The 144,179-nt window shown below is 38.5% G+C and overlaps 2 protein-coding genes across 2 annotated transcripts; one reads left to right on the top strand and one right to left on the bottom strand.

Annotated features, from left to right (window-relative positions):
- Positions 1-58,643: 58,643 nt before the first annotated feature.
- On the bottom strand, positions 58,644-136,371 carry ACTR3 (actin related protein 3). The gene is made up of 12 exons (XM_049615720.1): positions 136,288-136,371; positions 107,751-107,806; positions 103,638-103,762; positions 96,681-96,791; positions 92,330-92,425; positions 90,468-90,575; positions 85,230-85,373; positions 83,021-83,194; positions 76,397-76,489; positions 76,067-76,192; positions 72,859-72,942; positions 58,644-71,286 (listed from the first exon to the last, which is right to left on the bottom strand). Exons 1-12 carry the CDS (start codon positions 136,329-136,331, stop codon positions 71,191-71,193), a joined length of 1,257 nt encoding a protein of 418 aa, XP_049471677.1. The 5' UTR covers positions 136,332-136,371; the 3' UTR covers positions 58,644-71,190.
- LOC125911671 (translation initiation factor IF-2-like) lies at positions 135,613-136,379 on the top strand. The gene is made up of 2 exons (XM_049615724.1): positions 135,613-135,709; positions 135,844-136,379. Exons 1-2 carry the CDS (start codon positions 135,676-135,678, stop codon positions 136,377-136,379), a joined length of 570 nt encoding a protein of 189 aa, XP_049471681.1. The 5' UTR covers positions 135,613-135,675.
- The last annotated feature ends 7,800 nt before the right edge of the window (positions 136,380-144,179 follow it).

The following is a 144,179-nucleotide window of genomic DNA, read 5'->3' as shown; positions in this document are numbered from 1 at the left end:
TTTCTCAGCCCTCTGGGTTGGTTTTTTGGGCTGGATCATTCTTAGTTGGGTGGGCGGAGTATGTCCTGTGCATTATAGGATGTCCAGCCGCATTCCTGGCTTCTTACCCACTGGATTTCCAAAAGCATCCCCATCCCAGTACAAAAATGTACCCAGAACAAAGTCGTCCCCCTCCCTACCAAGAACCACTAATCTATATAGAGTAACAGAAAAATGCCACCATTCACTTGGGAAAGTCTTTGTATTTACAACGTTTGTTAAGCAGCTCAAGGGAGAGGTCAGATAGCACTCCCTTTTCACAATCAGCTCTACTCACATGCTCTTTTTTTTTTAATATTTATTTATTTTTGAGAGAGAGAGAGAGACAGAGCACGGGCAGGGGAGGGGCAGAGAGAGAGGGAGACACAGAATCTAAAACAGGCTCCAGGCTCTGAGCTGTCAGCACAGAGCCCAACATGGGGCTCAAACTCGGGAACGGTGAGATCATGACCTGAGCCAAAGTCAGACGCTCAACTGACTGAGCCACCCAGGTGCCCCTCTGTTCACATGCTTTTAGCCCAGATTTGGCCAACTACCCAAAAATCTTCTCTACCCTGTTTCTTTCTTCCTTAGCTTCTCCAACACTACTCTTTCCTTACTTCCATTCCTAATATTTCCTGTTCTCCTTTCCTGGCTCATTTTCCTCTGCTTGTCCCAAAACATTGATGTTTCATAGCTTTCATTCTTAGCTCTCTGGTTTGCTTTCCTTGGTTAAGTGTTACTTCCACATAACCCCATTTCTCATCTACACATTGACAACTGACTTCCAAATCCCTGTCTTTAGCTTGACCCTACTCTAAGCCTTAACTAAAAAGGACTAAACTAGTATTCTAGTACTCCTAGCTAGATATCTATATATGTTCCACAGATACCTCAAAATCAAATTATCTATAAACATCCAAAATATTTACTGAAATTCCAAGCAACTTGGTCTCTATGCCACCATTCATTCTGATCAAAATTCCGTCAAAATTCTGAGAGGTCTTCCTTCTGAAAACCCCCCATGATGAACTTGTCACCAGGCACTATTATAGATTCTACTGTGGCTGCTTCCTCTGGTCTGCACCCCTCTCTCCACTCTGTCAGGACTGTAAACTAGGCCTCTCCATCTCTGTCTGCTCCCACTGTTGTTCAAGCACCATTCTAAAACAGTTGGGATCCACTCCCCGCTCTTCCTCCTATGCTTCTACTGCAAGGACAGGATCCATGATCCACCCAGGTACTCAACCCAGAAACCTGAGCCTCACTATTCACTCCTCCTCCTGCTTCCCATTCAACCAGTCAACAGGATAATCTTCGTTCTACCTGGAATTCATCTACTCCTCTTTCTACTCCTGCTGTCTTAGTCTCAGCAATTGTTACATCTTGCCTGGACTATTCAGTAAGTCTCCCTCACTCCAAAATTTGCCCCATCCACTTAGTATTACAGCAATCACTAGAATGATCTTTAAAAATAAAACTCTGGCATATAATCCAGCAATCCCACTTCTGGGTATTTATCCAAAAGAATTGAAAACAAGATCTTGGTGATAGCTGCAAGCCCATTTCACTGCAACATGATTCACAATAGCCTAGAGGTGGAAGCAATCCAAATGCCCATTGACAGATGATCAGATAAATAAAATGCCCTATATACAGACAGTGGAATATTATTCTACATTAAAAAGTGAGACCCCATCACAAGCTACAAGATGGATGAACTTTGAGGACATTAGTCCTCAGTGAAATAAGGCAGTCACAAAAAGACAAATGTATGATTCCACTTACATGAGGTGTCTAAAGTAGCCAAATATGTAGAAACAGAAAGTAGAAGAGCAATTACTGGGAGCTGGAGCAGGGGATGGGTGAGGGCTGGGGAGAAATGGGGAGCTGTTGTTCAGTGGGTATAGAGTTCCAGTTTTGTAAGACGTAAAAGTTACAGAGATCTATTATTGTACAATATGTACACACTTAACACTACTGAACTGTACACTTAAAAGTGGTAAAGATGGGGGCACCTGGGTGACTCAGTTGGTTAAGCATCTGACTTCAGCTCAGGTCAGGATCTCACAGTTTGTGAGTTAGAGCCCGGCATCGGGCTCTGTGCTGACAGCTCAGAGCCTGGAATCTGCTTTGGTTTCCGTGTCTCCCTCTCTCTCTGCCCCTCCCCTGCTTTCTCTCTCTCATTCTCTCTCTCTCTCTCTCTCTCTCTCTCAAAAATAAATAAACATTTAAAAAATGATAAAGATGGTAAATTTTACTTTATGTGATTTGTAACACGCTTAACAACTGCTTTAAATAAAAATCTGTTCATATAACTGCCTGTTGTAAACCCTTCCCTGGCTCACTCTCTTCTGGCGTTTGCAAAATCTGTCTGTTCCACTTGGAATGTTCTTCAAAACACCTCTTCCCTGCTCTGCTCCTGGAAAATGTTTCCTGGTCCTACGGGACAACTTCTCTCACCTCCCTCCTTTGTGATGACATAACCCCTCAACTTACCCCACTGGGCACTCACACTAAGGAGCTGATGCCCATTTTCCATGTCTGCTCATCCTAAGAGGCTGTGAAGTCTTCACACACAGGCACTTCAGTGTCCTTCACCTCTACGTCTCTGGAGGTGTGCATGCTGCCCAGCTGGTTTAGGAAGGCATTCATCAGATCCCAGTGCTGTGCCTACAAAGATTTCTGCTGAATTCTATTTTTTCCATTTTATCCTACCTGAGATAAATGTTTCCCCTGCCTCCCCAATCTGACTTTTCTGCCTTCTTTTTTATAGTCTTCTTTCCTCAGTAAACTTCCAATACTGGCCTGGTCCCGCATTGACTAACCTCAGGGTTTCCAATTTCATTTTCCTTATACTTCTGTCCCATGGTTGCTGGATCCCAGAGCTTTTCATGAATGTAGTTTCCATCAGACAGTATGTAGGATGACTCACTGAAGTGGAACAAAGACTCATTTGAACTGAGATCTGTTACAATAAAGCAGTGGCCACTGGGATTATTTACATACAGTTTGAGGAGTAATCTGCTGCTCTGAGCCACTGGAGAGATGTGTGACCATTTCTCCACCTCTGTTTTAAAATGTAGATTTTATTATTATTCCATTCTGGTGAGGCCAACACACCAGGACAGGGTGGCCATTGAAAAGATAGTTGGTTATTCACAGTTCCCAAGAGGAAGGGCCATGGGAGGAAGGACTGGGGCTGCCCAGGACTCAGAGGAAGTGAGGAGAAAGCATGGGTGAGAACTTTTCTCTTGGTTTTACCTGGAAGAAATATCTGAGTCAGGGTAAGCAAGCTATGCACATTTAGGATTGGTTAGTTTGAATACTTGAAGTAGGCTTCAGGGCATAGGGGCTGTCTCTAGCCGCCTGGTACCTGGCCAGGTGGTGATTATGGCAGGGGATAGTGTAGTGGCCCAGAGCGTGAGAGCCCAGTAAGGGAGGTGCAAGGGGGAGATGGGCTTTTGATGAGTTGGCTTACATGTGGAAGGTACAAAGGAGTTGTAGTTATCTTTAGGAATTGGCTTACCCTAGGAGGAACAGTGTGAGCCCCCACCAGCTAGTCTCCAAGATATCAGAGCGTCATATAATACGGAAAATAAAAAACATGATTCACATACTTCCCAACACCAGAATCAGACCATGGAGCATGAAGTATGGCTGTGGGAGGACAAAGAAGGGGAAAAAATATGGATAATGTTTCTATTAACATTGCAGGTAACCCAGACTAGAGCATTCCCTGACTCTTAAAAAGTTGGGAAGAAAAATTCTTCCAGCTACAGATTTAAAAATAGTCACTCACTTTCTCAGAAGCCAGCTTCTAAAACATTTACTTTAGATTTCTTTTTATGTGATGTGATAAATATACATTTTTTTCCCATAGAGAATATTTATGAAAACTTTTCTGGGAAATGTCTTTTCACTAAATATAGGGTCTCTGGAGACAGATCAGGAAAACAGCCCCCCAAATGTGCTGTCAATTGTGACCTGACAGTCTGAATTACCATATTTTTATATTGTAACTCACTTCCCTTAATGATATATATATTCTACTAATGGTGTGAAAGAGATAGAAACTGGCAGCTTTAATGGTGTGTGATGTATGTGCTCCCGAACCATTAAATGCAAGATTTTGCCTGAGATAAGAGGGAGCTCCAACTTGCCTTCATGTGGGGCATGGGCTTCAGCCCGACACTCAGCAGAGGTGACCTTTGGTGGTGAGGTGATATTGAATCCCATCTCCTTAGCGCATATTAAAGGTGACCACCCAGGCAGACTTTGACATTTGGTAACTTTTGAACCTTTTATATGCCACTTTCTTTCTCCAAATGGCCTTCCCCTCTGCACACGTGGGTCCCCCCTCCCAGCTTTCCTTTTTTTCTCTGTCTCTTCCTGGATGAGGCTCTAGCCCTCAGCACTTACTGGAACTGATTGTCAATTCAAATGACTATACCCAGGGGTCATCCTACTGGAGGACAGGCGTGACCACATGTGTTTGCATTTTGGAAACTGGGACATTTAAAATGAACCTAAAGTGCATTTGTACAAAAGAGTACCCAAGTGTGCCCCTATCTGGTAGCCCTTCCTGGAACCCAAGACACCTTGTCATGCTGACAGCCTGCAGTCTCCTCTGCCCACACAGAGGATGTCAATGCCTTCTGCCTTTTGGGCTGGACACTAGGAATGGCCCCAAGCTCCCAAGCTTGACAAAATTTCTAGATAGAACGCATCTGTCATAGCCACTTTCTGTGACATGCTGTCTGCCATAACAGAGACATGGTGGTGTTTGTGCCTTGAGCCCTATGAGTTCATCTGGGGCACTATCACTGTTACCTTAGCTTCTCTCTAAGCTCTGCTTCCTCTCTCCCCTATCTTAGGACTGAGAGCTGCGAACCTGCCTTCCCTAATCATATCAACCCCTGACTACTGTTTGGCTTCTCAACATCAGGTCTACAGTTTTGTTTTGTTTTGTTTTTTGTTTTGTTTTGTTTTTAAGACAAAAATTACACAGACATTTTACATAAAAAAAAAAAAATCCGAAGGCACAAAAGGGATTACTTAAGAGAAACCTGACAGTTTATCCATCAATCAAGACTTTTGTCCATGAGACTAACCCAATATCTGCACTGGCCCTGAAGGAGAAAAGAAACCCTGGCTTTTAATCAAGAATGTGGACAAATATAGACAGCTACAGTAAATTAAAGGATTTTTTTTGAAAGCTTCAATAAATGAAGAGATATACTGTGCACTTGTATGTGCAAACTAAATATCGCAAAACATCCAATGTCCCAAGGTGAAATTCAAGCTTTAATGCAATCTCAATCATATTCTCAAAAAAAGTTTTTCTTCAAACTTAGCACATATTAACTATGATGTTCATCTAAGAGAGATAAGAGATAAGTATAACAAGGGAAAACAACAAACGAGACTATTTAATTTCAATGGAATAAATAGTCCAGAATTAGACCATAGCCTAAAATCAGAATTTTATATGTAGCAAAAAGATGTCATAAATCAATGAAGGCAAAGGTGGACATATCTCATAGCTCTGGTTTTGCTGATTAGCATTAGAGGAAGAATTACTTTAGACCCAAGTAACATAATGAATAAATTTAAAATGAATAAGAAGTTAAATATAAAACTGCTACCATGAAAATATAAATATAGATACTCACATAACTGATAATTTTGTACATCTGGAAAGTTTGGAGGAGGGATGACTTTCTAAGTACAAATGTGATAGAAGAAATCACAGAGAACAATGAACAGATTTGTAGAAAACAGTTAAAAACACCTAATATCCAATGAAAGTTATTAACCAAAAGAAAAAGATTAAGCTGGCAAATATGATATAGAAGTGGCTGACATTCTTAGCATGTAAAAGTTCAGGCAACTTTCAATAAACACATTCAGACCCCAGTACATAAACTAGGAAGACAATGATATAATAAAATCCAGAAACATGAAAGACAACTTTGCCAATTATAAAAATAATGCAAATTAAACAAACATTTTACATATTAAGTTAACTGAATAAAAGTCTAATGGTAATTTATATTGCTAATAATGATGCATCAAAAATATTGTCACCTACATTGCATGTAGCATTTTAAATCGATACTATCCTTTTGGAAAGTTACTTGGCAATATATTTCAGGGACCATATGAAAGACTTGATAATCCTACTTTCATACAAAATATGGGAAAAGCTATACACATGGAGATGTTATCACAATATTATCTTGGTAAAAAAAAAAACAAAAAACAGAAGTAAACAAATGTCCAGTGATAAAAGAATAACTAAGCTGGTTGTGAAATTGAATTTTGAAATATCTCTGCAGACTTTCATCACCCAGCCAGCAAGACATATTCCTTTCCATTGAATCTGGGCTGACCTTGGTTACTGGTTAGTGCAGCTGGAGGGGCACTGTATGAAGGTCATAGAAGACAGTACAGCTTCTGCCTGGCTGTTAGAACACTTCTTTTGGAGCCCTGAGCCACCACGTAAGAAGTCCTAGCATCCTGAGGTTGCCATATTGTGAGGGGGCCCAAATTAACACAAGTCATTTTGAGATGCTCTGGGACTATACAAAGAGAGATAGATACGCAGTCAGCCCCAACCTGCCCTTCTGTCCCAGATCCAGCCACCATATGATGGCAACTAGTTGAACTTAAACCACTCAGACAAGTCTTTCCCAAGTCGCTGACACGTGGAAGATAATACAATGACTGTTGTTGCTTCAGGTCACTAAGTTCTGAGTGGTTTGTTGCACAGCAATAGATAACTACAACAGAAATCTCTATTACACAGAACATGAAGCAGCCATTAAAAAACTTAATTTATAAGACTATATGAAAACACAGAAATATTCCTTTACACAGTATTTAGTAAAAACACAACACAAAATTTTTGTATGATTGTAACCATTAAAAATACATACCAAAGGAGGAGGGGCCAACATGGTGGAGAAGTAAGGGGATCCGAAGTTCCCTCGACTCTCAAATAAAGCAGGGTTGAAGCCAAAGGACTTTGAACTCCAAGAGCCCAGGAGACAAAAAGACAAGGTGGCTTCCAGGGACCCACCGGGACAACCTGATGGGCCATAGGTGCGTGACTGCGAACTGGGAGAGATAAAAGGAACAGAGGGGAGGAATCCCCTTCTGCAGAGAGACAAAGGGAAGATAAAGAGTGGCTGGGGAAGCATAGGACTGTATCTGGACAAGAGGAAAACCTCAGACGGGAACTGAGAAAGATCCAATCTTTAACTGCAGGGCTTGCTGTGGACTGGGGCCAGCCTCCCAGATCGCACAACTGGGGAGGAGGGGTGCCAGCCCCGGCCTCGCGGCTAGGTCAGGGGCGCAGTCCACACTAGGAGAAAGCGATCCTCTCCCTGGAATGCTGTGAGAAGAGGGTTTATATCTGCTCAAAAGGCAAAGCCTCCCTGCGACCGTCAGCCAGAGACCACATATGGGGCGGCACAGAGCTGCGCTTCCCCAGTGTCAGGGCACACGGAGCAGGAGTTTGAATCCCAGCCAAGCTCCAGGACATGGGAGTCGGTGGAGCGGGACAAATTGCCTCGTTTTCACTCACTGCTCAGTGAGAACGGCTGGAACAGAATGGTTTGGGAAACCAGGTCAGGGGAGGAGAGACTGGCAAGGGTGGGGGCGGGGGGGGGGGGGGCCGTTTTTCTCCTCACAACCACCAAGGTGGGGTCTCAGGGATCTGACCTCAGGGCCCAGTGGAGGCGGGACCCGCCCACACCAAACCACGCCCCTCCACTCAGGGTTTGATGCTGATGAACCAGGTGGACCTCTCCTCCAGACCAGACTAGCCGTGTTGCATTGCCTGGTTTACTTCTCAGACAGTTCTTATTATATAAATACACTCTTCCTTCCTTTTGTCCTTCTTATCTCTTCCCTCCTCTAGTCTGGTTACTCTGGTTGTTGGTTAAGCAGACATATTTAATCCATTCTCTTGGTACATGTTCTATACCTCCTTCTTTATTTTCCTTTCTCTCTCTCTGGATTAATCTGTATAGTTTCTCTGTCTGGCCAATTCTATTTTCTTTTCTTTTTCCCCACCCCCTTCTTTATTTTCCTTACTCTCTCTCTCTCTCTCTCTCTCTCTCTCTCTGGATTAAGTTGTATAACTTATCTGGTCAATTTTTTTTTCTTTTCTTTTTTCCCACCCCCTTCTTTATTTTCCTTTCTCTCTCTGTGGATTAAGCCATATAGTTTCTCTGTCTGGTCAATTTTTATTTTTTCTTTTTCCTAACCCCTGTAACTTCCCTCTTTGTGTGACATAAGGCCTCTTCCATCAGCAGTGCCTCCACCCTGTTGTTTTCTTGTAGCTGGTGTTTCTGTTTTTTTGTTTTTGTTTTGTTTGTGTGTGTGTTTGCATGTTTTTGTTTTCTGTTTGTTTGTTTGTTTTCCTTTCCAGGGCTACTTCAATGAAGAAATTAAAACACACCTGGGGGAAAGGTCCAAAACATCACTACGAGTTGGGAGATAAACTACCCACAGTCACAACAGAGAGCAAGTACCACTCTCCAAAACACAACTTCTGAAGGGCCAGGCCCTGGACAGTGTATGACCCCTCTTTTTTTTTTTTAACGTTTGTTTATATTTCAGAGAGACAGAGACCAAGTACAAGCGGGGGAGGGTCAGAGAGAGAGGGAGACACAGAATCTGAAGCAGGCTTCAGGCTCTGAGCTGTCAGCACACAGCCCGATGTGGGGCTCGAATTCACAAACTATGGGATCATGACCTAAGCTGAAGTCAGACGCTTAACTGACTGAGCCACCAAGGCACCCCGACCCTTCTTTAATATATTAGGGCTCTTAGGTGCAGGGTATATAACAAGCTTTTAAACACATAAGGGACAGAAAATTAGCCAAAATGATGAAATGGAAGAATTCTCCTAAAAAGAAATTCCAGGAAGAAATGACAGCTAAAGAATTGCTCAAAACAGATATAAACAATATAACTGAACAAGAATTTAGAATAATAGTCATAAGACTAATCTCTGGGCTTGAGAAAAGCATAGAAGACAGCAGAGAATCTATTACTGCAGAGATCAAGGAACTAAAAAATACTAATGATGAATTAAAAATGCTATAAATGAGGTGCAAAATAAACTTGAGGTGGTCACAGCAAGGATTGAAGAGGCAGAGGGGAGAATAGGTGAATTAGAAGATAAAATTATGGAAAAAGAGGAAGCTGAGAAAAAGAGAGATAAAAAAAAAAAACTCTGGATCATGAGGGGAGAATTAGAGAACTAAGTGATTCAATGAAACGGAACAATATCTATATCATAGGAGTTCCAGAAGAAGAAGAGAGAGAAAGGGGCCGATGTTGAACAAAACATAGCTGAGAACTTCTCCCACCTAGAGAAGGAAACATTGAAATCCAGGAGGCACAGAGAACTCCCTTCAGATGTAACTTGAATCAATTTTCTGCACAACATATCACAGTGAAACTGGCAAAATACAAAGATGAAGAGAGAATTCTGAAAGCAGCTAGGGATAAACAGGCCTTAACATACAAGGGTAGACACATAGGGGTAGTAGAAGACCTATATACTGAAACTTGGCAGGCCAGAAGGGAGTGGCAGGAAATATTCAATGTGCTGAATAGGAAAAATATGCAGCCAAGAATCCTTTATCCAGCAAACCTGTCATTCAGAATAGAAGGAGAGATAAAGGTTTTCCCAAACAAACAAAAACTAAAGGAATTCATCACCACTAAACCAGCCCTACAAGAGATCCTAAGGGGGACTCTGTGAGTGAAATGTTGCAAGGGCCACAAAGCACCAGAGACATCACTACAAACATGAAACCTACAGATAACACAATCAGAAACATAAGCAATCTTATTGGTAAGAGTGTGGTAATTGCAGGGGGCTTTAATATTCCATTTACAACAATGGACACATCCTCTAGGCAGAAAATCAATAAACAAACAATGGCCCTGAATGACAGGCTGGACCAGATGGACTTGACAGATATATTTAGAACTTTTCATTCTAAAACAGCAGAATACGCATTCTTCTCGAGTGCACATGGAACATTCTCCAAGATAGATCACATCCTGGGTCACAAAACAGCCGTCAAAAAATATAAAATAATTGAGATCATAGCATGCACACTTTCAGATCACAATGCTATGAAACTTGAAATCAACCACAGGAAAAAATTTGGAAAACATCCAAATGAATAGAGGTTAAAGAACATCCTACTGAAGAAGGAATGGGTCAACCAGGCAAATAAAGAAGAAATTAAAAAATATGGAAACAAATGAAAATGAAAACACAACAATCAAAACCCTTTGGGATGCAACAGAGGCAGTCCTAAGAGGAAAATACATTGAATCCAGGCTATCTCAAGAAACAAAGAAAATCCCAAATACAAAATCTAACAGCACACCTATAGGAACTAGAAGCAGAAAAACAAAGAAAGCCAAAACCCAGAAAAAGAAGAGAAACAATAAAGATCAGAGAAGAAATAAACAATATAGATCCAAAAACAAAAAATGGGAGAACAGATCAATGAAACTAAGAGTTGGTTTTTTGAAAAAATAAACAAAATTGATAAACCCCTTGCCAGACTTCTCAAAAAGAAAACAGAGAGGACCCAAATAGATAGAATCACGAATGAAAATGGATTTATCAGAACCAATCCCTCAGAAATACAAGCAATTATCAGAGAATACTATAAAAAATTATATGCCAACAAACTGGACAACCTGGAAGAGATGGGCAAATTCCTGGGCACCCACACACTACCAAAACTCAAACGGGAAGAAATAGAAAATTTGAACAGACCCATAACTAGTAAAGAAATTGAATTAGTTATCAAAAGTCTCCCAACAAATAAGAGTCCTGGAGCAAATGGCTTCCCTGGGGAATTCTACCAGCCATTTAAAGCAGAGTTAATACCTATACTTCTCAAGATGTTCCAAAGAAATAGAAATGGAAGGAAAACTTCCAGACTCGTTCTATGAAGCCAGCATTACCTTGATTCACAAACCAGACAGAGACCCCACAAAAAAAGACAATTACAGGTCAATATCCTTGATGAACATTGATACAAAAATTCTCAACGAGATACTAGCAAATCATATTCAACAGCATACAAAAAAAAATTATTCACCATGATCAAGTGGGATTCATTCGTGGACTGCAGGGCTGGTTCAGTATTCACAAATTAATCAATGTGATACATCACATTAATAAAAGAAAAGATAAGAACCATATCTTTTGATCCTGTCAGTAGATGCAGAAAAAGTATTTGACAAAATACAATATCCTTTCTTAATAAAAACCCTCAAGAAATTCAGGATAGAAGGAACATACTTAAACATCATAAAAGCCATATGTTAAAAGTCCACAGCTAATGTCATCCTCAATGGGGAAAAACTGAGAGTTTTCCCCCTAAAATCAGGAACACGACAGGGATGTCCACTCTCACCACAGTTGTTTAACATAGTGTTGGAAGTCCTGGCATCAGCAGTCAGACAACAAAAAGAAATCAAAGGCATCAAAAATGGCAAAGAAGAAATCAAACTTTCACTTTTCACAGACTACATGATACTCTACATGGAAAACCTAAAAGACTCCACCAAAAGACTGCTAGAACTGATACATGAATTCAGCAAAGTCACAGGGTACAAAATCAATGTACAGAAATCAGTTGCATTTTTATACACCAATAATGAAGCAACAGAAAGAGAAATAAAGAAATGGATCCCATTCACAATTGCACCAAGAACCATAAAATACCTAGGAATAAACCTAACCAAAGATGTAAAAGATCTGTATGCTGAAAACTATAGAAAGCTTATGAAATAAATTGAAGAAGATATAAAGAAATGGAAAAACATTCCATGCTCATGGATTGGAAGCACAAATATTGTTAAAATGTCAATACTACCCAAAGCAATCTACACATTCAATGCAACCCCAAACAAAATTGTACTGGCATTCTTCTCAAAGCTAGAACAAACAATCTTAAAATGTGTGTGGCACCACAAAAGTCCCCAAATAGCCAAAGTAATATTGAAGAAGAAAACCAAAGCGGGAGACATCACAATCCCAGACTTCAGCTTCTACTACAAAGCTGTAATCATCAAGACAGTATGGTACTGGCACAAGAACAGACACATAGAGCAATGGAATAGAACAGAGAACCCAGAATGAGTGAGTAAAGTAAGTCAGTCAGAGAAGGACAGGTATCTTCTGTTTTCACTCATATGTGGAGCTTGAGAAACTTAACAGAAGACCATGGGGGAAGGGAAAGGGAAAAACAATAGTTACAGATAGGGAGGGAGGCAAACCATAAGAGACTCTTAAATACAGAAAACAAACTAAGGTTGGATAGAGTGGTAGGGGACAGGGAAAATGGGCATTGAGGAGGGCACTTTATGGGATGAGCACTGGGTGTTGTATATAAGCCAGTTTGATGATAAATTATATTTTAAAAATTAAAAAATTATGAAATAAAAATACATATCAAAAAGGACTAAAATGGAGTAAGGGCCATTTTAAGAGTGGGGTTAGGTCGGTAACATCAGGATGATATTATTGCACTAATGTCTAAACCTACTAAGATATAACTATAATGATTGTGTAATTAATTAATGAGAACTACTTGTCCCTCAAAAGGAAAAAAAAAAAAAACTGAGTCCCATCTTAAGATACTGGTTGAGCAAAATGAGAAAAAGAAATCAAAGATGTTAGAAGCACAAAAAGACTACAGAAAAATTTGCCCCTTTCCCAAGAGTGATTATGAACTGGATTAAAATGCCCCAGCTCTGTCTCCCTTTGTTTCCAAAGTTTGAAGAGAGCTAACAAATATTTCCATAGCCGAATGTGTATGGCAGAATTTTTCTTTTCATTTTACGGCTTTTATTTTTAAGGCAAAATAATATACAGGTATTTTGTACAAAATGCAAATGATGTAGAAATGTTTGGAATATCTAAATGAAAACGTGGTTTTAGGGTCATATCCCCTGGGACTAGATTAGAGACTACCTTCCACTCACATCTTGTAAACTCAAATGCTTCAGAAAGGCACACAGCTTCTCGCTGCCCAGTGACATGCCAACTAGAGGGCGGGCACACACACACACACACACACACAAACACACAAACACACAATATGGGATGATGGACTACGACTCCATAGTGGCAAATAAAACATCCATTTGGAAAAGGGTGACTCCAGCAACACGTGGCAGTCACTGGCTTATTATGATTTTGTTAAATCCCACAGGGCAAAGATTGCAAAGGTGCCTTCTCAGGCCTCAAAGTAAGTTGGCCATTGGCTCACGTGGTTCTCTGTGTGTATCCTTGGAGAACATGTAGGTTTTGGAGGGCGTGCTTTTCACTGTAGGCTGATAGCCCACTTCCTGCTGAGGCAGGTTTGAGATCAACAGCATTATTTCAGAGGTTGAACAATTATAGATTTTCATGGATAAAGATAAGAGTTACTTATAGCAACAAAATTCCTTCGAAAATTTGCTAAGCTTCTTGCCTATTTAATTTTCCTGCACTCACTCTGGGCACAAGATCTTATCTTGACCTCATCTCTAGGCCTAAGACTAGAATGTAAAGGTTGGCAAACTTTCCTGTAAAAGGGCTAAATAGTAAATATTTTGGACTTAGTGGGCCCAAAGGCAAAATCAAGAGTGTTATATAGGGAGTTACGTAGTAAGAGAGCAAACAAATGTGCACATTTTTTCTCACCTGTTTTAAGGTTGGGCAGGGCCATATGAAAACAAGTGGCCTGTCAGATTCACCTGATGGACTGCAGTTTGCCAACCACTGCAGAGTCTGTTATTCTTGGCCTGTGCACTGTATACACTCCCGTTAATCTTCACAGTGGCCACCTTGAACCCATTGAGACAGTAGGCATTAGAGCAAAGACAACACCCTACCTGATCTTTGTCACTATTATTATTCTACTTTGCTTATGGTGATGCAGAGAACTCATAACAGAGGACACAAGAGATAGACCTACAAGCCATAAGCTATATCCTGGTAAAGAGTCCCTATCAACCACTTCAGTTTGCAATACAAACGTCCTTGGTATTTTCAGCCCCGCCGGGTCCCCAGTATGACTGCACTGTCAGTTGCTTAGATTGCCGGACACAGGTAGAATCCTATTTTAGCAAAGCCATGCTCCCTTCCCCCAATGCCTACAAGCTGTTAACCCTGGCCAGAGCGCATCTCTTATATGACAAGAGTATCAACAGACACCACACTGTAAAAACTTCCCACCAGTTCCCTAATACTATGGACTCAGTCTGCCCCTGCTCTGTCTCCCTGTGAACTCAGAGAAGAGTTTTTACTCTTGTTTCGCCACCGCAGACCAAGGCTTGCCAACTTGTTAGCCTGTGATCTGTGTCTTTTCACCCACTACCTGACCACTTCAACTAATCCTATGCCACATGCTTAGGGGCTATTACTTGCAGCCTCTCACTTCAGGAACCAAATTCCATCTTGCAGCTATTGTATTTTTGGCTTTGATCTTACAGTCTAGGATTATTGCATCAGCTCCCAGGGAGCAGGATGAGGGGAGAGATAAAATCAAAAGGGAAAAGGGGCAAGCCTTTAAAACATGAAGCTAAATGCTGCTTGACAATAAGTGGTAAAAAACAAAATTCCAAACCAATTAGTCTGACTCAGGAGCCTCATGTTCTTACCATAGGGTCACCCAGCTTCTATGTAGGTATACAGAGTGTGGGGGTGCCTGTCCAACATGCATACACATAGATTCTGGTGAAGAAAACAGCTATGGGCTTCTTCTCCAGTGGCTTTTGGATTCATAACATGTCTTAGCAAAATTATGAGACTAAGTTTGAAAAAATAAAGGGGAAAAAGGAAGTGATGGTCCATCAACAGTTGAATGGGGGGTGCCTGAATGACTCAGTTGGTTAAGCATCCAACTTCAGCTCAGGTCATGATCTCGAGGTTTTTGAGTTCCAGCTCCACGCCAGGCTCTGCGCTGACAGCTCGGAGCCAGGAGCCTGCTTCGGATTCTGTGTCTCCCTCTCTCTCTCTCTGCCCCTCCCCCACTCATGCTCTGTCTCTCTCTGTCTCTCAAAAATGAATAAATGTAATTTAAAAAAAAAAAAAAAACAGTTGAATGGGTACCCAAAATGTGGTATATATCCATACAGTGAAATATCATTTGGTCATAAAAAGGATGAAGTACTGATACATGCTACAACATGGATGAACATTGAAAACATCAAGCCAAGTAAAAGAAGCCAGTTACAAAGGACCACATATTATATGACTCCATTCATGTGAAATGCCCAAAATAGGGAAATCCATAGAGACAATAAATTAGTGGTTGCCAGGGGCTGGGAAAGTGGGGGATGGGGAGTGATGGGTGTGGGTAGAGGGGTTCTCTTTGGGGTTCTAAAAATTGATTGTGGTGATGGTTGCCCAACTCTGAGAACATACTAAAAAACATTAAATTACATTCTATAAATGGATGAATTGTGTAGTATGCAAATTATATCTCAATATAGGTGTTGCCAAATAAAAAGCCCAAGGTGATGCTACAAGAGGAAAGTTAACACCGGGCAGTAGCTTGATGACACATGAGCATTGCATGTGCTTGGAGAAATAGCTCATGCCATTAGTCACGCTAGTGAAAGAGTGCCACAGCAAAGCCACGCCCATGTTAGGAATCACAAATTGCAGTAACTGCCCTACAGATTAACAAAAGGAAAAGAAAATGAAGATTTTTTTTTAAGAACTATGACAATCAAGGAGTGCAGGATGCATGAACTTTCCTTCTAAACCGTTAAAATATTTTAATCTTTGTTATAGACTAATTAACCATCCTTGACATGTTTCATGATTCAACATAGGGCCAAACATTCTGCACTTGCACTGAGAATCATATGAACAGGGAGAGCTTTCTCTAGCTGTGCTGTCTCTTTAGGACAATATAGATGGTGCCAGCACTCTCCTCCACTCAGTGCCTGCCTTCACCTAGACAATTACTCAGGATTCTACTTATTGTAGCATCAGAGATCCAAATAATCCATCTCCTCTTAGTTTATAGTCAAGCAACCATATTACCCTGATGTTAAGTGACTTTTCCAAAGTGATGAATCCAGTGGGGGCAGAGTTCCTTACCTCCCAGACCAGGATGCTTTAACTTATACCATGTTCAATCCCAAAATAACAATGAACAAATGTTATGAAAATTTTCAAAGGTTAAGAAACTCAATTTTTGTTTAATTTATTTATCCACTTCGAGAAAAAGAGAGAGAGAGCATAGGGAAGGGACAGAGAGAAAGGGAGAGAGAGAGAACCCCAAGCAGGCTCTGTGCTGTCAGTGCAGAGCCTAATGTGGGGCGCAAACTCACAACCTGAGCCAAAACCAAGAGTTGGACACAACTGACTGAGCCACCCAGGTGCCTCAGAACTCAATTTAATGCAAATATTCTCAATATTTAACAGAGACAAAAGTATTATTGTGGAATAAGAGGGACAAATAGAGGGACAAAAACGTATGTGTGCCTACTCACTCAGGCATCTAAGGAGGAAGAATTCTTGCAAGCCAGATCAGCCCCTGGGTTGTTCTGCAGTGTGGAGATTCTGGAAAGGGCAAAGGGAAAATGGAGAGAATAACTGTGTTTACAACCACCAGTTGATGGTTTTCAGGGACAGGGAAATGAGAGCAGAAGGGAAAGACTTTCAGAAGGCAAAGGATATTAAAAGGAGCAGCAATGGGAGAAAAACTATCTTAAAGAGTGTGGCCTTGTATTAAGAACATACTAGCCTCTTTCTCATTTCAATAAAAAATTGAGTAAAGCACTGAAATATTTTGTATAATCTTTTGGCCACCATATTGCTCCTTTGAACATAACAAACCCGCCCAAACTGAGCCTTGAGGTATTCTATAATTTAGTCAAGTTAAATTGATAATCAAATTATTCTATCAAAGTCACCTAAATAGTAATCAGGAGAACAGGGCTCTCAGAACCTCTTTTAACATACCATTTTTTTACTCTTAATTATTGCAGTGTGTGAGCTACAACTAGTAGCGAATATTTAGAAAGCAGAGAAGTTCTTACTCATCTTTGTATCCCCAAGGTACCTAATACTGCTTTTACATAGGTGTGAGCATTGTCAATATTTATCAAGTTAACAAACTATCTGAACTTTCTGATTATTCTCACATGTGAAAAAGACACAGGAGAGCAGTGCCTGGGGCTCTGTGGTAGAGCTGGTCATTATCCCCCAGGATCGTCTAGGATACCTTGGCTGGTGTTGAGAAGAACAATACAGGCTCAATTTCCATAAAGTGCAGTCCTAAATTTTAGATTCGGGGATTGATGTTTGGCTTGTAATAGATTCTCTTCTGGAAAAAGAAAAGAAAGACAGGGAGCAAAGGGTGAGCTCAGAAGACCATTCCAGGAAATAAATCTGAATCAGAAGCAGCAGGGAGAGTTTTTTTGAGAAGATGGTCAAAACACATCAGCCCAAAGATAACAAGAGTTCAAAAGATCCCAAGTTATTTAGTTGAAAGACAGTTCTAATGCTTTTTCTTGCATACAGCCTATCAGAGCTGAAACAAGTAAACTAGAAGACTTCAGACAATATCGTTAAAGGTATTTCCTTAGAAACCCAAGCTTGGAAATCCAACCAGCTCTCAGTCAGTCGGCCAGCGGTTGGCAGTTCGATCTGTGAATCCAGACTAATTCTTCATCTCTTTGAGATCCCTGCTAACTGCTTTTTAACACTTCACCAACTCCCTCAAGCCTGGGAGGGAGCATAAAAAGAAAAATCAAAATGGTTCATCCAGGAAGCTGGATTATGAGGGCTTTTTTCTGTCCTCTGTCTGGAAAGTGATATTTATCTCTAAACCACAATGTCTACCATTGACCAAATTTTAGGGCCTGTTTCTTTCTGTAGAAGTCAAGTTATGCTAGATTGCACTACAATAACTAACAACCCCCAAATCTTAAAAGCTTAAAAAACAATAGTTTACTTCTCAGTATATGCAAGTTCTGACACCTTCCAGGTAGCTGTCTTGGGTGTTATATCACCTACCATCCCAACTTGTATGGTCACTGTAGAAGGGGAAGAGAAAACATGGAAACCACACCAGTTGTTGTTGTTGTTGTTGTTGTTGTTGTTTAATTTTCTGGTATTCTTAGTTTGCTTCTTTAGAGTACAAGGATTATTTTCCTCTTTTTCCTTTTGTCTAAATTGAGATTTAATTGACATTTAACTTTATATTAATTTTAGGGGTACAAGAGAATGACTTGATACTTGTATGTCGGGATATGATCATCGCAGTAATTCTAGTTAACATCCATCACCATGTGTAGTTACACATTGTTTTTTCTTATGATGAGAACCTTTAAGGTTTACTTCCTTAGCAACTTGTAAATAAGCAATATGCAGCAACATGCGTTACGGTCACAAACCAGTTCTTAAGCATTCCCCCCCCCCCAGAAGTGACCCATACCTCTCCCACTCACATTTCATTGACCAAAAAGATCACATGGAACATCCATCTTCAGAGGCTGGGGAAGTAAAATCATACTGGTTGTCTAAAGGTAGGAAAGCAGGAAATATTGGTTGGCAGCAATAGTATCTTCCACACATGTTCTGCTCCTAAATATTAAGAAGACTTACTATTGTTTGCTTTTTACTTTGATTTCTGAAAGCCTCAAGCATGGCAGGGAGTTCTATCCAGATGCTTGGGAGTAAGAGAGCTCGAATGAACTACCTTGTGAAACACTAGTCTGGCCACCCTCATCCTGACCATCCTCTGACATCAATTACTTTTTCAAAGCTACCCTTCAGATACTATGGCGACCTGCAGGGCTGTGTTGGCAGGGCACATTCAATAGGGTTCCATTTTAATGAGCCATCCTCAGTTCTTTCATCACTCCTTATAAGGGATGCCAAGCATCTGTACAACTAGAGAACATTGTATGACTTTGGAACCAAGTTTCAGAAAGTCTAAACTAATAACACTGTTAAAAACACAACCATTTCACACGCAGCATGTTACAGACTGGAAGCTTGAGGCCCAGAAATGAAGTGACAAGTCGTAATTATGAAGCTAATACATAGCTGTTGTTTTAAGTTGTTAAATGTGTAGTAGTTTGTTACAACAAAATCAAAAACTAATACAAAGTGATAGTTTCCCAAGAGTATTTATATTTTAACTAGGCTCAAATTAAGACCTAATGTACTAAAAAAGCACTAGGCAATAAAAAGCTCTTGACATTATACAGTCACCCCCACAGGTCATTCAAAACAAAATTTAGTTTTTGAAATGTTTATATGTATGGTATAATTAAAGTAAATTTCTTACAGATTTTCTGATTTTGAGAATCTGGATCTTTCTACCAGCACAATATTTTTCTCCCTATTCTCTTTTTACTAGATAATGCACCATTGATTTTTAAAATAAGACAAGGAGCTTTAAAGTTAATGTCTAATTATGGAATTTCAGAACACAAGATAAGAATGGGGCAGGTGGGGGTGCCTGGGTTAAGCATACAATTCTTGGATTTGGCTCAGGTCATGATCTCACAGTTCCTGCGTTCAAGCCCCACATCAGGCTCTGTGCTGACAGTGAAGAGCCCGCTTGGGATATTCTCTCTCTCTCTCTCTCTCTCTCTCTCTCTCTCAAAATAAATAAATAAGATTAAAAATATTTTTAAAATAATAAACTTTAAAAAAAAGAATGGGGGCACATAAGGAATGCTTCCCTGGGGTCCAGAAACCATCTCAATCACACCTAGCCTTCCAGTCAGCAGGCCACCACCGGGGTAACCTGGTTTCATGGCAGCAGGCATCAGCAGGTGTTCCTTTATTCTCCCCATTGGGTTCTCTCATCCTTCCTGTATTATTTTTGACCTGGGCTTCTACTGCCATCCCCTCCAGCTACATCAGAAAACTAAACAATACACACTGGAATTGTCAGATGCCTTTCAAATCATATTCAGGTTGCTTCCGAGGTGGGAGAAAACAGTGATGCCAACAGACAATGCCAAGGCCTGCGACTGCCAGGCTCAGTTGCATGCAGCCAGCCAGCACCCCACTACAAATAGACCAGAGGCTACTGAGGCAACTGTCCCCTTCAGACCAACACTCTTAGCCATTGCTTGCAGAGGGCCCACTGGGAAGAGGCAGGGAGGAGGGGGTGGGGAAAGAAATCGAGGGAGCAGGTGTGCACATGGGTAAGAGAGCAGATGTCAGACCACCATGAAACAGAAACTCAATTCTACACACCTTAAGCTTCTGCAGAAGCCAATTGGGCCACCCTCAAAGCAGTGTGCAGAGGTAAAGAGCAATGGCCTTGACATTGTTTGCTACCCATGACCCTAGGCAAATTGCTTAACTTTAAGCACCTTTTACCTTGTCTGTAAAATGAAGAAGATAAAAGTACCTTCCTCGATGGGTTGTTTTGAAGAGTAAATTAGTTAAAACACAAAGTTCTTCATCCAGTATCTTACAGAAATTTCTCTTTTTAACGCACTCTCTTTCTAACCTCTGCTAAAGTTCCTTTCACCATGAAAGGAATGAACAACTGTTCATCACCTCCCTTCCCACCCCGCCACTGTTCCCAAACACACTTGATTTGCTCACAGGACAAATGTTGGTACCATTGTTCAAGTTCACTCTGTGCTTGGAAGAAGCAGCGTGTGATGTCACATCATCCTATCTTTGTTTCAACAACTCCCCTCAGCCCCTCCATGACCTTCCTCTATTGCAGCAGCTAATTGATAATGGGTAGCTGATTTTTTTTTTCTTAATTTGGGGCCAAAGGCAATGGCTTCTTTTAAGTAATGGAATCATAGCTATGATAGTTAGGAGGAGGTCTGGACTCTGTGAGAAGTTGTGTCTCTTTCCCATTCCAAATTTCCCCTGGAATGAATCTGCTTGGCCCAGCCTAGCATAAATGTGAAATCCCTGAGTGCCAACGCCCATCTCAAGAGAGGAAATCACAGATTCCGCCCTGCCCAAGGCAGTTAGCAAACCCCAGGCCAGTACCCTGAGCTGTGACAAAAAATAATGAGATAAGAAAGAAGAAACAGGCAAAAGGATTGTGGCTTTAAGCTACGTAGTCTTAATTTAAAGAGGTGTCCAGCAAGCTCTCTGAACCAATATAGAGAGTATAGGAGGGTTATGGAAACACAAACCCAAACAGTTTTTGAAGCCAACTGGCAGAGCTGCCTCATGCTGGAAAAAAATTACTCAGAAGGTCTTTCAATTTATAGTTCAAAAATTACATTCCCTTGGTCAACTTTCTAACTTACCCTTTGAAGGGACTTTCTCTTCTGAGCCCTGTGCTCAGGATAAGATGAAAATAGAAATTAGGGATTCTAGTGAGCTCTTTGAACCCCATAGGTCTTGTCCAAATAACCCAAATGAGCTCCCAAATCTCTGAGTAAAGTTGTCTGTCACTCAAAGTCACAGATGGAAAACTCTAATTCCAAAAACCCCCACGGATAAGACAAAACAGCATATATATTACCTGAGCAACATTAAATCAGGGAAATTTTTCCCTATTTACTTTTCAGTGTAGAATTATCACCTAATGTCTAAACCTCATGGTTAGAACTTGTAGAGTTCTTCATTCCAAAATTCACTGGTTCCATTTGTCCACAAAGTAGTAGTAATATGCTCTTTCCCAAAGGGAACAACAGCAAGAACAGAAATGTAATTTATTTTTTATTGCTGAGTTGGGCTTTTGCAAATGATTTTTGCAGACATATCTTTAATAGATTTTCAGGCATATTTTATTTGCTGAAAAATTTCCATGCCCCAGCATAATTTCAATTATTCAGTGGAAACCATAGTTTGGGGAATTGTTTCCAGCCACTCATTCAGCTCTTTGAATAAGCTATATATATAACTTCAATTGATTGCTTTTTCCATTTGGAAATTAGCTCAGATGAAGAGGGATTAGGAGAGAATGTGTTTCAAATTCTTTTTCCTCCTGCAATCACACAGGAATTCTTTGATTCCTTGGATAGCTTAGAGCCTGGCTTTTCAGGTCACTGGGGTCCTGATGAAGTACAGGAGACAGAGGGTGTCATTGAGGGCACTGTGTCCCTGAAGATGCATTCAGCTGCAAGTAACAGAGGTTTGTTTATTCACAAAACAAGAAATCTAGAGATGAGCAGTCATTAGTTTTGGTTAGGGAGACAATGCCCCTGGTCAACATCATGGGATGTTTTTTGACCAAAGATGGCTGCTACAAGTCAGGTCATCAAATTCATAAAGAAGAGTAAAGAGGGAAGGATCACTTCAGCATGTTCTGTCCTATTAGGGAATCAAAACCTTTGTCAGAAGCCTCCAGCTGATGTCCACATACTTCCACTGCCACCCTTGGTCCAAACCACCCTCATATCACCTTACTGACTTCCAGTTTGTCACCACCTTCTTCCCCTTTACCTAATCTGGTCTTTCTCAATATAGTAAGCAGAGTGAGCACCTTCAAGTAGAAATCAAAAATAGCATCCCTCTGTTCCAAGCCCCAATAGATTCCCAGTACACTTGAGAGTCATATCCAAACTTCTCAGAGGGGCTTAGATGGCCCATGTGATCTGGCTATTCGTGTCCTCTCTGATCCCCTCGCTGCCTGCACAATCCTTGCCCATTCCATGCCAGTCACACGGGCTCCTACTATATTTAGAAGGCCAGTGCTCCCCCCAATCAGGGCTTTGGCATCTACTGTTCCCTCTGTTTAGCATGCTTTCTTCCTCTATCACGATACGGCTGGCTCTCTCACCTCCTTCAGGCTTTGCACACATTTCAGCTTTGTGGTGAGACCTTCCTCGACCACCCTATTCATAATTTCAACTTCCCTTTCTCCATTCCTTTCTGGATTTTATTTTACTGTTTTTACAAAGCATTACCTAACATACACGCACATTTTATTCTGTCTCTGAAATAACTTTTGAGTGATCAGCAAATATTGTTTTCCATATAGATCTGCCCACACTTCTCCATTATGACAAATCCCTACCCTTCAACTACTTGTGAATGGTTGTAGCAAAACTGCTCAAATTAATTCTGGTTGTTTTTATTTAGTGAGCATCCTGAAGATTGGTTAGAGCATTAGGTATAGGAAAAAGGGAAATAAATTAAAACAGCCCCCAAATGTTCATAGACACTTTATGTGTTACTTACCTCTTTAAATCTGTAAGACATCCCTGGAGGAAAGCGAAGTTCAGAGACATGGAATAATGTAGCCACACACCTTCAGCTGGGATGTAAGTCTGGGTGCTTTAGTCTCCAGGTTCTTTGTTCTTCCCACTGTACCAGGTGTCTCCTGATGGACACATTGACACCCCAGTGTTTGCATCAGCAGCTGAGAACATGCCTTCCAGAAGCCTACGGACACCACCATCCTTTCTTGCCACCTTATGCAATTTTTTGAAAAGGGTAAGAAATAATACAAAAACTTTTTAATCTCAGACAAATTATCAGGGTAATTTCAGAAGTCTAGAAAGGCTACCCTGTCCCCAACCCAAAATGTGTCCCACCCACTTCCACGTTGCCACTCAATATTCCTTTAACCACAGTGAAAGTTTTCATGATTCTAAATCCTCACTGAACATGTTGAGCCTCACAAATTACTCCTGAAAATATTTTGATTTTTTTTCCTATCTCACGGTTTGTTCACCTGTCACAGGCCTTTGTGTGTTGTTCTTCCTAGAGCATAAGCAAATAAGAAGGAAACCATGCCCTGCACACCTAACATAGCACTTTTACCCCATTAAATAAGTGTTTGCTGAGCAATTATAAAGTCGAAAATACAAATCTCCAGGGGACTGTATGTAATGGGATATCTGTGTTTGGAGCAGTGTGCTGGGGATAAAGTACGAGTGAGTCACACATACCTCAGTTTCCACCCTGGTTCTATCAGGAGCTGTTAGTGTCCACATTTGTAGGCCAGTGCCTGGTCTATCTTGTCCCTGAGTCAAAACCAGATTTAATGACCCTCGGTTATGGCTGCTGTTCTAGTTGAGAGGGGGTGGTGGTGAGGAGGTTAATGGCACCTGTTGGAAAAAAACTAGCTGAGAGCAGCTCTTTTGTTTCATGAAGGGCCAGTGGTTCCACTGAGGCATCATCTGAAGAGAAGGGGTGGCCTGGAGTTCTGGAGAGCCAGAGAAAGGCAGACAGCAGGACACAGCCCCTCCAAACCTGCCCCTAAGGAGTGAGATCCCGCAGCATAGAAGATAGTGACTGTTCTGTGAAAAGATACCCTGAGGCTTAGATCCATGCTAGGCTCTGCACTCATTCAGAACAAGATCCACTCAGATAGCAGAGGAAACCAAAATCATCACACCCTCATTCATGCAACTGTCTGAGGATCCAACCAGTGGCCTAACAGAAGCTGAGCACTGCAGGCCCACAGAGTTACAGAGTTCCCTTTCTAAACACCATGCCTGCTCTCCCAACCATTTTCAGGGTGGCTGCTCGCTTGTCACACCTGTGTCTTGGGGCCAGGTGGCACAGCCAGCTTCCCACACCTCTCTGCCCTTCCAGACATTACTTGCCACCCTTAGCCTGCAGTGCAGTTGACTAGCCCCTTCCTTGACCCACCTCCCAGGTTCTACAGCAGAGAAGTTGCTAGCCTCCACATCTTTTTTTTTTTTTTTATGTTTATTTATTTTTGAGAGGGGGGGCAGGTGGAAGGGCAGAAAGAGAGGAGGAGAGAGGATCCGAAGCAGGCTCTGCACTGACAGCAGAGAGCTGAATGCAAGCCTCAAACTTGCGAACAGTGAGATCACGACCTGAACCAAGGTCAGACACTTAACCAGCTGAATGCTAGCCTCCACACTTTGTAGAGACCTACACTGTCAAGTATGGCTTGGAGGCCTTGAAGTATGTGGGTAGTCCAACTTGAGATGTGCTGTAAGGGCAAAATGCAGACCAGCTTTTGATGAATTCATATGAAAAACAGTAAAATATCTAATATATCTTTATATGGATTACATATTGAAACAAGACTGTTTTGAATATATTGGGCTCAATAAAATATACTGTTAAAATTGATTGCAACTGTTTGTACTTTTGTTAAGTGGCTACTAGAAAATTTTAAATTACTTTTGTGGCTCATGTTATATTTCTGTTGTCCAACATTGATGAGGACAATTCATCATATTATACTGTCATTATTTGTTTTCTTTCTGTCTCACCTACTAGACTAGGAGCCCAAGGAAGGGTGCCCTCTAGTTCCCAGAGAGAGGCTCTATCCATAATGAACATTCCACAAATGCTTGCTGAATAAATGAAATTATGACCAAACATACAAACAAAACCCTACAAATATTCAATGTTTCTGAAATAATTACAAAATCACTTGGAATTATATGTTATGTATTGCTGTTGAATGGCCACTTATCTCTTTGGTGTGGAGATGACTTTCAATACATATTGTTGGTATGTATGCCCAATTATGCCTACAGGTATAAATGAAATGAATATTCCAAAACTTCATTGAACCTTATGCACGTGAACTTGAGCTTGTACATTTATCTTGTAGGTGAGCTGGGCAGGCTACTAATTTATAAGGTCTTGTAAGTGATGATTGCCCTTTCTCAAAATTTGGCTTAAGTCAGCTGTTCTGTTTATCTCCTTGGGTGATCCAAGGACCAGCAGCACAAGCATCACCCAGGAGCTTGTTAGAAATGCAGAATATCCAGCTGCATCCCAAACTTATTGCATCAGAACAAGATCTCTCGTTAATTGTATGTGCTTAAAATTTGAGAAACCTGAGCTATGCATTTTTCTCAACTCTAAGGAAGAAGGCCACCTGGGAACTTGGCTATCATTCCCTTCTATTCTTCACACATTTGTACACTTAAAATGTGTTGAGCTTTCACTTTGTGTAAGATACCATCCTAAGCGCTGAGATATGAGGATGAGCCAGACGCATGACTCTGGGTTCTGTGACTCATGGCAGAGCCTCACTGCATGAGGGAGAGTTGGGCACACTGGGTACAAGAGTGCCTGAGAGGCTCTGCAAGAGGAGCAACCAGGAATGACGGGGTCAGAAATGGTGCAAAATGGCCCCCTGTCTGGACCGAATCTACAGACAGCTGCTTCATGAATCATGCATGCTGAGGGCATCCAAGAGTAAAGGAAGCAGGCAATACTGCCCTTCCCTTCAAGAAGAAAACTTTTCCAGAATCTCACGTTTCCATGGAGACCCAAGAATCTGCCAAGCCAGCAACAGATCTCTGGTCCCCAGGCTCAAGTTCAAGCAAGCTTAATTCCCCTTTGTCTAGGTCTCTGGGGTAGTGTGAGTTTTCTTCCTCTGGGGGGACATGGGTTTGTCAGTCTTGACTATGTGTTCCTGGTGAGCCAAATCAATTCAAACTCTAAGTTGGCAGCAGTCCCCAGACACTCTGTGGATGGTGAAGTGCAGTGAAGCCTCCATCCACTCTCACCCAAATAACCTGAAAATTCAACTACCAGGATTCTTTTCCTCTATTTTTACAAGTATAATCTCATTCCCTTCATTAGTCAAATTCCTTGAGCACCTATGGAGTTTACTATAAAGAATGCAGGGATGGCCCTTCCTAACAAGAGAAACTGATGTGAAAACAAGTTACAGCTTAAAACCTTCACATGGCTCCCGTTACTTCATACATGGAAATTGTAAGAAGTGCACAAAAGCACAGCCTACAAGGCTCTGACCTGGATGGCCCTGGCTCTTCTCATCCTTCCTCTCTGTTCTCTAAACTCCAGCCATACTGGCTGCTTCCCCCTCCTCCTCCTCCTCCTCCTCCTCCTCCTCCTCCACCCCCTCCTCCTCTTCCTCCCTCTCTAGGGCCCTTATCTGGAATGGTCCTCCCTCCATTCTTCCTTTTGTGTAGTAAACTCCTATCCATCCTTCATATCTTACCTCAAGATCACCTCCTTAAGGAATATTCCAGATACTGAATGGCCTGCATGCCCTGGGTCCCTGTTCTGTGCTCTCAAGCTGTTCTTCCTTATACTTTCTTCACTCTCCCTTAGAGTATAAACCTCTTTCCTACTGGTACAAACTTTATTCCATAGGTTATGGGAATCTGAAAATTTTCAAGCCAGGGAGAGATAAGATTAAAGTTTTGTGAAGATGAATTCGGCGGCTGGGAGCAGAGTATATTAAACAAAGGGAGAAATTGCAGGCACAGGAAAGAGACTGGAATGATCATCTTTAAGTTTGCCAGGCCTAGGGCTGTTTTTAAAATATTATCTTATTTGTTCCTTACCATAGATTTATGGGGAAGGCATTGATATCCCCATTGTTTAGTTGAAGAGACTGAGACCATGAAGGGTTTAGCAACTTGCTCCAGAGGCCACAGAGCTGGTGTGCCCAGGCCTGCCTAGTATCTACATGAGTCTGTCTCCCAGGGAGGCTATCATAAATTTCCTTTATGAGAAGATATGGAAAAGAAAGAACGGACCCAGCAAAGGTTGCAGGGGGAACTCAGCAGAGTGTATTGATGATTGTACGTGGGGACACTGAGGGCAGGGAAAGAAACTCATCAAAGATGACTCAAGTTCTCACCTGGCCACTTCCCTCCTGAAGTGCTCCTGACATGTCTCCTGGGTGTTCCCTTAGTACCCTGTGAATCCCCCTCCGAGAGCACTCATCAGGGACTTTTACAATTCCAAGTCTTCTCCACCAGGCCTGTGGGCACCACTGCTGGACTGATCCCCCAGTGAGGCAGACAGCCTATCAGCACACAGCGATGTCTTACTACATGAATATGAGCTGATGAATAAAGGAAGAACCCTTCCTTTCCCTCACTGGAAAAGTGAGGATGCCAATGACAGATTTACAGACAGAAGCTCCTGGGGCAAATTGTCAAGCATCAGCCAGAGCAGGTGGGACAGTTCTCTGGGGTACACCCAGAGTGTTCGCCTATGAGGAACTTTGTGACTTAATCTCACTAAAGAATGGGACTCTTCCAGATGCCAGAGAGATGAATTGATGGGGCAGGGCTGCAGCCATAGAGGAGACTCGACTCGGTTTTATACCAAAGCTAGGTTCAAAATCAATAATGCCACATTTGACAATCTCAGAGAATCCTTAGTGATTTGTCAGTGGGAACATTTGGCACTTGAAAAACAATTTATGCCACAACTTGTAAAACTTTAACATGAAGAATTGGTTTCCCTTGAGAGTTTGCAAGAATGTTCTACAGAGAGAGAGAGAGAGAGAGAATCCATATGTTGTTTCCAAAAATGGCATCTACCTCAAACTTTCTCTGTCCCACACCTGGGAAAGGGTCAAAGAGACCTACAGACCTGTGATCACCACTTTGTTCCCTCTGGAAGTTGTCAAAACTCCTCTCCACACTCTAGAGGTGTCTTAATATCTCCCACACATCTCTCTGTGCTGGCTGTAGTCACCATCTCCCCTCTTAAAAACACCATGACAGTCACCTCCTTCTAATCTGCTCCAGTTCTTCTCCCCTCCTCATTCCTCCCTCCACAGTGTTAGTAGGTAAGTTTTTCTAAATACTGATCAGAAATCACAACTCCTGAAGCCGGCATTTATGATCCTTCATGCTGACTGTCACCTCCCTCCCTGGACTGACCTTCCACTGAAACTCCCTTCATGTTCAGAGGCCACAGTCAAGCTAATTTCTAGCTCTTCCTGTATCCTGTGCTCTGTTTTCCAGCCATATTGTCACTTTCAACCCACTATGCCTTCTTTCAAGGACTTTGTCCAAAAAATCCTGCCCTTCCAGAATTTTCTCAAATGCCATTTTCTCTCTGAAGCTGATCCCAATTCTCTCAATGAAAATTAACCCCTCCCTTTATATATGCCCACGGTACTTCCTTTTTATGGCTCTTAACATTTTTCAAAAGATTGACTCATATTGTAGTAGGTTCCATGACAGTTTGTGAAACAAACCCCACTGCATGATGGTCTCATTTTGCATGATATGGTTAAGGCACAGCACATCAGCACATCAGTGGGTGGTTCTGATATTCTTTGCAACCTAAGAATTTCTGTATTTAATGGCCCTAATTAAAACTCTCAGCATATCAAAGGAATTTTTTAGACAAACAACCATTAGCTTTGGAAATTTTCACAATTTGTTAACTTTGTCAAGCTCAATAAACACTGGTTTATTTGGGTTTTTGTTTTTGTTTTTTTTTTTTTCTGTTTACAAGAGTTCCAGGGAAAGCTTTGAAATCCTGAAACTTCCCCTATTTTTACTGAAAATAGCATGGGCAATCATTTTTAAACATTTTTCTCTTTTCTTTCCTCTCCTCTCTCAAGTGAAAAAGAGATTCTATATAGTCTTTAAGGATAGCCAACTCAAGCATTCATTATCATTATTTCCTCTCTTTTGGATAATTCTTAGCTTACAATAATATGCTAGAATCTCCACATTTAATCACCTTCTCTTAACCTAGTTCCCCACTCCAGAAATGACACAAGCAAAAATTATCAGAAAGAATTGTTAATATAGTCCCTATCTCTAGTTTTTCTCTGTCTATTCTCTATTTTTAATTAAATTTATATTTACATTGCACTAAATATAAATTAGTTGTGGAAAATTAGAAAATACAGATAAACTATGAGAAAATTCAAAGTATTTATGTACGGAAACTGCTAAGCACAGGGTAAACTACATTTCCCAGCCTCCCTTGCAGTTCAGGTGAACACTTACATTCTCAGTGGTTCAGTGGTTCTCATGGTTCGTGAATTCAAATCCCACGTTGGGCTCTGGGCTGATGGTGCAGCACCTGATTAGGATTCCCTCTCTCTCTCTCTCTCTCTCTCTCTCAAAATAAATGAACATTAAAAAAATTTTTAATGCTACTGACTTACTTCCTGGTGAAACTGGTGAAAATTATTTTTTTGAGATAAAGAGAGATAGTGCGCACACATGCACAAGTGAGTGAGGGGCAGAGAAAGAGAGAGAATCCCAGAAGGGGCAGAGGGAGGGGTGGTACCAAGAGAAAAGCGGGCTTACCTGAAGGGGGGCTTGTGTTTTTACCCAAAGAGGGGCTTATGTGGTGAAAATTATGTTTTAAAAAACAATTATTCAGAGCCTTTGGTAATGGTCCTAAAGATAGAAAGCAAATGAAAAAAGCATCTATTCAAGAAAATCTATGAAAATTCAGGAAGAAAAATGAGTCTGTGGTATCTGAGCCAACACTGCTCCTTTCTTCTCCTTTCCTCCAGCTCGGTAGTTGGAAACTCAAACCCAGACTACTACAGCTAAGAGCCCAAGGCTCCTACTTGGGAGCAGGACATCAGTGTTTCTTATTCAGTCCTCAGTGCCTTATTGCCAAAGCTAAGTTTTTGGGCAAGTATGATCAAGAAGGTAGAGATTCCCTTTTTCCACCCAATTCCCACTCATGGAATGGAGGCTCTACCATAGAGGTGGCACATTGAGAACTCTGGGGCCCTTATGATTCTTTCCTTGACTCATGAATCAGTGGTTCCCCACCAGGAGAAGCAAGCTGAGAGGAGCCCAGGCTGCTGCCTCCTAACAAGTGCTCAGCTCCTAGAGTGAGGGTATCCTTCAAAGAAGCTTGCCATTATCTCTACTCTCAGCCCCAGAGACCTGCCTCAGAGATTATTGCTTAGGGGAAGAAGCAGGTCATAAAACAGATAGCTCCTAATCTCTCTTCCCAAAATAACTGACTTCATTTGCAACAAAGCATATAGAAGTTCAAGTCTAAAAGTGCTCTCAAGAACAATGAGGACTGTAGTGAAAGACAATTGGAAGGAGATTCATGGATCAATGAAGATACACTCTAGACTGTAGGCTGGCTACTGAAGGAGAGAAATGAGAAATAACCCAGCTGGGACAAGCCTTCCAGGGATCAGGACAAATATCAGACACTAACCACCAAAACCATTCCTACAAGGAGCCACAATTTAATTGGATTAGTGTACAGAGGGATATATACTCCAAAGCATTGTTGAAACCCTAGAGCAATCAGCTGGCTATTAGTGGAGCTTAACAGCTTTGTGTGAAAAGAGTAGAAGAAAACTTTATCAGTATCACTGCCATAAGGTGTCATCCTAGGATCTGGAGCAACTTCAGAGGATTAACATTGTGGAAAAAGTCAGGGAACAGATTTGGCTAAAACAACCCAGCCAGTCACCAAAAAAATAAGCAAATAAGCCTAGCCAGTGTTGAGGGGAAGAAGACCAATACCCAGAGTTGCTGCAATATATTATCTAATATGTCAGTTTCCTATAAAAAAAAATGACAAGGAATGCAAAGAAATGGGAAAGTATGACCAATAACAGGCAATAGAAACTGCCTATCAGAGAGAATAGACAACAGATTTAACAGAAAAAAGGTTTCAAGGTAGCCATTTTAAGAAAGTTCACAGAACCATAGGAAAGCATGATTAAAGAGGTAAAAGAAAGTATAGTAACAATTTAGCATCAGATATATAATTTTAATAAAGAAATGGAAATTATCTGAAAGTGGAAATTCTGGAGCTGAAAAGTACAATAACTGAAAAAAGACAAGAATCAAATGACTAGAATCAGACATGACACACAGAACATTATTACCAACCCTACAGAAATAAAAAGGATTAAAAGGGAATACTATGAGCAATGTATGCTAATAAATTAGATAATTTAGATGAAATGGACACATTCCTAGAAAGATACAACTACCTAAACTGACTTAAGAACAAATAGATAATCTAAATAGACCTAAAACAAGTGAAGAGATTAAATTAGTAATCAAAAAAACTACCCACAAAGAAAAACCCAGGCCTTGATTGTCTTCATCACTGAACCCTACCAATAATTTAAATTAGAATTAAAATTAATTCTTCACAAACTCTTCAAAACAATAGAAGAGGAAAGAACAACTTGCAACTCATTTTATGAGGCCAGTATTATCTTGATACCAGAACCAGGCAGATACCACAAGAAAAGAAAACTACAGACCAATATTTCTTATGAATATGGATGTAAAAATCTTCAACAAAATCCTAGCAAACCATATCCAGCAACATATGAAGAAAGTTATACACTATGACCAAGTGGGATTTATCCAAGAGATTCAAGGTTGATTCAACACTGGAAACTCAATTAATGTAACACATTACATCAATAACACAAAACCAAAATTTACATGATCATCTCAATAAACACAACAAAAACATTTCACAAAATCCAACCTTCTTTCAGGATAAAAACCACTCAACAAACTAAGAATAGAAGAAATGTCCTCATCCTGATAAAAGCATCCATGAAAAGCCTAGAGTTAACATCCTATTTACTGGTGAAAAATTGAAGGCTTTTCCCCTAAGGTCAGGAACAAGACAAAGATGTCCATTCTTGCCACTTCCATTCACATCCCGGATGTTCTAGCGAGGGCAATTTGCCCATCTGGGTTGCCGTGGACTTAGTGGCTTAAACAACAAATATTTCTCACAGTTCTGGAAGCTGGAAAATAGAAGATTCTGTGTCTGGTGAGAACAAGCTTCTTGGTTGAATGACCAGTCTTCTCACTGTATCCTCATTTGGCAAAAAGAACAAGGGAGTTCTCTAGAGTGTCTTTCATGATTTGACCACCTAACCCAGACCCCACCTCCTAATACCATCACACTGGGGTTTAAAATGTAAACATATAAACTTGAGGGAGATACACACAATAACAGCACTTAGTGAAGAAAAATAAATAAAAAGAAATCATATTGGAAAAGAAGTAAAACTATCTCTATTCACAGATGACACAATCTTGTACATAGAAAACCCTAATGAATCCAATAAGAAACTATTAGAAGTTAGACATGAATTTGGCAAAGTTGTAGGATACAAGATCAATACATAAAAATCAATCAATATTATCAAGATGGAAATCATCCCATGTAACATTGTGTGCTGACTATACTTAAATAAAAAACAAAAAATTATTAAATTAAATTAAATTTTAAAAGATAGCAATCATCCCCAAACCAATCTACAGATTCAAGGCAGTATCTGTTGGAACCCCAGCTGAAATTATACAAATTGTAGAAATTGACAAGCCAATTCTAAATTCATATGGAATTGCAAGGAACCCAGAATAGCTAGTAAAATCCAGAAAAAGGAGAACAGATAAGAGGCATTATACTTCCCAATTTTGAAACTGACCATAAAGCAATGGTAATCAAGACAGATTGGTACCAGCACAAGATTAGACATGTACATCAATGGAATAGAATTGAGAGTCCAGAAATAAACCCATACGTAAATGGCTATTTTCCACAAGAGTTCCAAGACCATTCAAAGGAAAAAGAATAGTCTTTTCAACAAATGGCACCAGGACAACTGGACAGCAACATGCAAAAGAATGGAACTGAACCTTTACCTCACACCATATACAAAAATAAATACAAAATGAATCAAAGACCTTAATGTAAGAGCTAAAACTATAAGACTCTCAGGAGAAAAGATAGAAGGAAATCTTCAAGACCTGGTAATTGGCAAAGTACTCTTACATGTGACAACAAACGCACAAGCAATAAGAGAAAAAATGAACAAATTGGTCAGGGTATGGAAAATAAAATGTTCATACACAGCTGGTGGGAATTCAAAATGATACATCCACTTTAGAAAACAATCTGGCAATTTCTCAAACAATCAGATATAGAGTGACCAATATGACCAACCAATTTCACTTCTAGATATATATCCAAGGTAAATTAAAATATATGTTCACCCTGAGGCACCTGGATTGTTCAGTCAGTTAAGCATCCGGCTTCAGCTCAGGTCATGATCTTGCGCTTTGTGAGTTCAAGCCCCACATCAAGTTTTGTGCTGACTGCCCAGAGACTGGAGCCTGCTTCAGATTCTGTGTCTCCCTCTCTCTCTGTCCCTCCCCTGTTCGTGCTCTGTGTCTTGTGTTTTGTATGAATATAGTTTTAAAAACAAATATTCTTTAATATGAATTTTCCATTTAATTATAACTATTTATGTCAATAAATATGTCTCATTTTCATTTCATTTAATATCTAGCACTGAAAATTTTGTTTCATTACAGCTTAAAATCTTGGGTTTGTCAAACGGCTATTTTTTTTTTTCAGTTTTGATTTTATCATAGTAGTATCAATTTTTTTTAGCTTTTTTCCCCATCTTTTTATTATGTTTTTTCTGAAAGATTTCCTTAAATTTATTACACCAATTCTTTTAGCATATTTTACATTTCCAAACTTCTACCTTTTCTTCTGAATATTCCTTTATTAGAGTACCCTATCATTTTTCATGAATGTAAAATCTCTTATGTCACTGAAAGTATTGATTACAGGTTTTGGAAGTTTTTGTCTGATCTCCTTATTGTCTGACTTCTGTATGTCCTTTTTTTTTTTCCTGTTTCTTTGTTTTGTTCTGTGTTTCATCATAAAAGATTCTTCTAAATATATACTCTTTATTGACTTTCTGTTCATGTTTAAAAACAAGGCACTAAAACATGACTAGAAGCTAAGTGTGTCAGAGCACAGCGTGCTCATTGGTGAGCTCACTGAGCAGTGAGGGAGTGGGTATCTGACTCCTTTGCTGTGCTTCCTAGATGTCAGTATGTGACACTAGACAGTTTATCCAGGTAGATGTCCTTCCACCTCCTGGCCTTCAACATTTAGTTATGAATGCCAGGTTTCTGGTCACTGAGAAAGGCAAGGGTATGGAGGTTACTCCACCCGGTATGTAGAATTTCCCTTGATCCCCTTACTTCTGTGTGGCCACGCCAAAGCCCAGATCTTCTCTCTCCCATTCTCTCACCAGGGCATCTTTCTTCAACTCACTCTGTCAGTTTTCCATACAAATCTCTGCAGTGAAGAGTCTCTTATCTAAGTCCTTACTAGCGGCCATCTTACTAAGTCCAAAAGATATTTTTCTGTCCTCATCTCAGCCTCTCAGAAGAATTGAACACAGTTTAATATTACTTCTTTCCAGAAACTCCTTATTTACTCCAGAGCAAGAGATCTCTCTGCTACCTTGCAATCCATTTTCTACAATTTTTTGTAAATGTAAAACAGACATGTCATTCTCCTGCTTAAAATGCATGAAAGCTTTTCAACACACTAAGGAAGTATCTGGTTTCCTTACCATGACCCACAAGGCTCCACATCACCTCTCCCTGCCTGCTCCTCCAGTCATCTCTAACCATCTTCTGTATACTCACTCTGCCCCAGACACCCTTGCCTTCTTTCTGTGGCTCAAACATACCAACCTGGTCCCTAGGGAGATTTTTGCACTTATGTTCTCCCCTAAGCACTCTTCCCTCAGACCTTCCAGAGGCTGGCTCCTTCTCATTATTCAATTCTCAGCTCAAACTTCACATCCTCACCCAATCCAGTCATGCAGCCCCATCACCATTATCCCAGCCACACTCACTGTGTCAATCTCTTCAGCTGTCACTATGACATTTAAAATTATGTGATATTATCCTGATTATTTTTCATTTACTCTGTCTGAATTTCCCCACAAGAATGGAAGCCCCACATGGAGTGGTGCTTCCATGGTGCTTCCATGGTACTTCCATGGTGTTGTCTGTTTTTGCTCACAAGTGTCATCAAATGATGCCTGACGTGCAGCAGATCCTTGATAAGTGTCCACTGCTTAAAGGAGTGAAATGTATACACAGACCTGTGCTAAGCCCTCCATGAGAAATCATTTCAGTACAGTTCAATGAAGGATCTATTTTCAGCTCAGACTATCACCCAGAAGGAAATCTTCCTAACAGAACAAATTTTAAATTCCCTTGACCACCATGGGTCCTAGAACTACTCAGCACCTCACAGAACACAGAACGTTTACCTAGAAAGGCAGGAGACCCATCTTACAACCATTTCTCATCAGTAGGAAAGCAAGCAAATAGCAAGCAGTAAAGTCTTTCAAATAAAATAGTTATGATAAATTCAGTACCTTAAGATGGAACTTTGGACAAGTACACAAGTAAATAATAAGAATTTCACAACAATAAGTGCAATATTGCAATATCCAAAAGAGTCTAAAAGAGGGATTGCCCTCTTGGCCCCTCTGATGAGGGATTCTGGCCATTTTCTTAGTGTGAAAGAATTAAAATTTTCCACCACAATTTACTGTAAGTATTTTAGTTTTCAAGTTATATAAACATGCAAGGTGAACTATATAATAAAATGGTGATAGACTAGCCACTCTCAACACACATTCTGGCTTAAAGAGATTCTTTCAATATTTCATACATACAGCACACAAACAGGTGGACACTGCTGTAATTTCTTAAAAATCTGAACATTTTTTGGCCCTATAATTCCACTTTAAAGAAGGTGACCAAAGAAAATGATTAAGAATGTGAATTAATTTTTGGCTATAAGGATAGTGATTACACTATCCTTTGATAATAGCAATCTAAATATCCAACAATAAGAGATTGGTTACAGCCATTTACAAAATTATTCCATGGATAAATATTTATTGGCAAGTAGTGAGTTCATTAGGTTGAAAAAGGCAGGTTACAAAGCAATATGATCCCATTATATTTTACAATATTATATAATATAATTTAAGAAAGAGAGAGTGAAAAAAAAAACGAGTAAAGGGGCAAGGAAGGACATACACTAAACTGAGATTTTAAAGAAGTTTCTCTAGATAGAAATTTTATACAAATTTCTTTATGTGTTTTTTTTCTTTATCCTAATCTAAATTCTTTTTTTTTATAATAAATAGTTGTTAACACCGCAGTTTGAAAAAAAAGCTGTAAGATTAAAATCAACATTTTGTTGATAATCAGAATGAGCACAATCAAGTAAGAAACACTCTTTAGTGTTTCTTAATAGGTTTATTCCACCTGCAAGTGCCATAAACCATACACACATGGATGACAGCAACATTTAAGCCCAAAATAAATTGACAGAGTCTACCAGACACCTCCAATGCCGGTGTTTCCCAGTCCTTGCTTCTCCCTGTCTGATGCTCACCCCACAAAGCCCTCTCCGCATCTCTCCCTCTAGCATCCCATCAGTCCTTGCTTTCTTTTCCAGGGGTTCCTGTCTCAGTCAGCTCGGACTGCCATAACAAAACATCATAGACTGGGTGGCTTAAACAACAGACCTTTCTTTCTCACGGTTCTGGAGGTAAAAGTCCAAATTCAAAGTGCTGGCTAATTCAGTTCCTGGTGAGAGCTCTCTGCCTGATTTGCACCTTCTTCTGTCCTCACATGGCCCCTCCTCAATGCATGTAAGCAGGGAAACAGGTCTCTTTCTTCCTCTTCTTCTAAAGCCACTAATAATAAAGCCCCACTCATCTGACCTTATATAATACTAATTACCACCCAAAGGCTCCATCTTCAAATACCATCACTTTTGGGGTTAGGCCTTCAAAATATGAATGCGAGGGGTGGTGGGGTACAACAGTCAATCCATAACACTCTTCTTCTCCTAATTATATATGGATGTTTTCCAGGGCTCTGTCCTGATGCCTTACACATTCTCCATCATTCACACACATTGATGGTTTCTTTTTTTTTTTTAATCTCAAATATGTCCCAAGAGACCCAAACTCTAATTCCAGACCTCAGTCTCCTCTGAGTCCAACAAATGGTTCAAACTCACATGCCCTGAAGTGTCTATCATTTTCCAATCCTGCTTCTTCTACCATGTTCACCCCTGTGGTAGATGTATGGCAAGACCCTCCACCCATTTACCTGCACTGAAAGACTAGCACATGGTCTAGACTCCTCCTTTCATCCACAGTGGCTAAGCACTCTTTTGTATCATAAGCCTTGGTGGCCCCTGCCCATAGAAAGACATAAAGTACACAAGAGGTGTTCAGACCCTGAAGCACTGGCAGAGAAAATGGGAAATTGCTCAATCCAGAATCTCAAGACTCAAAATTCAGAGCTTAACATGATAGGTGTGACCTATCTTTTGTGGAACTATCAGTGGCTCGAGGTGCTGATGTGGCTGGCCATGAAAGCCACAGCCCTTGGCCTCCCTGACCTGGTGGACATCTCACTGAAGTGGACTGGCAAAACCTCCAAAATACAGGACCCCTGTAGAAGCAAGGGAAGCACAGGAAGACCTTCCTAGTATATCACAAATGGCATATCATCTGCTTACTTAAGGTTTGGTGAGCAAACAAGGTAAAAGCAGCCTTGGACTGAGTTGAAGTCTTCCTTCTCACAAGATTTGTCCTAACTGACATTGGTCCTGCAGGTTTCTAGAGCATGTCTTCCCATTCCTCTCCCCTCCTTCTCCAGACATTTCACATACAGATCAAAGCTTAGCTCCTAGTTTCTCTCTTACTCAAATCTCTCCTGACTCAAAACTATTGTCTATGTTGCCCCAGGAACGGGTCTTTCCAACATGTAAATCTAACACACTTCACCCATTGAACAACCTGGGGTGGCTTCCATTATCCCCTAGGAAAGGGATCCTTTATCACCTGGTTCCTGCTTGTCTGCCAACGCCTCCACACCTCATTCTTGCTCACTCTTGCCAAATTTGCCATTCCGGAGCAAGCCATGTTTCCTGTGTCTCCTCCAATCCTTGCACATGCCTTCATTCCCACTGGGTCTCCCCATTCCCAGCCTCCCAGGTCCTTTCCCTCCTAAGAAAGTCCCTTCCCCACACCACCCCCAGAGACTTCTTCACACTTGTAGTTTCGAACTTAGACATAAATGTTCAATAAATATTTTTGAATGAATTGACTAACAAAATTAGAAACAAATCAAAGAATGACTAGATGGCACCAATGATAATAAACATTACCTGTAGGGTTAAAATATGCTTCAAAAGTGCTTGGGAATCCTTGCGGCCATGGATATGGAACATTGGACTTGGGGGAATAAAAAGGTTAGGGAATTGGGGGTACCTGGGTGGCTCAGTCAGTTGAGTATCTGACTCCTGATTTCAGCTCAGGTCATGGGATCGAACCCTGAGTCGGGTTCCTCACTGAGCATGGAGCCTCCTTAAGATTCTCTCTCTCTCCCTCCTCCCCTCCCGACAGCTTGCACACACACTGGCATGCACTTCTTTTTCTCTCCCTCTCTCTCTCTCTCTAAAATTAATTTTTTTTTAAAAGGGTAAGGAATCTTTTTGTGGTACATGGAAATCTGGAGAGTCGGGGTAATCCAAAGATGGAGAGACATAAGATACTGGCCTGAGGAGATTTGCAAGCTCCTGTATCATGGATTTGGTGATTTTCCAATAACCAAGAGAAGGAAACATTGGAGTTTTTCTTAGCAAATAAACCTACATTTCCTTAGCAAATAAACCCACATTTCCTTAGCAAATAAACCCACCTTGCCTTAGCAAATAAACTCCAAAAAATGGCCCTGGGAAAAAAATCCCACTGGAAACAACATCCTGTTAATCAGGGGCTCTGAGATGTGACCTGCCCAGGCAGCTCCTGGGCCTCGTCTGCCATTTTATATTTCCTCTTTAATCAAATCCCTGGATGCTACAGTTCTCAACTTGCAGAGATTTAAAAGGCACTTTGATTAATGGACTTGATCAGTGTCCGCTCTTGTTTAACCATGGTGTTCTCCTCCACGTTTCACATTTCACACCCACATAGCACCATTCCCCTTTTATTACAGGAACTGAAGAATGTGATGGCCTGCCAGACAGCAGAGTAATTTATGAAAAATATATTTTTAAAGGGAGAGTGTATTAAAACTTGAAAAGAACTCAGTGCCTGTTGCTATTTTAATTTTAAATAGGCTATGCAAATAATTAAATGTCAGGTCATATTGACACCATCAAATTTAGGAGAGTAGAGATGGTATACAACCCCAGAGTCCTAGGGAATATTAAATCAGATAAGATTTACCAGAGCACTGAAACATATCTGCTTTTGACACGAAATAACAGTATCGATTGCGTTAAAAATGAGCCAATTTCCAAAAACCTCTACCTGCTACAAATGTTTCCATATATACCACAATTCTTTAAAAAGAGATAAAAAGAAATCGAGATGAATTTGTAACTGTATTTAAGCACTAAATCCCTCTTTGTGTTTTTTTATCTTTCTCAAGCCTCCTCTGCCTTACACTACTAGCCTATTTCAAATATTGACTTCCAGGAAAGGATGGATAAGAACAGCCAATATGCAAGGCTAAGGTAATGGATACTGCTCACCTTACTTTAGAACAGTTTAATTTGCGTATTTACCTGAACTTTTGCTCATGGCTTTGTACATTTCAGTCTTAATCGGTCACACCAGTGTGCACTGTGCACTGTGGTGCAGCTTTTCAAGATTCGTAGGAAAGTCAAAATCCTTTTAAAATGGTACAGAAAAACACAAGTGCTTAGTGAATAAATATTTCCTGTGGAAAGAATTGTATAATATCGTAGAAGTTCTGTGATGAATAAGACACTAGAAGACTTTTTTAAAATATTTATTTATTTTTGAGAGAGAGCATGTCAGCACAAGAGGGGAAGGGGCAGAGAGAGAGGGGACAGAGGATCCAAAGCAGGCTCTGCTGACAGCAGAGAGCCCGATGTGGGGCTTGAACTCATGAACCATGAGATCACGACCTGAGCCAAAATTGGACACTTAACTGACTGAGCCACCCAGGCACCAAGATACTATATAATAGTTTTGAGGAAAGGAGATAACAGCAGAAAAACGTGTCTTTTTCCTTTTAAGTTCTTAATTGGTGATTAAGGGAAATTCCTGTTTCTAGAATACCTAATGACTAGTCAAGCTGAATCAAGCGGAAAATGTCAGGAGGAAACTAGTTTTTCATCCAGGACTGGTTGGCCACTGGCAACCAACCCTATGTTGACAAAAGCTTGGCACTGGCATAGTGACTTGTCTATCCATTGGCCAGGGCAGATATCACTTAACAGTTACAGCACGGGGCCATCAATTCCACATTTTTATTTATTTATTTACTGAGTTTTTTCCTACATGTCAGCTCTCTAATAAGCACAGAGACATCGTAGTGGACAAGAGAGACAAAGTCCTTGTCCTCTTGGAGCTCACATTCTAGAAGAAGAGACAACACACAGGAAAGAAAGATCATTTCAGATAATGAAAGATGCTAGAAAGACAGTTAAGCAAGGAAAGGAGCTAGAGTACGGCCTAGAGTGTGGGGGAGGGATGTCACTTTAGCTAGGGTGGTTAATGTCCTCTCTGTAGCAGTCACCATTTGGGAGAAACTTGACCAATGAGACAGGGCCAGCCATGAGAAGATCTGATCCTCAGCACAGCACTCCAGGTGGCCATTAAGAGTCAACGGCTGATTGGCTATGGACGAGCCCTGTGCAAGGCATGCTGGGAGATATAGAAAAGTTCAAGGTAAAAAGCATTCCATTTAGCAACATCAGACATCACATGATTCTGAAACAGGGTATGGAAGGCAGACTTGGAATACATGGATGCTAGTCTTCGTCCTAGAATCTTGGTTTTTCCTCATCAGTAAAATAAGATGGACCAAATGATCTATAAAATTCCTTTTAGAGCCTGTGGCCCATAATTCTAGCTAAAAAGTGAAGTAGGATTTTAGACAATTGGAGAGATAGGGTAGATTAAGTAGAGAAGCCCTTTTGTGAATGGGGTCATTTGAAGAGTCAGATGAGAAATAAGATATAACTATTGCTTCTTGGAGGCTTCTTGGTGATTTCAGAAAAAGCCATAATCAGCCCCTAGTTTTTCAGTTTCAACTGCCACAATCCAAAGCAGTTTTCACCTTGACTTCTGCATGAAAATTAATTGGTATGATCTTCTCAGCCATGCACACATTCAAAATCATCAACATACGAATATGTCATCTGGTCATCTCACAACACAAAGGGCTGCACAAAGGCAAATCACAGCGCTGTGGAATAAAGAGGAAAGAGTTGTCAGGGATTCATATGAAAAAATTCACCTTTCGCTGCTGACTGACAACAGGGGAGCCAGCACAGAAGTGCCATGGGTGAGAATTATAGGCTTGCATGGTAATGACGGGTCTGGATCAAGACTCAGGTATGAGTTCAAAAATTCCTGATCTTGCTTCACAATGGCATTAAAAACAGGTCCCAAGTGCATGAAAATATTCCCTGTCTTACAGGCAATAGTTCAAGTTAGGGTCATTAGCCATAATACAAATACTTACATGTTATTGTGATATTGTGAATTTAGATAATAAATTATTGAAATTCACTTTGTGGGTACAAAGTCCTTCATAAATACTTAATCTCCAGAGAGACTTCAACTTAGAGTTACGCACCCCATTTGTGGACTTCTCCTTATCCAAGTTACTCTGGGTCCCTGTTCTCTTTGTAAAAATTTTGTGTGCCCCACTAGCCTCTTCACAGTTCCCACTGTGGCTGATAGATACTGGCTTGGATCTTGCCATCCCAGCAAACCAAGAGATCCAGGACAAGCCAGGAATGGTCTTTTGAGTAACTTCCAATTCACAAACAGCCCCACTGACTTATTATTTCTTGGTTTTTCCATGCTCTAAAGCAAAAATGTAACTATCTCTGTGACTTATCCCAGACCACAGGGATGGATGGTTTCATGTGGGGATGCTTTCTCCAGAGAAAAGCTCATACTACGAATCCAATGCTTTGGGCCTGCAAACTGTTCATCAGGCACCTTAAAGCCCCCACATCTCAGCCAGGAGCTAAACAGGAGGCTAACCAGAGGCTTGCATTCTCTGGGAATATATAAGACAGGGCAGTACAGACATCATCTCCTCTACCTCCCTCCCTAAAGCAACAGTTCTAAAGACACTTACTCAACATGGTTTTGGCCTATACTCTAGAGACCCTTTAGGGCCAGGATGGAGTTGTATTGGCTAGAGAATTTCCCGTTAGTGATAGAACACAGCTGCAACACTAATCCATCTTCCTGGTCCTCAAGCTTCTCATTTGTAAAATGAAGGTTTGCATCTGTCTCTTAAGGCTTTAACATCCAAGGTAGCCTGGTTGGTGGATAAGCCTTCTAGGTGTCCAAAACTCATTTCTGGAGTTTACTGTTGTACGTCCTGACCTCAATTCACTTGTTTATGTTATAAAATAATGCCTACCTCACAATGTTAACTGTAAGAAACACAATTAATTAAGCATGTGAGTGTTAAACCGTAGTGAGCTGTTTTACCTTATGTAGCAAGACCTCTTACCTAACCATCCAGCATAGTTCTTTCCCTATGGAGGTCCTCACTAAGCACTAAATTGATTACTTGCTGGACTTGAGCTGAGAACAAAATTGGACCCTCAGCATATCCCAAACCCTATTTGAATGAAGAGTTTATCTGGACCATCCTTGTTGAAGGTGGAGATCCCAGGCTAATACCTCCCAACTCATGAAATCTGGTTAGAGCAGCCAGGCATGCAATAAGAAGGAGCCATGTTCAGAGAAAAGGAAAACCAGGCACCCAGGACTGAGTATTAAGTGCATATGTACATGTTCCATTATTTTCATGTCTTAAGATAACACCATTTTATTATATCTCATGACTTTGTGGGTCTGGAATTCAGGCCAAATTTTGCTGGAGGAACTTTCAGTTCCACATGGCATTAACTGAAGTCAATCTGTGATATTTGGATGGTGAGGAGACTGGACTGAGAGTCTAAGACAGTTTCATTCATATTTTTGGGGCCTTGGCAAGAATGGCTGGAAGGCTCAGCTCAACTGGACTATCAACTGGAGCACTTGAATGCAACTATGACAGCATGGTGGTCTCAGGGTAACCAAAATTCTTACACAGTAAGTTGGAGTCTTGAGGGAATTTTCTAAGAGACCAAGGCAGGAGCTGCAAGGCTTCTTCTGACATAGCTTTGAAAGGCAGGCACTGTTGTTTTGGCCACATTCTATTGGTCTGCTGGTTCTATTGGATGACTAAGGCTGGTCCAGATTTCAGGAGACAAGTACCTTGAATTTACCTCAATACTTGAGCCTCAGTTCTGCTGCATAGAACCAGGTATGGTATGACCTCTTTCATCTTCTCATCCTTTCCATTGTCACCACCAATGTCTTCATCACGTAATGAGAAAGCCAAGACTGAGATGTCACCAGGGCAACAGAAAACCCCAGCAAGTAATGACCAAAGGACCCTCTGAATGGCCACCATCTTGAAATACCTGACTATGTCCAGCAAGCTTTCATTAGCCCAGAACCTAGAATACCAAAGATCTTCCCACATTCTCTGCTCTACAGAGATGAAAACTGTCAACAGGAGGCTCTCTGAAGACTGGCACTCTCCAGGAGGCTCTCTATCACCTACTGTTTATGGCAGGCATCAATGTGAAGGGAATGAGTTCCTCAGAGAGGACAAGAAAATTGGGCAGTTGAAAGGCTATGTCCCTTTGCTGCTGGTAGCCATCATGCAAGAGGGACCCAAGGCTCCTCAGGGCTGTCAGGGTGCCCAAGCCCTCTCCATTAATATTATCATCCAGGGTCTTACAAGATAAGTTTAATTTTTCATATGCTGCATTCATTATGGGCTGGCTGTGGCTTTGTTCTGTGCCATCTTTATTCCAGCACAGCGAATGGGAAAGCAGCTTCTATCTGGAACATTGTCAGGTGTCATAGCAGAGGGAAAGGTGAACACCATGATTCTTAACCCTTCTGCTCAAAAGTGGCTCCTGTCACCTCTGACACTCACGTGTCATTGGTCAAAGCAAGTCAAATGTAACACTGAACACAAAAGGACCAGGATGTAGAGCCCTCCCACCGCAGGGAGAGGCCCTGCAGAGAAAGGTGCCACAATATTTGGTAAATATTAACATAATCCACCATAGTCTGTCCTCTGCACACAAAACACGCATTTCCTTCCCCTGCCCATCTAAGAGGACACTTATCCCTCCCCAAGGGAGACAACCCCCAATTCCTCTGCAGGTGCTGCTCTGAGCTCAAAGTCCAGGACTGGTGCATAAGGCACAAGCACCGCTATAGAAGGTTTGGATGTGCCTGCCTCCTTTAGATGGGGGACACCTGAAAAATTAAGTCACTTGCTCCCACACACAAACTCAATATGCAGTGAGGGACAGGGACACAATAAACACTCCCATTGGGAAGTGGATGCATGGGAAGTCATTTACTAGTCACTGACCTCCCCCCCCCCCCCGCCAGTAAGTCTAAAGTCCCACTGGGCAGGTATGGTGAGCAGCCCCTTGTCCTAAGGGTGGGTCACATTTAGCACCCCGATTCTTTTCCCCAACAGAAACTCCCCAGTCCACTCTTCTCCGTCGTCCTTGGTTCTGCCCACTGAGAGGTCCACTTTTTCACAATCCTCCTTTGCCTAATCTAAAAAGGAATATGGTCTCCTTGGGTGCTAAGCAGAGCCCTCAGCCTCCCCCCTACCTATAAAATATTGGGGGAGCCAAAGTTTGCTTTAAATACCAAATGGGTGCAGTCTCTTTTACTCCAAGCTGGTGGCTTTTGTTTGCCCATAAAATTCTCTTAAAATGCTCATTTGTTTCTTATATATTTGATTCTAGTCGGCCTCCAGGACCAGGAAAGATAATAGTAAAATGACTATTTTTGCTTTAAGCTCCTCAGTTTGGGGTTGGTTTGTTATGTAGCTATAGATAACAAAACTGCAAAAAAGTACAGATACCCAGGCCCAGGCAAGGCCAGTTGAATCAGAGTCGCTGGTGGAGAAGCCTGGACCTCACCACTTTGTTTCTGCAGGTGATTCTGTTGTTGCCGAGAGTTGAAAAACTGCTGATCTTTTGTAGGTGGTGCCAGTGAACAAAAATAAAGGGTTACACAAACAGTCATCTTTGACTTATCCCTAAAAGAAACCCCCTTTTCTATTTTTTTTCCCATCACATTCACATAACAGTCAGATATAACCAAGTAGATAGTGACCAGATGGTAAAGGGCTGGAAGTTACATCATAGGAAGAAAGTAGGGGAGGGGGTGCATGGGAAGGTGTTTAATGCAGAGAAGAAAAGTTGACAGGGAGCATTTAGTTATCTCCCCATATTTAAATGGGTAAGAAAAGCTTTCTCTGCTTACTAGAAATCAATAGGAAGCCATTAGATAGAAATCACAAGGATAAATATTACAGTTGATATAATTTATCGTAATGAGACGGAGAATGTAGTATTTTCTTAGTAGCTTTTACCAGAATACGTAACTAGGGCAGGGATTTGAACTTTTCACAAATAGCCTGGAGTTCTCTCATTCTGTGCACATAACAGGATTGCACTTCCTCACCCCTTTGAGGTTAGGAAAGACAAAATGACTCACTTTGACCAATAATAATAATAATAATAATAATGTCATTGGAAATGTTTGTATATTCCAAAAGAAAACTTTGAGAGCCAGTGTGTAAATGGCCACGTCCCCTTTCTTTCTGTGATGTTTAGATAGTAGAGGCACCATTAATCTGGGTCCAGAATGAGGTTGTAAAGCAGAGATGCCAGATAAATTATATGATTTCCAATTAAATTTGAAGTTCAGAAAATAATAATAATAATAATTTTAGTATGCATTTTGGGGGGCATATGTATGCTAAAAATAAAATTATTGAGTATTTGAGGGTGTCTTGTATTTTTCCTTCCTAATTCTGGCAACCCCACCCCCAAAGCAATCCCCATGGGCCATGTAGCATTAGGAAGAATTAAACCTTTGTTATTCTAGGCCATGTGGACTTGCAGCTTGTTTGTTACAGCCAAATAACTTAGCCTAAACTGACTTAACTACTTCCCATTTTTGATAAGAAAATATTTTGATGAGGCCTAAGCATAGCCCTAATATGTGAAAGGAGTAGGCAGCTTCTCTGCATAATAAGAGAGAAAACTGAGAGCTTCTGGAGGTAATATGAGAAGGGGAGATGGATAGAAAACTGTTAAAACAGAGCCTCAACCATCAGGGAATTTCTTACCTACTTGAAAAATAAAGTAAGAGGAAATGATGGTAGACAGTGGTCTTGAGGTCATAGAGGTCATTGTGGATTTAGGGTAGGCGTGGAAGGACTTCATGCAAAAGCGGGCCTGCCTGACCTAGGGGTGGCCAAGTAAGTAGGAAGAGCTGAGAGCAGAAACACCCTGTGGGGAATCGGTAGGGCCAGGTCTGCTCTACGCCACCACCTACCAGCTTCATCAGTCCCCACAAGCCCCGGCTCAGGGCAAGGCTGGAGATAAAGCTCTAGGTGGCACCTGGACCCAAGTCACAGGCCTGCTCTAACGCTGAGAGACTACTTGCATTCCATGATGCTGATGTCAGTGGCCCGCCTGGGCCTCTGACAGGCAGGGGAATGGTGGTTGCGAGTTGATTGCAAAGCCAAAACCGAAACATGTTTGCTAACTTTTGTTTGACACATCAGTGTGATAGGAAAGCTCCTTGATAGCAAGGGATCCCTCATTTCTATGTGTCCTCACCCTTAGCACATGGTGGGTGTTAAATAAACATAGATGCTAGGAGGCCCAATATTTTGAGACCCTCTTTAGCCGCTACAGCAACTCCTTTTGGCCACCAGGGGGCAGTACAGGGTCATGAACTAGAAACTGTGGTGGGAGTTCAGAATCCGGGTGGATGTGATTCCCATAAACCAGGTGGTAGGGGAGAGCCCAGGCTCTGCCAGCATTTTCTTGGGCCCACAGAAAAAGGAAATAGACACTTTTTCCTATAAATCTATATTCATCCACTTAAAATGCTGTCCTTTATCTGAGATTTTCTTTCCCAATCTTTTACCATTAAAACATCCTTTCTTTTATGTGGTAGGATTTTTGTTCTATTTGCTTATGTTTTACATTCTTATTTAACCAAATAAATAACGGCAACCTTCTGGTGTTCCAGAATGCTTGCAGTAAATGACTGTTTAGGTTTGTGCAATCAACGATTAGGAGATCCCTTAGTGTTGAATGTCAGAATCAGATGGGGCCCATGACAAAAATAGGGGAGCAGCAGATAAACTGCACCTTTGGGTCTCCCAGGCCTTCTTTCCTGCCACCCATTGCTCTTTCCTTTGTGGTCAATGGGCCAGCTCAGTGCCCTCCTGCTCTCTCCCTGTCTAGCCTCCTCCTCTAAGTTGAAACCTGTTTTGGGGACAGAATCTATCAGCAGCTTAGACATCAGTGAGAATTTAAATCACTCCTTTTCCCTCCCAGAAAACTTGCCTCACATGTCTTATCTCTGATTCCAGAACGCAGGTGTTTTTGGCTGCAGGGGGAGATACGAGAAGAGGGAAAGGCAGTCAGCGTGGTGATAAAAATCAGGCCACCCAAGGGACTTGCAGATCCCACTCTGCTTTATTGGAGCGGCTACAAGAGCCACCCCAATGCAGGTAGACCAGTTCCTCGGACAGAGTGGCCCCAGTGCTTATTCTTCCTTCACCTTTTTGGAAAATTGTTTCAGTCACACCCATAAGTAAGCACTAACGGTCCTGATGACAGAGCCCTCTGTCCGTTGGACCAGTGCAGCCCAGGCAAGAGACAATGCCCCAACTCATAAAGGGCGCTTCAGTCACAAACCAAGATGTACTGCCTATAGTGCATTGTGGGATACAGTAGCATTTTTAGCAATGATTGTACCAAACAAACCAGCGAGCCTGCGCTGAGACCTGCCACGGCAGGGGCTGATTATGCTCGTGTTACGGGGATACAATGAAGTATGAGACACAATGAGTGTGAGACACATCAGAAAGAACAAAACAGCGGCGCCTGGGTGGCTTAGTCGGTAAAGCATCCAACTCTTGATCTCCACTCAGGTCGTGATCTCACAGTTTGTGGGTTTGAGCCTGGGGTCGGGCTCTGCGCTGACAGCATGGAGACTGCTTGGGGTTCTCTCTCTATCTATCTCTCCTTCTCTGCTCCTTCCCCACTCACGCTCTCTCTCTCTCAAAATAAGTAAATTAACTTTAAAAAGAATACTTCAAAACAAATGCCAGAGTTGAAAAGGAGATGAGGACGTGTTTGGGAGACTAGGAAAGCCTTCCTGCACTGGGCCTGAAATAACAGGTACAACTTAGACGGGAAACAGCAAAGGCACAGAGTGATCCAAGGGCCCGGGTAGGAAGTACAGGGCTGTGCTTGGAGCACGGGGCCCGGTCCAGTTTGGCCATAATGTCAGCCAGGGAAAACGAACGCTAATGAATGACAGGAAGGCTTAGGCAGGCAGTGTGGCTTCAACCCCATGGCCACAACTGACCCCTCTGTGGCCTTGGGACTCAGTGACTTGAGCAGCCAATTTTAGCACACAAAGCCAAGCAGTAAGGAAAGTTTAATAGTAATGGTTACTTTTACCTTACCCGGTTTCTGTCGCAAGCCTCATTTTTCCTGATGTTGGAAATGTCATCTCCCGCAGTCCGGGCTCCCACTCTACATGTCCCGGCCCCGGCGGGCCCACCAGCACTCAGCGGCAGTTTCTGTGCCCAGCATCTACAGCACCTCTCCCCTTCCCTGCTCGGCAGGGGGGGACCACGCTAACTGCCTCTCCTTCATCCTTGCTGCCTTCGGGATAGCTGGCTGGGGCTGCCAAAGCAAAGCGCTACAAACTGGGAGGCTTAAAATGACAGATGTTTATCCTGACACAGTTGTGGAGGCCGCAGGTCTGAAACTGAGGTGTCAGCTGAGCCAGACTCCTTCCTGAGGCTCTAGGACAGAATCCTTCCATGCCTCTTTGTCGCTGAGACACCTCCGTGCACTCCCTGAAAGGTGACTGCAAGCCCACGGATTTCCCCTGCTGGCCCTGTGCCTCTCCGAGGCCCCCGGAACTCTCTGGCCCTCTGCTCTGGGGCCAGGATACAACCCTCTCTTCCCTGAGGTCTTTACACCCCCTCTGTGCTCTACCCCAGCCAAGGGGCCTCAGGGCCCTCACCCTGAGCGCACACAAGCCCTCCTTACCCTCGGGGAGTTTGGCAGAAGGGAGATGAGAGTAAATGTGTCTCCCTGCTCAGAGGCCCAATCTCTCGTCACCGTCACCGCAGCCACTGTCTCCTCTCTCCGCAACCTGGGAAAACTGTACTTACTTACCACATCTTCTCCCAAATCTATTGGCTAAGGCCTAAACTTCCCAAGCTCCTCAGAAACCAAGAGAAGACCCCTTTCTAACAGAACTTTGCCTTTGCTGATGTAAGTCTCACTGGCTAAAGGGACAAGGGAATCTGGTAAGAAAACATCAGCAACAAAATGATTCATTATTTGAAAATAGAACTGCACTTCCCCGAGGCACCCAGCTCACTGAGTGTATAAAGGTCTGGCCTCGCCCTCTGGTGTGTGCAGTCCAGTCAGCCAGGATCCCCAACCCCAGTGCGCCTTACTTTCAGTGCTAAGAGCAGGAAAGTACCAGAGAACCCAGGAGACAGTGGTGGCTCCGCAGTAAACATCAGGTGCCTTCTCCGTCCAAGGACGCTGAGCAACCTGGGGAGACCACGGCTCAGGCCTTGGAACCCAAACTGTTGAACGATAAGGAAGTCTCTCCAACAAAGGCTTTCTTTTCCGGGCAACTGGTTACCATTTCAAAGCACCAGCAGCGCTTTGACTCCAGAGTGACGGCACAAAGGCATCTTTGAGGACTTTTACGACCAGGCCCACTCAGGGGCTAAACTCACAGTCCTTTGCTCCCTCAGAGACTTCTCTACGACTTGATTCCACATACCTGCACGTGGCTCTCCCCACCACCAAAAAGGACGCCTCGAGTTCTGCCCCATATTCTTGAAAATAAGAACAAAGTAACCGCCCCCACCCCCACCCTTTACGGCTCCCACCCCGAGATTTGTTCCTATCAGCTTCTGTTCCTCTCATGGCAGCCAGGGGCAGGCGTCTGATTCTGCGGCTTGTCGGCGGGGTGGAAAAACAACGCGGATTTCCACAACCTGCAACCTAATTTCTGGTAGGAAGGTACCATCTGGTGGATATTTGGGAAACTGCTCACGTCCTGCGTTTGAAAAGGAGCATCTGAGGGCAGCTTGTGTGGAGCATGCCAATGGCAATATTACTCCGAGACGGAATGAGACCTTCACATTCAAATATGGGCCGGTTCCCTAAACGTTTGACTCCACATACACACAGTATTCTTAGAACCAATCAGAAGCATCTAGAAGAGTCTCCTCTGTTTTCCGGCCTTCTCCGTCCAGTTTACCATTAATCCAAACAGCTATTTATCTTCTGTTCTCTTCTTCTCAAAGTATAGTTCTTGCTTCCCTTTATCGTGGAAATTTATCTATGAGGGCTGTACCTTGAGAAATCTAGTCATACCTCATTCCATGAACACATTCACACAGTCAGTGATCCTTTATGGGGTCCTCTCCCCAGCTTCTTATGGCCCCTTCCTCTGAGATTCTGTCCTGGTCTTTATATCCTTGCATTGGTCAGTCACTGGACGTGGGTTGCCTAGCAAAGGCCAGGGCCTTGGACAAGGAGGCTCTCTACAGCTGAAAAATGTCTGCTGACCAGCCCCCTAGCAGTGGTGAGACAAGTCTTTCCCTAAGGGAGCCCCCAATCTGTAAAAATAGGCTGGGCTCCTAATACAATCTTTACCTACTTGTTAAAGTCTCATTCCCACTAAGAGATGGCATCATTCTTGTTGTCTTCATTCTTAACATTTAGAAGCAATGGACATTGGCAGTTACCTGAAGTAAGTTAAAACCATCTCCAAAGGCCAGGACCTCTGTGAGGAATACTGTGAAGTCATCAGTATCTGTTCTATTTCCACTTTTGTTCCTTTGCCCCTTCCCTTCACTGTAGCCTCTCTCTATTCCTTTCTTCTGCAGTCAGAGTTTTGTTTTCTAGGGTAAGAAACAGGACAGACTGATTTATACTATGGGGTAAATGACTGCTAGCCAATCATTCCTGTCTAATGTAAGCTTCTCTATTCCTGTCATGATCCAAACATTCATCACAACTGTATTTAGACAATCTTCTACCTGCTCTCTCTTCTCTATTTCTTCTCTAGTCTACCCTGGCTATTGAAGCCACACTGGTCATCCTTAAACATCACTTTTGTCATGTCACTCCCTCATTCAGTGTCACCTCACCTCACTGACATGCCCAGTCCAAGGACAAGGAGCGCTGGACCAGGAGTCACAGACCTGAGGGGCCATGAGGATCTCAGCAACTAAGAGCACAAGAACTGGAGCCTGACTGCAGGGTGTGAGTCTCAGTTCCATCACTTACTGGCTGGACTTCGGGCAAGGTACCTGTACCCTTCTGCCTCAGTTTTTCTATATATGAAGATACTATTTAGGACGTGAAAATAGCATAGCCTGCTGTGTTAGATTAGTTAATACACCTGAAGCGCCTAGATTAGTGGCTGGCACATAATAACCATGTCAGTACTATCATTAGTACCTAACAGTATTAGTACTATTGTTAGTTATATTACTAGTACCACTAAGAGTAGTACTATTAATCACTGAGTTCCAAATGAGTGACCCCGACCTTGAATAAACCACTTCATCTTGCAGAGGTGCTTCAGTTTTATCATCTTTAATTTTTTTTTCATGTTTATTTTGAGAGAGAGAGACAGAGCTTGAGTGGAGGACGGGCAGAGAGAGAGGGAGACGCAGACTCGAAGCAGGCTCCAGGCTGTGAGCTGTCAGCACAGAGCCCAGTGCGGGGATCAAACCCACGGACCATGCAATCATGACCTGAGCCGAAGTTGGACGCTTAACTGACTGAGCCACCCAGGCGCCCCAGTTTTGCCATCTTTAAATTGAGGGCCTGGTATCCCTTCCAGCGCCAGAATTTTGTTTCTCCCACCCTCTTCACAGCATCCAGGCCTGACTTAACAACATGCAATAGCATATGATTGTGTGGTGGCTATAATGTTCAGCTCACCCTTACACAAGCCCTTGTTCAGACTTCTGCCAGCCTAGAATTGTCCATGCACCTCTCCGTGTGCTGTCCATCTTCCCAAATACAGGACGAAATGTTGGTCTCTCCGATCTTCGTGTGTGCCTATGGAATCCAGAATAGCTTCTTCTATCTAGGTGTTCCGGAATTGTTTACTGACCAAATTAATGTCGAGCACCAAATGGTTCTGGCCACTTTCCAGCAATTTGTCTTCTCTGCCTCTCCCCCTCTGGAATCACTCCTCTAACAGAGGTCCTGGAAATGCTCTGGCTTTTTCAATTGCCAGCTTAATTTGCCGCCATCTGTCATAGAGTATGTGTTTCCCGAGGCCTGGAGCACATCTTCCAGGGGCTTAGCTCTGTGCCACATCCATCTCCAGGCAGACAGAGTTTACATGCAAAGAAGCCCAGGGGTGTGGTTGGGGGGCGGGGCCGGGGGAGGGGAGAAGGAAGGTGGGAGCTGGAAAGAGTCGAACTGTATATGGCCTCCACTTTCCGAACTACCCTCACTCACTGTGCACTGATAGAATTTAGGAATTGATTTCCAAACATTTAGAAAAATTAGTGTCCTTGAAGACAGAAATCTTCCAGAAAGATAGCCTCCTACATACGTTGTTTATTGTTTTGTCTGTTAACACCTATAACACCAACCACAAGTAGTTTGAGCTTAGGCCACAGTAAGAGAAGGAACTGAAAAAAGTCTTAGGATCCACAGGTGTGGGAAGGGAGGTGGGAGGTGCCTTTTTTTTTTTTTCTTCTTGAGGGATCAGTGATAAATCTGTGATCCCAGATAAAGAAGCCAGTACAATATGAATGAGTGCAGCAACTTGTACCAGTGTCCTCCACCGAGAAGATCAACAAACATATTTATGTATTTCAACCTGTGTATCTTTGGGCCTTTTACAGTACCCATACTGAGAACACTTGCTAGGGGTTTCAAAAAACATAGCATCCTTTTAGAGACATAGCCAGATTTCTAGCAACTTCAACCCTCCAGCATGCAACCAGGATCCTGGCACTCAAGTATAAAGGTCTCGCTGTACCCCCACCTGATGTGCACTCAAGGAGTTACAGAGTCATCCTAGACTGAACAAACTGTATGCTCACAAGTATCAACAAAATGTATACTCACAGTGAAGTTCATCCAATCTTCTGGGAGCCCCTGTTGTGCTGCAGATAGGATTCTAGGAAGGCAAGTAAGCAGTGTTTCTGAGTATGTCCCAGGTTTGCCTTGCCAGCCTCCCAGCCAATGCTACTCTCAACTGTTTATGCTGGGTAGTTCCATACCTGATTAATCTGATTGGAGGACGTGTGCCCAGTGTCTCTTGCTAATACATCACAGTTGGGTTCCTAACCTAGAGTTTGCTACCACCTGCCACAATACAATAGAGACTACAGATTGTCTCTTGGGAGAGTGATCTCTACCATCTAGCCTTGAACAGTTGGAAGGAAGAGGTCTCCTCTATATGCACTGCTTTGAAATCCAACCTCCTGAACCCCAAAGAAGACATTTTATAAACTTCACTTACGGAGAGTAAATAGAACAGAAAATCTCTTAAAGAGCATGCCATGCTGAGAAGCCACCACAGCTGGGATGCCCCATCCTCACCCAGGAAGGCCTCACCCATCCTCTCCTCTACTGCTTTTGGGAAAGACGACTGACCCATCACTCTTCACAGCTCACCCGCTCCTTGGCACTTCCCACCCCACCGTCTCTTACCTCTTCCAGGAAGCTAAGTTAGACACACTCTCTCCTGCCTCCTTTGCCCAGGCCATGGGCATGCTCAATGCTTCCCAGAGAAATAAACCATGTGTCCTGTCTTCCAGCCTTTACTCCCAGCCCCCTCCTACCTCTGAGCTCCTTGTTACTCTTCTGAGTACACATTTCTTGAAAAAAGCTATTTATAATTATTGTCTCTCTCAGTACCCACTCTTACTCCACAGATCCTTGCAACCTGCTTCAACCCCCATTTCTCTTTTTAGAAATGTTTACTTTTGAGATGGGGGGGTGGTGGTGTAGGGGCAGAGGGAGCGGGAAACAGAGGATCTGAAGCAGGCTCTTCACTTACAGCAGTGAGCCCAACATGGGGCTCAAACTCATGAACAGTGAGATCACGACCTGAGCCTAAGTCAGACACTTAACTGATTGAGCCAGCCAGGCGCCCCACCCGTGGCCATTTTTCTTCTTAAGGTGGCCCTTCAAAAGCCAGCAGTGAGCTTCCAGTCGGGAAATTTAATGACCAATAATGCCGTCTTCATATTGGTCAGCTATCTACAGCTTTGGCATTTCTGCCAGCTATTTCCCTCTCCTTTGTTCTCCTGGTTCCCAAGACCCTCCATTTCCCTACATTCTCGCCCTAATACCTTTGCCATGACTCCTTCTCCCTTTGACTCCTCTTCCTTGAGCCCTCTGCATGGCATCCTCTAAAGCTCTGTTCTTGCTATTTATCTCCTTAAACTTTCCTGGTTCAGATTTCAACACTCACCTCCTTGATCTTCATTCACCCTCAGTCCTGAAGGTGCTATTGAGCTAGAGATCTCTACTTTCACCCACCTCCTAGGCAGTTCCATTGTTATCTTCCATATCCTCTTCAAAATCAACAGGTACCAAACTAACTCACCATTTTCCATCCTAGACCTGTTCTACTCCTATCTCTGCTATTGGCACCAACACCCATCCTTATCCTCAAACCGGTCATGTTGGTCACCCAGGCTAAACTGCTCAGCCCTGTCCTTCCAGGTCTCATGAGGTACCAATCTCCATGGATGCTGCCTCCACACCAGCTTTCTCCATCCTGTTTCCATGTTCCGCTCAAACTCAGACCCTCATCGCCTCTTCTGGGGATGACTAGGTGGCAGGCTAATTTGTTGGAATATTAACCTATGTGTTTTTGTGTTGCCTTTCTGTCCTCTATCCCATGAAGATTCATCACTGAATACTTGGTGCATTCTTGCCTCTAGTGAGAGATTATCTGGCTTTTATTGGAGAAAACTCGTAATGCCCTTGAAAGCAACATGGGGAAGGAGGAGATGCTTTTAAAGAAAGAGGAGAGACAGGGAAAGACTTAAAAAATAAACAAATAAAAGAAGTAAAATATTTAGAAGTTAAGCTTTCACTTTTTGCAGATGACATATTATACATGGAAAATCCAATAGACTCCACCAAAAGTCTGCTAGAACTGATACATGAATTCAGCAAAGTCACAGGATACAAAATCAATGTAGAGAATTCAGTTGCATTCTTATACACTAATAATGAAGCAACAGAAAGACAAATAAAGAAACTGATCCCATTCACAATTGCACCAAGAACCATAAAATACCTAAGAATAAACTTAACCAAAGATGTAAAAGATCTGTATGCTGAAAACTATAGAAAGCTTATGAAGGAAACCGAAGAAGATATAAAGAAATGGAAAAACATTCTGTGCTCATGGATTGGAAGAATAAATACTGTTAAAATGTCAATAATACCCAAAGCAATGTACACATTCAATGCAATCCCAATCAAAACTGCACCAGCATTCTTCTCGAAGCTAGAACAAGCAATCCTAAAATTCATATGGAACCACAAAAGGCCCCGAATAGCCAAAGTAATTTTGAAGAAGACCAAAGCAGGAGGCATCAAATCCCAGACTTTAGCCTCTACTACAAAGCTGTAATCATCAAGACAGCATGGTATTGGCACAAAAACAGACACATAGACCAATGGAATAGAATAGAAACCCCAGAACTAGACACACAAACGTATGGCCAACTAATCTTTGACAAAGCAGGAAAGAATATCCAATGGAAAAAAGACAGTCTCTTTAACAAATGGTGCTGGGAGAACTGGACAGCAACATGCAGAAGGATAAAACTAGACCACTTTCTTACACCATTCACAAAAACAAACTCAAAATGGATAAAGGACCTGAATGTGAGACAGGAAGCCATCAAAACCCTAGAGGAGAAAGTAGGAAAAAACCTCTCTGACCTCAGCTGCAGCAATTTCTTACTTGACATATCCCCAAGGGCAAGGGAATTAAAAGCAAAAATGAACTATTGGGACCTCATGAAGATAAGAAAACTTCTGCACAGCAAAGGAAACAATCAACAAAACTAAAAGGCAATTGACGAAATGGGAAAAGATATTTGCAAATGACATATCGGACAAAGGGCTAGTATCCAAAATCTGTAAAGAGCTCACCAAACTCCACACCTGAAAAACAAATAATCCAGTGAAGAAATGGGCAGAAAACATGAACAGACATTTCTCTAAAGAAGACATCCAGATGGCCAACAGGCACGTGAAAAGATGCTCAACATTGCTCCTCATCAGGGAAACACACATCAAAACCACACTCAGATATCACCTCACGCCAGAGTGGCCAAAATGAACAAAACAGGAGACTATAGATGCTGGAGAGGATGTGGAGAAACGGGAACCCTCTTGCACTGTTGGTGGGAATGCAAACTGGTGCAGCCACTCTGGAAAAGTGTGGAGGTTCCTCAAAAAATTAAAAATAGACCTACCCTATGACCCAGCAGTAGCACTGCTAGGAATTTACCCAAGGGATACAGGAGTGCTGATGCATAGGGGCACTTGTACTCCAATGTTTATAGCAGCACTCTCAACAATAGCCAAATTATGGAAAGAGCCTAAATGTCCATCAACTGATGAATGGATAAAGAAATTGTGGTTTATATACACAATGGAATACTACGTGGCAATGAGAATGAATGAAATATGGCCTTTTGTAGCAACATGGATGGAACTGGAGTGTTATGTTAAGTGAAATAAGTCATACAAAGACAGATACCATATGTTATCACTCTTATGTGGATCCTGAGAAACTTAAGAGAAGTCCATGGGGGGAGGGGAAGAAAAAAAAGAAAAAAGGTTAGAGAGGGAGACAGCCAAAGCGTAAGAGACTCTTAAAAACTGAGAACAAACTGAGGGTTGATGGGGGGTGGGAGGGCGGGGTGGTGGGTGATGGGTATTGAGGAGGGCACCTTTTGGGATGAGCACTGGGTGTTGTATGGAAATCAATTTGACAATAAATTTTATATTAAAAAAAAAGTGAAATACTCTTCCGCAACAAAAAAGGAATGAAAATTGACATACACAACATGATGAGTCTCACAGATAAAATGTTGAGTGAAAAAAGCTGCAGTAGGATTCTATTTATGTGAAGTTCTAGAACAGGCACACTAATCTATGGGGGTAGAACTCAGCAGAGTAGGTGCCTCGGAGTAAGGAGAAGGTTGCTTGGAAGGGGACGTGAGGGAACTTTCTGGTGTGACAGAAAAGTCCTAGATCTTCAATGGGATGTGGTTATATGGGTATTCCAATTAACCAAACACATCAAGCTCTACACATAAGGTCTACAAATTTCACTGAATGCCAACTTTTAAAAAAGAGGTCAGACAGTGATGGGAGCAGTACTGATGGTAGCACCCTGAAGAGGAAACACCACTTACAGATCACTATCTGGTGTCTTTGGGGAACCTAGACCTTGGGCGACAAGGGTCCCAGATTTAACAAAGCTTTGCATGCTCTTAAGCCAGAGAAGGCTACCAGTCTTCAAAGATGTCAGTGAGACCATAATGGAATGGAGATCCGGGGTCCTTCCCAAGCTTACCAGGTACATAGTAATCTTCCCAGATTCTGGCGCATCCTTGAGAAGGCAGGAAATAGCTCATACTGTATTTCCTATCAACCCAGCAGAACAAAACTGGAAATTCAACCTGAAGAAAATAAACAAATGGGCATTTCCAGCACACCAGACTTGGTGGATTGAGGGTCAGACCTCCTGCAAATGTAAAGACCTATGCTATTTCTCTCAATTCTTCTTATTCACTCTGACAGATTAATCTTCCTAAATCACAGTCAGGGTCATGTCTTCTCCTGGCTAAAGTCTTCCATGATTCTATCTATATTCCTTGGAGGGAAAAAAAAAAAAAAAAAAAAAACAGTGTATATCCCTTAGCCTGAAATTCAAGGGCCTCCTTAATCTTTCTTCCCAGACTCTGTAGCCACTACTTCTTGGTAAGGAGAAAGTAAGAGGGACACTGTAAGACTAACACCAGTCAGAGGAATTGTTTTAAAGGCTGTTGTCCTGTTGCTAGGAGGAGGCCACACTCCAGACCACAGCAGTTCCACACACTACTTGGCTAATGTTCAGAGCAAGTGAACACATTTTAATATTTATGCAACCCAAATATAATTATAAGCACAAATCTCTCAAAAACTGAGATTTGTTCCAGTCATGTTTTTCCTAATAGCCACAAACAGGAAACCCTCGTGCACGTGTGTTTGGGGACTAACACACAAACGCAGCCTTTGGGATGAGACAGACTGGGTTTGAATCCCTGCTCTGCTCTGACTGTAGCAGACATGGTTGGTTGTGTATCCAACAATCCAGCACGGACACACACAGCCTCCTTCCAAAGAGCTGGATTTGTTGTTTCAGTAAGTCACACTCCTCCACTCTGTCCCCCACTAAGCCAGTCATTGAAATCCATTCTACTTAGGATGGACACATGTTGGAATTCTGATGACAGAGACCTAAGGAGAGCTCTTCTGTAAGGCTTGCAGGAAACTTTCCTTTCTCTTAAAAATGACCACCCAGGAAGACAGGTCTCTTCTGTTGCTGGATTTGACTGTCTGGATATGAAGCCTGAAAATGCTACATTATCTGTCACCCACAAGAGACCACCTGAGGACAGGGTCTCCACACCCCAGGACACAGCAGAAAGATGGGCAAAAATGCTCCGAGTACAGGAATAGGTTGATCAAAAACACAGGCCCCTTTTCAGCCACTGGGAGACACCACTTTCTCCATCCATCCTCTACATGAAGGGCAAGGCCCACGGTGAAGGCACTTTGGTAAATTGAGATTGCTCTCTCGAGGCTGGTATATTTAGAACTATTAATGTCTTCACTGTTTTCCTGAGCTATTATTAATTAATGGTTTATTTCATTCTGCCTCAACTGAAGTGGTGGATGAACACAGGTAAATACACAAAGGATTGAAAAAGAAATCAAGTTGAGATGAGGAATTGTGCATTTCCTTCTGCAAATGATAGTCTGTACTTCCTCAGAGCAGTGTCTGACGACGTATCACCTCTGAGTTCCCGTGCATCTATTTCATCTCTAATGATGCTGCTAATGGGGGGCTTACTTGCACTTACCACGCACTCTGACAAACACATCTATCCATTGGCATTTGGGGACTGCAGACAAATGGAGCTATAAAAACCTTCAATTGCTCAGCGCCTCATTGCCTGAGGGTAATTTGTACTTTATAAGGCAGAGGTGGAATTGTGATGAGGAAGATACCACATTATGCTGGTTTCAAACTTAGGGAAAGTATCAAAGAAAGAGCGAAGACACAAAGCTACCTTGATTCACTGTGAAAAGTATTTATTGAACATCTACTGGACGCACAACAGCCAAGGCATTAAGAAAACACGGAAGAAATTTCAACTGCCAGACTCCACCTGCCAACAAGAGATACCACTTTTGTGGAAGAATCTACATACAAAACCATAAATGTGAAAAGGTCACAGGAATGTATGTATATATTATGTAAATATATTACACACACACATACATGTATTTAATGCTAGATTGAGTTGCCAAAATGAAAAAAAAAAAATTAATGGAAATGTCAGAAAGAAGTTGACGTGGCCCCCCGTATCTGTAATATCAAATAAACTGTTAGTGACACCTAATAAATCATTAATGCAACTGCCTTCTAAGTGTTCCTGAACACTCAGTTAAAATCAGGTTCTGGGGGCACCTGAATGGCTCAGTTTAGCATCCTACTCTTGATTTTGGCTCAAGTCATGATCTCACAGTTGTGGGACTGAGTCCCATGTCAGGCTTCCAGGTGAGCGTGGAGCCTGCTTGAGATTCTCTACCCCTCTCCCATGCTAAGATTAAAAAAAAAAAAAAAAAAGTATGTAAATTTCTGGGTTCTATTGTGCTTTACACTTTGAATGTGCTTCTGTCCTAGCTTAGCTCAATCAGCCTACGACCTCAGGAGCAAATCAATAGTCTGGAGGAAAGGTGGAACTTACAAGATTTGGGGTATGGTGAAATTCAAATAAATTAGCATGGCAATAGGTTCAGAGCAAAGCAGGGCTGTGTGTAGAGGGCTGAATATCAGGTCTGGACTGCAAAGTGGACCCAGGGTCCTATACCCTTGGAAACTAAAGTTTAGATGTGGAATGCTGTCTCCCAAAACCCCTTGTCTGAAGCTCTGCACCTCATGGAAATTGAGGCAACCACTCTGGGTCAAAGTAAATTATGTCAAATAGCAAAATTTCTGATGGTCTGATTTTAGAGAACAAAGTTCCTCTGGGTTAAGAAAGCAGTAGTCACTGCAAAGGAGTTGTTCTGACACGTTACAGCTGCAGAATGTCCTTGGGTGAAATATTTTTTCCTGTTAACTGCAGCTGGCTTTAACTGTGTCTGATGAAGGAAGGGCAGGGCAGATTTATATTTTCTTAGTCTGATCTAATTTCTACTTTCTCACCTCCACGACAACTCGAAACACACTGTCCTGCATTTTGGTTACTTACGTTCAGAGCTTTCTCCAAGCTAGACTATAAATACATCAAGGTCTAGCAGTGTCTCTTATGCGGTGAGTGCTCAAAAATATTTTCTGGACTTAATTTGATTACCAATAGCAGCAAGAGCAATATTTCAACTTCATCAATGAGGGCACATCAGGTCCAAGCAAAACTAAGATCAGGCCAGGTCAAGTGGCAGATTAGGAAGCTCTTCTACAACAAAAAGATCTTCCCACTTGCAAAACTGAAGGCAGACCATCACTCCTCAGCTGGAAGAAACATTTATTTTAACAAGATTTCAATAGGAACACATTCAGCAAAGTTGCACCTACAAAGGGAACTTGCAAAAGAAATCAGCCAGGCACAGGGTTAGCCTTCTGCTACATGAACTGTATACTTTCAAATCTGCATCTTTCAGATTTTGCTCTTTTTATGAACGGCGGTGGTAATCAGCCTTTTCCATCTTATCCTGCCCTAGGTCTACAAAATTGCTTAAAAAGGCATAGCCTGTCAAGTTTTTATTTGCTCAAGTAATGTCTGTTCAATCATCTCAGTTCAAATATGTCATCATTAAACAATCACACCCATTATAGAGAACATAATGGAACCATTTGGAGTGGAAAACTGTCCTTAACCCCAAAGTATCCCTCAAGTAAAGGGCTTTTGTGTCATAGGAACACTTCCCACTTCCTCTCACCATGAAATGCTAACACACTGCAAGTTGTTTGTAAACTGGCTGGCGCGTGAAAACCAGAGAGCAACCAGTACAAAAAGCTGTTGTTCACGAGACCTAAAGAAATGGCACTGGAATCTCTGTGCACTTAGTAATTTTAGGGTAAACTTAACTAGGATTTGGTGAACACAAGAATTCATTCCCATCTGATAAAGCAGTTCTGCTTTGCACTAAATGGAAAGCAAGAGTTCATCAGTCAACATTGAGATTACCAAAAGGAAACCATTCTTAAAAAGTATTCCTTACTGAGTGTTCTTCCACGTCCTGGTGATCAGCCCTATCTGGGAGAAAAGACGTTCAGCTCAGAGTGGACACGTAAGACACACGTTCAGAGGCAGCAGGGGTGACAAATGTCAGCAATGCCCCTCCCTATAAAAGACTGCTTTGTTTTCGTTCCTTTTGAGACAAGGAGCAACATGACACATGTATTACCACAGCTCTGTCTTAGGGCCAGGGGTCCCCTGCCAGGTGTAATCTGAAAGCTCCTGCACTCCAAAGTAACTCAAGGCGATTTAAAATACTTATGCACTGTCAAACAGTACATGGACATTTATTCCCTTTTTCAAAACATTTGTATTTAACCTAAGGCAGCTCTGATCTCAGTCTGAAGCACCATCCCCCAAACTTACAAAAGCCTTGGGGCGGGGGGGGGGGGGGCGCGGAGATACTTTCGGAGTTAGCTTTAGGCTTGTGCTGAGTCCATTTTGAGGTTTATGAGGAGGCTCTAGGAGAACATATCAGCACAGAGAGAAAAGAAAAATGCCTGCTTGTTTGACAAAGTAGAACTTCAGTTTATTTCTTTACTACTTAGGCTAAAATGTCCTGCATCCACTTAAACTTTAATCACTTCCTTCTGCTATTGTTATGTTGCTCATTTTTGACACCAAAATGGGCTTAAGCAGGAAAAGTGTCTTGGGAATGAGCCATGATCTAGCCAAGAACACAGGAAACCCTGAGTACACAATTACTGGGTCACAGAATACCATAAATCCTCAGTTCTTGTTGTAAATGTTAAGATGTTCATTAGTTAGGGAAAAAAAAAAGTCATTGAGATTTTCTATAGGAAATAAGCAATATGTTATTAGAATGTAGAACAGAGGAAGGAATATTCTTAATGTATTTTGGAATACAAAAGCAAAATCACAATCCTCTCCCATGCTCAAGTTCAAGTATTTCAGGATCAGGTTGCCTATGGTTAGTTCTATGCTAAAATAGGAAGAGCAAGCAGCTAAGCCAATCTATGCTACTATATTACCTAAGGTTCAGTTTGATACATGTAAAACACACCACTGGTGGAGTTCTAGATCACATGTTGCAAAAGGTTGTTTTTGAGCTTTTTTTTCCAGATAAGAATTTTCATTTACACTGTATAGTAATAGGAAAGTGTAGGACATTTAGTTGATGGGCATCTAAAATCTGCATGATGAATTAAAGGCAATTATGTCCATGTACCTTAATAGTAAAGGAACATTTCTTTGCTGACTCTGCAATCAACCTTTACATTTTTTCAATAACCCATATCACTAGAGAGAAACTGCACAAAGTCTAACCTTAAAGAAACATGAAGAACACTAACTAGCAAGTAGTATTAAACACTGAACTTTAAGCATGAAAAAAAGCTTAAAATGTTACCCAATCCTCTACTTTTTCTGGCTTTCCTTAACACAAGAACATAAATGATGGTTCTCATATTGAAATTTTAATATGTTGCTGTGGCTTGAACATTCTTTTAAAGTTCCAAGAGGCAAAAACCCTGTCTGTTTTGCTATTATATCCCCATATCTTCAACATTTTTTAGCATATAGGAAGTTCTGAATTGATACTCAATAAATAAATTCCACTATGAATTACTGTCACAGCCTAAGTTGCCTCTTTGTTTTTATTGAAGGCATGGCTATGTTGCTGAAAATAGCATACTTCAAATGGGAACATGAGATGTATTATTTCCATAACTCAGATCCAACTTGCTTTTGACAGCAGCAAATTTAACTGAAACATATTCTTTATGGATGATAGGAGAAAAGAGACATCTAGTGGATGGACTGAGACTCAAAATTCAAAAACCACATCTGCCTCTCTCTCCATCTTTTGTTAGAAGTCCCTGAAAAAAAATAAGTTGTCTTCTTTGTCAAAGAGGTCAAAGACAAGTAGTCACTTCAATTTCAAGAATACTGAAATGCTAATGCCTGAATAAAAAGTCTTCTACTTGGGAGTTTAAGAAGTCACTTCCTTATCCTTGGGGGGGGGGGGGGGTACTTAAAACCATTTTATTCATGCTTCAAGTGCCCTAAAGAATAATGTCCATAAAGTTGTAACTTTCCATTTATAAAGGTGAAGGAGAAACAGGTAGAAAAATAACGTACTGTTCAGATCAAATAACTTTTGAGATATATTAGTGGCAGGTGAATCCACAAACATACAATTTAAATGTACCCAAATGTGAAATCATTAGCAGATCCTTGATCTTAGGTTTATGAAAACATAATATACATATAAGGGCAGAACCACTTTTCAATGGACCACCTTGAAAAGGATGAATTTTTAAAAGACTATATGTAGCTATAAATGGATATGTAGAATTTTAATTTCTTCCAAAAGTGATCTATTTTAAAAACAGGTATTGGAGCACCTGCGTGGCTCAGTCATTTCCAAGTCCATCTCTTGATTTCGGCTCAGGTCATGATCTCTCAGTTTATGTGTTAGAGCCCTGTGTTGGCCTCTGCACTGACAGTGCATAGCCTGCTTGGGATTCTCTCTCTCCCTCTCTCCTTGCCCTTCCCTGGCTCATGCATGTGCGCACTCTCTCAAAATAAATAAACAATAACAACAACAACAAAAATAGGTTATCATCCCACCTGTATCCTAAGTATTCTTAATTACTGGGCCAAAACCGTGGTAGGATCAGAAACACCATTTCCACAAATCTTTTTCAATCCAGATAACTTTATTCAACAAATATTTGAGCACTTGCCACATGCCAAGAATGTATTTCATAACACTATCACAAAGTTCACTTTTATTTGTAGACTAAAAATGATTTACCAGTCTTTAAAACCAGTTCAGGTACTTTCTAATTCATAAAAATCCAATTATGTCACTGGCAAGTTTCACTTTCAGTATGAGATCTGCAAATAGGTACATAAATTTAGCCAATTTGGAGAGACAGTGCCAAAATGTGCAAGAGCTTAAACACGCCTAGACTGGGACAGCTTAATGTCCCAATGGTTGTTCTACATACAGAGAGGTCTCTTTCTTTTCGTTCTCTTTTTAAAGAGTTCATTTCCTCATAACATCCAATTCAGTCTCCAACAGACTTGCTGAGTTTTAGGCTCTTGTTATTAACTGAGCACTTCAGCCTGGTAACTAAGGACATCATGCATGACTTGGTAGACGTATTTAAGGTCATTTGATACCTCCCTCTCATGAGCAGCATCTAGCACGAAAAGGTATCACCTCTCTCAATTAAATGGGTCACAGAGGCTAAGCAATATTGCCAAATAAATCTTGTGAATATTTAATAAACAATATGCTATTCGGTATAAATATAACAGAAAAAGAATCATTAGAAGTCCTATTCTGTCCCTAACTATGTGGTCTTTGCCAAGTCACTTACAATGGTAAAATGTGATTTGGACTAGACCAAACTCTGAAAATTCCACATTACTGATGTTAGTTGTTTGCATATGTGATCTCAACCTTAACTGCATCCATTTTTAAGTTTTTCAGTCCATGTGTGAGGACAGCACACATCCTCCAATACTTTTATCCACTATTTCCAATTTGCTTACAGCCACAACACATTCACCCCTCCCCACAATCACTAATTGTTACTCAGGCCCTTTCTTCCATACCTAAAATATTTTCCCTACCTACTCTATCTACCAAAATCTTCCTCATCATTCAAGGTCTTGGGAAAGAGAAATCAGTCTATTCTAATAGAACTGCTCTGTAGTCACCTTGTAAAGGTACATGATATCCCAACTAAGCATTATTGCACCAAAACATACATCTCATATTTTCTTATTGCCCCACCCTCTGAACAGTGGATTCTTAAGAATTTGTTTGTGAAAGACACCATGTACTCTCAATAAAAGAAAGGATGTACTCCCAATTCCAGTATCAACTTTCTAATAAGCCTGCAATAAAGATTAACAGTCTACTGTACCAATGATTCTTATTCATTGAAAATGGAGGAGATTTTAAGTCATCTTCTCTAAACTGTCTCAGAATGGGATTTGGATCAGAGGGAATCAAAACTGATCAACAAAAGCCACAGCGAGAAATTAGTAGGGTTTCTAGTGCTGATGTTCAATGGCACAAAACATTTCAAGGCATTTCGTTTAGCATTGTACAATGCTCAGATTTAGAGTGTACAATCATTTACACTACGGAGATCTAAAAATTACAAAAAACCTAGTTAAAGAACTACTGAAGATTCACTTCAGAAAATTTATGATCATTTAATTAATCCTCCACTGTTTTACATAGAATTATCACAGTTTAAGATAAAAACTAGTGGAAAAGAAAAATTTAATTATTGTTTTACTTTATTGATAAATCTGGATATTTTTAAAGGACCAAAAATTGTGTACACAAGTAATTCAAAGCTTTCATTTCAAAATGAAAAATGGATTTTATTCATGCATCTAGCCCTCTATCAAACACATTTACTGAACTACTACTATGTGCCAGGTAATATGTAAGGCACTAGAAATACCAAATGAATATGACTGATCTTATTGTGTAATTACTTTCTTCAACTATTGTTGGATGTAACATTTTTCATTATTTTGAGTAAGAATTTTAGGCACACATAAAAGACTAATTTTAAACCATAGACACACGTTGTAACATAACTTAGTTACAGAGTTGTAACTCTGTACTTAGCAGATTTTTTTTCCCTCAAAACAACCACCACAACCACCATCATCTATGCGAAGAAGAATTCTGAGCTTCATAAGACATTTTTGAAACCTCACTCCTCTGTGAATGGGTTCACTACACTAGCTTTTGAGCTCAGAACAGAATGTTTTATTCATCATCAAGCACAGTGACTGAATCATGGTATATACTCAAGAAATACCTCTGGGATTGAAGGCCCAAAACTTGATGCCTTCATACGACACGGGCAGTATAAATGAGTTGTAGTGTTTGAATAATAGTGAAACCATTTCAATTCAGCACCTTAGTTTTAGTGTAATGTATAAAAGTCACCAAAAGTGACAGACCACTAGAAAGCAATAAGGATAAATCATTTGCAAAATCAAAATAACAAAACAAAACTTTTCTAATTTTTAATTTTCTCAGTTTTTTCTTTCAGGTTTTTTTTCCAGTTGCCATTTTTTTCTAAGTCACGCATTCATCTCTATTTTTGTACCTTCTTTTTTTCTTTTTACTGCTGCTGCATACATGGGAGCAATGTTAATACAATTCTGAATTCGAATAGGTGTTACTGAATTTCAGCTTCCAACTTCTAAATACATCAGTTACACCGGGTTATGGCATAGAAATTACCAGGAACAACCACAGATTTTAATTTATTTTTGTTAAGATTCTATCAAGACCAAGCACATTGTAATGAAGGTTCTGGTATGCTGAAAAACAAATACTAAAGAGGGATGAGCAGTATTGAAGAGTCATCAACAGTGACTAGAAATCCCTTTTCACTCAAGTCTTCAGACCCTCCAGCAGATCTAAAATTCTTAAGATAAGCTTAGATATGATACGGACCTAATTACAAAAACAAAGTATTTATTTTCAGGATTTGCTGTGGAAAGTTCACCAGAACTTCTCATTGACAACTCTGCCTGTGACCATCTATACTGGCTACGTGCTACTACAGTGAATATGTTCTACAGCACAGAGTAGAAGGTTTTACCCCAAGAGTTTGTACATATTTGGTTTGCATGTATTTTAGGTAATACATTTAGGGACATTAAGCTATATTGGGAATCTAGGTGCTGACAGCTAAAGAGACTGCAGAGGGCTCTCAGAGGCACTCAGGCATGGTGCTGATGAATTACATCTGGCAGTTAGAGGGGCAGAGGAGTCAAAGCAGTGCTGGTAGGAAAAGCAGAAATACATGGGACTTGATCACTGACAGATTAGTCCGATATTTAGTGGAACAACAACACTCTTTACAATACCACAAATACCTTTTGATACTACAAATAATTTCATCAATAATATTACAAAGTACTCTGGTACCATCTTTATGGTTATCTGAATGAAGGAGGTTTCTATTTTATATAGATATATCTTCTAGGACTTCTCTGCAGAAATTAAGTAGAGAATAAATAACATAATAGCTTATTATCCCTATATATATTATTATTTCTGAAGATATTTCTACAAATAACTGCAAGGACAGTTATATCCACTTGTTCAAGTAGCTTTGAAAGCAAACTACTGGTGGACTTGATAGACAACTGCTGTATCTGCTATCAAAAAGCAAGACAATCAGAAGAAGGTGGTTACTTGTAGTATATGCCATGTACTAATGTGTAAGGATCAGGCTGAAAAACCCGGCTTCCTGAAGAGTAGGCAAGTTAGATAACTGTCATCTATTTTATTTCTGTCCATTAATATTTCCCAATCGATCAAAGCCCTGCCTACTAAAAAGGAGACATTAGAAGACACCCTTACTAACACAAATAAACCAATTCTCACAACTCATAAAAACTGCACTGTTAATCCAGATACCACACCACCCTCATATGTAAATTAAGGTCCAGAAAGTTCAAGGAATTTATCTAAGATTACACAAATATATCTTCTATGTTTTAACAATAACAACAAAAAATCAAAGTCGAAGGAGTTGTATCATCAATTTGTAGAACCAGAATAAAAATTTCAGTCACTGGCCTTAGTCTGGTGTTTTTCCAATGTACCATGCTCATGTAGCTGACATCAAATCAGTGTCACAGATGTGAATTCATCTTGGCCAGCCTCTACACATATACAACCAAACATGCTATAAACTGAAAAATGATACACAGTGATAGGACAGATGGAAAGAAATAAGATGTAAAGAAATAAGCTATCATAACATAGCTCAGTCCTATAAAAGCAGTGCAAAGGGGATATCAGGAAACATAAGAAAGGTTTGAGTCTTCTTGTGTGCCTAAATACATGTAAGTTTAAAGAAAAATTCTTGACCTTCACATTTTTGTATCAAACCATTGACATATTTATATGAGTGAGACTGTAATCTGTGGCTTTATAAATGTGATTTGAGCTTACTCATTCACTCTTCAACAATACTAGGTGGAAAAGATATTTAAAGCAATGCTAATGGATCAGGAAGATGAAATCTTTTGATGTTTACCATTTTAGCTCTGTATCAAAAGATCTTTGAAAAAGCAAACGAAGAATAGTGTATGTAGCAAACTCCTATTTGTGTTAACATAAGGGAGCTATACTCCTTTCTATATGCAGAAAATTGCAAGGACATAAAGACATTTCTAACTGTAATGAAAAAGTCAGAAAAGCTGTGGTGGAAAATGAATGTACTTTCACTATCTACTCTTTGGTACTGTGTGAATAGTTTTTTTTTTTACATGTTCATGGACTACTTTCAAAAAGATCTTTGATACTCATATTATTACTACTGGAGGGCAAACATTTTGTTCTTTACTCCCATATTCAAAGATTCATATAAAATGATTAATTTAAGTATCCAGCTTCACTGTAAATAAAACCTAAGGTTTACTCCCCAATTCTATCTTTATAGTAAATACAAACAACAAAGACACTTTAACTGCTCTTTAACTTTTAGACAGAAGTATACTAATCCTATGTGTTATTCTCATGGATAATGAACTTTAAGTGTTCACTGACATTGATGCTGACGTTTTAAAAAGCCTATAAAACATTTTCCATTTTATTCTTCTATAAATAACTGGTAAAATTTCAAGTTCACAAGATATTTTCTGCCATACACATTAGAGAGATTTCAATGAATCCCACTATTCCAACAGAAACAGAAATCATATAAAATACATAAACACAAAGTAGAATGACACTGTTCCTAAAAAAAAAAAAAAAAACATTAGAAAAGGTAATTCAGTTTTAATTTATTTTATCACTTTTTCTTCATGATCCAGATATTTTAAAATGCAAAGAAAATTAACTTTCCATGATATGTCAGGGACTGGCACTAAAAAAATTTTCAGACTGCAAATGAGTTATACAAATGAAAATATCAAATGGAGATCCAGTTATCAAAATGAAAGCACTCAACATATTAAAATTTCACAATTATTTGTTCAGAGCACATAAAAAAGTCAGCTTGCTAACCAACTGTTGTGATTTTAAAGAACTATTGCAGAGGTTTGAAGAAAATAGATTAGTTAACTTATAAAGAGATTAAAGAGCTTGAAACAAGTATTAAAAAGAAATCTGTGCCTTTATTAGAATGGTGTTAGGCTTTAAATATACCAATTTTGGTAATCAAATTATTCATTTTTAATAAGAAATGACACTACAGAACTGCATTACTGGTCCAACAATCTTGTCTTTACTTTTCCTTTAAAGCAAGAAACAGAATTCGAGTAATCAGAAAGCACTAGCAGGCATCAGTTAATCCAAGATACTAGCTTCTTAGTTCCAAAAGCACTTGCAAAGAAAACCACTGTGGGGGTACAGGGGGGTGGAAGCCATTTGTAATAACTGGAATCCCATGAGTGTGTGTGTGTGCCAAGTCTCATGAGGCTTTTTTAATTTATCCTTTACTTGGTCACTTGTTTTTCCTCAAATACTAGTTTTTCTTTGACTTTTTTTTCCTCAAAGTATAAAAAGTATGAAATATAAACAAGCTCTTGCATTGCACACTTAGAAGTGCACAACTCAAGCATTATAGAGCTATCTACATACCGATAAATCCCATCGAATCTTGGATAATTCAATAATATACAAAATATCAGGGCACAGAAAGAACTAAAACCCACTTCTTTTTGTTACACATAAGATTCAAATATTCAGTCTAAAGAAAAACACATAATCATTTTGGCTCTCCTCTACATTCGCATGTTGATATACTTATTAAAATATCCTGTATAATTATGTTTGGTCTTCTTACTCCAAGTCAGGTTTAAAACCTCAAAACCAGCCATCCAGACAAAACAGGTAATCAGAAAGATTATTTCTTCCCCACCTCCCTAACCCCAATAATTATGAAATCAATTTTACGACATGACTCCAAACACTGGATTGTGACGACAAATGCTAGGTCCAATTTCTTCGTAATCCTTTTTGGTGTGGCACACTTGGTAGAACTCAGGCTGAAAACAAAAACATGTATTTTACAAAGGTCAAAAACGTACCACCTTTCAATATGCTTAAAAGAGATCTGTGTGGTGCCTTGGGTTACGTGTCCGACTTTGGCTCAAGTCATGATCTCGCTGTCCGTGAGTTCAAGTCCCGTGTCAGGCTCTGTGCTGACAGCCTGGAGCCTGTTTCAGATTCTGGGTCTCCCTCTCTCTCTGCCCCTCCCCTGCCCATGCTCAAGCTCTCTCTCAAAAATAAACATTGAAAAAAATTTTTTAATAAAACAGACTTGTTAAATCTAAAATTTTTATTAGCCCACCTCCATATGTGAACAAAGCTTAAAATTTCTAGCAACTGTGACAACATCAGTTGTAATTCTTTATCAGAAATGAAAAGTAGCATTAAACAACACATGTCCTAACACACATCTCCCCCTACCTTAGCATGATTTTGAAATTCTGAAGACTGGAAGGTGGATTCTCAAAAGCCCAGACTATTCTGCTGAGGCTTCCCCCCATTGTAATCTAAAAGAGCAGCATTAAATCTAAAATACAGGTAAACTCCTAGTAGTCATATACAAAAACTTCTAGATCAACTTGCTTTCCTTACTCAAGGTATGGACAGAGTCTCTCTCTCTCTCTCTCTCTCTCTCTCTCTGTTAACTCCTTTCTCAAAGGGCACACTTACAAACTCAAATAGGTTATATGGCACAAATGAAGATGACTAAAATTAAGGAATAATATGTACCTCTTCATTTTAAATGGTTTTAAAAATCCAAGCATGTATGACATTCAGTAATTCAGATTAAAGCTTCTTCATTTTATTTAATACTCTGTGCTACAGGATAAAGCACCAATATTTAATAGACTAATGATGTTAAATTATCTTTTGAAGGGATTTTAAGATGTTTTGGTTTGGGGAGAGAGCTCTTAGAACAATTCCTTCCACTAAGTTTTGAACGTCATATTTCCTATGCAATGATCTTAATGCTTTTAAATATCTACACAGAAAAAACAATGACCTTCTGATATCTATATTATCACAAGGTTAAAAGAATTTTCCCTAGAGATAAATTTTAACACCATAAATGCTTATTCTAAAAAAATGTCTAGCGAGCAAAAAATAAAATCCAAAGGACTTCTACTTTTTAAAATACTATATATATATATGTACGTATGTGTATATATATATATATATATATATAGTATGTCTATATAGAGAGAGACATCCGATTTTAAAACCTGCTCATGCAATATACAAATACAATTTAAAGAAATTTCCTTCGTTCTTCTGAACTGTGTAAGTCCTGGGGTGCTTGTGTGGCTCAGTCGGTTAAGCATCTGACTCTTGATACCGGCTCATGGTCTGTGAGATGGAGACCTGTGTCCAGCCCTGCGCTGACAGCAGGGAGGCTATGTGGGATTCTCTCTCTCTCCTTCTCTGCCTGTCTGCCCCTCCTCCACTTGCACACACACTCTCAATCTCTCAAAATAAATAATAAACGTTAGAAAATATTTTTAATTATGTCAGTACTGGTGAATTCTCCCATCTGAAAAATCACATTTTAAATGTAAGCTTTATCTCACCGTGGAAGCCAGCATCGATCCTCCAAACCAAACTGCGTATCGCTGCATGTGGTGTGTAATGACTTGTACATCAATAGGTTTTGGCTAAAAATGAAACAGCAAGAGCAGTTCGAGAAATAAATTCAAGTAACGATTTCTGTATTATGTAACTTTAAATGTATATAGACTAAAATATAATGTTTCAGATATTCAAAAATAATAAAACTCTAAGAGGACGCACATAAAGCAAAACAAAACACGACAGAAACAAATTAAGCTAATTTTTAAAAGAAAAAAAAACCAACCACTCTGAAGTGGCGAAAGCGACTAACCCAATTGTGAACACAGTATTATGACTGTGCCTTCTGGCTTAAGATAAAAATTAACTGTTGAATTCCAGTTAATATATTTCTCACAATAGTATGGATTAACAATTCTGAAAGTACTATATACATATTCCAGATTCGAGCAAAAACATAAATATATTGTAGATAATAGAAGCCAAGATTCTCACTGTCAGAAAACACAACATTACAAATATGGAAGAGAAGAAGGCTAGATTGAACTTCTGGTATTCTGGAACTGGAAGTATAGGTATGCATTCAGAGTTTTAAATTTATATAGATATAAAACTAGATATAGATTGTGTGTGTGTGCGCGCGCGCAAGCGAACACACGCACGTACACACAAACACATCCTAGTTCTGTACACCAAGGCCTGAAGTGGTGACCCTCAGTAACAATAAACATAACTAGTATCCACAACTTGGTTGCTTAATAGCATTTTGCACAAAAAGGAACAGAAAGGAAGAGAAGAACCTGAATTATTCTGCTGTGTCAAGGAGTAACAAAGCACCGAAAGAATACTAGAGATGCATCAAAAGGACAAAAAGCCATCTTTAAGGTCTCCTACTGGCCAAATCTGAGAAATCTGAGCATCAAAATTAAAGATATTAATAGTAATAATGATATGTTGATATTATATCACAATGATATTAAATTATATAATATGAGAAATCAGGTTTTCACAGAGGTATTACTGAATGAATGAATGAATGAATGAAAGAATGAATAAAGGAATGAGAAGGAAAAACTCTTCCTTACAGTAAAATGAGACTTAAAAAACACAGATGGAATGACTGGAATGTACAGAATACCAGCTGGCAACTACCACAACGATAACTATTTCAGAAAAGAAAAATGGATGTTAAAACCAGGGCTGAAAGTTTGATAAAAACCAGGATAGCTGCATAGTCTGAAACTATCTTTCCATAATATTCTTATTAAATATAAAGAAAAATAACTTCACAGAGAAACCTAACAAACACAACTTTATTAACCAACCGATCAAAATTAACATCTGGGACAACTTATACCATGTGTTCAGTGATACAATGCACTAAAAAGGATACAACATGATTTCTGTGGTATTACTGCCAAAGTACCTGATCTGAACCTAACTTATCATGAGGAAATATCCCCAATTGACAATCCCAAATTGAGAAACATCCTGCAAAATAAATGGCCTGTATGTATTCTTCAAAAACGTTAAGGTTAAAAAAGACAAATAAGACTGAGTACTTGTTCCAGATTGAAAGGACATAATAATTATCTCAAACATGTGATTCTGGATTGGGTTCTAGACCAGAAGTTTTTTCTTTTGCTATAAAGGACAATAATGGAAGAACTGTTGAAACCTGAATCGGGTCTATAACTAAATTATATATTATATCAAGCTTGTGTGATTTTTACAACTGTAATGTATTGTTTGGGGACATACACTAAAACATTTAGGGGTGATGGACCATTATATTTCCAACTCACTCTCAATTCAGAAAAATGTGTGTATATATGCATATGTACATATATTTATAGATATAGAATAAAGCAAATATAAAATGCTAACATTTGGGGAATCTAGGTGAACGATTTATCGGAATTCCTTCCACTAAGTTTTGTAACTTTTCTCTAAGTATGAAATTATTTCAAAATAAAAAATTTACAAACTTACAGGTCATAAAAAATGGCTTATTTTGTTGCTGTTAAAACTATTTTAGTTGCCATTAAAAATTACAGATTGAAAGGGAATAAAGCCAGATTTAGATATAGATATATAAAAATGTTATGAAAGTCCATAAAAATATCATATAAAAGAAAAAGAGAGGCAGAGTCCTCCAGTAAACATTATTTTTCCTGTATCATTAGTGTCAATACAGTTGACATCACTGAGGGGAAAAAATCTCTCATTTTTTATTTTGAATGTACGAGCAACCTAAAAATGTTAAATTTTTACTTTATTAAAATACTACACTCAAAAATAGCATTTCTACTTTCATTTCATGTCTCTGAGTCATTACAAACTAAACAACTACTTAAACATATTTTATTCTGCAGTCCAAGGGACAGGTCTAAGATAACCAAAATTTAGTGGGTGATTTTGCTGTTTAAAAGGGTCTCCAACCACAGTAGTGCCAAACTCTAGAGGATCATGTTTTACTTTTAAGTAATTTTAAATGATTAGTAGTCTCAGATGAAGCCCTCATTCTTAATAATTTTCCAAGTTGAATAAAATGTATTTTTATTTAGCAACATATCCTCTAAATCAATGTTTTGTATCAATAGTCTACAATGAATAAGGATGAAACGTAACATTTACTGAAAATCTGTCTCATGAATATAGAAAGCCGACATCCGAAAATTTAAAATTAATTTTGATTTTGACAGTGAACCCAAAATCCAGGACATGCAAAAGAAAAGTTATTTCTGCCACCAGTGTGATTTTACACTATGAGCTGCTATGGGGGATAGGGGTGGGTAGGGTCAGTCTGTATAAGCAGGCTTGACCCCACAACATCAGCTTCTCTCTCATCTCAGCTTTATTGTACTACTATTGGAGAATTTAAATTGTGTAGATTCCCTAAGGAATATTATCCCTGGAGTATGCAAGATATCTGTTCTATATAATATGTTATCCGTGAGAGAGGTATGAAAAAATGTTGCTTACACGGACTAAGAATACTTTCCAGAAATGTAGGTGATATCCTAGAGGAATAAAAATGACCAAGAATATCATGGACATGAATGTGTAATATTAACCACTTTCCATTAGAATGCCTGATAGACGCCTCTTATTTTCCTAAATTAAAGCAAAAATTGGCAGACATTTCCCATCACCATTATAAGAATCAAGAAAGCCCCTACCCTCCCACCAATAACTGAGAAAACCAACCTTCAATCTGCCACCACTCAATTCCTCACTTAGTTTCAGTCTGGCATCTACAGTTCTTTTCAAATCTCTTTGTAAGCGACGTCCAAAGTCCCTGAACATGGTTGAACCTCCAGAGAGGACAATATTCTACATTGGTGGAGAAAAATAAATAAGTATTGACTTTTATTTAAAAGGAAAAAGAACATTTTTAAAGACATAAGAAACAATACTAAAATCCTATCAGAGCCTTTTGAAGAGAGGTTTTTCAATTTAATATTCAAGAACAGACCAGAAATTTAAGAAGTTTTTAAAAGTATGGCCTTGAACAGTAATTTTGCTGTAAATACTGACCTTGTAGAGAGGACGTCTGACATCAATAGGGCAATTCTGAATTACTTCATCTACAACTTCTGAGATAGGTTGAGTAAAGTCTGGATTAGCAAACTGAAAAGTAAAGGTGGATATACGATAGAGATTAGGTTAGTACTGACTTAAATATCACAATAAAAAAGCATGTTTTCAGTTCAAAAACAAAAGAATTTTTATAAATCATGAATTCTGGTCTCTAATTCAAAACTAAAGACACTGAAATCAGAGATTTCAGAAGTCAAATTGTAATAATGATGATATACACCATTTCACAACCATCAGAACAGTAAAAATGTAAAGCTGCACATACACTATGAACTGATAAAAATCTGTGGACACGCACATGAGCAGAGCTGCAAAAATCTGAATTGAATGACACATTTATAGTTGAAGGCAAACAAGGAAATGCTCAGTCTTCTCATTTCACCTTTTATACTATAAGTGGCCTTTTCACGATATATGTAGTGTCACAGTTTCCACAGTTTTGTGGGTGATTTTGCTGTTTAAAAGGGTCTCCAACCACAGTAGTGCCAAAGTGCTATCTACTATTCCTAAGCTTGAGAAGGCTGTGACGTGTGTTATGGAGAAAATACAGTGTTGGTAAGCTTCATTCAAGCATGAGTTACAGGGCTGTTGGCCGTGGGCTCAATGCTAATGATGGAAAATATATACCCGTGTGCCTTTAAACAGAAACACAAATAAAACAAGATTATATGTTCAGTTGACAAAAAATGTAACCTAAAGCTCACAGGACCTAACCTTGTATTTCCCCTACGAACAATGATTTTAGTTTTCACTAATTCGATGTTCACAGCAACTTTATAGAGCATCTACTGTGAATAATGAGAATAAACTGTGTATTTATATGATGATATACCACAAACTATTTCCAAATAGCTGACACTCAAAAGCAAAACTCAATTTTTAAGAAGCTAACTTCAAAAAAATTTGAATGATTACATATATGTAAATCTTTTAAAAATGTTTATTTTTGGGGTGCCCGAGTGGCTCAGTCAGTTGAGCAACCAACTTCAGCTCAGGTCATGATCTCACAGTTCCTGAATTCGAGCCCCACATTGGGCTCTGGATTGAGAGCACAGAGCCTGCTTGGGATTCTCTCTCTCCCCATCTCTCTGCCCCTCCCCTGCCCATGCTCTCTCTCTCAAAAATAAACATAAAAAAAATTTTTTTTTTAATATATGTTTTTGTGAATACATGCACAGTTAAAAAACATGAACTGGATATACACTAAATTTATGACAACCACCCTCAGGAGAAAAAGCAAGGATGGAAACCAAACAGAGAAAGGAAAAGGTCTGAGGAAGGGAAGGTACTCTTTTTGTAATACTTTATTTCTTAAAATCTCAGTATGATAAATATGAGTATTAGTATGTATTTATTTAGAATGGAAGGTACATGTATTAGGCAACACTTTTCAAAATTTTTTTAACAGATCGGTTAGATTGGTAGGTTTCAGATGGAAAGCAGCCTAACAATTTAAATCATCATGGAAATAAGAAGGAGATTAAAAATAGTAAATTTTTAAAAACTTAATTTTTATATACAGCAGGCCTTATACAAGGAGAAATAGTATTAGGGAAGGCTTTCTTCCCCATCATTTATTTTTATATGCATGCCTGTGGCCCTCCAAAACATGCTGTAGCTGTATGTATATTTCTAGATTTCCTCAGAGGAACTACAAAACATAACAGTTTTTTTTTTTGTTTTTTTTGGTTTTTTTTAAGATTTTGAGAGAAAGAGAAAACGGGAGAAAGCTGGAGGAAGGGAGGGGGAGAAGGCGGAGGGACAGAGGGGAGAGGGGGGAGGGAGGGGGAGGGAGGGGGAGGGAGAATCTTAAGCAGTCTCTATGTTCAGCGCTGAGCTACATGCGGGCCTCAGTCTCATGATCTTGGGATCATTACCTAAGCCAAAATCAAGAGACGGATGCTCAACCATCTGAACCACCCTAGCACCCATAAAATAGTTTTTGAATACTAGATCTCAGAATTCAACTTGTATTTTGAAACAAAGACCTCATTTTACTAAAACTTTTCAAAAATATATGTATGTGGCCATTCTTTAAAATTGGAGAGGAAATGCTAGATGGGGTTTTTCCTAGTTAAAAATAAAAGGTCAAAAGTTAGCCTAATTTGTCAAAATAAACAAGTATATTTCACTAAAATGAATAAAATTTAAAGTACAGTCCAGAAAATGAGTTGCCAACCACATTTCTCGGCCTCTCATTTTTCACATTAGGTTGTCTAATGGGAGAGACAACATTCCTTTGTTCAATAAACTGATTCTAGAACTTGACTGATAACTCATGCATTTGTCAATTTTTTCCAGTTTTTAAATTTAGTTTTAAGTTATTGAGAGTTTGGGCATATAATGAAAAGAGATTTAACGTTACTTAAATGATGAAGCATAATGATACAAAATATTTTACTTTAGATAAAGTAAAATATCACTAGCAAAGATTCTACTGACTTCTATTATCATAGTAAAAAAACAAATGGTAGTCAACATCTATCTATTTAAAGCATACCCTAACAGGGGTATAGAATTCCTAGGAATAATGAATAGCTACAAGTGGGTAGAGAAATGGGGCTCATACTGAGGCTTGAAAACCCAAACTACAGACTATTTGTTCCATCTGTTAGAGGTAGTCCATATTGCATCCTGTGGGAAAATGGGAGAATATAACTCCACTCAGCTGGCTCTGTATGCCATTTACAGTCAATCTTAGTTTATGGGCAAGGAATGGCTCAGTTCACAATTAACTGGAATGAGTAACAGAATTGGAATCCTGAAAATTTCATTTTGTGATGTGTATAACCACTCTCTAAGCTTTAGACTATGAAATCTCTAAGGAAACTTCAATTCTCAAAACACGCTTTTATGATCCCATAATGATACCTTCAACCTGAGAACCTGTCATGAGATTTAATCCTCAAAATGTGGAGAACATTAACAATCCAATAGAAAATATGGTCTATAGGGGCGCCTGGGTGGCTCAGTCGGTTAAGTGGCCGACTTCGGCTCAGGTCATGATCTCGCGGTCCGTGAGTTCGAGCCCTGCGTCAGGCTCTGTGCTGACAGCTCAGAGCCTGGAGCCTGTTTCAGATTCTGTGTCTCCCTCTCTCTGACCCTCCCCCGTTCATGCTCTGTCTCTCTCTGTCTCAAAAATAAATAAATGTTAAAAAAAAAATTAAAAAAAAAAGAAAAAGAAAATATGGTCTATAATATCTCATCAATTTACTAATACAGAACTTAAAAATTCTATACATTGTCTTTTGTTAGCCATACTCCTTAGTACTTACCTAAACAATATACACACACACACACACACACACACACACAAAGGAGCACGCACTCAAGAGATTAACCTTTCCGTAATTCTTTCCCAAACCTTTAAGACAGTTCACCTGCTATAACAAGATCAGAAAAAGGCAGGGATAGGGTCATTCATTCCTGTGCCATGCCCTTCTCATAGCAATTTTTAATCAGGAACATACAAAAGATAGAATTTATACAACCTTTCAATATTCACATACCCTGGACTCACCCATAGATATTCTGATTTAGAAAGAAATGAAGTCTGATTTGAATACATCTTTACAAAAAGCTTGGGGACTATTGTGCTTTATAGAATCCCAGGAGAGAATGTGTAGAATGTATCGAGTGAAGCAGCAAGCAATGAATACTTAGTAATAAATAAATGAAGGTAAAGAGTTAAGAATTAACAATAAATTGTTGCAGGTTATTTAATACTTTAATACTAACAGGCTCAACCTAGGGTCCCTACTAAGCATATTTTTAGGCCTTTGCTTTCCCTTTCAGCAAAAGGATTAGTCCTGCCTCTGTTTTCTGATTGTGTCTTAATACTGCTACAAGTGGCTAACAAGAGAGGAGTATCTTTTCTCTCTTCTGAGAAATTTACAGAAAATACACTCAAAGTAGACAAAGCAGTCAAAATAGCTTTGTCAAAAAAATTTAATTTCCTTTAAAAAAAAAAATCAAAGTGCCAAACCCGTTCCTTCTAAAAACAGCTCAGGTATTTGTGAAGAATTCAGCAATTCGAAAAATAAATATCCTTACTCTTTCATACAGTTTATCATCAGTGTTCAAATTCAGGTACCTACACTTTTATCTAGCCAAAACAAAAACCAGAGTGAATTCTTCAGATGACAAGAGGAACTGTGACACAGAAAAATCTAGAACTACATAAGACAGAATCTTAAAATTCACTTGGGAAGTGACACAGTTCATATGATACCAAAAAAAGGGGTGGGGGTCTATTCTGGAAAAACATGATGAACTGTACACACATATCTTCTTCTCTCTACTAAAAGCACGAATAAAGAAAAATTATCAAAAAGGCATAATCCCAAATGTATGTAGAGAAGAGAACAGGAAGAAACAGCAACAAAATTTGGCAAACTAGAATCTGGAAGGCAGATGGACAAGACCATACATTCCCTCCAAAACACTTAGTAAGTCATCAGTAGGGAAAGCCAAGAATAGGGCTGTTTCTATCACCAGCCCACCCCCCCTCCAAAGAACTGGCTGTTATGTGTTAGCACTGAAATGGAAGGGCTGTCTAAAATCTTACAACACCCAAATACTAGTCTGACCACAATGCCTTATCCTTCAGGGGCTCACTCCTTTGCTCCCAATTTACAGTTATCTGCAATTCATCATGATCTCCAATCCCTGGCCATACCCCTCATTATCCCTAAGTAAGTCAGGCCTTTCGGATTCAGGCTCTTACACTCCACAAAACTCTGACCTCTGCCTTGTCAAAACACTTTGTTCCTTTTCCACAACTGCCTGGGAGGGAAAACACTGCTCTATGACTCAAAGTTCTGAGTCTCTAACTTTTGTAGTGCCACCCCCCTACTATTAATATAGTCACCCTCTCAATTCTTCTCACTAATGATTATACAAGTTACTGTTGTCTCCTAGCCCTCAACTTTATGTCCATTCCCTTCTCCCAACACAATAGCTTGACTCCCCTTCATGAAAAATAAAACTATGCACTGTGACAATGAACTTCCTAAGCTACCTGCCTACTCCTCTATCCACTCTTCCCAGCTTCACATTTTCCTGTACCCATACATAACTCTTTACCTCTACCACTGGGGTAATCCCTCTTAAAGACAAAACAACCTCAGCCTTATTCTTGCAACTGGGCTCTTCTCAGTCCCTCCTTCATCTGGAAAACTGCAATAAACTAACCTGTTTCCAACACCTCTGTTCTAATTCATCCCACACAGTGCAGCCAGAGTGACCTTTCTAACACCGTTCATAAATCTGTGTCATTTGCACTGAAGATTTCTGCACAACTCCAGAATCCAGTAAACTCCATTCTGTAGCATATTAATCCCTCATGAACACCCATCTGGACCCATCTCCTAACTCCCTTCCTTTATACTTCTATTATTTAGCTCTCTCCTCTCCCAGACTTCTACCCAGTCTATCCCCTTTGCCAGAAACATACTCCCCTAACATACCTGCCTGACAAATACCTATTCATCCTTGAAGTCTCAGTTCAACTGTTACCTCATCTAAGAAGTTTCCGTAGTTCGCCCAAGCAGACTTAGATGTTCTTTGTTCCTATCCCCTACCCAGATCCATGCATTTATTAAAGCAACTTTACCTGTTTAGCTATTCATCTCCCTTATTCTCTGAGCTCAGTAAAACCAATATAAAATAATTTTTCATCTTTGAATATTCCGTACTTAAACTGAGACCATGAAAACTGTATTCACTTACTATTTGCTAAGAGAATAAACAATATTCAAAAACAACTGTTCTTAATGTCAAATACGCACAAAAAACATTTAATGTAATTCTATTAACAAGTTTTTTATAGAGGCACCTGGGTGGCTCAGTCGGTTAAGCATCCAACTTCAGCTCAAGTCATGATCTCACAGTTCATGAGTTCGAGCCCCATGTCAGGCTCTGTGCTGACGTGACAGCTCAGAGCCTGGAGCCTGCTTCAGATTTTGTGTGTGTGTGTGTGTGTGTGTCTCTCTCTCTCTACCCTTCCCCTGTTCATGCTCTGTCTCTCTCTCTCAAAAATAAAAAAAAAAAATTTTTTTAATAAGTTTCTCATACTAAGTTATTAGAAGAGTTTTTCATTATTAAAAACACACCATTTCATTAATTTAATAAAACCTGTACATTACTAACATTTCACAGAGATAGAAAACTACTTTGTTAATAATATTCTGTTACGATACTTAAAGGTTCTTTGTCTAATGGCCACTTTATATGAGGACAGTGGCAGTTCTAGAACTTATCCCCAAATATTTTATTTAAATGGTCATAAATTTTAAGGGCTCTCGTCTTTGCATGACCCCACATAAGCCAAATTTTAAAAAGACAAGTTTCAGTTTTCTAAATGCATGAAAACAGTAACTTGTTTAGCCTATTTCAACATAGGCAATTTTTCCTCTTGAAAATGATTAATTCCCTATAGCATTTTAGTATACAAAAGAAAGTTCCTGAGATTAACTCTTTCCTGAATATCTTATAGTTCATTGATAATTTCTGCCAAATTTTTCAAAACCATTCCATCTAAAAAAAAAAAAAAAAACTTACCTCTGGATGAAAAAAGATTTCAGGTCCCAAGAATCTCTCATAACCAACATCAATAGAAAATTCTTTTTTTGAGATAGCATTGATTCCAGTATATTGCTTAATCCACTTTGATCCATCTGTGTCATACTTGTTAAATTCTTTTACTAAATCTGGGCAGACATAACTATAGCGCTCCTAGAAAAACAAAGAATTGAGTAATTATTTCCTCATTTTAGTAACGGTAAAAAAAGATGGCATATTTTCAGTAAACAAGAATCAAATGAACCAATACCTTCAGAAAATAAAGAAATTAAGCTGAGGAAAATTTCATGTTACGGTATTGTCTGATGTTTAGTACAAATAAAAAGCTCATCTCTCATCTCCTACACATAACTCCTGGCTTCATATATAAATTGAGTAAGATCTGACCAACTAAAGAGACAATCTCTATTATTTTAATGTTATTTCATGAAAATATTCATTTCTGTCATTCAACATTTTATACTGCTTCAGTAATTAATGGAGTTTACATTCAAGAGAGAAGAAAACATAAAATACATAATAACCAGAGAATAAATAATAGTTGAAATAACCACACAAATTAATATAGATACTTAATCCTTAATACCTATCTGAAAGAAAACTGAACATGGTCTAAGCAAATGAGCAAAAGAAAAATGACTGAAAATAAAAACTATTCTTTTTTACTATATCACCTACAATGCTAAATTGTTGCATATCTGATTATATGCCCTAAGTAAAAGTTTTTATCAAAACTGCAATTCAAAAATGTTATGGGTTATAACATTCTGTTTGCAACTTATGGGTTCCTGAATCCAAGTCTCAGGGTTTTTTTGTTTTTGCTTTTGTTTTTTTTTTGTTTGTTTTTGTTTTTTTTTAAGAAAAACACACAGGGGTGCCTTGGGTGGCTCAGGCAGTTAAGTATCTGACTCTTGATTTCAGCTCAGGTCATGATCTCACAAATCCTGAGTTCGAGCCTCACATCAGGCTCTGTGCTGACAGCATGGAACCTGGTTGGGAGACTCTGTCTCCCTCTGTCTCTGTTCATCCCCACTCATGCGTGTTCTCTCTCTCTCTCTCTCTCTCTCTCAAAAAAAAAAAAAAAAAAAAAAAGGATTAAAACAAAACAAAAAAGCCACACATTTCATATAGTTTTGCACATCAAGAATCCTAATCTGCAATAGCTACAACTATTATTACTAATAACCAAAAGACATAAAAGGAAAAAGTACTGAAAAACAAAGGACAATTTGATTATGTTACCGTAGGTCTTCTTTCTCCAAACCTTGGAAGTAGAAATTACATGGAAATAATAAGTTTTAAAAGACATTCACACTGAGCATTAGTATTCTCTAGATTTAAATCATTGGTGCTCTTATCATTTTTTTAAATTCCAAAGACTTCCCGAAGATGCTATAGCAGTAATGTTCATATTAATTTTTTACACATTTAATTTCGATGTCACCATTGGCGTCTTTTGGCAGCCATTTAGTAATTTAGTAATTTTAGCCATTTAGTAATTAGGAACAGTAAATTCATTTTCATTCCTGACCTTTGACGAGTGGCAGAAACCCTATAATCATGCAGATAGGCAATAAATAGTTATTTCTGCTGGGGCAGTATTACTTTCACATACTGAAAACATAGGAGAAATCCACGGAAATTTGTTTAGGTATGCTGGCAAGTGAGAAATTTAAAAAGCAATGCTAAATATTTTGATGGTTTACATAAAGCACTGATAGACTTATGTAAGATACATATTATAACACCTTACATAGCCTTTACACGTTTCTATTTGCCATATCACTGGAGCCAAACCTATATTCTATAGACAAATGAAACAATTACATTAAAAAAAAATTTTTGCAACAGAAAACTCTTAGGATTAAAATAAAGAATTCAGTGAAAAAACTAAGATACGAGGACTCTGAAGTGAACTAATGAGTTTTACTATGAGGAATAATCACAAAATGCATGCTAAAGTCAAATGTTCTTGACTCAAATGTGAAATGTGGAGACAACAGGCACAAGGCTGATAATTCCCCAAAATTTCCTTACAAGAAATACAGAGAAAACATATACATAATTAAGAGTAATGATTTGCAAAGGGTTTTTTAAGTACTATTCTTCATCTAATAGTTTCTCATGTTAACACTGTAAATTTGACTTTAATTTTTAAATGAATTACACACTCCTCATTATTTTGTACCTTTACTGCCTTAGCAGTTTCCAAGGATTGTTCTGGAGGGATTCCTACTTCTCGGTCTCTCAGCAACTGCTGAATAAAATATGTTATATCTCGTCCTGCGATTGGAATGTGCTTAATACAGCTGCCAATCACATACCCTTCGGCCTAGATGAAAAAAAAAGTCTCAAGTTTACTTTCAATGATTTCAAGATTAATATAACACAAATAACCATTATAATAAGACTAGGTTCTCAAGTTAGTGTATTTATATTCTCAAGTACTACTTTATCCCAGGAGAATTCTTCTAGTCTTTATTCCTCAAGTTTATTCCTCACAATACTATATTACATAATTTATAGTACTATACAGATATTATGAACAAGAATGGTCAGCAACTCAGAACTGTTCTTTTAAGAACTCTTGGTAAGAGTTTATAACCAAGACTGAAATGACTGAACAGCACAAACAACGAATTTCAGAAGTATTAAATGTTTTGATATTAGACCAGATAGAAAATTATTTTTAAAACCTTTTATATTATCAGTGAACAGTTTAGACAACATTGTAGGAAATTTATAGTCTACAAACTATCTTTTTTCCTACTGAAGTAGGTACCAATTTCACAAGGCTGAGGCATTCTATGCATCATCATAATGCCAAATAATTAAGTTCCATACAATGAATCCAAATTTTCTGATAGGAGTCAGAGGTACAAAGAATAATGTAGCAATATTAAATTTAATTAACAAAGAATATTAGGGATGTCCTCATCTGGGCACGGCAGAGTATTAGTGATTGGATTTATCCTCTCACCTTAAAGAAAAAACAGGACAAATTATATGAAATAAAGGTTTACAGACAGTGAATGAACAACAGGCAGAGTAGGGCAGTGTTCCCCATGAGAAGAGAAAACAAACAAGATGAATGCTATGAACATCCCATCTCATTGCCTAGAAAAGTGCCCACACAGCAGTAACAGGAGGGAGAACCCAAGCAGAGCCAGAGTCTCATTAAGTTGAGGATACGGAATTTCAATTTCAGGAAGGTCAAGACGGCTACAGTTTGCAAGTCAAACTATTGAAGTGGAAAGAGCTGCACTGACACAGCTTTGGAGATGTGAAAAGTAACACGTAAGCTGACTAATAATCACCACATTCATGTTAGGAAACCATCAAGACCAAAGAAAGAACCTCTAGAAAGGAGGGGACAAAATAATCCCCAAAGCTCTTGCATAACTGGGAATAGTCTACATTCCCATTAATCAGAGTTTAAAGATCTCAAACACAGGGCATTGAGTAGAGTCCACAGAAGGGTATTTCTTCAAGAGTGAGGATAGAGTAGAACCAGACAAAAGACTGTTCTGGACTTGCTCAATAACACTTAAAAGGAGCTCCTAAAAGGATCAAAATGATTCCTAGTAACTTAATTGGGTTCCAGGAAAGAAATCTCAAAATATTTTAAAAAGCCCCTAAAACCCAGGACACAACAATGTAAATATACGGTACCTAATGAAAAATTATAATCAAGCAAGGAAAGAGGAAAATACAACCCTGACTGGGAGAATCATCAAAAGAGAAAGCAACAGAAATACAAAAGATAATAGCATTGATAGACAAAAACACTGAAACAACTATATATTCCACATAAACAAGAAGATCAATGGAAATATGAGTGAGAGAAAGGGAAGATAAAAAAGACCCAAAGAGAACTTCTATGATGAAAAACAAAATATCTGAAATAAAAAATATTCTAGGGGCACCTGGGTGGCTCAAGTTGGTTAAGCATCCTACTTCAGCTTAGGTAATGATCTCATGGTTGGTGAGCATGAGCCCCACATCAGGCTCTTTCCTAACAGCTCAGAGCCTGGATCCTGCTTCGGATTCTGTGTGTGTGTGTGTGTGTGTGTGTGTGTGTGTCTCTCCCCCTCCCCTGCTCATGCTCTCTCTCTCTCTCATGCTTCTCTCTTTCTCTCTCTCTCTCAAAAATAAACATTTAAAAAAGAACAGCATTAAATATATATATATGCTAAATGTGATTAGAGCAAATTAAATTATCTGCTCTAATAATAAAAAAAGTGAACATGAGGACAAGAATGAACCATTCAATTCATGAGTTCCAGCCCCACATCTGTTTCTGTGCCCATGGCACAGCCTGCCTGGAATTCTGTCTGCCCTTCATGCTCGCTTGCTCTCTCACTCTCTCTCTAAAAACCTCAAGGAGAAGAAATGGAAAAAATAAAATAAAAGAATACATTTAGGTACATCACAAACTACTAAAAACTAGTGAACCAGGAATATATTATGAGAAAATCTTGAAGGCAGCTGGACAAATAAGAAACATTACAAAGAAACGAGCTTAGGAATAACAGCAGACTTATACTCACAAACAATGTAAGCCAAAAGACAGTAGAATTACATCTTTAAAATACTAAAAGTAAAAAGCTATCAACCTAAAATTCTATACCAAGTAGTATCTTTCAAAGATGAAGGCAAACTACTTTTTCAAAGGATGTATATAAGTTGAAAGAGTTCATAGTCAGTAGACCAGCACTTTTAAGAAATGCTAAAGGCCATCGCCATCATTCTGGCAGAAAAAAAATTAGGCTAGACGAAAATATGGACCTTCACAAAGGAAACCAGCACTGGAAATGGTAAGTGCATAAATATAAAAGAAACTTACCTTTTTCAAGATCTCTTTTAAAGATGACAACTTGTTATGGGCTGACATGTCCCGCCTCTCCCAAAATTCTCACGTTGAAGTGCTAACCCCTAATACCTCACAGTGTGATTGTATTTGGAGACAGGGACTTTAAAGAGGTAATTAAGTTAAAGTAAGATGATTAGAGTTGGCCCTAATCTAATATGACTTATGTTCTTAAAAGAAGAGATTAGGACACAGACACACAGGGAAGACCATGTACAGATAAATGGAGAGAATTAGGCCATCTTGATAGAAGACACAGAAGCCTCGGAAGAAATCAACCCTGCCAACGTCTTGATCTCAGACTTTATTACCTCCATCTGGGCAAATATTAATTTTCTACTGTTTGAGCCACTCAGTCTGGTACTTTGTTACAGCAGCCCTAACAAAACTAATATACTATTTACAATGAAACAAATTAATAACATAGTGAAAATTTATAACAGGTAGAAGTAAAATAAGTGACAATTATAATTCCAAAGGGAAGTACACTGTTGTACACAGTACCTACTTATAAAACATCAGAACATTATTTGTACTTAGATTATAAGTTAAAGATGTTTATTATAAACTCAAGAGCAACCACTGCCAAAAACAAGCAAATGACAATGACAAAGAAGTAGAACATAGCTAATAAGTCAATAAAGAAAACAAAATAGATTTAAAAAAAATACTCCATTAATTCAAAAGAAGGAAAAGAGTACAAAAACAGGAACATCCAATTCTTAATATCCTTATAAAAATTCACTCTTATTCATGTTCATAACTTCTATTTGAATATTAATTATCAAGATACTGACATTACTGATTAATTTCATAGATCTTCAGATTTGGGTGAATCAGAACCAGTTCACCTACTAGTTCCACAGCCTACTATTTGGTGATCTTAAGAAGGCAATTCACTTATTTTCATTTTTTAATGGGTAAACTGAGGCCCTCAAAAGGTAATATAACCTACATTATAGATTTTGAGGTTCAAACGAGAATTTAAAATGAAAATCTTAAGAAGCTCTATGTACCACTAAGAAAGAAAACTATGACACCAACTATAAAAAAAAAAAAATGAAATATTGGACACATTCCAATATCCAAGATATTAACATATCCCCAATGGCAAAAAAAAAAAAAAAATGTGATATAGCCATACAATGAAATATTATATAGTGTAGCCATATAACGAAATCTTATTTGGCGATAATAATAAATGAAGTACTATCTTGAATCTTGAAAACCTAAGGCTTCATGAAAGAAGCCAGTCACAAAAGACCACAAAGTTTATGACTCCATTTATGTGAAATGTCCAGAACAGGCAAATCAATTGAGACAGAAAGTATGTGAGTGATTGCCAGTGGCTAAGGTTATCAGGGAGAGAGTCTGCTAATGGACAGAGCATTTCTTTTCAGAGTCATAAAAGTGTTCTAAAATTGACTGCGGTGATGGATGCACTCTGAATATACAAAAAACCACTGAATTATACATTTGAAATGGGTGAACTGTATGGTGTATAAATTATATCTCAAGAAAGGTGATACTAAAAAAGGGACAATTATTACTAAAACTATTATGACATTGGGAGAATGGATTATAACATCTAATCTAAGTCAACCCAAGGATGTTATCCTCATCAGAGGATGCCTGATCCATTAAAAATAGGAATGAGAATAATGAAGACATAAAAGTCCCGAAATAATTTCATCCCAAACAGGATATTTAATATAATATAAACATTATTTGAAAAACTGTTTTCTATGTATACCCATCTAATATTATCAAGTATGAATTCAAGTAGTCATTTTCAATATATTAGGCACAATAAAAACCCGAATTTGTCATTAAGAATTGGAAGCACAAAGGCCTTGGCAGAAAAAATGCTATCTCTGACAAACAATACAATCTGATGTATTTTTCTTAATATGCCTTACTAAATCCAAACCACAAAGTACAATCATAACTTGAGCTTTTTATTCAAAAAATAAAATAACTTTCCGGGACACTTAGCTGGCTCAGTCAGTAGAACATGTGACTCCTGATCTCGGAGTCATGTGTTCAAGACCCACCACTGGGTGTAGAATTTAATTTTAAAAAATAAATGAATAATTTCCCAAAATTATTAACAGCCATGAGCTTATAAACTATTTAGTTAACCTACGCACCCAGCTCAAGTTTGTTAATCAAGGATAAGAGAGATTATCAAGTAGCTAACATACACACACAGACATATCCAAACCAGAAAACAGAATTCCATGTCTAAGAAAAGAAAGGTATAATATATTTCCATTCCAGTTACTCCAACATTTGCTAATTATGAATTAGAAATAATTTCTAATATCTTTAAAATCATTTTCTAATTATAGTACAAACCTATAGCAAAAAAGACTTTATAATTTGTTTACAGAATTTAAATATTAATTTGAGCAAAATATAGCTATAGCTGAACAAATGACCAAATTTTTAAAGTGCAACATTTAGAATTTTTTAAAAGTGGTATTAATTCATATAATTTATTTCTGCCAGATGTGTTATCTGATGTCCGATTTGGTAACTGTAAAATATTCTTACCACAGGAATGACATGAGTGACACCGTCTCCACTGTCTATTACTGTACCGGTCAATGTCCGTTCTCCTACTTGTCTTGAGGTCCAAGATGCAGCTAAGGCAAGAACAGCCTTAGACACACACACACACACACACAAATTATGACAGACAGAAAAATAGAAACAAGGGCAAAGAGTTAACAGAAAGAAAACTATTTCAATGGAGTACTACAATTTTAAATGTACAACTGACTCTTGAACAACACCAAGGTTAGGGACACTGACCATTCCAACACAAGCAGCTGAAAATACAAATATAACTTCTAACTCCCCCCAAAATGAACTACTAATAGCCTACTGTTGACCAGAAGCCTTACCAATAACCTAAAGAGTTGATTAACACAGATTTTGTGTGTTATATTGTATACTGTGTTCTTATAATAAAGGAAGCTAGAGAAAAGAAAATGTAAGAAAATTGTAAGGAAGAGAAAATACATTTACAGTACTCTACTAGATTTATCAAAAAAACTCCACAGATTAGTGGACCCATGCAGTTCAAACCTGTGCTATTGAATGGTCAACTACGGTATCTTTGGAAAGAAAATACACAAAATTAATTTACATTATGCAATAAAATTATTCACATCCTACTAATTTACAGGCTTATATTTACTTTCAGGGGCATGTTCATAAATATTCCATGTTTTAACAAGAGACATTTTTCTCCTAAACCCCGCAAAATGGGAAGACTAACATGAGATATCACAGTACTAAGAATGCAAGGACTTAAACTATGTTTATATGAGCTAGCCTATACACAAACCACAAAGTGTAAGGAAGGTAAAGAAATACACAAACACCCAATCACTCGTTATTCCATACACAGATGGCTATAAACAAGTACCTCTATCATAAGATTAGCTCCAAATTTTCTAAGTGCTGCGTGCATTTAGAAATATGTAACAAGTTATTTACCCATAGAAAAAGCCATTATACTCTTCTTAATATTATGATTTAATCAGGAAACAAAGTTGAGGGGACTGCATTTTTCAATGCAAAATACTAGCATGGGCAATAAGATACAATTTTTTTTTTTAAGTTTACAAATAAAGAAACTAACACAGCTAGTTCATTGTTTAAAAACTCAATTTCATACAATCCAAGCTTCAAACAAGATACACAGCCAATAATTAAAAAGAGAGCTAAACTGGCTTTATTTTACCTACTTGCAATATAATAGCTGAAAGGGACCTAGAAAGTTATCTAGGCCATCCTCCTATTTTAGCACAGGATCACACACCATAATCATCATGACCTAAGAGAACTACACAATAGTTTACATACTTATTAAACATTTATGATATGCTAGGCATCACATTCACTACAGGGTTAAAAAACAAGTAAGAGGTGAGCTGTGATCCTGAAGGGTAGGAGAGAAGCCATTCCATGAAGATACACTTACAAAGTAAGTTCAATAAAATACTACAGGGATTTCTGATACATGGAAAACAGAAGGGCACAAAGAAGATGGTCCAATATACCTAGCAGTAAGTCAATCAAAACAAACTATGAAAAAAGGACACAACAACTGTTTCAAGGATAAATGAATATGTATATAAAGTTCCTGACCTGGAGCAAACAATAAATATTAGTTCCCTTATTTCTGTCCCATGAAAGCTTTGAATTATCTAAAGTTCATCAACTTACTTCCTTCAACATTTCTCTTTTGCTGATTAACTCTATTTCCTATGATTTCTAAATTACTGATTCAGGAAAGAACTATGGCATGCTTTGAGGTTATGAAAAATATGTATTTTTTAACAGTGAATTAAACCTTAGATTAAAATTTAAGAGACAAGCTTATCTTGACTTATGAACTTGCTTACCTGCACAGCAATGTACAAGCCTGGAACATTGAAGGACTCAAACATTATTTCAGCAGTATATTCCCTGTTTTCTGGAGTATTCAGTGGAGGTTCAGTCTATTAAATTGAATGTTAAACATTTTAAATAGACAAGATCAGATTATTTTCATAACTTTATAGACAATTTTTAAATAAGAAATAATTTGTCATTTTATTTAAAAGTCTTTTAATTAAATTTGCAGGTACAAAGATAGACATACAGACCAAAGAAAAACTATATAAAGATTTCAAGCAGATCTAGGCATATATGAAAACAATAGTTATTCACACAAGAAACTGACTCCTTATGTCACACCATTAAACATTGATAAAAGGAATGAGAGAGAAAGGAGACCCAGTCAAATCATCTTGTGAAAGGGTAAAGACAGACCTCCAGGGAGACATACCAATCCTATCTGCTGGTGGAAGAACTCTCACCCATGTAATGTTTTCAGCAGGATGTACCTGGTCTATTTACAACTATAATAAATAAGCCAAGATTCTACAAATTTATGGCATGGCTTCTTGGAAAATGTTATAGAAGTCATAAAACTGTTAAGAGTATTAAAATGGAGATGTGTAAGGGTGCCTGGGTGGCTCAGTGAGTTAAGCATCTGACTTCAGCTCAGGTCATGATCTCACGGTTCATGAGTTTAGCATTGGGCTCTGTGCTGTCAGCTCGGAGCCTGGAGCCTGGAGCCTGCTTCGGATTCTGTGTCTCCCCTCTCTCTCTGCCTGTCTCCCGCTTGTGCTCTGTGTCTATCTCAAAAATAAACGAATGTTAAAATTTTTTTTTTTTTTTAAATAAAATGGCGATGTTTACAGTATTCTCTTCCATTTTTGTGACCACATACATCATTTAGAAACCTGCAGATTAAGTCTTGGCCAGAACACATCCTAAGTCAAGAGTGGACTGAGGAAACAGTTACCTGCATTCCTGGACTTCATGTTTCACCTATGCCTCATGACTACTTAAATCATTTACATTATTAAAGCTTGAAACTGGGCAAGACCTCTAATTCTTCTGAATGTGATTTGACAATTCTTTTTGTTATCTCAAATATTGAAACTGAAAGGCAAAACTTTTAAACTTCAGAAGTACAAAAGAATTATCTTTTTGATCTTGAGGTAAGAATGATTCCTTAAATTTCAAGAACACATATTACAAAGAGAAAGATGGATAAAATTCAAATTCATTGCAAATTAAATCTTTTTGTTAATTTAAAAAAAACACTATAAAGTTTTTAAAGAAAAAGGTCGACTAGGAGTAGACTTTTTACACATGTAAACCCTTTAATAGCTAAACTACTTGATATGATTAAACTTATTTAGAGGAGTTTTGGAACATGTTCAAGGATTTGGAGATAATTTAGAGACAGGTACATAGAAAATTAAGCCTCCCAAAAAAAAAACCAAGGCAGTTAAATTATAAACTCCAAGAAAAACAGAAGTTCTATATAAAATAAGATATAATCAGAAGATCTCCCAAGGAAAATATACAAATAGCTAATAAGCACATGAAAAAGTACTCAACATCATTAGTCATCAGAAAATGCAAATTAAAACCAAAATGAGAACTCTTACACACCCACCAGAATGGCTAAAATTAAAAAGACTGACACCAAATGTTGGATAGAATGTAGAACAACCAGATTGCTAACACATTGCTGGTGGGTGTGCAAAAAGGTAGAACCCCTTGGAAAAAGTTCTGAAAGTTTCCTATAAAACCAATCATGCATGTACCCCCATGACACAGCAATTCCATATCTAGGTATTTGCACAAGACAAATGAAAACATGTCCACAAAAAGACTTGTATAAGAATGTTCGCAGCGACAGTTGGGTGGTTCAGTAGGTTGAGCTTCTGACTTTTGATTTCAGCTCAGGTCATAAACTCATGTCCAGCTCTGCTGAGCACAGATCCTGCTTGGGATTCTCTCTCTCCTCTCTCTCTGCTCCTCCCCTGCTCTTTCACACACGCTCACTCTCTTTCTCAAAATACACACTTAAAAAGAAAGTTCGCAATAACCAAAATATGCATAATAATCAAAATTTGGAAACAGCCCAGGTAATCATCAATAAGAAAATGGATAGTGAGGCACATTCATACAATAGAATATGATCCAGCAACAAACTACTGGTATTTACAACAATGTGGATGAATCTCAAAGATTATGCTGGGGGCGCCTGGGTGGCTAAGTCAGTTAAATGTCCAACTTCGGATCAGGTCATGATCTGGCGGTTTGTGAGTTAGAGCTCCACATCAGGCTCTGTGCTGATGGCTCGGAGCCTGGAGCCTCCTTCGTATCCTGTGTCTCCCTCTCTGCCTGCCCCTCCCCGACTTGTGCTCTGTCTCTATCAAAAATAAATAAAATGTAAAAAAAAAAATAATCAATTAGCTTAAAAAAAATGATTATGCTGAATTAAGTCTTAACCAAAGAGCACATCTTGTACAATTCCATTTATACAAAACTCAAATATAAGCGAAACCAATCTGCGCTGGAAAAAATCAGAACAGTGGTTGCCTCTAGGGAAGAGGGGCAGGAAATAATCAGGAAAGGGCATCAGAAAACTTTCCAGGCTGATAGTAATGTTCCATATCTTGGTAAGGGTTTAGGTTACACAGATGTATGCATCTGTCAAAACCAGACAATGGGTAAACTACATCATGTATCCTGTAAAACAAATCCATCCCACCACTTGTTTCTGTAAATTCAATTTTATTGGAACACAGCCATACCCATTCATATAAGTATTTTCTGACACTGCTTTCCTGCTACAACAGCAGAGCTGAGTAGCTGCAAGAGACCACATAGCACTCAAAGCCAAAAATGTTTGCTATCTGGTTCTTCAGAGAAAGTCTGCCAATGCCTGGTCAATATACACTGAATGGTAGAATTAAGATTTGTGCATTTGATAGCATGTTAATGTTATATAAAAGAACTGTAAACAAATAATGAACTGTATTTGATGATATGCATGCTAATGTACTTAGGGGTGAAATTACCCCATCTACAACTCATTGTGAAGTAATTACAAATATAAGATTGGGGTGCTTGAGTGGTTCAGTCAGTTAAGCATCCAACTCTTGATTTCGGCTCAGGTCATGATCTCACGGTTCATGGGTTGGATCCCCACACTGGGCTCTGTGCTGATGGTGCGGAGCCTTCTTGGAATTTCCTCTCTCTTCCTTTCTCTCTGCATCCACACACATGCTCACTCTCTCTCAAAATAAATAAACTTTAATAAATAAATAAATAATAAGATGGAATGATGGATAACCTAATAGCTATCATAAAGCAATTATAAAAAAATTAATACTTGAGTCTAGGTTGTGTACATGTGGATATTTATTGTAAAGCTCTTTCAACTTTGTTTATGGTCTAGCCATAAACAATATTCACAAACTACCATAGTAAAATACAGAATACTGATTTACCAAAAATTATGATATAACCACACTGCAGGGAGGAAAAGATAGGGACTTTGTGTTAACAGAAGGGGGATAAGAGGAAAAGAATAAAAGCCTCATCTTTCCTACTAGGTAGTTAGTAGGTAGTGTCTAATATTCAAATAAACAAGAAATAGAAAACATGTTTAAATTTATGTGATAACTAGCACACACACAAAAAAACTCTTAAAAATTTAAAGTGTTTGTCTCAAGAGAACATGAATCAAAGACTGGGAAAGGTGAGGAAGGAGAATACTATCTTTTTATTTTAAATCTTATACCATTTGATTTTTTAAGCTAAAAACATGTGTTGCACTGATAAAAATAAGAAAAAAGTTTAAAAGTAAATTATATTGTATTTCTGTTGTCAAGAATTATTAATAAATAATAATCAGACTAGTTACTTAAAAAAACAAAGTGAGGTGCCTGGGTGGCTCAGTGGTTAAGCGTCTGACTCTTTACCTCGGCTCAGGTCATGGACTGGAGCCCCCATGTCGAACCCGCTTAAGATTCTCAAGATTCTCTCCCCCGCCCCCAACCCTCTTCCCCTGCTTGCACACGCACAAACACTCTAAAAAGAAAAGAACAAAAGCAAAGTGCCTTATTTCTAATTTGTTTTGAACCTTACTTACAGTTCCTACTGTAAGAATTAAATATTAATTATGAAAACTTTGTAAAGCACCTAACCCTTGGTGTCTCAACATATTACAACTCTAGTGGAACTCAGAATTAGATAATCTTAAAGACAATACAACTTTATAACAAAGTCTCTTAGGTATATGGCAATGTAATAAGAAACTATGCCCTACTGAGTACAGATGTGATGAAAACATTCTCAGCATTTTTCAAAAATATCCCTGATGAAATTACAATTTGTACTTACCAAAAGAAAATAATGGTCTTCTGGTTCTGCCCTTAAATATTTAAAGATCACCTGTTCCATAAACCTTTCCATCAAGTCCCAATCTTCAACTATACCATGGCGAATTGGCCACTATTAAAACGAAACACAAAACAAATGAAATCGATTAATATCAAAAGTAAATATAACTACCCAAAAAAGGTAATATTAAATCAGGACAGAAATTTTTAGGTGTGATTTAATGAGTGTATGTAGATCATGCTTAGGAGACACAAACTTAACTATTTAGAGATCAATGAAATTATTGCTACAACCTATTTTTAGATGGTTCAATTAAAATAAATAACGCAAATATGTCAAATGCTAAAAACTCTTACATCTAGATAAAAGTTCACTGTACTGGTCTTTCTCGATTTCTGAAAATCTTGTAATAATGGGAAAATAACCCATTAAAACTAAAGTCTATGAATAGTATAGTTGATTAAAGTTTCCTTAATTTATAATTTGTTAGCTCTTTCACAAATATTTGTTTTGTGCCTAATATATATAACACAGCTGGTATGTATAAAGCCAGCATAATCATAAATGAAGCATGTTAAATTTTATTTAAAAAGTTATAGATATTTGTACAGAACCATGCTTTAAAACAGAGTCCGAGGGTACTGCTGCAAATTCACAAAGACACCACAACATATTTAAAATTTTCCAGGGAAATACAGTGATACTCAAAATCAGTTTGACACTGCATATCTACTAGTTCAAGGTAGTTCAGTTTCAACATTAGATCATTCTATACTCCTTTCAGTAACATCACTTCTTTGAGAAGCTGGGTTGCCAGCAGTTGCTATTATAAAAACCAAGTACCTCCCCCCAAATAAGAAATGAGGGTGGCAATGAAAAGTTGTGACGTGCCTAACAAGCACATGCATCGTAACAGTTAACTGTGATTATCTGACAATTAAATAAAAATATTTTCCTTTTGAATAGTGTCTTATTTTTTTCAAATGGCTACTAGCTGCTTATCACTAGCTACTTAATAAACACAACTGCTGGGTATTTCTTTTTGTCTAGGTGGTGGGTGGCACAGTAAAAAATCTTACTGAGACACTGAGAGCACCAAGAAAGTTTGTGAACCTCTGCAATAATACTTCCACAACATATATAACAAAAGATTAGTGTTATAAATATATAAGGAATTTCTTAAGCAAATTAAAATTTTAGGCAAAAAACTTTAAAAATACACATAACAGAAAGGAAACAAACAAACAAAAAAATAAATAGTTCCATGTACACAGTACGCACTCAATACCTAAGGCTGAACTATTGAATGAACAAGTAAACATCCCATAGTTATTTACTTAATCATTAAACCTCTTATCTATTAATCCCTAATGTTCACATCTCACTCCAGCACTTTAGATACTTTTTTAGTCATTATACTTATAAAATGACTTCTACTAGAATTTAAATTAATATTTGAAATAAAAGAAATACTCTTCAGTTTGCTTTAGGGAAGGGAAATGAATGTACTACACCATTCATCTTATAACATTACTGGAAGTTTACATATTTCAATGTTCTAAGAGCTTATTCATTTATTAGTCAAGTATTATTGTGCACCTAATGTGAACCACTGGCAAAAATGCTAAGGACATGACCATCCTGCCCACAAGTTCAGCCTAATGCAAGAAACAGATACAAATAATACACTGTAAGATCTTAAAGAAATAAAGTATCTAGGACAAGATGACCAACTTGGCTTCTGAAGAAAAACAGAAAGGCTCCTCCTATTCCTTTATGACTGAAGTCATAATCTAAGCTGGGTCTTAAAGGAGCAACCTTGTCAATACTGTTTTTTGGGGGGCAGAGGGAAAACATGTAGACAGAATAGAAAAATATATATACAAACACTACATAATATACAAACACTGCAGTTATCAAAAGGCTTGGGGAGAGGAAGTATAAAGAGATAAATCAGTTCTAGATGAAGGATACCAGATTCTCAAAAACTGCATTTACTTACCATGTATTTGTGTTTTATTCTATAAGAAATAGCTCATCAGTGGCAATTTTTAAGCAGCGCAATGACAAGAACAGCTTTGATTTTCAGAAACATCATTAGTGCAGCATTGGGAAAGCTGAAATTCATCTTAAAAGAATCAAGCAAGAAAGAATAAGAGCCCCAATTGTGGTATGGATGATGTTAGGCCATACTGAAGATTTCTGTCAATAAGAATGAGAACAAACTCAAATGTATCAACAAGTTTCCGTTCTGAAGTCAGATTGGAGAGGGTCTATTAATCAAGATACAAAAATTGTGTTCTGTATTGTCTTGGAATAAGCAAGGGTAGAATATATATGTAATGAATTTTGTTTTGGATATATTAAACTTGAGAGCCAGGTAGTTGGAAATGTAATGGTCAAGGAATTGAAAGCAGAGATCTGGGCTGTAGTCGTAGGGAATGAAGTGCATGAGATCACCTAGATAAGAGGGGAGCTTGGGTGGCTCAGTCAGATAAACTTCCAACTTCAGCTCAGGTCATGGTCTTGCAGTCCATGGGTTGGGGCCCCACATGTCGGAGACTCTGTGCTGACAGCTCAGAGCCTAGAATCTGCTTCGGATTCTGTGTCTCCCTCTTTCTCTGCCCCTCCCCCGCTCATACTCTGTCCCTCTCTCAAAAACAAATATTTTTAAATAGATAGATAGATAGACAGATAGATAGATAAGAATCAGGGAAAGCACATGGGAAATAACACATTTGATTAGAGGCAAAGGCGGGGGAAGTAAGAATAAAATAGAAAAGTCTATGTTAGGAAGAGAATTATCAGAGCTATCCTGTTGACAGACAAACTAAGAAGGATAAAGATTATTATATACTAATGGATTAACAAACAGTTTAAAAATAATCTGCATTCAAATAATGAGACTAAATAAGAAGTTTGGTTTTAAAAGGAAAGAGGAAAATAAGGAAAATGATAGCTCTAAAAGGCTGAGGAAAAGGAGTAGGAATAAAGACTGAGAGAAGTTTTATTGTTTTGGTTTGTTTGTAGCATTTGAAAATGTGTTTAAGATAATGTGTTGAAAATGTGTTTAAGAGAACAAAATCAGTGCAGAGAAACTCTGGCCTCTTAGCTCACTGACTTCATCACCTTCAAAGATTTATTTTCCATTCTGGCTGCAGTTTAGATCTTGGTATCACTATCATCTCTAAATTCCTGGAATCCAAGTATATCCCTCTCTGATCATAACCTCTTCTGGAATACTCCAGCAGCCCCACTATATTGCTCATCACAATAAGACTTGTAGTTCACTGGCTCTGGTAATTATTCCCTAGTTATCAAACCTCCCCAAATACGCACACACACACACACACACACACACACACACACACGGTTTAGATTTTATGCCCCATCACTTTGACTACTCATATTTCCTTTGGTCATTCCATCTATCAAAACCTAACCTAGCATAACTCTTTGCTAAATGTGCCTATACCCAGAATGCTGACTATACTGAAGACACATACATAACTAGGTGGATAAAACTAAGTATTCATAATTACATTCTCAATTCTATACCTAACTTTGCCTGGCAAGCCTTTGTTTCCCTACTCTGTTCATCTTCACTCTTCACAATGATAATTTTAAATGTTCTCCCTATCTATCACTCATGTATTCTTCCCCAACTCCCTGGGCAGCAGAGATGATGTCACCATGTACTTCATTCACAGAGAAGGCAGAAGCCAAGTCAGGAATCCAACCTCCTTTCACCAAATCTATAAAACTGATTCCATACTGACCCTTGTTTCTCTTTCACTTTTTTGTGAGTGAAGAGACTCCCCCTCACCCCCCAAAAAAAACCCCACCCATATCAATTACATCATCTGTGCTCTGGATGCCATCCCTATCTTTCTTAGTCACCTGGATTAAACTACATCTTTCCAGTTACTTACACCTTTTTCTAATGGCTCTTTCACATTAGCATTTAAACATCTCTTCTTAGTCCCACAACTTGTCTATTCATCTATCTCTGGCTCCCAATCACAGACAAACCCCAACAAATTATTACTGTCATTTTTTCCTGGCCTAATATTCACAATCCAACCTACCTGAACCCAGCCTCACTGGGTTCTCACTCTTCTAAAACTATTCTTAAAGTTACAAATGACATCCCTGTAGCTAACGACAGTAAATAATATATGGGCTCTAGCTTATTTGATACCTTGGCAGCATTCCACACTGTTTATATTCCTTCCTATCTAGCCCAGTCTCTCGAACCACAGCTTCTCGGTCTCCTTTGTAGGCTTTCCCTCTTCTATACAAATCTAAACGGTACATCCTGGGCCTCTTCCCAAGTACACTCCCCTAAGTAATCTCATCCTTTCTAAAGTAGATACTTTCCAAACATCTGTCTCTAGCTATCATGTTTTTGAGCTCCAAAAGCCAAGTACCTGACTGCCTAACAATGTATAAGAGGTTTCTCAGGCACCTCAAACACAACGCATGCAAAACTAAACTTACCCTCTCCTCCCTAAACCACCCCAGTCCAAAGTATTTCTCCTCAAATAGTCTCAATCTCAAGAAATAAAGGGCACGAAGACTATCCAGGAGCTGGGAACTATCCTCAAGTACTGTTTACCACCAATATCTTGTTAATCATTCCCTACTACTCCTTAGGTATCCACGTTTTTATTCTTGGCAAAAAAACAAAACAAAAAACCAAACACACACACACACACACACACACACACACACACACAACCACATAACTTACACACATCTAATCAGACTTCTATATTTAATACTTTACAACAAAGAAGTAAACATAGAAAACAGAGGATCATGTTAAGTGACAGAAGAATGTAATCATCAGAATCCACAAAGTGGGACATTTAACAAGACAAATAACCAAAATTTTTCCATAAAGGAAAGAAGAACTCACTTTCTCTCTCTCTCTCTCTCGCTCTCTCTCTCTCTCTCTCTCTCTCTCACACACACACACAGAAAAGAACCCCAGACCTAAGCAACCTGTCAACCAAATCAAAGGAGTAGACCTTGTTTAAAACTTGATTCAAACAGATTAACCAAGATAAGAAATAATCAGGGAAATGTGAGTACTTATTAGATTTCAGATATTAACAAAGTGCACACTGTATTTAGGTGTGATATTTATATTTTTAAAAGTCTGTAAAAGAGAAGTATTTGTAGGTGAAACAATATGTGAGATTTACCTTAAAATAATCGGAGGGAGGGGGAAGATACAGATCAAACAAGGTTGGTGATGGGTTGATAACTGCCAAACTTGTGTAGCTGGTATGTGGGGGTTCATTATATTCCTTTCTATTCCTTTTATACATATGAAGTTTTCCATAACAGAAGTTAAGTATGTGTGTGAGAGACACACACACATAATCTGTTTCTGTCTATCCCCACTGCCATCAAATGTAGTCCAATCACTAATATTCCTTGTCTCATCTACAGTATGGCCTTCCCAGAATCATGCTGTGTTCCCAAATAATAAAAACAGCTAACACATAGTGCTCATTCATTAGGAACAAAGCACCACCCTGTTAAAAACTGCTTTATATGCATTATCTCATCAAACCTTCCAACAATCCTGAAGTACCAAAAATATTCCCATTTTATAAATCAAGAAACTGAAACTCAGAAAGCTTAAGTTACTGAATGATACCACAAACCAAGAAAGTAGCATAGATTTCCAGCGTAAGCATAGAGACTTCAATATTTGTACTTTTAGTCACTAACATTATTCCTCTACTGAAACCCATTAATGTTGTCCATGGGACAGAGTTTAAATCCTTTAACATGTCTGGCCTAACAATACTTCCAACCATAACCAGCCTCCTCACTTCTTTCCACCTTATTCTCTATGCTTCAGGCACACTGGTTGTTCAATTCCAAGCTCCCTCATACTTCCAAGCCTTCCTGAATATTACAGTCTCTGCCTAAAACAATCTTGCTACACAATTCATTCATCTAACTCGTTTTATTCTTCAAGCCTCAGCTGAAAAGATATATTCTTCAAAGACTTTCCAAAATCCACAAACCAGGTAAGCTACTCCCGATGTATATTCCCAAAGCATCCTGTATTTTCCTTTTTCTAACCTTCATAACACTTGTAATTATTTCTTCAATGTCTTCCATTCCACCACATTATACTAGCCTTGAAGACAGGGAAGCCATTTTTCTTATTTACCATTGTACTCTTAGCACTTAGGGTTTTTTTTACACACAGGAGTTGTTCATTGTTCATTAGTGAATAAATTATCAGAAGGGAATAAAAGGTACAGAAGAAATGCGCAAAAAAATGTGCAAATAAGGCAAAGTCAGCATCTAAAAATAAGAAAATTAAGGTCACAATGGTGTTTGCCTTTCAGTGTGGGCAGGGGTGGTAACAGTGTGGAGTAGGTACAAGGAAAGCAGGTGGGTCACTAGATTTATTTGCTCTATACACTGAACTTTTAGGATTATGATAACAAATATTTTTAGACTACAAAATGAAAACTTACCTATTTTACTATATAGAAATTATACCTCAATTAAAAGGGAAAGAAAGAAGGGTCAGGAACGAGAAAAGGAAAAAGAACAAGAGGAAAAGAGAGAGGCATTTCCAGGTGACATAAGCTTCAAGAGAGAAATAGTGTGAGTCTGAAGATGGGAAAGACATGTCTCTAGATGCAGCACTTTGGAAGTAAGAGAAAGCCACTCACATTGATGGCTCTGAGGTCTAGTGGCACGGAAAAGTAAATATTGCTCATTTGAATGGGTAAAAATTTTCCTCTCAGGAGGAAAAAACAAAGCAAGGTTGGGAGGAGCCTCAAGGAAGAAGAAATTTCTACACTAAAGTGGTTGAGGGTATTAGGCCTATAATTGAGTAAAATTCTAGATGGCACAATCACTGAGCAAACTCATTTTTAAAAAATGTATTATTTATTTATAGAAATCATAAAAATATACCTTTGTTGCATATGTAGGTTTTTCTATTGCTTCATCACCAATAAAGAAGTCTAGGTCATCAACACCTTTCATCACCCTCCTCTGAGCTTGATCACCCACTTTTGCTGACTCCTTAATAGCAATACCTTAAAAATAAAAGTTATTTATACATGTGAAAATTTGCTTTTCTCAAATGAGACATATTAACTTATATTTCTTCCATTATAAAGTATTATTAAACACAACATGACCTAACATACTTAAATTGTCAAAGCAGAGTACAAAGGTCATTTAAGAAATCAATGACAAAATTAATTTAACACAATGAAATCTCAACTTCCATCCAGAGACAAGGCCTCAAGTGTAAAAGCCACAAGTAGAAGTACTGTTGTGGGAATGTTTCAGTTATATTTTTTAAAACTATGTAGAATCTATTCTGATTTGAGCAAGATTATAATCCCACCAAGTCAACATATGCTTAATGGATAATCAGAAAGAAAAAAAATGAAAAACACTAACAAATGAAAACAGGAAAACAAAAGGGGAATTTTTTTTCAAAAGCTTTCTTCCTATTTGCACTATTATGGACTGGCAATTTAAATATAACACTGGGGGCACCTGGGTGGCTCAGTTGGTTCAGAGTCCAACTTCGGCTCAGGTCGTGATCTCACAGTTTGTGAGTTCAAGTCCCACATGAGGCTAGCTGCTGTCAGTGCAGAGCCCGCTTCAGATCCTCTGTCCCTCTCTCTCTCTGCCCCTCCCTGGCTTGCGCTCTCTCAAAAATAAAAAATAAAAAAAATATAAATATAACACTGGCACAGGGTTCTGTTAAACTTTAATCCCACAAAGGGAAATTTCAAATCATTGAAGTAAAATCCACAACATTCCCCTTAAATAATTCCAGAAACCCAGCCACGGTTCTTGACCTAAAACCTATATATTACTTAATTAACATATAAATTTCTGAATCCTTCAAGTTAAGCATTCATTCAAAATAATTATCTGCATGTACTTAAAATGATCTAGCATTCAACTGTTATACTTTCATTTAATAACAATTATATTCTTAATAAGATGGGTAGAAAATACTGAAGGAAAGATATTCTAAATCCAGTCTACTCCTTCAAAATGTTAGAAAGCTTCTCTAGTAATTTATTTATAATGTCCATAGACATCCAGATGGCTCACTACAAGTTTCCTGAAAAACAAAGATATATGCAAATAACTATGAACCAAATCTACAGGCTTTCCAAATCAAATATCCATGCTCATCAGTGGCAACTGGTTGTATCTGATTATAAAAACTGGACTTGCAGCATTAAAACTGGATGTAAAAAACTCCAAAATCAAAAATCTTCTTTCAGTACAGAAATAGATTTTTAACACGCTACAACTTCTCGTAAGAAAGACAACGAAAACTAAAATTGCATATTTTGGCAAAGAGACAAAATAGAGAATGGGTACAATGGTGATGGGATCCTAAGGTTCCAAAGATGGGTCTCCAACAAAGACAACACGTCCACTTAAGATTTATAGAGAAAAAAAAAAAAAAAAAAAAAGGAAAAGAAAATCAGTAATCTCATGAAATAAATGCTTAATCACAATACCTTATAAAAGATTATAAATTATGAAATAACAAAATCAGCATTTTATGGGTTGAGTATCTTCCCCAAAGTATGTTGAAGTCTTAATCCCCAGTACCTCAGAATGTGACCTTATTTAGAAAGAGGGCCTTTTGAGTTGAAAAGAGATTATTGGGGTGGGCCCTAATCCAACATGACTGGCGGGTGTCCTTATAAAAAAGGAAATTTGGACACAGCCAGAGAGAAGACAATGTGAAGACACATCGGGAGAAGACAGCCATGTGACTGGAGTGATGCATGTACAAGCACTGTCAGCAAACATCAGAAGCTAGAAGCAGCAGCTAAGAGGGTTCTTCTCCTAGAGCTGTCAGCAAGATCACGGCCCTACTGACAACCTGATTTTGGAATTCTAGCCTCCAAAACTATAAATTTCTGATGTTTTAAGCCACCCAGTTTTTGGAACTTTGTTATGGCAGCCTTAGGACACTGATATAAAAATATGAAAGGGTCTAACACTAAACTCAAATATAACTAAGTCAGGTACTAGACCACAAAAGTATTATCCATATTAGCGGGCAATAAAGCCAATATTTGTTACCAAATTCTTGAAATAAACAACAATCAGTATATTGATACATAAATGCGAGGAAAGAGTAAAAAAAAGCAAACTTGTCCTTCAGTGTAGACAACAAACATGCATGAATAAAACATAAGGAAAAGACAATAGTACCACCAAACTAAGATCACTATAGTCACATGAATGAGTGATTTCATCAGTGTCACCTAAAATCCATTGTATGTATTAAAAAATTAGATTTAGGTAGTAGCCTAAATTCTTTTTTCCCCTTTTAATTGAAGTATAATTAACATAAAATGTTTACTAGTTTCAGGCATGTAACATACTCATTCAACAACTCTACACCTTACTCAGTGCTCACCAGGCTAAGTGGTGACCATCTGTGACCATACAATGCTATTTAGAATATTATGGACTATATTCCCTATGCTGTAGTTTTCATCTCCATGACCTACTTATTTTATAACTGGAAGTTTGTACCTCTTGGTAGTAAGCCTAAGTTCTTACATAATCACTTCATAGCTAAGTATACCAAAAGTGTATCACAAGTACAAAGTCAAACAGGTTTGTCAGTGGAGAGCTAAAAAATAAGATACATATATGTATTTATATGAATGTATGTGTACATATGTATACATATAAATATAAAAGCTCCCCTCTTAACTACAATTTTAACAATGTACTTCTCATATTTCACATTGAATTTTGTTCTTGCCATATTAATTACAAAACCACTGACCTATTCATGACCAATGAGTGCCGACTAGAGACTAAAGATCTGCATTTTTGGCAATTTCTACCATGTTCTCAACTTCACTGATCTGAAACCTAAGCTGTTTCATTAGTCTCCTGCATGTTTATTTTCCCAATTCCTTATTTTCATAAATAAGAATATACTACACAAAAATATTCAAACAGTCACACAAATACTACTTTGTAAGACTAGTGACACTCCAGGAGTTAGCACCACCAAGCAATGGCTCAAAAGATTTTTCACCTGATATTGTTAAAGTTTTGATTTGGCAGTAGGACAAGTAGATCAGGGTACTTTATGTTTGAAAGTCAAAAGTACAAAAGCATGTCCATTCAAAACCAGATGCATAATCCAATGCTAACAAGTAAGAGTGTTAACAAACCAAGTGTGAAGAGTATTCTTTAAAAAACTACTGAAAGTTGGGGCGCCTAGGTGGCTCAGTTAGTTGAGCGTCCGACTTTGGCTCAGGTCATGATCTCGGGGTCGAGATCCCACGTGGATTGAGCCCCACGTCGGGCTCTGTGCTGACGGGTCGGAGCCTGGAGCCTGCTTTTGATTCTGTGTCTCCCTCTCTCTGCCCCTCCCCCACTCATGCCCTGTCTCTCTCTCTCTCTCTCTCCCTCTCTCTGTCAAAAATAAACATTAAAAAAAATTTTTTTTAATAAATAAATAAATAATTACTGAAAGACAAACTACTGAAAGTTGATGGTCAGGCTAAAGTGAAGTTAACAGAGGATAGAACAAAAACAATGTAAGTATGGTTATAAAATATTAGAAAACAGCTCAAGTCAACATTTCTAAAAATGAGATGCCATCCTTATTTTGAAACATGGGCTTTCAGCAGGGACGTCAATAAACACAAGTCTGGCAAACAACAATCATGTCCACACACCAAAGAATAGTCTTCATAGGTGTGCAACAGAGGATCCACTACTGAACAGTTACACCCAGAAACTGTTAACAGAAATATCCTCAAAGCAGAAAATTGTGTGATTTTTCAGTTCATTCATTTTTGTCTTTAAAAAGAGACATTTGGTAGATCTGGCAAATGAAGAACTAAACAGCTAAAATGAATGGTGAGAGGTGTGCAAATGAGGTCACACTTAGCAAACTGTTTTTAAAGGACTAAAATCTTACACAGTGCCAGAAATAATTATCTTTTACTTTAACGATTAAGAAAAAGATCTTTAAATCAGCTTGTGGCTTAAAAGAATACTTACAGGAAGGGATGATAAACTGTGGTTCTGTGTTTCCAGCATATCCTAGTTTTGTATACCTGCAAAATAAAAAATAAAATTTTAAGGATTTCACTAGTATCATAGCAATTATGAATTTATTTCTCAGATCTCCATTGGTTATGAAGTGAGATTCCATTGTGGGTAAATTTACAAAATCCCATAGCTTCAATGCATGTAAATATCCCTATTTTCCAAAATTATACCAAAATTATAAATACCCACAGCTTTTAACAAGAAATTCCACTTCTAGAAACTGATCCTACAGGAATATCCTACACATGTGAAATAACATGTATCAAGGCCATTTGCCACAATCTTGCTTATAACAGCAAGAGTCTGAAAATAACCTAAATAAACATGAAATGAGAAACTAGTTAAATATGCTAACTTCATCCTATGTTATATTATGCAGCTATTAAAAAAGAGATCGAAGAGGCTCTTTATGGACTGATATGAAACAACCTCCAAAATGTACTGTTAAATGAACAAAAAGCAAGGTACAGAACAATGTTTCACATACACTATACAGTATTTGTATAAAGTAAGGGAGAGGAGTAAGAACACATAAAATGTACTTGATTGTATAGACACACAGAGTATCTCTGGAAGAATATAAAGAAATCAATAATTGTGGTTGTCTCCAGAAAACGGAATTGGGTAGGTGATGGGCAGAATTGAGGAGGAGATTTTTTATTGCCTATTTTTTCATACCATTTGAATACATTACTATTCAAAATAACTAATTTTTAAATGCCTTGCCACAGTGGATTCAGCCTATATTCTTGCAATAACAAAATAACGACAACAATGATGATTAGGAACTAAAAGCTGAGCTTTGATAAGCTGCGCGTTATGGGCTACATAGGAGATACCTGGCTAAATATGAAAACCTATTAACTATGAGCAGGCTTTAAAGACAAAGTAACAACATTTTATACTACTCATATTCAAACTCACTGCTAAATAGTAGGCAGGTAAATTGCTGTGAGATTCCTGGCTTCTAATAATATCTGCAGAACTTTTTTTTTTTTCTTTCCTAATATAAGAAGAAGGAAAAAAGCTCTCTTTGGGGAGAACATGGTTCAAAACTTAGTTCAAGAACTAAGAGTGCCAAATAGGCTAACTCGTTAAAAGTAAGGAGAAAACATAAACTCTTCCAAATGTGATAATGCTCTGACTAAAACCTCTTCCAAGATTCCCCACTGTCCACGTTTAAAAAGTAAACAAAACTTCTTTGCAAGGCATACAAAAGAGCTCTAATATTTGGCTCCTGACCACCTTTCCCAACAGCGCTGACATACTATACCAGGCTCCCTAGCCATAAAACTGCTAACGTTTTCTGGACAGAACAACTCATTTCATGCCACGGAGCCACTGTTAACACTTCCAACTACAGGAGATGCTCTCTTTTCAATGCTGAATGCAACTGCTAAACTCTAACCCATCCTGCAAACAGCAAATTAAGTATCACTGCCTCGAAACAAAAACTTTTCTAACCTTCAAACAGTATACTTTGTCCCCACAGTGGACAAATGGAGCTGACTTATGTTTTATTACAATAAAGACTTACAAAACATGACAGTCTAAAACTGTCTGAGCCACAACATCCTAGAAGTTTACTATACAATACTTAGTGTGAGATCTAATCCCTCTACCTTTTTTTTACCATTAGTCACCAAAGCAATTTAAGTCATTATAAATAATACCCTAATAGAACAGAATGTCTTACTTCCAATTCTATTACCCCTACAAAGAATAATCATCTCCCTAAAAATCACTGCCTAACTCACATATCTTCAAATGAGGCTCTACTGCTTACAATATTAAGTACAAACTTCTTCTTGTTTCTATAAAATGATTCATTATTAAGTATTCCTAAAGTCCCTTTCAGATAAAAAAAAAATGTATGATTCTGATTCCTTCAGCTGAATATTAAGGAACTTCACAATAAGTCCCAATTAAACATTTTAAGTGTCTCCCATCATTTGCTTCCATGAACCCAGCTCAAAGCACACTGCACTTGTTACTCATTTTCCTCCACAATGACTTGCTATTTCCCCATCACATTATCCGTGTTTACATGGCACCCTCTCAGAAAGCTCTCACCACAACTTAGGACTCCTCCATGAAGTTTTCCTGATCATTTTAATTATCAGTCATCCTTTCCCTCAATAAATTCAATCTCAACAATCACTCGTTACACAAGCCAAACTGTTATTTTCCTGTGTGTAAATACCAACTCCCAAATAAAGTAGTAAGATATTTGAAGTAGAAACCATTACAGTAAAAACTCCCTTAAGAAAACTTCCATTTGTCAAGTTCACCAGATTAATCAATACTCCATCCCTGGTCAAAATCCAACAGCCTAAGTTGAACATATTCAGCAATAAATTAGTTTCAGAAAAAAACACCAAAAGAAGAATCTAATCAACCAGTCTTTACCAGACTAATACAAAACAGTCAATACATAATCAAAACAAATGTGCTCTCCCCCAAACACAAAAATAACTACCTAGCATATTAGCTATATGGATACACCCTAACATTTAATCATTTCTACTATACTTATAACACCACAGCCAAATAATTTTCTAAGTTTTTGTAGGAGAATAGCCAAATACATCTACCAATGCTCTACTGCTCTGGATTTAAAGTTAAACAGTATATCAAAGGTACTCAAATATCTCAAGTATCTCAAATACTAAAATGGCATCAAAAAATATCTCAATTTTCACCAATTTTTAAGAAATATAAAGGGAAATCTCCTAGTTTACTTTTAACCTTAAAATGTGCTTAGCCTCTAAAAATTAATTTGGCTTGTAGCTTAAAGAAAAATGTTTGTGGCACAGAATACAATCTAAAAAAACTGAAAAAGTCTTATCCTAAACTCTAGAAAAGAGTTACTGAGTTAGGTTGAAGTCACATTTTCTCTACTGGAGAGAGAGCAAAGTGCTAGATAACAAACAATATGACTCTTTAAAACCACTCTCCCATACTATTAGCAAACTTTAAAAGTTGTTTTTTAAAACAGCTTTGAAACTGCTCAAAAAATCCACAAAAGTCCATTTATTTAAGTTTATTTATTTACTTTTATTTATTTTACACAAGCAAGGGAGGAGCAGAGAGAGAGGAAGGGGGGGGTGGGGGGGGGAGAGACAGAGAGAGAGAGAGAGAGAGAGAGAGAGAGAGAGAGAGAGAGAGAATATATATGAATGAATGCCAAGCAGACCCCACAACACTGGGCTCAAACTCACAAACTAGAGATCATGACCTGAGCCGAAATCAAGAGCCGGATGTTTAACTGACTGAGCCACCCAGATCCGCCCAAAAAGACATTTTAATGTTCTTATATGAGCAGAGAAGCATTTAAATAGGGAAAGCAGGAGAGAGGAGAGGGAAAGAGTCTAGGAAGATCTGAAAGAACTGGTCAGCTGAGTCTTAAAGGATGACTTACAACAGTACATATCAATGCACACAAAATATGCTAATATTTGAAGAGTATACTGGAATGAATTGGAGGGCATTTGGGTATAGCTATAAGAGATTTGTTTTTAACATTCATTTAAACTTTCTCAACATAAATATAACGAAAAGAATATAAATTATTAGTACAGATATTAAGTACTAAATTTATGTTTCAAATTAAAGCTTTTCAAATATAAAGTAGCCTCGATTAACCTAACTTAATTTATCAGCTTTTATACTTGAAATGGCTGATTTGATTAAGACATTTTTATGATGACCTCTCAAAATTCTTGATAGTCACCACAGAGAAGAAACTGTACAAGTAAATGACAGAAAAGTTTTTCTTACTTTTTCTCTAAAAGAAACTCCTTTCTCAAAATTAATGGCATTTGTTAACTCGAACTCTTTAAATTATAATTTAAGGATGTGTTCACTGTATTTAAACTAAAAGTTCTTTGCTTTCATTGACACATGCAAAATTCAAATTTTGTGTAATAAAGCAAATAGATTTCAAATCAAACTTTTTCATATTAAGACTTTCTCAAACCATGCATACATGTTCCTCTCCTTGTTACAACAATGTTCTTTTTTATTATTAAAATACTAACCAAAGATCACAGTGAAACATTTTTAGCTTCACTCTTCCAAAATGAATTTTTGTTTTAAATTCATAGATTCTGTCAGTATACTTTATTTTTCCACAGCCCTTGCAATTTTCTATTAAGTTCCTTTGGGTGTTCAAAAAAGTGTTTTATATAATTAAGCAACTCAGGAACACAATACTTAACCAGACTATACAATAAATCTATAAAGAAGTGCGCGCGCACACACACACACCAAAATCTAAGTTGCCTTGAAGCAGAAACTCTTCCTTCAGACAGCTAGTAGACACTTTGCTAACATTTCCTCCCTTTAAGTTTTAAACATGGGATTAAACAGCTTGGCTTTCTCTTAAATTTGCCAGTTGGAGAACATCACTTAATGTAAGATTCAGACCTGGGACAAATCTTTATATTTGCAAGGCATTTATTCAAATCAATCTACAGATTCATGCAATCCTTATCAAAATCTCAAGAATTTTTTTTGTTTTTGCATTAATAGAAAAAAATCCTAAATTCACATGGAATCTCAAGGGACCATCAACAATCCTGAAAAAGAACAAAGTTGGAGATCTCAACACTTCCCGATTTCAAAACTTTACTACAAAGCTAAAGTAACCAAAACAATGAGGCGGTGAGGTACACACAAACTATATAGACTAATGGAATAGAACAGAACTCAGAAATAAAACCTCCCAAAAAAGGTCAAATGTTTTTTGAAAAGGGTGCCATAACCATTCAATTGGGGAGAGGATAGTCTTTTCAACAAATGGTGCTGGGAAAAGTGGATATCTATCTACATGTAAATGAATCAAGTTAGAGCTTTATCTTATACCATATGCAAAATTTAACTTAAAAAGGATCAAAAACGAACACCTGGGTGGCTCGGTATGCTGAGTTTCTGACTTCAGCGCAGGTCATGATCTCAGGATTCCATTCGTGGGTTTGAGGCTCATCAGGCTCTGTGCTGACAGCTCAGAACCTGGAGCCTGCTTCAGATAGTGTCTCCCTTTCTCTCTGCCTGCCTCTCTCTCTCTCTCTCTCTCTCTCTCTCTCTCTCTCTCTGAAAAACAAACATTTAAAAAAATGGATCAAAGACCTACATGTAAGAGCTAAAACTATAAAACTCTTAGAGGAAGTGCTCTCTTCAGCAGCACATATACTAAAACTCTTAGAGAAAAACACAGCGGAAAAGCTTCATGGCATTGGATTTAGCAATGACTTATTGGATGTGATGCTAAAAGCACAGGTAACAACAAGGAAATAAATCAGACATCATCAAAATTAGCAACTTTTTGGCACCAAAGGGCACTATCAGTTCAGGACAAAGGCGCCCATGAAATGGGAGAAAACAGCTGCAAATCATATACACATAGTGCCCAATTTAGAATGATTCGACTCACAATTTTCTGACTTTACAATGGTGCAAAAGTGATAATGCATTCAGTAAAACTGTACTTTGAATTTTGATCTTTTCCTGGACTAGCGATATGCTGTATAATACCTCTGGTCATGCTGGGCAACAGCAGTGAGCCTCAGCTCCCAGTAAGCCAATGTGATCACAAGGGCTAACAACCAATACACTTACAATTACTCTGTACCCATACAACCATTGTTTTTTACTTGTAGTACTACAGTCAATATATTACATACTACAGGCATTTTATTATATGATTTTGCCCAAATGTAGGCTAATGTAAACTTTCCAAGCACATTTAAAGTAGGCTAGGCTAAGCTATGATGTTTGGTACGTTAGATGTATTAAATACCTTTGTGACTTAGGATATTTTCAACTAATGATGGGTTTATCCAGACGTAAGCTCAATGTTAAGTGGAGGAAGATCTTTATCATCCAGAATGTACATATATATGTGTGTGTGTGTGTGTGTGTGTGTACATACACACACATATACATATATGTATTTTCTATGGATATATATATTCTGGATATTATACACTACATATGTACACATATATTCTGGATATATATACACTATATATACACATATATATATAGAGAGAGAGAGAGTGAAGAACTCAACAACAAAACAAACAATACAATTAAAACTGAGTAAAACACGTAATAGACATTTCTCTTAAAAAAAATGTACAAAAGACCAATAAGCACGTGAAAAGATGTTCAACATCATTAATAACGAAGGACACGTAAATCAAAATGAGATGCCACTTCATACCCATTACATTGGCTATTACCAGAAAACAAAAAGAAAATGACAAATGTTAGTGACAAAGTGCAGACACTGGAACCTTGTACTGGTAGTAATATAAATGGTACAGGTGCTACAGAAAACAATATGACAATTCTTCAAAAAATTAAACACAGAATTACCATGTGATCCTGCAATGCCATTTCTGGGTATACACCCAAAAGAAAAAGCAAGGGCTTGCAGACCCATGTTCAGAGCAACATTATGCATATAAGCTAAAAGGTGGAATCAACTTAACTGTCCACTGTGAAAGGGTAAACAAAATGTATATACACACCACAGAATATTAGCCTTAAAAAGAAAGAATATTCTGACACATGATACAATATGGAAGAACCTAGAGATCATGCATAGTGAAATAAGCCAATCACAAAAGATCAAATATTGTACGATTCCACTTATATGAGGTACCTAGAAGAGTCAAATTTACAGACAGAAAGTAGGACATGCCAGTAATGCAGGTGGGGTAGGGGCTGTTATTGTTTTATGGGTATAGAGTTCCAGTTTGGGAAGATGAGTAAGTTCTGAAGATGGATGGTAGTGATAGCTGCACAACAATGTGAATATACTTAATGCCACTAGACTTTACACTTAACAAGGTATTTATGTTGTGTATATTTTACCACAACTTAAAAAAAAAAACTAAATTTTGTAGCTGCCCAGAAAAAAAATTCAAATTGGATACATACCGTATATGTTAAATATAAATCTAAATGCATCAAAGATTAAAAGAGAAGAAAAATTAAGATATAAGTTTTAAAAGAAAGCAGGTTTTCTAACTATAATTTAAAATGTAGACACTAAAAAAAAAATTAATATTTCAACTATGTAAAATTAAAAACTTCTCCAAAAAAACGTATCAAAAGTAGCCACAAGAAAAATTACTAACAGAGAAAAATTGCACTCGAAGACAATCTCCTTGAAACATACAAGATACCTACAAGGTGATGATGAGGGAGGGAGGGAAATAAAGAGGAAAAGAGCAAAGAAAGGAAGAAGGCAAAAAAAAAAAAAAAAAAAGGAAGAAGGAAGGGCAAAAGAAGAAATAGAAATAGCTATAAACAGAAAGGTGCTCAACTCCTTGAAGTTAAAAAAAAAGCAGATTAAAAGTACACTGAGATAATGCTCATACACTCACAGTTGGAATCCAAAATGATAGTTATTTTAAAAACACTTAAACAGGGGCGCCTGGGTGGCGCAGTCGGTTAAGCATCCGACTTCAGCCAGGTCACGATCTCGCGGTTCGTGAGTTCGAGCCCCGCGTCAGGCTCTGGGCTGATGGCTCGGAGCCTGGAGCCTGTTTCCGATTCTGTGTCTCCCTCTCTCTCTGCCCCTCCCCCGTTCATGCTCTGTCTCTCTCTGTCCCAAAAATAAATAAAAAACGTTGAAAAAAAAAAAATTTAAAATAAAAAAAAAAAAAACACTTAAACATTCGGGGCGCCTGGATGGCTCAGTCGGTTAAGCGGCCGACTTCAGCTCAGGTCATGATCTCACGGTCATGAGTTCGAGCCCCGCGTCAGGCTCTGTGCTGACAGCTCAGAGCCTGGAGCCTGTTTCAGATTCTGTGTCTCCCTCTCCCTGACCCTCCCCCGTTCATGCTCTGTCTCTCTCTGTCTCAAAAATAAATAAACGTTAAAAAAAAAATTTTTTTTTTAAAAACACTTAAACATTCACTTACCATATGACCCAGCAATTCTACTTCTACGTACACACCCAAGAAAAATAAAAACATGTGTCCACATTCGTTCAAAACAGCATTATTCAGTGTCCCCAAACTGGAAGCAAAACATATGTTCATCAACAAGAAAATAAACAAGGACAATATAATTATACAAACCAAAATTACTCCACACATAAAGAATTTAAAAGTGTAACCCACTCTCCAAGGAAAAGTGTTCAACAGAAGACAAAATGACCCAAATATTGGAATTATCAGATAAAGACGGGAAAACAGCTATGACTATCACAATTAAATACACAAAAGTGCACTTATAATGACGAATAACAAATATCACCAGCAACTCTAAAACTATATAAAAAAACAAATGGAAATTCTAGAATTGAACAAAGCAATACCAGATATTAAAAAAAAAAAAAAAATCACGGATGAGCTAAAAAACAGAAAACAGGTAACAGAGGTAATAATCAGTGAACCTGAAGGCAGATGAGTAGAAATTACCTAATCTGAAATTGGGGGAGGGGGGATATTAAGAAGAGACCTGAAGAAAAAAGAATAGAGTCTAAGAAACTTGGGAGAAAATACGAAAAAGGTCATATACTGAAGTCTCAGATGGAGAACACACCGGATAGTAAAATACTTTTTGAAGGAGTAATGACTGAAAACTTTAGCAATTTAGTGAAAGACAGCAACACATAGATGTGAGGGGCTCAAGAAAACCCAAGCAGAATAAATAGAAAGAAACCATACTTAGTCACATTACAATCAAACTAAAAATCAAAGATAAAGAAAAAAATACTGAAAGCAGCCAGAGGAAAAATACCCATTAACCGGAAACAAAATTCAAATTACTACCACCTTCTTATGAGGAGTGATGAAGGCTAGAAGACAGTAAACAACATTTTTAAAGTCTGGAGAGAATGGGAAAACAGTCAGCCCAGGAATGTACAGGAACAAAAATATCCTTCGACAATGAAAGTGAAATGAAAACATTTTTCAAATAGAAGAAACTCACTGCCATCAAACATGGGCTAAAGAAAGTTCTTCAATCCAAAGGAAACGGGAAACTAGAGGGGGTAGTGAAGTATAATAAAGAAAATCAGAAATTATAAACAGGTAAATATAAAAGACTATTTTTTATACCTAGTTTTTGAACACACTTATAACTAAAGCAAAAATCTGATTATCTTGTGCAGTTATACAGTACATAGATGTAATACCTATGACAACTTTAGCATAAAAGGACAGTGAAGTAAGGGGAGCAGCAGGCAAGACTTAACAGATCTCCTGAAATGCAAGATCTCTACTCCTTACGTGAAGTTTTAATTAACTCTAAAGAAACAGTGAGTAGTGAGTTTTCTTAAAGACACATATTGTAATCCTTAAAGCAACTGTTAAAAAAAATGCCAAGAGTATAGTTAAAAAGCCAAAGGTAAATTAAAATGGAATTCCAAACAATATTCAAATAATTTGAAAGACAGAAAAGAGGAAAGCACAACAGGAACAAATTTTTTTTAATAAATAAATAAAACAGTATACCTAAATCCAACCATATCCATTATTACATTAAACGTTAACAGACAAAACTCTCCAATTAAGAGGGACAGATTAAAAATTTTTTTTAAATAAAAATGCAAGCCCAAACTATATGTTGTCTGCATGATATGCACTTTATAAAGACAGAATGAAAAAAAATGGATGGAAAGCAAAAAGCAAGTATAAGAAGGCTGGAGTGGCTATATTCATATGCGATAAAACCGTTCTTTAAGAAAAAGAGTAATATGAGGGGTGCCTGGGTGGCTCAGTCGATTAAGCGTCTAACTCTTGATCTTGGCTCAGGTCATGATCTCAAGTTTGTGAGTCAGAGCTTCAGGTCAGACTCTGCACTGACAGCACAGAGTCTACTTGGGATTCTCGGTCTCCCCCTCTCTCTCTTTCTCTGCCCCTCCCCCATTCACTCACTCTCAAAAATAAATTTAAAAATTTTTTTTAAAAAAAGAGTAATATGAGAGAGTAATTTTATAATATAAAGGGTAAATTCACCAAGACCTAACAGTCTTAAATGTGTATGTGCCTATTAACAGTTTCAACATGCTTGAAATGTGTCATAATTAAATGCTGAGACTATTCAACTCTTACAGCAGGAAATTTTGTCACCTCTCAGTAATGGATAAAATCACACACACACACACACACACACACTCACACACACACACACACACACACACACACACACACACACACACATACCAAAAACTCAGTAAAGGCATACAGGATCAACGTTAATAACCATTTTGATCTAATTGATATACTCAAGAAGTGCAGAATATGAATTCTAAGTACACATGATGCATTCATTTTGACCACGGATGGGCAAACTATGGCCCCAAAACAAAATTCAGACTATTGATGTTTTGGTATCACTTGTGAGTTTAAAATTCCTTTTATATTTAAATTTTTTTTTTTAAATTTTTTTTTTTTAACGTTTTTTTTTTTATTTTATTTTTGAGACAGAGAGAGACAGAGCATGAATGGGGGAGGGTCAGAGAGAAGGAGACACAGAATTGAAACAGGCTCCGGGCTCTGAGCTGTCAGCACAGGGGCCCGATGCGGGGCTCGAACTCACGGACCGCGAGATCGTGACCTGAGCCGAAGTCGGCGCTCAATCAACTGAGCCACCCAGGCGCCCCTATATTTAAATTTTTTAAATTTTCTTTTATTTTTTTACATTTTAGGAGGAGGAAGGGAAGTGAAAAAGGAGGAGAGGAAAGCAGCAGCAAGGACCATGCCTGACCCACAAAGCCTAAAACAAAGACCATATGTGGCCCACAAAGGCTAAAATATTTACTATTTGGTCTTTTATAGAAGTGTGCCAATCCCTGACACAGACCAGATGCTAAGCCATAAAAAACAAATCTCAATAAATGTAAAAGATTAAAATCATAAATACATGTTCTCTGACTAAAAAAGAATTAAATTAGAAACCGACAGCAATAAGATATCTAAATAAACCCCAAACATTTGGAAATTAAACACACTTCTACCTATAATCCGTGAATCAAAGAAAAAATCGCAAGGAAAATTACTTCAAGTTGATTAACAGTTAAAATAAAAAACATCAACATGTGTGGGATGCACCTAAAGCAAAGCTTAAAGGGAAAATTCCTACAGTGCTTATGTCAGAAAAAATAGAAATGTCCATAATCAGTGACCTAAGATTCCACCTAAAGGTACAAAAAGGAGGGATGCCAGGGTGGCTCAGTCACGTCAGACTCCAGTCCAGGACGTGTTCTCCCAGTTCATGAGTTTGAGCCCCAGGTCGGGCCCTATGCTGACAGCTCAGAGCCTGGAGCCTGTTTCTGATTCTGTCTCTCTCTCTCTGCCCCTGCCCTGCTCACACTGTCTCTCCCCCCTCCCTCTCTCTCAAAAATAAAAATAAATATTATAAAAAGAAGAAGAAAGCAAACTCAAAATAAATAGAAATAAACAGTAAACAGAAAGGCAGAAATCAGGTTAATAGAAACAGAATATTAACAGAAAAAAATGGAACTATGGAAAGATAGGCTGATCGAGAATAGTACAGAAATTGCCAACATAAGGGATGAAAAGCTGATTAACGCTACCAATCATATAGAGGAGAAAATGATAAAAAAGAGAATACTATAAACCATAGCCATCATATTAAGATGTAAGGGACAAATACCTTCAAAGACAGAATTTACCAAAATCAATACAAGATGAAACAAAAAATCTATTTTGAATAACCCCAAAGCTATTAAAGAAATTATCAGTAACCCTTCCAAAAAGCAAACTCCAGGTCCAAGTTTGACTGGTAAATTCTATCACTCATTTAAGGAAGAAATAAAAATAATTCTACATAAGCCCTTTCAGAAAAGAGGGAAGAGCTTACCCCAAACCCTTTCGTGAGGACAGCATAATTCTAATACCAAAATCAGATAAAGACATTTCAAATGAAGAAAATGGCAGGCCAACATCCATCATGAATACAGATGAAAAAAATCCTTAACAAAACAAATAGAACAACATGCAAAAAGGGTATATATCATAACTAAGTGAGGCTTAGCCCAAGAATCCAAGCTTGGTTTAACAGTTGAAAAATCAAGCCTCTGCTTTTTCAGAACACCTCAATTAATTTCACTACTCAACATGCTATGGGGTCTGATGCCTGCTTACTTCCCCAGACTCATCCAAATACTCACTTCACTTGCATAATCCTCAAACCCTACAAAACACATTTTTTTTTATCTAAAATAGAATTACTCTTATAAAGCTTTAATAAACATAGTTAGGAACAGAACACACAAATCCGAGCACTTACAGAACATAAATGCTTATCCTTCTTTCCTTCTTTGTTTTATTTCACCCAAATCCTTTGTTTCCTTATAGACCCTTTCCAAATCTTCCATTTTTATCATTCCTTTTGGACACATTTGATTTTCATAGTATGATTCCTAAGCAAAATTAGTAGAGTCCTAATGCCTTTCAATTTGCTATTCTTTAATACGTGGTGTACAAGTATGTATGTTCATGTATGTGTACTTTTAATACTGTTTAAGTGCATTTTGTTACCTTGAAATATCTTAAAAAAACCTTTCAAACCTAGTCCTTTTTTAATCTGAATTCTAAGCAGGAAAATTACATTTTGTGAATGTCCTTTCTTTTTTGATGTCAATTGTAAGTGGAAATCTACATTTAAATGCAGAGTAGAAATAAAATTACACATCAAGAAAAATTCTATTACAAAATGCATATGTTTTTTTATTCTGGAAGTCTACAAAAGAAACAGAAAATTGTGAGGCACCAGGGTGCCTCAGTTAAGCTTCCGACTTCAGCTCAGGTCATGATCTCACAGTTCCGGACTTCGAGCCCCACGTCGGGCTCTGTGCTGAGAGCTCAGAGCCTGAAGCCTGCTTCAGATTCTGTGTCTGTCTCAAAAGTAAAAAAGAAAGACGAAAGACAGGAAGGAAGGAAGGAAGGAAGGAAGATAGGAAGGAGAGAGGGAGAGAGAGAGAGAGAGAGAAAGAGAGAAAGAGAGAAAGAGAGAAAGAGAGAAAGAAAGAAAGAAAGAAAGAAAGAAAGAAAGAAAGAAAGAAAGGAAGGAAGGAAGGAACAGAGGGGGGGGGGGGAAATTGTCATTGTCTCCAGATAGCAGAATGGAGAAAAAGGAGAATTCTGTTTTCTAAATTTACAATGTTATGTCTTAAATGATCTAACCATATACATTTAACACATAACAGTGTCACATTACTTTTTTAATTAAAAGAACTTTTGAAATGATAACATTAGCCCATGAAAAAATTTTAATAAATAGTAACACTAGAAAAGTACTAATGTAAGTTTCCCTACCATGCCTATCCCCTAGCCACCTAGTTGCCATCCCAAGAGTAATTATTTACATATCCTGGAAAAAATTCATGCATAGACATGTACATATATTACTTTAATTTATGTCATTGGGTTATACAGGAAGTCAAATTATGAATCCGCTTTACTTCTTTATACTTTCCTATATTTAAAATGTGTCATTTTCTAAATGGTTTTTAAAAAGAGAACATAATGAAAAAGGCAAAGCTATCTTACCTAATGTTTATGAAACTTGTAAGCACAATACAGTATTTTGGAAAACTAAACCAAAATTTTCCTTTATGGCCCGAGAAAGCAGGCTAGATTTACAGAAACTCTCCCTGAGCTACACAGCAATGAAAAAAAATTTCTGATGTTGATTTTGGCCAGCCAGGAGGAGTATGGAATTGGAAACGGCTTACAGAAGGGACGATAGTAGAGAATTCAAAACCATCTTTGAAGACTTGGTGACTAGAAAAATAGTGAAAATATAATAAAGTTAAAAGAAAGGGATTTCCTGCACTGGGAGAAATGAATGGCAAAAAGCGAATGAGTTTTATGTAAGAAATGGTTGGTCTATCATGGTCCTAACTGCCTCTGGGGCAGGGAAAAATGGATTCAGGAGTAGTCATCAATAATGTGCTCTCTTAAAAAGAAATGAAACAAACATGATAAAATGTTAGCAGGCAATAATTGTGATAAATAAGAGTATCTGTTATGTTATTCATTATACTTTTCTAAAAGAAAAAATTCACTTAAAGAAAGAATATTTTTAAATAATAAAACCAGTTATGCTTGTAATGTAAAACATTAGCATCCCTTATGTTGGATAGTATTTTTAATTCTGGGGACGCCTGGGTGGCTCAGTCAGTTAAGCGCCCAACATCAGCTCAGGTCATGATCTCACAGTTCAAGCCCTGCATCCAGTTCTCTGCTGTCAGCACAGAGCTGGCTTCAGTCCCTCTGTCCCTCCCTCTCTCTGCCCCTCCCCTACTTGAGCACATGTGTGCGCGAGCTCTCTCTCTCAAAAAAAAAAAAAAAGTTATTCTTATTCTGCAAATTCAAATTTTACTTATTAAAGGCATATAGTTGACAATGAGTACTTTTACTTTACACATGATTCCTATTTCTTTTTGCTTTGAAAATCATCTCACAGCAAAAAGTTACTTGAAGATTCCAATACTTTACTGATACTAAACCACTAATGGGAACAGAAACTTAAGAAAATAAATAAATAAAGTTCAAAAATGAACTGGAATAAAAAGCTACAACAAAAAAATCATTCCAGAAAAGAACAAATATGTATTGACGTTATTACCCTAAATACAGTATATGTACCTACAGCCTAGTAGGTAGGAAGTAGATAGAATTTTAACTTTCCATGTTTGAACAATCTTAAACCACATAACAAAATGAATATAAGACTCCCACACTTTAGGATGTACAGAACCTTCATGATCTAGTGCAACCCACAATTTCCAAAATTTCTTTGTACTGACAACTACTAATTTAAAGCTGAAAGAATTCTACCTCAATATGAGCAGCTTACATCTTTACCATATCATAAAAACAAAGTATATATTAAGCATAATTATCAAATTGTAAGTGAAAATGGAGGTCTACAAATGAATTCCAATGCTTAACTTCTATAATTTCTCAATTCTCAGCTTAGCTATAGTTTTCTTTGTGCTTCTAGTGTTAGGAACTTTTACAACAAGAATGTAGTCGTGGGGAGCCTGGGTGGCTCAGTTAGTTAAACGTCTAACTCTTGCTTTCAGCTCAGGTCATGATCTCATGGTTCATGAGTTCTAGTCCTACACTGGGCTCTGTGCTGACAGGGGTTGTCTCTCTCTCTCTTCTCCCTCTTCCTTCTCTCCCCACCCCTCAGGTATGTGCTCTTGTTCTCTCTCAAAATGAATAGCATAGCACAGCACAGCATGCAGTGGCTAATTTACTGGGTTTGTAAATCGTATCTCAATAGAGCTGTTTAAAATAGAATAAAATACTAGAGTCAGTCTAATACTGCATTAAGTTTAACTTTTACCAATCTTCTGCTTAACGAACTACACAATCTATTGCCAAGCAAACCAATTCCAACCCATTGTTTCCCATTTAAAATCCTTCTGAAATATGGCAGGATATATAAATGAATAAAATTAGCTACTTTCTGTCACACAGCTCCAAATAGTGTGAATTCCAGGTAGGGCAATCTCCTAATTGATCCCTCCCTCAAATATTTTGAAACTCCTGACTTCCCTTCATCAATAAAATATTACTGAGCACTATTAAATACTACGCACAAGGCAGTAACTTAGAGAGTGAACAAAAAAGACATCCTACCATCATAAAGCTTCCAATTTAGCTTACATTAACAAGGTTTTCTTTCCTTTCCATCTACCATATCCTACTCATGCTTTTCCAAGAATATGAGCAAGTTCAGCTCCTTCATAAACCATCCTCCAAATATGACAGCCCTTAGTAATGTCCCCAATTAAATACTAATATGCCATCTTTAATTATTTCACATACATTAGTTTCATCTCTGAAACTAAATTGTAAGTTTTTTTAAAGAATAAAATCATGCTATAGCTTTCTGGACATACCACAGTATTCAACACAGAACTGAGAAGTCCAACAGTGAAATAAGTAGTTGATTACTTTTTATAATAATTTTAACTATAGCCAAAGTTGTTACTGTATGTCAATTATTTTGCTATGTTCTTTATATTATCCCTAACAGTTATCAAAAGCATGCAAAATGGATCTGTTTAAATATTGGGAAACTGCAGCTCACCAAAAAAATCACTTCAAAGAAATACAAAAGCTAGATACGAAATCAAGTATCTATCAGCCTCCAAAGTCAATGTCTTTTGTACTGTCTCCTTTTAAACATGAGTGGTTACTTCCAAAGTAAAACCAGAGAAAGAAATAACAGTATAGTATAGTAAGCTAGCTATGAGATCTTTGGCAAGCAATTTACACTCTGTCAGTTTCATCTGTAAAAGAGAATAACTACCTACCTCATAGGATTAGGTATCAAATGAATTAATATTTGTAAAGCAATTAGAACAGTGCCTGGCACACAGTATGCACTATATAACTGTTGGCTGTTATTTTTATTGTGATAAATCACCATAATGAAGTCATCAAATGTGCCTACTTTCATAAACTTTCATACATTATGGCTTCATACTATCTACAACATAAATATCAAAGTAGTGCAGAATTCAAGGACATTCAAACCTCCATAATCCAGCTCAACATGGATCTTTTTAATTCAACTCAAGAAGCACTTACTGAGCACCTATCATACATCAGACACTTTCAGTACTTTCTTGTACCATCTCTCTGTACCATATTAAACATCACTACTGCCTCGTACCATATCAAACCTAACATACCCAAATTCAACCTATACTTTTCTCACCTCACTTTGTTTTCTTCCACTGTTGTCTCACCTGGTACACTAGTCTTATTTCTGCCTATTAACGCTTTATTCATCCTTAAAGGCCTACTTTAGTTATCATTTCTACCAGGAAGCCTTTTTTTCATCGTCCCTGGAAAAAGTATTTTCCTTCACCTATGATTCCAAAAAGTTTCATTCATACCTGCCAGAATATTTATCATATTGTTATAATTACATACACGTAAGCTTCCTAAAGGCAGGCACCATTTCGTAATCATCTTTATATTCCTCACAACAAAAGTATTGCAAAAGTACACATTTGCAGACACTTACTAGAGCTACTGAAAAACAACTTTCCCAACCATAAACAAAACAGACGCAAAAGCTACTTCCTATTTCCTACTTTTGTTTATAAAGATAATAATCCCACTATCTTCTGAAAAAGAAAAAAAAAAAGAGTACAGCTCAAATTCTCTCAATTATAATTCTGGTTTACTATTTAAAAAATTAGGGGCGCCTGGGTGGCTCAGTCAGTTAAGCGGCCGACTTTGGCTCAGGTCCGTGAGTTCGAGCCCCGCGTCGGGCTCTGTGCTGACAGCTCAGAGTCTGGAGCCTGTTTCAGATTCTGTGTCTCCCTCTCTCTGACCCTCCCCCGTTCATGCTCTGTCTTTCTCTGTCTCAAAAATAAATAAACGTTAAAAAAAAATTTTTTTTTAATTATAAAGCTTAAAGAAATAACCTGTCATATTACTGCATTTATCAAGCAGGTCCTACTTTCCAAAATATTCCATACTCCCAGAATAACTAGACTGTTATACCTCTGTTCTAATGAAAAATCCCATATTATTCACACCATCATTAATTATTGCTTTCAAAAAAAAAAAAAAGCAAAAAACAAAAAAACCTGCTCCTTCATACATTTAAATTGAACACTGCGTGAAACTCACAAGAGTTTTTGCACTTTTGGAAAAAAAATGTGTTAATTCAAACTGCTGGGTAGTAAAGGATCAAGCAGTTATCAAAATGAAATAGGAATTTAAGGTAACATAAAGAAAACCGGGCAACATTACTTCCCCATCCTCATCTTTCTCTGGACAGCAGTCACTTCTGCCAGCATCAAATCCCCACTCCTATTCTGACAAACCCACCAAGGATTAAATCTTTTTGCAAGATGAAAAGCTGGCATCCCTTTACAGGACGAGGGACCCATTCCACTCCTGTCAGCTACTACACATCACATGATCTATGCCTAATCAATCTGAGCTTAGGTAAGAACACTGAACATCCCAGAGATGTTTTAGAATTCATATTGCCAGTATCTATCTAGTTGCAGCATCTTGCAGACTTCATGCAGCATGACTTTGACAGCAGACTCTCACTACCTGGCCTCTCCCTTCCTCTGCTTTTCTGAGCCCAGTTCTCCAGCCTTCCCATCAATTTTGTGCTGTATACCATACCCTTTCCATAACTCATTCCTTTTTCGCCTTATATAAGCTAGTTATTCTGTTGTTTGCATCCAAGATCTCCACAAGTTACATTTCTCTCATTTCTACTTCTCATGGAGTCTTATCAATTTGAATCCTATTTCACTGGGTTTTTTTAAACCAAAGTTTTGTTTTGCTTTTTATAAAAAATGTTTATTTTGATAGAGTGAGCATGTGCACGCACGTGAGAGAGAGAGAGAGCAGGGGAAGGGCAGAGAGAGAAGGAGAGAGAGAATCGCAAGCAGGTTCTGTGCTGCCAGCATGGAGCCCGATGCAGGGCTCAATCCCATGAACCCTGAGAGTCTGAGCCAAAATCAAGAGTCCGATGTCTAACCAACTGAACCACCCAGGCACCCCTTGTTGTGCTTTCTAAATAATTTTCCTGACAGGAAGGCAACTTGAAACAAGGCAGGCCCCTATGAAATGCATTTTAGAAGCAATAAAATTCTCAACTAGTGAATTATACAAAAAACAAATTAACCAAGGGGAAAAAAAGCTCAAAAAGGTCTCTTTCCTTCACTGTTACCTCTACCTTTTTTGATTAGTATGAAACAAAATTTTTAAATAAATATTTTCAAACAGGAAACACAAGTTTCTCCCAAAACTGTGTACTTTCCAGATAAAATGCACCAAAATTCATCCTATACCTGAGATAACAATCTCTTTAAATTCTACTTTAGACAGGGCACCTGGGTGGCTCAGTTAGGTGTCTGACTTCCGATCAGGTCGTGATCTCATGGGTTCGCGAGTTGGGAGCCCTGCTTTGGGCTCTCTGCTGTCGGCACAAGAGCCCACTTCAAAGCCTCTGTCACCCTCTCTCTATCCCTCCCCTGCACACGCACACACACTCTCTCTCTCTGAAAAATAAACATTTTAAAATAAATAAATTACATTTTAGGGAAAAAAACTGCTTTCTGGTAACCCATGTTTCTCTTAATCTATATATTCACTATATTCCAATTCAAATAGCAAACATTAAGTCCTGTGAGTCTAATAAAAAAAAAAATTCTTATTTACAACTCCATACTCTTAAGTTCTTATTCTTAAGTTCAACTATTTCATTTTTGTGTTTTATGCAGTCATTAATGAGAGATGACTTTTGTAATGCACTAATTATTCATTTTCAAACTGCGACTTCAGAAATATACCCTCATTCTGAAGTTATATGTAATTAAACATCATTTGCTTAATTGAGTTGTCCTGAATGAACAAGCAATTGTCAGTTTTACCATGTTTGATATAATTCCTGTCCTTGCAATATTCAAAGTTAATAAATAGTTCAATGTCAATTAACTTGCTTATGTTTCAGGTTAATCAAATCAATGAATTGGTCACTAAGACTACCCTATATATCTCATATTTGTACTAAAAATTGGCAGTTCTAAAAAAATATTTTTTTAAATGTATATTTAAATTTGAATACTCTTCAAAAACTCGGCTAACACTTTAACCGCTCTTACGGAATATATCCCAACTGAGGGCAATGAGCTCTGGTGTCAGATTGCCTGAGGGCTCAGAGTCTAGATCTATGTAACTGTAGCCACTCTTTTATTAGAGCAGGTTACTTCAGTTCTCTATACCTCAGTTTCCTCATCTTAAAATAGTAATTATATCATAGTACCTATGCCTCATAGGATTTCTGAAAAGGTTATAAATAATTATCTCAAAAACCTAACTCTTAAAGGGCTCTGAAAGGCTGACTTGTACACATCCCACATTATGTCTTTAAATAACTGAAATCCAAAAATAAAAATATTTTTAAGATTTAAATGACTTAACCAATAAAAAAGCATATTTCCTTAAAAAAAGCATCACTTCAAAATAGTAATTTCTGAACTTGGTTTCAAATGTTATGATGGGAAACAAAATTAGTTTTTCATTTGTGCCATCCAGTATGTATTTGTATCAGCACAAAAACCCTAAAGATTTCATGCACTGCACCATGCCTCAACCAAAACCACTCTAACATATTTTGTATCACTTCAACTAGTAATAAGAAACTTTAACTAATATAACTCATAAATGTGAACTCCTAAGAAAACTTTAAAGAACTCAACAATGCTATCAATTGATAGTTAGAACACTCCCGAAAGGTATTTTTCAACTCTGGATCTCTGTTTCATTTTTAAATAAGAGTGGATTAAATTATTCTTAAAGTCTTTTTCAGCTCCATAATTCTATGTAAGTCATGAGGCACTTCCCTTAATTCACGTAAGTTTCACAAATACACATTACATGCTATTTTTGTGGTCTCAAAGTAACTGAACTTAAAAATGCTTATAGCAGAAGAAAAATGCACCATATTTAATTTACTAAGTTCTAAGACTTTAAGCAAACAACTGAAGTTTATCATAGACCAATACTAAAAATTTAGTATATATTTTTATACAGTTCCAAAATCAACCTTAAACTGTAAGACATTTTGCACCCTAATTCCCCATTTTAAGACTTCCAATCCCTTTCTTGTAACCCTTCATGCACACTAAATACTGTAATTGAAAATGTCTTCAACACCCTTCCCATGAGAATTGCATTTTCACAATGGGCAAGAAAACTTAAGAGAATATTTAAAGATTAATGTTCAACATCAGAACAGACAAAGAAAAAACACTCTTGTGAGGTATGTGTTAGGCGTAGAGAGAAGTTAGAAAGACAAATATATCAGACCACACAAATTGAAGGCTGTTCCTTTCCTGGTTATAAGGAGTATGTAAGAATGACTTGAGTTTAAAAGTCAACAGTTTCGGGGCACCTGGGTGACTCAGTGCGTTAAGCGTTAAGCGTCTGACTTGGGCTCAGGTCCTGATCTCCAGGTGGTTACTGAGTTCAAGCCCCACCCTGGGCTGTGGGCTGAAAGCTGGAAGCCTGGAGCTTGCTTTGTATTCTGTGTCTCCCCTCTCTCAGACATAAACAAACATTTAAAAAAATTAAATAAAAAAGTCAACAGTTTGGAAAGCTTTTTTAAAAAATCCTGGAAGAAAATTAGTAAAATTACACAAAATGGTTCTTTAGAAAAATTAAGGTATTTGTCTTTTTGTTCCGGGACAATCAATTATGGAGGTATCTCATTTATATATTGTATGGCATAAAGGTTCACATAAAGATATAAAACCACTAGTAAACTAAGTAATATTTGTCACTATCCTATTTTGAAGAATCAAATTTAAAACATTAATCCAATAACATCACCTTATCTTGCACTGTCACTTAATAATATATGAATTTATAAGAAACTATAAACCATGTTAATGGAGCGTTATTATTACTTAACTGTCTTGCTCTTACCTCTCTAAGCTACTGGTTATTACAGATCAGTAATGTCATTAAAGAGCCTACAAGTCCCAATAGAATTACAGAGGAGCATTCAAATGCTTTTCTTATAGGGGAATTTTGTTTCAGAAAGCATTACTTGAAGCTACCTTTTAACCATTCCACACTTCTGCCCCTATTCCAATCATTTACCTGTTTTCACTCTTTAGAGAGGGAGCACACTGGACAAGGAAGACCACTGTGGAGGGAAATTGAGCTGTATGGTGAGCTAAACTCTCCTAAGGATTCCTCCTCTTAAAAAGTGAGAGGAAACAGATGACTGGTTGTCAGCATGGCTGACTTCACTTTAAGCCACAACTGCTCACTCATTCTTACTGTGAAGCTCAAGAAGCCAGATTACATATCCAAGATTTCTAAAAGAAGGAACATAAATATTCAATCTTTGTTTCTCTTTATCATTTCATTAGCTTCAATTTATAAATTGTAATGATGATTGCCACATCTCCACCTTCATTGCTAAAGTCCCTATATTTTTAACTTCTCAAATATTTCCAATTATGATCATCATCCAAATTCAATAACAAATTCAAATAATGAACTTACTCAGCTGCTAAAAACCAACTCCCTTACTGTCCCACTCAAACTCAAAATCTTTAAATCGTCATTGATGACTATTCACAATCCCACCACAAGCAAATGCCAAGCCCTAGCTATACCTCCATCTCTCAAATCAGCAAAAACATTCTGACTGTGCAAAGAAGTGTGTTAAGCCAAGCACTGCAGGAGAAAAAAATAAATAAGCATAAGACACTGTGTTCCTTTCCTTAAAAACTTCAATTCAATAAAAACAGTAGCTGATAATTGTAATAATTACAACGTATCAAGTTATTACTATACATCAAGCACTGCGCCTAGTCATTTTCATGCATTATCTCAAAAAGCAACACAAAAAAACCCACCCATACGGTAGATACTATGATCTCCAAATTACACATGGGGAAAATATGATGTGAAGAGTTTGAAGTACACAAACTCATACAGCTAGAAAAACTCTGAACTTAAAAGCAGCTATGACTACAAAGTCCTTGCTAACCATAAACAATACAAAGAATAATTGCTTCAAAGTACAAACAAAAAAGAAGCGGCCCTGTTCCTACTGCCAATACCCTATTTCAGAACTTGTGCAAAGCTGGTGCTGGGAGGGTTGCTTAAAAATCATCCAGACAGACCAATTAAATGAATATTCCTGGGCCCAACCCTTGAGATTCTGAGTCACTGGGTATGGGGTGTCTCCCAAGTAGTTTTTTTTTTTTTTTAAACCATACCCCTAATTCTTGTTCAGCCTTTCATTAGCTCATTCATTGAACAAAGATGTGAGTTCATATTCTATGTGTCAAGTCCCATAACTTCATCCCAAATACCTCCTCTACATCTGATCCAACCACATTCCATTCTGCAAATATTCTAAAAGCCCTATTTACAACATTTAACTCTTCTCCTAAAGGATTTTGATTCCCTACCAAATAAATATTTTGAATCAAAGCTTTCCTGACATAAAATGAACATGAGGTAAAGTAAGCGCTCCATAAATGTTAGTTCTTTTTCACCTTATGAAAATAGATTTGCATTATGTTATTACACGGTCCTCAATTTGTAAGGGAAAGGAGAGGCACAACATAGGCTAACAGGGCTAAACACAAGAAGCAGCTACTCTCTCCGTTCTGCTGCATATGCTTTTCCTTCCCCTGTGTATATCCAAACCCTTCAAAGGAGAGTGTGCATCCTACCTTCACTAATACTGCTTGGATTCTTCTTGACCACAATAATCTCTTTCCTTACAACCTAATGAACAGCTATTACTGTCAGAAAAGTAAAGACTGTAACATTTGATTAAGTGGTCTTTTACCATCCTAATTTTTTAAAATAATTTTCAGCTCTTATCTCATTAAGATTCTTGAGAGCAGATTGTATTATACATTTTCATTATAATTCCAAGAGTGTCCAACCTTCTGTCAAGTATATAGTTAGCTTTGATTTGGCAATACCACTTTTTCTACCTGTAAGAGTGATCCTTAAGTTACTAACGTAACTTTCTGCCTTTATAACATCAAAAATGAATTGTCAAAAATATACAAAAACGATTGAAAACTACCAAAGATTCATCCTCAATGTAAGAAGCATATCATATGGTATAGGGACTCTCCCACACTTATTTGCTATAATAACTGGCTTAAATAGTTTAATTTCACTAAACCCTAAATTTTTCTGTCTATAAAATAGAGATAATTCTCAGAGTGACGTGAAAAGTAAATGAGGTAAAGCATTTAGCACTAGGCCTGATATGTAATTCTTCATAAATATTAGCTGTTAGTATTTTTTGATAAAATCTAGACAGTAAATTTTTTTTCCAGAAGTTAAATTTAAGCAAAGTGACAAGAAAATAAGCTAGGAATTCATGTATCTAATATATATATATATATATATATATATATATATATATATATCAATCAAATCAGAAAAATCTGCACAAGAATGGTTTCTCTAATTCATTAAATCAAATGTGTAAGTCTAGGATTTATAATCATATTTTAAAGAAGAATAGAATTAACCTTACTAACAAAAATAAAGCAATGTGCATAGTTCTGATAAGGGGCTCAGGAGTCCCCACAGTGTAACAGAAAGAACACAGGGCTTCAGTACAGAAAGGCTTAAGTCAAAATAGCAACTCTTACCACCTGCTCACTACATGCCATTAAAAAAGTAATTTAAATTTGTCTAATCCTGTTTTCTCCCTTGTAAAATGAGGTTAAAAACAGCTGTCACAAAACTAAATAAAGTAAATAAAAATCCTGGCCAGAAGATCCTCCACTAGTGGAGTTTTCCATTCTGTGCTTAAAAATAAATTTCTGAACAGTGTTTTACAATTAGGCTGGAAGGTTCATCACATACAATGAATATACAACCCAAAGCCCATACTTCACCACACAAAATTTGCATGCAGGAAAAGAGATTGGTGGGAAGGGAGAGGAGAAAGATTGTAGGAAGTCTAAGTAAGAATCCAACTTCTCAACAGGTGCCTGTTATACTTCAAAGAGCATGCAAAACATGACCCATGAAGGAATAAGAATTTCAATGTTTTTTGGTAACAAGATACTGTGAATGCTTCTGCCCTTGGAGATGGCTGGAGAAAAAATTATTAAATACTATGTACAGAATTCACATATGAAACTTGAACTTCCCACTTATGTTTTTCCCCACCCACTCAGCTCTTCCCCATTGGCTCTCAAAGAAAATCACCCTATCTGTACTAATTGCAAGAATGTAGCCACAGTATGAATTATATAAGCTGCTTATCCACGGACTCCAACAATATATTTATGCTTATATTGAAATTTCTAGGAAGCTTAAGTCAATTATGGAAATTCCTGAATTCATTCTAAATCTGAATATATCTAGATACCAATATATAACTCTACAACAAGGCTATATTAATCCCTGCTGTCATAATGAAGATAATTTACCAACACAGTATTTATCAGGGAAAATGAAAGAACGGGGGAAAAGAAAATTTCACAATGCAAAGTTCTATAATCAAGCTGTAGCATAGAAAATTATATAAGGAGTTCCTTCACTTGGCTTGAGTGTTGAAGAAAAGAATAAATGAAATGAATGAAAACATGCAAAATATAATTTAGGATCTTCTTAACTTTGCAAGTGTTACATTGTTATAAAAATGCTTTTTAAAAAAATGTTTCCCTTGGGGCACCTAGGTTGCTCAGCCAGTTGAGAGTTTGGCTTCAGCTCAGGTCATGAACTCACAGGTCCTGAGTTTGAGTCCTGCATATGCTCTCTGCTGTCTGTGCTGAGCCTGTGTCAGATCCTCTGTCCCCCTTTCTCTGTGCACTTCCCCTGTTCAGGCTCTATCAAAAGTAAGCATTAAAAAAAAATGTTTCCCTCATCACACATAGCAGGTTTGAGTTTTGTAATTGTAATATTAAACAACCAGCTCAATTGATGAGAATCTCTACCCAAATTTTATTCTACAGTACTATCCCAGTGCAGACAAAAAAAAAGCATAGATATTAATATGAAAGTATTATTTCTAAATTCTTTTCAAAAGGAGTTATTTTCTTTTATGATCTGAGCTAAGTGACTCTTTTTTTTATTTTTTTATTTTTTTTTTAACGTTTTTTTATTTTTGCGACAGAGACAGAGCATGGACGGGGGAGGGGCAGAGACAGAGGGAGACACAGAATCGGAAACAGGCTCCAGGCTCTGAGCCATCTGCCCAGAGCCTGACGCGGGGCTCGAACTCTCGGACCGCGAGATCGCGACCTGAGCCGAAGTCGGACGCTTAACCGACTGAGCCACCCAGGCGCCCCATGTGATTCTTTATCTTATGTTGACATAAAGGATCTTTGCTAGAGGATCTCTAATTTTAAGTCTGGGGTATTAAGGTTCATGTTTCCTAACTCATAGCTTTTCTTATCTGAGAACATCAAGTTTCATAGGTGGTCACTTTTTCAGTCATCTTTTTCCTAACTTACATAATGAAATGGAATGAGCAACCAGATTCAGGTTATAACTTTTCACTTACGTTAAGTAGGTAATTGTAATTATAGACCAAACAGATGAATGTATTCTCTAAAGCACAAAGGAATACACAAATTATAGGTGCACAATCTGCATCTGGGGACCACGGTATTCTGAAACATAAAACTCCCTATTAAGGCCTTACTAAGATATGCTTATCGCAGGCCCCATCTCAATGAGCTATCCTCTCTGTGCTAATAAACCTGAAGGTGTGACTCTTCTGGAGATGCATTAATAGGCAACACAGAAGACCAAAAAACCTTTTGAAGACCAAAATAAATGAAGTTCTGACAGATGGTAAGAAAGGTGAGAGGGAATGGGGAATCTTAGTTCCATTCAAATCATGAGTGTCCAGTTAACTACCTCACCTTGTGAGGTAAAACTAACGTAATAAAGTGTAATGTAATAATAACTGAAATTTTAAAATAAAAATAATCCCTATGATAGATCGAACCCCTCCTGCACCACCTTCTGGTCACTCAGTATGTGTTTTAAATTCAGGGTTGCCCTATCAGAAGGAGGTCATTTAAGGACAGTCAACCTCAATGAAATACCTAATACACTAACTCAAAAATAACCTGAACTGTATTTCAAAAGGGGAAAAACAGAGTGAGAAAAAGTAACATCCTACTTAAGATGTTAACCATGTTAGTTATTAGGGTTACAATTATCTACACTAATTTTGTTAACAGCCCCATAATTTCTAAAGCATAAAATATTAATTATGTAGCAGTATTTTTCACTTTAACAAAACACACTTGAAAATTCCTTCTCACTCAGGCCAAATCTAATTTTAGAACTGACCCTAAGCACGAAACTAGTGGCCAATTAGACTGAGAAAAAAAAAATAATAAAATACTGAGTTGAGAAAATTAGACTGGATAAAAAATAATAACTTTAATAAGCTGTCCGTCAGAAAAACGCATTTAGAAGTTCCAAGGCTAAAGTGGGTGGTGTTTCCCAAAGGAAAATATTAATGAATCGGTTGCTTCCACATGCACGGCTGGGATTTTAGAACTGTCAGACTAACAAAGTTATGAGCATGAAGATTAGAGCTGTTTTACGGAGAGCAAATGGAGTGAGGAACATACACAATCCTTCAAGCAACAAAAGTTTACTGATTAATAAAAGGAGGGAGGCTGACACCCTACCTCTCATAGCCTGCCTCCTCCCACTGGATTATTTGGGGAATTAGAAATGTGACAATGTATCAGAAGAGGACACACACACACACACACACACACACTCCCTGCACTGTAACTTAAAGCAGTCATTCCACATTAAAATATAGACAATATTTTCTATGAAAATACAAGTGCACCAAAAACTCTTAAGATGCCTATTTATTTACTTTAACGCCATTCTACATATTAAACTACCTTACAGATCTGGTGACTCTGAAAAGCAAGCACATCCCTTTATAACTCAATACCACCTTCCTTCCCGACTTGAGATACCTTCACAGAATGAATGCACAAAACTTCCATTATTTTCCTGAGTGCTTCCCCTCCTCCTCCCTCGTGAAACACGAATATATATCTTTTTGAGTTCACATAAATTGATAACTAGCACCAGTAACTCAGTCGATTTGAAATATGCTTAATCTTGAAAGTTCTAATAAGATGTGTTCAGGTTGGAAACGAAAAACTACCTTATAAGGATATAAAAGACAGAAAGCAGGAAGCGGCTTTGACAAAACTAAGGAAGTTGCAGCGCGCTTGCTCACTGGGGGACTTTTTGAGGCAAGAGAAGTAACACATGACATCTTTCTCTCTCAAATTAAAATGTGACTTGGTTCACCGGTAAAAGCGCAGTGGGAGATGGAAAAGACCGCGAGTCGGAAAGGAAGAGGAGGTGGGTGGTCAAATGAAAGCCCCGACCTAGGTTCCCATTTTCAGAGTCCGATTCTTCCCTTTCCCCACCCACACCCTGGGCAGTGTTGTCACAGCAATCTTGCAAAACCTACAAGGAGTGCTTCTCTCTTCTAGCTCCTCTGCCAAGCTGTCCCCGCGCTCGATCCACTCGGTCCCAAACCCACAGGCAGGAAGAGACGCGGAGGAAAAGGAGAGCCGGGTGCGCCGGGTGGCGACCACCCCGACCGCACCGCGGGCCCCGGAGGGACGACCGACCCCAAGTCTCCTTGGGCAACGCTGCCCACCGCGATGGGGGAAGGGCCGGGAGGGGTCCCGCGGAGCAAGCCGCTCCCAGGGGGTTTCTCGGCCCCGCACGCCCGCCCGGGTCCCAGAGGGTGAAGCGAGGCGACAAGGGAGGCCCTGGCTCCGGGCCCCACCCCTCGCAACACGGCGGGGCTAGGGCTGACACGGCCGGCGGCAGCACCTTGCCGCAACACACATCTCCCGACCCCCACGGTCCCCCGCCATTTACCCCCCTCCGCCTCAGTTTCCCCACCCCCCGCCCGTCAGCCCCCTTACCCCGTGCCACAGTCCACCACACAGGCCGGCAGCCGTCCCGCCATCTTCCTCCTCGCCTGCTGCTGCCGCTGCCGCCGTCTGCTCCGTGCTGATTGGGGCCAGGGATTGGCGGCGGGAGATCGGAGCTATCTGACCATCCACAGCCGGGCCGCCCTCTCCGTCCGGGGGGGGAGCCGGGAAGCCGAAGCAGTAGCGAGAAAGCAGCAGGCTCGGTCAGCGGCTACCACTTCCGCAACCCAGGCGGGCAGGCAGTCCCCGCCCTGCCCCGCCGCGGCCTCCTCCCCCTCTCTCTCTCCCCTCCTCCTCCCTCCTGCCCCCACCCTACAACTTCTTCCCCCCACGCCGCCTTGCCCCGGGAAGCCAAGATGGCCGCCGGTGCCGCCGCCCCGGCCAGGCCAGGCCCAGGCCGCGAGCGCTCCCGCTTCCGGCTCCGAGCGGGAGGGGCGAAAGAGCACGCGCAAATGACGTGCTGCCGCCGGCCTCCGCTCGCGTCCGCCTGTTAATGAAGTCCACTTCGGGTTTTCCCGAGGGTAGGGGCGGGGAAGTCGGCCTCAGCTTCCAGATCTACTTCTGAAGCTGGAAGGGCTTTTTAGTTTCAATTACTTGTGTGGTAGGTTGAGGGAGGAATGGAACCGCATCCGGCAGCCGCGAGTATCTTCTCCAGTGCCCCGGAGAAAACCGGCCTAACAGAAAACGTTCTCAGCGGCACACAACATTCTTGTAACTTGGAGAGTCTGCTTTTCTGGGTAGAAAAGCGATTATCAGACCGAGGGTGAGCAGTCGGGAGGGATAGGTGAACAAAGGCTTCCACCGTGGCTCTTCTGCCTTTGTGCCGAGTTTTTAGTCATTTACACCTGTGCATTGTTACAACATTGTCTAGATTTGTAGGCTCCCCACCCCCAGGGGCAGGCCTGTACCCTCGAGGACAAATAGTCCGTTAATCAAGGCTTTAGGTTGATGGCAAAGATTCCCTCGTAGTAGTTTAAGATTGTACTATTTTACTAGCAGGATTATACCAAGGAGTAAGGACAAAAAAATTAATTAGGAAAAAAAAGGATAAAAACTGGAGAGCCCAGAACAATGGTTTTCAAACTTAAATGTGCATCAGAATTACCTGGAAGATTTGTTAAAACAGATTTCAGGGCCACACCCCCGGAGTTTTCTGCCTAGTCTGAAGAAGGGCCAGGTGATGGTCTGGGACCCCATCTGGGGGGAACCTAGAAGTTTAAGAGCTTTCCACCAGGCTTATCTTCTGATAAATCATCAATTTGCTTATATGTCGGAAATAAAAAATATTTTCCCTAAGAAAGGTGTCTTAATCACTCCAGGCGATAACAATATGGTGTCAGACCAGCCTGAGGAATGTAAGGTGGGTTTTTCATTCATTTAACAGATAGGTATTGCTCACCTACTCAATTGTGGCAGGGACTGTGCTGCCCCTGAATAGTCATTGGGCACAAAAATAGATAAGGTCTCTAGTCATAGTTCACAGTGTAGTGGGAAAACATACATTTTGTTAAAAGCAATAGCAGAGAACAGGGTCCTGTGAGAAATGGGGATGAAGGGTGGAAGAATAGGAGGAAAGTGGAATATAGCTTTTCTGACAAAGTGACATTTCAAAGGTTAGGTAGGAGATAGTGGAAAGGGTGAGGAGAGCTTACCATAACGGAACAGCAAGAGTCAAGGACCTGAGGTGGAAAAGAGCTTGGATTGTTCCACAAATTCAAAGAAGACCCAAATGGTCAAAGTGAAGTGAGCCAGGGAAGATGGGAGGTGAAGCCTGAGAAATAAGGAAGAATCAAACTGTAAGTATTTGTAGACTTCTCCACGAATCTTTAGCCTAAAAGCAACCTGGAAGACATCAAAGAGATTGAAGCAAGTAAATGTGGCTGCTTTGTAGGGAATGGACCCCACAAAGAGTGAAATGAGTGGGTGGTCTTATAATACATTGTGTGCTGTAAATCAGAGATAGAATTATGTGAGCAGTAACATCCAGTTGGGATCAGACATGTGCAGAGGAGACAAGGGGAATCATCATCACCAGCTAATGCCCAGCACACCCACAGCTACTCACAGAAAGTAGATAAATAATCCTCCTGGGCGGCTTACTTCAGCAATTGTCTTCCAAGAAATCAAACAGAAGTGGTTCTCTGTTCAGATCATAGTTGGGTTTTTTTCCCCTACATTTTAGAAGACACAAAACAGATTCTTTGCTGCCTTTTCCACCATCAGATATTTAAGGTCATTTGGAAGGATAGATGCTTGAAGATAAACTGTGACAGAAAAGGGACATGTGGGTTGGTTGGGGTAAACAGTTGTTTCCAGAATTACTGGTAGCAAGTCAGGAGTGAAAGGATCTTACCAGGATGGCCTCCCACACTGGCCTTGTGTGGGCTCTCACAAAAGTAGTTACATTAAGGGTCAGAAACTGGAATGTTTCCAGGGCACAACAGGTGACCTTATGACTGAAAAGGACCATGAGGAGGTTTGACAATAGGGAGAGTCCACATCCCCACCAAAGGCGGTAGAAAACTATTGCTATGCAGAAATGTAGACCCAGGATTGCCAGAGCCTCTAATTGTTCCAGAAAAGTTGGAAATCTGTATTTTTGTCTGTTGGTAACTAATTCTCTGCAGGCTGTATCTGACCTATGGGCTACCAGTTTTCAACTTTTGATTTGAGAAGCTGTTTAACAGTTTACTTGTATATTGGATTCAAATATACAGCTCATGTCAGTGCTGTGTACTGTATTTCATAGGTATGAGGAAACCTACAGATAGTCTCCTTCATGTAGTCAAGTCTGACCTTTGTCTGTAAAGGCTGTGACTGTTAGAAGCATTTGGAAGCTTCCAACACTTGTTGGAAGTATCATTTGTGCTTGTTCCTCATAATTTGTCTCCCCAAACATTTGCTTGTTTAAGACCCCTCCTACTTCCTACTTGCTACATGCCAAAATTGGTCAACCTCTGTGCTCTTGCTGTGGTTAAGCCTTCCTCAGCTGCACACAGCGTTCAGAAGTACATCCAGCCAGAACATTTCTGACAACCCTGTTTGCATATATACCCTTCCTGCTCCCAATACAGAGAAGCAGAGGATGTCAGAGCTAAAAGACCTCACAGAGATGATCGTGCTTAGACATGAAAAGGAAAGCGGTGGTGGATCGGTGGGGTTTGTGTGACCGCCTTATATCCATTCTTTAATAACACCCTGAATTCTTTTTAGTTCAGATCAACCAAGTGCTTGTCACTTTCTAAGCCTGGTCCCCAACATTTCAAGCACTTGTGAGTCTTGTAATAATCCTTTCAAGAAATCCCCATTTGCTTAAATTAGTAGTAATCACTTTTCATTACTTGCTAAGTTACATAGAAACCAGACAATATAAGTGATTTTCCCAGTATCTTAGAGAAACTAGGGACCAGGACCCAGACCAAAGCCTGGCTCTTTTCACCACTCTCTAGTTCAAATGCCACAACGCTGTTTAATTTTGACTGATATGCTGTGTGATTTCCTAAGTTATTTGTAATTTAAGGCCAACTTAACAAATGTCTCTGGGGGCGCCTGAGTTGTCAGTCTGTTGAGCACCTGGCTCTTGACTTTGGCTCAGGGCATGACCTCACGGATTTGTGAGTTCTAGCCCTGCATCGGGCTTCCCACTGGTAGGAAGGAGCCTACTTGGGATACTCTCCTTCTCCCTCTCGCTCTGCCCCTCCCCCACTCTCACTCTCTCTGGATCTTAAAATGTCCAAAAAATTCACAGAATTCACATGTGACTCAATCTCCATTTTTTTAATATAGGAAATGTTGTTATGGTTTTGAATGAACATAAGTACTTGCTGTGAGGATGACTATTTGCAAACTGGCAGACCAATCAAATCCACTCAAAGCCAGAGTATTGATTAAAGGCAATGAGATAAATGGCCAAGATATCCATGCAGCTGAGTGGTCAGAGGGAGTTTGTAAATCTTGGCTTCTCCCTACTCCAGTTGTGTGATCTTAGACAGCTTAGTATGTAGAGAGAGCCCTGAACTTGGAATTAAGAGACTTGAGTGTTAATTCTTTAATCTGTTTTTATCTATGCATTTGCAGAAATAACTAACCTATAGGATTGTTGTAAAGTTTGAATTTTAAGGAAGCATATTATAAATTATGGGATGATATTATGGACAGATCAGGAGGACTATAGTTTAATTATAAAGTAATGACTCTTTTACTTCCTACCTAAACATACAGTCTTTTGTATCCTCCTCATCACAGAAGTTATCTTGGGGCCTGTGTACTCTTAATGCTACTATCATACAGAGTATTTTTAGAAGGTCTCCTACAGACTTGCCTTCAGATCCCATGGCACATCCTTTTAAATATCTCCACTGGCGGCAAATCTTGACTTCTTGTGGGTAGATTTGATTTTTGGAATTTGCCAAAAGTCTTTTTTTTCAGAGCCAAGTCCAGGGAATAAATGGCTGATCAACTAGAGCTATGTTTTCTGATCATCGGCTTTGTGGGACTATAAAGTAATAAAACTGGTTTTAAAGGGGACTTAACTGCTGCTGTCTATGCACTTCTAAAAAGAAGTTCTAGGGGCGCCTGGGTGGCTCAGTCGGTTAAGCGTCCGACTTCAGCTCAGGTCACGATCTCACAGTCCGTGAGTTCGAGCCCCGCGTCGGGCTCTGGGCTGATGGCTCAGAGCCTGGAGCCTGCTTCCGATTCTGTGTCTCCCTCTCTCTCTGCCCCTCCCCCGTTCATGCTCTGTCTCTCTCTGTCTCAAAAATAAATCGTTAAAAAGAAGTTCTAGAAAGATTTTATGCAATGGACACATCCTTGGGATAAAAATGTTGTACTCATCATATGTTTTATTCCAATTGAAAATCTATTTCAGGGGCACCTGGGTGGCTCAGTCAGTTAAGCGTCCAGCTCTTGGTTTCAGCTCAGGTCATAATCTCATGGTTCATGGGATCAAGACCCACTGACAGCATGGAGTCTGCTTAGGATTCTCTCTTTCTCCTTCTCTCTCTCAAAATAAATAAACTTAGAAAAAAAAAGAAAGTATATTTCATATAGTAATAATATCTGTACAGTGTTTGAAATAAGGTGAGATTCTGTGGAATATCACCCTAGTCTCCCTCACTGCTGCAAAAATGAATTATGTGTTTAAAATATAATGGGGCACTTGGGTGGGTCAGTGGGTTAAGTGTCTGACTTTCTGTTTCGGCTCAGGTCATGATCTCATTGTGAGTGTGAGCCCTGCATCCCGAGTCTGCACTGTCAGTGCAGAACCTGGTTGAGATTCTCTCTCTCCATCTCTCTCTGCCCCCCCCTCACTTTCTCTCTCTCTCAAAATAAATAATAAACATTTTAAAAGAAATAATTAAATAAATAAAATGTAACTCAATTGGAAAGAAAATACAAGCACACTCCCCACCCACCCTCCCACCCCACACACACATTACATATAAAGACATGTTCCAGATGGACTACAAATCTTCAATATAGAGTAAAATCCATATTCTTCATTGTGACCAGCTAAGGCTTCTGTGGTGTAGTGCCTGCCTCGCTTTTCAACTTCGTTTGTCCCTGATGGGTTAGCCACATCAGCTTTCTTGCTCTTCTTCACACACACCAAGGCCATTTCTACCTGTGTCTTTTCCCTGGACTTACCCCCTAATCATTAGTTATTCCACAATCAGTTTAAATCTCACTTGCTCAGGACAGCCTTTCCTGATCACCTATTCTGAAGGAGTCTGGTTCACTCCACCATGTCACCATATTTTAATAATGTAGTGAAATGCCTCATTTATTGATTGATTCATTTGCTTATTATCCATCTCTCCCAAATGCCTACTAGAATTTGAAAAGAACCCGGCTCATAATAAGGTGCACAACAAATATCACTTAAATGAATGAATTGAATAATAAAAATAAAGCTATAAATATACTAGAAGAAAATTTAGGAAAATATTTATATAATCTCAAAGTGGGGGGGGGGGAGACTTTCTTAAGTAGAAACCCATAGCCATTAATGGAAAGAATTGGTTACATAATTAAATTTCCATTGGCTGAAGGTTTTTCTAGAAATTATAGGCTAAAAGAAAATATTTATATCCATATGACAAATGTTAACACTCGAATAATTAAAAATGATAAGAAAATGCAAATAATCCAACAGAAATATTGGCAAAGGCCGTTAACACAAACTCCCTACAGAGCAGTAGGACAATTAAAATGGACAATTAACATAGGGAAAGAGGCTTTTCATTGCTGCTAGTAAAGGAAATACAAATTAAACAATGATACCATTTTTAACCCATCATTAACAACATTTAAAAGGAGAAAAAATATCCAGTGCTGATAAGAATATAGGAAAATGTTCGTGCACTAAACACTGTTCCCAAGAAGGTGAATTGCTACAACTTCCTACAAAGTTAACCATCAATATCAATTCATTTATTTCTATACATTTGCATATATTAGTTTTGGAATCCCATGTTGGTGAATCCTTAAAAAATTAAAGTACTGATCTAGGAGGAAGAGAAGATTATGATCATGAAGAATTATTTTAAAATTCGAAGATTTAGAAATGCATTCTTCAAGTGCCTCTGTGACCAGGTAAATCACTTATAGGTGATTAGCAGGTAATGAAAAGAAGGTGGACTAGTGAAAGTATAAATAATAGGGGATGGGGAGGACCACGTTAAATTGGAAAGTCCATGCAGCATCAATAATATTATTGCCATGCAGGCATGGAGATCCATATCTTCCAGTTTTTCATATTAATCTTTCTCCAATGTTGTGCAAACAAAACATTTTCTTTGCTGTATCTAGACTGCAGGCCACCATTTTGTGACCTTTGATTTGTAGTGTGGTCTAATATGTGGAAAAATACACAAAAGGGAGAAATAAGAGAAGAGGAAAGGAAAGAAGGCCCTATTGTCAACACAAAAACAAACCTTTTAGAATCTCAGAGAGAGAGAGAGTTTAATTCAAGCCCAGGTTAGGAGGGCTTCCCTGGAAACACTCTCCTCAGGGAAGAAAGTGCTCCGGAGAATGAACAGTTTTTAACAGGGTTATATGTTTTTGACATTTTGTAAATGCTCAACAGATTATAGATTTGCATATAGGCAGGGATCATGAGTTTTGCTGTGAAGGAATGCAGGTAGTGGGTGCTTCGATCCATATTTCAAGGACAAGATGGTTTTCTGTTGGGGTGCCAGGGTGGCTCAGTTGGTTGAGCATCTGACTCCTGATTTCAGCTCAGGTCATGATCCCAGAGTCATGGGACTGAGCCCTGCGTCGAGCTGAGCATGGAGCCTGCTTGGACTCTCTTAATCTCTCTCTCTCTCTCTCTCTCTCTCTCTTTCTAAAATACAAAACAAAAGAGATAATTTTCTGTTAGGCATTCGTAAAGCAGATATATAACGCATGCATGGAGAGCCATAAATCAGGTTTTTGGTTTGAACAAAGTTCATCTACAGTCATGTTTTCTTAGAAATCTAATATGGTTTCCCTTTAGGGAGTTCTTCCCTCATCACTATATATGTACAGTAGTCCCCCCTTTTCCATGGTTTTGCTTTCCACGGTTTCAGTTACCCAGGGTCAGTCCCAGTCTGCAAGCTGATGAAACTCCTGACGTAGCATCAAAGGTTAACAGCCTAATGCTATGTCACAACACCCGTGTCATTCACCTACATCATCTCATCACGTAAGCATTTTATCATCTTATGTCATCACAAGAAGGGTGATTAACAGGACAAGAAGATATTTTGAGAGAAAGAGACCACATTCACATAACTTTTATTATAGTACATTGTTATAATTGTTTTATTTTATTAACCTCTGTGCCTAATTTATAAATTAAACTTTATCATAGGCATGTACATATAGAGCAAACAGAGCGT

This window comes from Panthera uncia (assembly GCF_023721935.1).
Source record: "Panthera uncia isolate 11264 chromosome C1 unlocalized genomic scaffold, Puncia_PCG_1.0 HiC_scaffold_3, whole genome shotgun sequence".
Lineage (NCBI taxonomy): Eukaryota > Metazoa > Chordata > Mammalia > Carnivora > Felidae > Panthera > Panthera uncia.
This window is presented reverse-complemented; position numbering and strand designations above follow the sequence as displayed.

What these genes read in the sequence shown, in the direction of transcription:
- ACTR3 (XM_049615720.1), bottom strand. Translation starts at nt 136,331, where the DNA reads ATGGCGGGACGGCTGCCGGCCTGTGTGGTGGACTGTGGCACGGG. An exon ending in GCTTGTACATTGCTGTGCAG is followed by an intron (nt 90,576 to 92,329) that starts GTAAGCAAGTTC and finishes TGTGTGTCTAAG; the next exon opens with GCTGTTCTTGCCTTAGCTGC. An exon ending in AAATCTTTTTTCATCCAGAG is followed by an intron (nt 76,490 to 83,020) that starts GTAAGTTTTTTT and finishes TTTACTTTTCAG; the next exon opens with TTTGCTAATCCAGACTTTAC.
- LOC125911671 (XM_049615724.1), top strand. Translation starts at nt 135,676, where the DNA reads ATGGAAAAGACCGCGAGTCGGAAAGGAAGAGGAG. An exon ending in GAGTCGGAAAGGAAGAGGAG is followed by an intron (nt 135,710 to 135,843) that starts GTGGGTGGTCAA and finishes TCTCTCTTCTAG; the next exon opens with CTCCTCTGCCAAGCTGTCCC.